General features: G+C 43.5%; 1 protein-coding gene across 1 annotated transcript; it reads left to right on the top strand.

Moving 5' to 3' along the window:
- The first annotated feature begins 74,525 nt into the window (after window positions 1–74,525).
- Window positions 74,526–126,075, top strand: LOC119169518 (gonadotropin-releasing hormone II receptor). The gene is made up of 5 exons (XM_075877340.1): window positions 74,526–74,754; window positions 114,131–114,544; window positions 116,196–116,429; window positions 116,900–117,241; window positions 125,579–126,075. Exons 2-5 carry the CDS (start codon window positions 114,227–114,229, stop codon window positions 126,011–126,013), a joined length of 1,329 nt encoding a protein of 442 aa, XP_075733455.1. The 5' UTR covers window positions 74,526–74,754; window positions 114,131–114,226; the 3' UTR covers window positions 126,014–126,075.
- The last annotated feature ends 18,104 nt before the right edge of the window (window positions 126,076–144,179 follow it).

The raw sequence follows: 144,179 nt of genomic DNA, 5'->3' as shown, positions 1-144,179 counted from the left end.
GCACAGATGGTGGAAGAGTGGGCGACGGCGCGACGGCGCATGCGCGCGCGTCAGCTGTCGAATGTTCGAGAAGCGGTGCGGACGGCGCGGACGGCGCACTACAAGGCGCGAGTATAAGATGCTTCCGCATCTAAAAATGATGCGTTGACGTCAGGATATGACGTCCACGTTACGTCACCTATGACCAAAATTTGTGACGATCCTACGACGTGTTCACGGTGTTAGTAAGACGTCACATCATGTGACGTCAAGCGATGGCATCATTCGATCACATGATTGTTTGGTCGAAGGTTAGCCAATGACGAAGGCAGTGTGAACCCAGGAGAGGTACAGAAGCCTGTCGGAGTGGAACGGGGGAAGGTCAGTTCGATAGTTAAGAAGATAGCTTTGACTTTCGGGTCGTATTTGGCTAATGTAAAAAGCACCGTGTGACTTGTAGGAGTGACGCTAATTAGGGTCCAGCCTTGTCCAGTGTCGGTCACGCTGCACAAAACCAAAATTGAACACCTGCACAACAAAAAGCGAAAGCATCTGCATAAACAACCAGCTTTAAATGTACACCAATCAAGTACATGACACCACAATACATGATCACCTGCGCCATTCTTGTGTCCGACTGTCCGTCCGTGCGCCTGCCCGTTAATCATTCTAACATCTGTCCGTCCTTGCGTGCATGCGTGCGTGCGTCCACCTGTCCTTCCATCCCCCGTCCGTGTATATGTCCGCCCATCTATACGTGCATCCGTCCGTGCGAGCATCTGTTCTTCCCTGAATCCATTCGTACACGTGTTCGTCCATGCATGCGTGCCTCCGTCCATCCGTACACGTGTTCGTCCATGCATGCGTGCCTCCGTCCATTCGTCTTTGCGTGCACCCATCCATCCGTCCATATGCATCCATCCAACGTAGAAGTTACAGACCTTAGGACCTAGATTCGCCCACTCGTCATCATTCACTTCTCGCAGATGCGTAAATGCCTTGTCCTCCTCCTCCTTGCGTTTAAAATATATTGAGCTTTTCTGACGGCATTTACCAAAACGAGCGTACTGTAAAATGCAACAGCGTCGAATTTATGGCCTTCTGCCGTGCTTTGCTAGTAGTGTATTGGTATGGAGGGCTCGTTCCCTAGTGCTGTACGTGTTTTCGGGGCGCAGCGCATTTAGGGTCTTGCGGGCTAGCGTGCCGTTAGGTTATAAATTCACAATTTCGCTTTCAGCTATTTGAAGATAAAGCGAGAAATAACCTGAAAAAATACTGGTGGGTCACGCTAAAACGCAGTGAACGTCGCCTTATCAACTCTCTTTAATGCGGACAGGTTATAAAGCTAACTGTTCCCTTGTGTAAAGGAGATATCGTGATATGTTTTATACTTGGCGGTTGCGTTGATGTGGTAACCGACTTTTTATTCTTTACATTGAAGCCATTCGAGTGAAGCAGTAGTAACGAGGTCATCAGTCAGGTTACGTGGGAGTAGTTGAGTGGTGGAAAATATTGGCGTCCGAAAAAAAAAACTTGCAGAAACTGCCACGAAGACGGCAACATCACAGCCTCGTGCTATCTTTTGTTTTTTGTAGACTACGGTTTCTTTCTAGAGCGCAATTAATCATTCCATACCATCTACAATACTCAGGAAAACAACAAGAGAAAGAAACACATCTTGATAGAAAAGCACGGAAGCAGGAAAGCGCTATGCTGAAACCAAAATACATTAAAACAACACCTATCTTCTAATAAATATTCAGAAAATTCTTTTTCACGGTTCCGTCATCATTTGTTTATATCGCAATTTCTGACCTTTCTTAATTACAAAAATATACATATGTATCAATAAAATCGCATAAGTTACTTTCCTTTACTTACTGACAGATCCGTCCCCCTCGGTCGAATAGTTGTGACAGTGCATACTCGGCTGCTGATCTGAAGGAGGTCGTGGTTTTGATCCCTGCTACGGCGGTCACATTTCGATATGGGTGAAACAGTGGAGGGCCACGTACTTTGTGCCTGTCAGTGCACGTTCAAAAACACCAGATAGTGAGCATATCCGAAGCCCTCCGTGGTGGATATTCTTATAACCATATAAAGGTTTGGGTTGATATGATTATGCGATTACTGATAGATCCATATTCACTCGAAGACCACCTCAGATGCATTCCGTCAATTGACGTGCATTGGTCTAAAAACTAACGTGATGGAGTGCCTAATCAAAAGCGTATTTATTATTCAGATCGAAAACCAAGCTCCATAAGTTATACCTTACGCCATAGATGCCGGCGCAGGCTTATAAATTACGTGAAACTAAGGTTTCGTGACGCGAGCCTCTAATATTATGGGGAACGACTAACCAGATATCTCGTCTTTCCAGGCAGTGGTTAACACTTCCGCATGCCGAATTTAGAGCACGTGCATTCCTCACAAGAAAGTAAGAAGACTATGAGAAGCTAAACAACAAAGTCTGAGTGGTAAAACGTTTAAGCAACACAGGTTTGACACAAAATACTTCTCTATAGCAACAAGCAAGAAAAGCCTCTGTGTACCGGACTGGAACGAATGGTGCTGCACATAATCAAGTTGGATTTTTATGCGCCTGTTATTATATGGAAAAAGCACTGTTATTGCTTCTAAGAGACGCTTTTCAGTCATCCCTAAATATTTTATGGTCTCCAAAAACCGACTGCTTAAGGGGCAGTCAGAGAAAAGAAGAGATTGCCATTACTTTTATGGACGTTGCCGTGCGTTTGCCTCAAGAGTTACACTGCGAAATCATTTCAGCTCCGGATGACCCATGCCTCATCTAACAAGAAGTGTTAGATCCTTGCGAGTTTGTTGCAAATGGAGCAAGAAGAGGAGATTGCCAAACCCGCCCTGTGTATGTAAAGTATGTGTATTTCAATCCATCCACGTTTTCTTTTACTCCTGAATGCTCCAACAAAACGACGCTAGGCGTTTAAGTATGAAAACAAATTTTCGATAACTTCGAAAAGACAAATAATTTCACAACTAGGAGCAGAATACCCAAATCAAGCACTTAGCGTTAAGTGATTGTGTTTTATCTCATATTTCATTGAAATGGAATATGAGAGCCGCAGTAAAGACAACACGGTCAATTTGAGGAAGCCCGACTACACCGTGGAAAGAAATTTTTTTTTCGCGCTGCTTTACAAGATGTATTTTTTTATTACTTCACTACATTGAACATTTTAGCCATATCTTAACCACCACTGTGTTTTTAGCAGCGAAGGTGTTCTAGCATAGCGTAAAATATCAGTCGAGACCCAGGACTATCATTATCATCAACCGGCACGTGATTTCTTCGTCTTCTTTTTGAGCTTCACTACCCAAACACGTGTGCTGATTTGTACGGAGAATGGTAAGAAAGCTAGAGAAAGAGAGAGAAAGAGAAAAAAGAGAGAGAGGAAAAGAATGGGAAGGAGACGTAAAGAGATAAGCTTGGCAACAGTTTCCTCGTGAGGTGGCAGGATTCTAACCGACATACCTATGACATGAGAGCGGCCATGTTAAACGTTTGGCTATCCTAGCACGCTGACCGGACTTGCAAAGCCTTGTATATTATTGCAAAAAAAGTGAGGGTGAAGAGGAAGAAAATACAGAGTGAAAGCAGAAAAATTTAGGTTTTTTAAGAGTAAAACAGAAGAGTAAGTAAACAGAAGAGTATTTAAGAGTAAAACAGAAAGAATGGTATAAAAACAAAAAAAATGAAGAGAGAAAGAAGGAACTATAAAAAAAAGAACAGTGGCGGTACAGACATGTACCTACAAGCACAGCAAACAGGAAAAAAAAGTAAAAGCAAAAAAGGCCACCGAGCACTGAATTTACTTCAGACTTAACACCACTACAGTTTGAAGCCACACACCAGTATCACTGTTTCTGTAGAATTGCACCTTCATTACAAGCAACACTAATTATTTAGAAGCCATAAAGGTATTATGTTTTGTCATTGTTCAATTGGTATTGCGCAATATTAATTTTACCTAAGACTCTGTTGGCTATCGTAAGATCTTGTCGGTTATTTTCAACTTAACAACTGTCCGCTTATCGGTTCTGGGTAAGCCCTATAACTTAAGGAGTATGAATAAATGAATATGAAACCTTAGTATTTTGTTCGCTCACTTTTCATGGTGTCCATGGTTTGCTCCGAAAGCGATCGACAATGAAAGATGCCTGTCCGATAACGCTAATGGGATTATAGATTTGTGCTCCTTCCCACATCCACAGGTGAAGAGTTGCATGTAAAAAGAAAACTAAAAAATTGCAATGTGGTAGCTTGTGACTTCCTATAGAAGCCAGAAAACATAGCTAGGTGTTTCGGAAACGCAGCCGTTTTGGCCAGTTCGTAGGCGTCGCTCGCATTCGTTAGACTTGTAGCTCAAATGATAGCTTTGTTGTAAACCTCCGTGAAACGAACACCTTAGTTTCACCCATTGTCTCTCGTACGTTGAAGGACATGTTGCCATGGGTTATTTCTTTCTCACGTTCATGACGAACATCAGTGCAAAAACACAGACACAAAGAACTGAGACAACTACACGTCTCATCCTACATTTCTTACATACCTATATGTTTTTTTTTTTAATTTTTTCTTTGATCCTCACAAACGCCACCTAACTAACCTGCACTTACCTCCACACTCTCTTTAATAATTTAGAAGTTTTGCACTTTGCGCGTAAAAAGCTAGCCCAAAATATCAAACTGAAAAAATATTGTCGTTGTAAATGCGCTCCCCAAACGGCTTGCACAGTCTCGACACTAGCCAAGAAGAATGTGCCAGTGGAGACGAGTAGTTTTTGTGGCAAAGTATACCCTACAGACGTTCACCGCCACCAACGTCATTCAATCACAATGGAATGTGTCCCCTAATGTCGCCAGAATCGAGGATGAAGAGACGGTGGATATGAGGGAACAAAAGGGCCAGCTTCTAGGCTGCTTGCTTGCGTACCAGGAAGCTGCACAACTTATCCATGGCCGCGCTCCCCCGTCGTCGAGATGAACATTTGCGGAAATGAGCACTTGCATTTTGGCTCGTAATGTTCTTCGCGTGCTATTCCTCCCCTTCATAGCCTTCTATATCCAGACACAATTTCGACCCCGCAGTCCCTACGTAACTTGTTTTCTACAGCTGCACAGTTTCCTGAACGTTCTTTAAAACTTTATCAAAATGTACGCTCCTCACCGACTTTCTTACGTTACGAATTTGATTCGGGGCAGTGTTTTAACCGGCTATTCAGCGAGTTAGTCTAACTGAAGAGTTAAAACCAAGCTGCTCAATGATGCACGATTTTGGTGAGGAATACATGAGAACTGTTGAGAATCATTTCGCGTTGACGGTGCACGACCCTCTGTTGGAAGCTCTGTCGAGGCTGATCTCAGTCGGTGATAGGACTTGACGAATTTTTATGAGAACAGGTGCTCTACTTGCGTCAATTTGTACAACAGCTGATTCTATACGATTCATCAAAGAAGCGGCCCGCAGTAATGAATGCTTCCCCTTAAAGACACTCGCTCTACTGAATGAGCATGAGCGGAGCAGAATATTTCAAGTGTTTGTTCTTCTGAAGTGCTAAGTTACATACTATTTGCTGCACTAATTGAAAAGAGGCTTCCTGTCGCCGCTATTCCTTCGACGTGTTGATACGTTGCCAGCGATTCTTTTTTTGAAGCGTACGATTTGTCACGCGCGATTCCGGTATTGCAAACTAGTAGGGTCAGCTGCTTGAACGCAGTCCAGGTTTCCTTACTTGTTCGTGTAGGTGTCATCCTTTTTTGTACACTACATACTGTGAAACCGTCGTATCCGAGTCCTCTACAGGCACTACCCTCTCTCATCCTCAGGTACTTCACAACTTCCAGTGGACGACAAATATTTTTGGTTCCCTAATCAACGCTTCTCAAAACGTTTGCCAGGGTCGGTTGTATTGCTTTCAGAGAAATATAGATACGCATACATAAAGTGGCATTAGTGTGCAGGAATTAATTAAAAAGACACCCAGCATGGTCAGAATATTGTGAAGTGACCACACGCCGCCGAGAAAAACATTGCGTAGGCTATCGCTCCCAACTGTGTCAGGGAAACTGGACAACTTCTGGGGCTGTTTATGGAGCTCCGAAGCCTAACCACGGATATCTAACCTTGAATAAGGGCTGCCTGTCGTGAAAGGATTATTAACCCCATTTTTCTGCATCGCGTTACTGCCAGTAACGTCGTAGTCAGCTTTACTGTTCAGGGAAACATAATTGCGGACGTGTTACTCGAGAAGACATCGTATTAGGCCTGCGATATTACAAAGCAAAATAAAACAAAAGAGAAAAAAAGTGTCACGAGAAACGAGGAGCGTAACGCTCGTTCGACGCCTGGAAATGCGAGGTAGTCGAATAACGGATTATTTTGACGCTGCTTCTATATTGCGAGAGGTCTAAGATTTTCTCGTCGTGTTCACGCGTGTCACTGCCTCTACGCTTTCCAGAGGTCAGAGCTTTATCCTTAACTAGTGCTTCAGTAGAGACTATCGAGGGTTTTCCTGTTTTAGCGTTAGCTGCTTGCCTATGGTGCGGCATCCAATTTCACTGACGCACATAGCCGGACGGGTCGTCAAGCTTCTTATTTTGTTCGTTGAGTACGAACAGTCTCCGAGAAGAAAAAAAAATATATTTTTCCCCTGGAAAGCAACCTATGAGCAAGTGCGTGATTAATGTTGCTGGCATAATTATGTCCTCACTGAATATTTGTACTCGTCGTCATCATAGTATGTCGATTGTGTCGTTTTCGGCATGTTTTCGTCATACAACGTCTCAGAGGTCATCCACATCATATATTCGTCACCGTTCGAAATGCCATCATTGGAGTTACTAATCATCATTGCTGCTAACGTAACCTACTACTATTTTTGTGGTATTAACGCATTGCTGTTAGCTATTTGGGGAGAGAGATATTATTATTCAATTATGATTTCATTTATCCCAAGAAATGGTTATTATTTGCATACAGTTCCGAGATTAGACGCAGTGATTTTTAAACATTGCAGAAACTAGCATACATGTTACGTTAACCAGTTAAGGGCCACCATTAAAGTTGCTACGACACCGTATATCTAACAAATCATTGTCAATATGTTGCAATCGCATATATTGTCTAATGGGAACATTTCACTCTTACAACGATTATCTGCTAAAATGTGCAAGAGCGGTTGACTATGCACATATCGCTTTGTTCTCTTCATTATTCTTGTTACTAAGTAGTTCTAACGCACTTGAGTATACAATTTATTCTCACAATTCACACATTTGTTAAATTCTTCAAGTATATATCTCATACCCTACCTTCTCATCTTTCGTAGTTCATTTGTTCACCTAAGTATAATAGCCAGGAAACACAAGTGCAGCGCTTATTTTCAGTGCATGTAACACAATTCATTATTTACTGAAGTATCTCCGCCACTAATGCAGCTTAACATTTTTAAGGCCCGTATATAAACTTCAGCTGTGCAATCACAAAAACCCAAAGTAACCTAAATGAGAACCATCAATATTATCGTATCAGTTTATTTTTTTAGAAGCCCTCTTCGGAACATTTGGCAAATTGCAAGCATATGCTCGAGCAGAAGGACTAGAGAAAGGAAAAAGGAGTGCCCCTTGGAGTTCCTGCCACTAAAGATTCAGTCGTGGACCCGGAAGCATATATATGTGGATAAATTCATCAGTTTGGCCTGCCAGAAGAGCGAGGCATGGATTCAAAACACACACACACAGATATATATATATATATATATATATATATATATATATATATATATATATATATATATATATATATATATATATATATATATGCGTGTGTGTGTTTCTTTCTTTTTATTATCTGCAAGCTTCGTAAGCATGTATTTAGTAAAGGTATAATCCCTTGGTCAGTTCTATTTTTTTATTTCTATTTTGCACAAGGGGAAGTAAAAAAGACACCAAAATGGTGGCCAGGCGTCCTGGTGTCATGCCACATGGCAATGCTTGCACAAATGCTTCCCTATATTAGTACCAGTATTCACGAAAGCTTCTTACAACACGTATCTCCCGAGAAGCAAACCTATTAGTGATACACGTATTGAAAAAGCTAGTTCATTAACGGTTCCCGAGATTTTATGTTGAACATATTAAAACGAGCTGGCACTTGGGAAACAGCCACTTCAGTGGAAAAGCTTTGCGAAATTGGCTACTGATTCCTAAAAGCGGTACAATGTCTGATTTTTATTCGCGCTTACCATTCTATAATCGAGACGGTTTCTTTTGGTGTGCACGTGATTGAGACAAAATAAAAATGCGAAGCTGTTAGAATGGCATAACAGCGATAGAAAAAAAACGCTGTCAGCGCTCTTTTCTATTCTTGTTTTCTTCTTCTGTAGTTATGCTCTAACTACTTCTAGGTTGCGCAGTTCGTATACTCAGTTATGTCCTACCAACGTGCCCAAGTTTCCACACTTCCTAGCATAATGGCACTTGTGAAGTCAATGTAGCATACCAACGCATGAGTTATGTTTCACTTTTCCGACGTCGTGTTTTTTTTCTCGAGTTATGAACACACGAGCAGTAGAACATTATTCCATCATCGAAGTTGCAGGCGTAAAAATGAGTGTAAAATGTAGTCATTCAGATGAAACGCAATGTCAATCTCCTTTTTTTTTTCATATAAGTTCTCCAGAGCTTGACGAACGGTGAGCTATCATTTCATAGTTACTTTTTTTTCCTCTCACCTAGAAATGATTTCGTCTTCCGTTCTATTCCCTACGTGTTTGTGTGTGTGTGGAAAGGCCTTTTTGCGGAATGTGGCCAATGGCTTACGCCGTTGCTAGGCAACGGAATTCCTAAAATACGTCTTGCAGCTACCATTTTTTTCTGAATTTGACGTCTGGATTCAAAGTTGCATGTGCATTTTTTACTTTTACACAACTGAGACTTCCACATTTTTTACTTCTTTTTTTTCTAAGCGGAGCTGTTTACGGTCTAGCCGCGCCCGTAGAATCTCTTTGGTCGGGTCGTCCCACAGAGCGCACAGCTGGTACCTCCTCAGTTTTCCTGCTGGTCACGTGTTCTTACAGTGTGGTGAGAAGGAGGCTTGGTAGGAAAGATAAAGGGGCTGCGTCTCATCAGGAGTGGTGAGAGAGATGAGAGAGTAAGGTAAAGAGCGTCGTTGTATGCTCACTCTGTTGGGGCGAGGATTTAGGAAATAGAATCAAAGCCCGCAAATTATTTACTTACAGGTATCTTACTTGCATATACACCTCACCCAACTTCCTTGGTGAGGCAGGCATGCCATAAAGCAGCATGCCAATATTAGTAACTCTTCTACCGTACCTGGAATGCGCGCTCCGGGGAGTGACCAGATATAAGGGCCACGGGTGCAGTGGAACGCTCAAGTTTCGTTCTAGCGTGACCGTGAATGAGCATGTCATCGCGAGAACCACAATTTTTAACCTCAAGAATAAAGAAATTTTTAGTGGTAATGCCGAAACCAAGATGAAATGCCTGACGAAAGGGGCGACAACTGAAGCAATAGTAGGAGCATATACAACAGTACAATAAAGTTCTACAACTACAACATAGCTAAACGTACAGAAAGAAATAAAGAAGTATGATAGGACACAGAAATGATTGCAATAGCCTGATGAAAGCGGGCATGAGATACCATGTTTTGACAACTTTTAAAGGGCGAACTAGTCCTTCATGTGTCACAATTTATCAAGCATCAATACATGAAATGGTATTTTTTCTCATAGATATAGTAATTAAACTCATTATCCCGATATTTGTTTCTTGCATTATTTTACTTTTATATGATTCTCGCTTAGTTTTACTATAACTCCCCATCCCCTTCTTTTTATCACGTTTTTTTACTCACGATAACAAAAAAACACTCCAGTGTTTAAAGAATAAGTTCAATGGCTTAAACAAATTGCGTTTAAGAATTAGGAATTCTTCCTTTTGTCTCCTAATGCCATCGACGTTATAACGAACCGCTCAAAAAACGGAGACTTAGGAGACGAGGAACCACACGAACGCCAGTGCAATGAATAACGTAACAATAAAAGGACACCAACTGGCCCAAGCAAGTTCCTTCAAAAGTAACGTCATATCTGCCTTTTCGTATATTTATTACCTTTCCTTTTTTTGGTGCATGATTAATGCCTTTAGAGAACTTTCCGTAGGCTGACTAGGCTAACGTTGGTTCACGGTGCTTTCTCACGACAGAGCGTCCGCAGAAGATTCTCTCAAAGCAAGCTAGAAGTTGCAGTCAGCACGTGACCACAGCTATCACGTCCCACGCCATCTTTTTTTCTTTTCTTCTTCATTCGATCACTGTGCCTTCATTCATGTCACAATGTCATGGCCGAAATTGATAACAGAGGTTAAATCATCTCGTTGGCCTCCCTGACTGGAACCACCCCTTCAAGAACGGAGCAAGAGCGAGACTATAACTAGGCACACTATCACTTGATTTCCGGCAGACCTAGCTCAAAAGTTTGAATCGCGCTCCAACCGCAACGAGATCACCCGCACCCAAGGGCGCGTATTAACTCTACGCGCGGGAGGAGAAGCCTTGCCACCATGCAGGGTTCAAGAGTTCATAGACACGCTCTTTACAATTAATGAGTTTACAAATCACTTCTGTCTGGAAAGAGGAGTATTTGCTCCACCGCACCAAAAGCTCACAAGACAACAGGCGACGACCCTTGCAATGCTACAAGTAGATTCTTATCCGAATCTCGTTTTTATGCGGTGTCTATTACCAAGTGACCTCAGCTTGCAGTGCCCGCGCTGTGGAGGGGAACGTGTGATTTAGAGCACTTGCTCTGACGGGGCTCCGCGTTGCGTAGGAATAAGAACATCACAGAGCACAAGTAAAGCTCGGCCCTCAAAAACTAGGTAGATCAGCATCAACTTTGGGTTGTCCCAGACTAGGTGCAACTGTCCCGCGGTGTCCCGCGGGATAAGTGGCCCGCGGTGTCACCCTAAGAGGCGACACTTCTTCGGATTCTTATATAAAGTTCTGCGTGTCGTATTTCCTTCTTAAGGGCTGTTTTGTGCAAAGCACAGGCAATAAAGCGGAATAGGCTCTCTTCGAATCGGTTAACTCTCTGTTTTCTCTTCGCTACTGCACATTGATATCAGTACACGGCAAAGATGCCAAAAGAGGTCGGAAAGGGTGAGAATCCCACAGCTGCTTCAGCCGCCGAGATTTGTAGTTGCTATAGTAACCACATACTACATTCTGGGCTTCGGAAATACAATGCACAGCCACAATATAATAAGGTAATAAATGAAGTCTTTAGGAATGCATAATAAATATAAATATATGATGAGTTGCAAATCAACGCACTCAACCGGTAAGAAAGCAATCGTGCGCCGCAGTGATACAGTGGTTACGAGGCTGGCCGACTGACCCGAAAGTCACAGGTTTGATTCTAACCACGACGGTAACATTCAGATGTCGGCAGAATGCTTGAGGTACGTGTAAAAGAAGCATGGGGAAGAGACGTTGCCGAATAAGGAAAGGTTGACGCTGTTCTGCCCCGCGAGACATTTGACGTCATGACCGTCTATGCGCGTATACCCCTCTCATGCTCACAGGTCTCCAAAAATGCAGCCGTCTGTTCAAACGTATGTGAATTAAACTTTGTTTATCAAAACAGTCATATTTTAAGAGTGTAATTTGTATGTTTTCGTTGTTAATATCACGTTTTTTAAAATCTTTCTTCCGTATGCCTTTAATGAACACCAGTGCCAAAATTATTGGAGCCCTTTAGTACGGTGCTCTTCATAAGTATATCCCAGGTTTGGCACGTGGGAACCCCGAAAGTGACAAGTCAATTATGAGATAAAATGAAAAACAAACAAGCTCTAAAGGAACTAAGCGGTTAACGTGTACCGCAGTGTGATGTATTAAAGGTAGTTAAACAGATATGAGAGACAAAGGCGTTTAAAGCTACAATTTTAGAGGCACAGCGCAACTTAATGCCTCGCACGGCGAGTACAGCAAGCACGTGCAATATATATCCGTGGTCTGATTCACAAAGCCTTTTGTTAGTAAGGCCATGTTGTCAATGACCAGCCGGCTTAACCAATGATATGCAGGGCAACAAGACGGACGGAAATTATTTGTTTGTAAGCTTTTAGTGTACGGTGCAATGCCTTTTTTATTATTCTTTTTATTGATTGATTTGTGGGGTTTAACGTCCCAAAACCACCATATGATTATGAGAGACGCCGTAGTGGAGGGCTCCGGAAATTTCGACCACCTGGGGTTCTTTAACGTGCGCCCAAATCTGAGCACACAGGCCTACAACACTTCCGCCTCCATCGGAAATGCAGCCGCCGCAGCCGGGAATCGAACCCGCGACCAGTGGGTCAGGAGCCGAGTACCTTAGCCATTAGACCACCACGGCGGGGCTATTATTCTTTTTATTACAAACCTTTCGTGTCACTGTCTTTTGTTCTTTTTTTTATTTTCTCCGCGTGTTTTGCTTAGCAACACCATGAAGTGCCCCTTTGTCTGATCATATGGTTCGTGCAGAGAGAAAGAGAGAGAATAAAATGAATAAAATGAGGGAAAGGCAGGGATGGTAACAAGAAATTGAAGCATGCGGTTTGCTACCCTGCACTAAGGGGATGGAGAATACGGAATAAAGATGGGAAAGAGAAGAGTGAAATAGACGCACGAAAAAAAAACATATGAGCTGGGGTGGTATAGCCTATACAATAGACCCCTACCACGCAAACGCTTCAGTAAGGCATTCACTGATTTTCTGTGTGAAGACAGATCATGTGGCCTTTCAAGCACTGATTGTTCTGACAAAGGTCTGTCGTCAAGGCGAACGAACGCAGCAGCTAGCTGCCGTGTTTGCACGATATCACGAGGGCAGTGGCAGTGAACGTGCTCTATCGTTTCATCGCTGCCGCAATGACGTGCAATGCGATCAACCCGCAAGGCAGGCGACACTTTTCTTAGTACACTTGTATTTGGCTATTAGCCCATCCTTACCTATCTTGAAACATTATTTACCACTGTACGTGTATATTTTTTCATATTTCCCGCATAGCTTAAATGAAGCGCGTCAAATTTATCCCAGCTTTACATCAACATAACAATACCATTTTCGTACATATCCATTAGGAAGCTGCAAGTTAGGACATACTCCAGCAGCTGGAGGACTTTCCACACTAGCGCGCTGGTGCTGTAGTTGCTAGTGGCTTGACACGCGGGATTTAGTGTGTGCCTACATCCCCTCGCTCGCTCCCCACATGCACAGTGAAAACCTCTGGCATCTCCTTTTCTGAAGATAATAATCATCGATGGGTACTCACTTTAACGAGCTTAAAACACAGGGAAAGTGGATTCACGCAAAAGACCAGTGAAGCGCGCACTAGTTGTGCATGGTCTGCAGATAAATTGCTATAATGCATAAGCGGCACAGACAAGAGTGCGCGTGGACAGTTTCTTGCAGGTGCGCAAATATTCATTTCCACGACGGCTCATCTCGAAGAAGCTGTGCATATATAAAGGCCATGCTAGTCTAAAAGGCACAACACCACCTACCGAACCTATAGCAACACTTGGTGCACAAAGCCTTCACATAGAGAGCAGCCCTTGCTGATGTATGTTGCGCGAGTTTGTAAGCCGTATAAACCACTCGTCTTACAAGGCGGACGTCCTGCCAGTATATAAAAGGAAGTGTTCTATGGGAACGAGGCAGAGGTTGCGACTCGCAGGAGGACTATACCGTCAAGTGTTAAGCGTCCATTCTTTTAAAGACATATGGTTCTAAGCGCTGTTGCTTAGCTTCTACTGCAGAGCTCTGAAACAGGGATCCAGAACGCGTTTCCGGAAAGTAGTGAAAAGCTATCGTTTATTGTAGTTCAAAAGTGAGTAAATAAAAAAGATATGTAAGTTTTAAAAATGTGGGCGATAACCAATGAGAAAAAAATTACGGTAATAATCACCATGGCACAGAGACATTAATTAAATAACACCACCTGTTTTGTTTGGGCTGCGAGGTCCACGCTTGTAAGCGAGTCATCCATGAGGCCAATCAATCACAGATCTCCATGAATTAATGCTCTAAGTGCGCCAAAGGTAATATTTAAACTAACACTTTCATGCCTATACACAATTATAATTGCGTGTGCCACGCCAACTGACCGGCCATTTCTTCCCGTGGTAATGGCTGCCAGAGTGCATACGCTGAAAACAAACGGCAGCTTTTTTTTCTTTCAGAAAGGTGTATTTATGTGCGTGTGTGTGGGGGGACGGGAGGTTGAAGATAATATGAAACTAAAACATGAAACTGCGAATGAGTGTGCTTGTATGGAAGCCCGAAATACTGTCACACTACCTAAAACACGTGATACTCCGAAGTGGTTTGACATAACGCTAGTCAAAACGGTCAGGCATATTGAGCTTACAGCACTCGTTCATCTCCAGTGTTGAACGGTGAAGACATAATGAATTCAAAATGTCATAAACAAACACAAAAAATCTTTCCTGCCTTGAGCTGTATTGAGAAAAAAATAGTAGGAGAGGGGGAGTGACGTTGAATAGACAAATTGAAATGGTTAACTTGAGCGTTTGGTACAGTCGTGATTGCTTAACGCAAAGGAGGAGCGCACAAACGTGATACAAGCCTTTATCTGCACGAGGTGTAAGGAAGATGCACCAAAAAGTTCTGAATAATTGCAGCTTTTCCTACCTATGATGATCGCATTCAGCTTGCGGAGCTACAGTGCCCAGGCTGTTCTTTTTTGTGATCTGCGGAAAGGCTGCGTCAAGTAAATATTCTGCACGCTTTTCAATTACCTGGCATCTGTTTTCCTAAGGGTTGTGCTCGCACACTACTAACGTAGGAATAGCACGTAGATTTTAGTACGTATGCGAAGAGTAAAAAAAAACAATGTCGAGCAGCGTAGGGTATTTTTTTGTCTTAGCGATAATTTAGGGCTATCTCGTAATATTACCGGAGGTAGGGATGACACCTAAGCTGTCGCGATATGAATCGTAAAATATGGCTTATAGCTCAGGCTACCGATACACTATTACAGGATACCGATACAAAAGTGGCTATATTCGCCAAATGAAATTATCTTTGCGCAAGTCTTAAGATAAATAAAGCAACGATCTTTCAAGTGACCATGTAACACTTTTCCAAGTAATCATCGAATGGCTTCGTTAAAGAATTGGTTGCCTCACAAATCAAAGGCAGCCCAATTTTTTTTTTTCAGAATCCGTCAGATAGGAGCACAATTACAGGGATTTGTCGCATGCTTTAAGCACTTTCTTTTTTTGGACAAACAAGCGCCCTGAAAGGACCACAGGAGGAGCAGGGGTGGACAATGGGGTGAGAAGCTAAGCACGCGCGACAGCGCGCGTCATGACATAGATCAGCTTCTTTTGTTCTTTTCATTCGAGCACACGAGTAGTTTTCAATGAAATCACGATTGAGTGCGCTACCACTTACTTCACGGCGTGCTGGTGTGGCCGCAGTAACCATAATGTCACGACGATGAAATAAGTCAGTGAACGTGCTCTCTTAGTTCCTGGAATCATTTGTCAAGAAAAGAACGATGTATTTATAGCTGACGTTGAGCATTAATCGTAAACTACAAGCTACAACCTGCGTAATGTTTGGCTCGCGTGTTCTCAAGATCCTTGACAACCAATCGGCAGCGTTTTCGGACTATGCTGAAAGTGTTGCATTCTACGGGAATAAATGGGAAACCTTAAAAGCGAGGAAAATCTAAAGAAATCTGCGCAACTTGTGGCTATAAAAAATCGGCTTCGAAGAAATTTTTAAAGTTATTTTGCTGAAACATATTGTCAGTTTCTTTTTGCTAGTCCATGCAGCAGCGGCACATCAAATGACAACAATACGTACTCTTCATTCGAGTGAAAAAGAAGTACCTATATGGTAAAAACAGCAAACAGTTCGACTACACTGAAGCAGTGCTGACAAAAAATTTGTTGCTGACACCACGCTGGTATGCAATAACTAAAGCTTTAATGGTGAATGAAAAAGGCGACCGACGGCATGAAAGTACAACTCGTCCGTTTGTTCAGTCGTGTGTTTTTTCACATGTTTCTTCACAATATCGAGCCCACATAGGCATTCGCCTGCTTTTGTCCAAAATCATTGGAATGTCACTTCACTAAGTGTGTAATAACTACTTGTTTGTTTGAACTGCTTGACGTACGAAAAGAAGAGAACGGTTTTTCCTCGAGACGTCGGGAGAAAGTAAAGCAAATTGCAATGCCACCTTCAAGACCAGCTGCACAATTTGCCTGCCTTAGAGAATGCGGATGAAGTGACGCTTAATGTTTTGCAGCATGAATCATTATTTACTTTACTGCTTTTTATGAGTTCTTGAAGTCCAGACACTGAATTTAAAGCCGAGTGGCATGCTAGGATTGTAAAACTCGTCAGTCTTTTTTTTGTTTGCAAGGAAAGAGGGGTGATCCGAAAAACCCGCCTGGAATCCTCGAACTAGCCTGAGCATAACACCACGAATATATGTGTCGACAATACCAAACGTTTGGTGATTGTTAAATTTTCGTAGTCATTCATTGCGCCATGACCATCGAGAAGTTTAATAAACGCTGACCTCAACTACGCTTGTAAAATAGCGTATATCGACGAGGAGAGTTATATATATATATATATAGGTTCGATTCCTGCTTACAGTTGGTAATTTTTTCATCCACTTTTCTTTCTTCTTATTTACATTCCATTAATGTTAATAACTTCCCCTGTACATTCCTTGGCATTACTGTCTGTTATATCTCATTATTATTGTGTTAAAAACACGGAAAAACGAGCCCTTAGGTATACACTTCTTTCCCTTATATATATATATATATATATATATATATATATATATAATGTTCTTTTGCCTGTGTGTTTGAAAAAGCTAAATCTTACGACATAAAAAAAGACCGCTGAATAATATGCCATATTTGTGAGAGTAAATTCGGTGGTTTGTTATAAGAGGGAACCTATTAGCCGCTTGAATGCTTACAGGGCAAAAAACAACGTATATATGCGACAACTAAAATGGCATAGCGTTTAACATACAGGCGAAAATGAAAACAAAGCAAAAGGGACATGAAAGGCTGAAAATAGCAAAAAAGAATATTAACATCAATCTCTAAAGGTTCTTTTAATGACTGTTCTTGAGCGTTTATACTCAATGCGGGGTGCTTCGCAACCGTAAGAAGCGTCTAGAAAATGCAAGATTTTGGGCCTATAGTTGGGCAACCAATTGTTAGTTGCTTGGTTGCGTTCTAGAGGAGTCGCTCAACACACCACGGGGCCATGGCCATGAATTGTGTGAAAATGGGAATTGTAAAAACAAAAGGGGAATCCCAAAAAAACATTTTCAAGGGCAGCGAAAATATTCGTCGTGTTTACACTAAGAAAAGAGTTGAATGAAAAAAGTCAAATATTGTAAGAAAATCAACAACTGAAGGTGCCTAAAGTAAGTTATTGGGGCAATATAATTAATAAAGATATATACTACCTGTAATATTAGAAGTGCAATTTTTATTTCTTATACAATTAAATACCACATCATGTAAGCCCTCGTTGCACTGATACAGCGCCGGCACCTGTAATACTTTTCCATAAAGGTCAAGCTCATACTTGCGGGAAGGGGTTGAGAGCAGCCTTTGCCTCAAAATTTTGATATCAGCGAGATTCTGTGAATTGAGGCCCTATGCCTTATGCTTGTTTACAATAGTAACATTGACGGAAAGGAACAAAACCAGATCTTTGCAAATAAAAATTTAGAGATAAAACTCTGCATCACAAATTTGTTAATGACACTTCAAATTGTCTTTTCTCACCATCATATGTACCATTAAAACCTTAAATGCCCAATATATGCACCTTTTAGCAAAGAAGAGTTGGTGTGTGCCCGTTATATACAAGCATTTGGAAATCGTGCAATGGCATCTCGGGAGGAAGGTCTCAGAAGCTTAAGGATCCGGCCCTGATTTGACGCGGCCGCCAAAGGGTCCGCTGCTTTATATGATATTAGTCTTGCGGGACCTGGTCCCAAACGAATAGCTATATGTAACTGTAGCGTTATCTTCTTTTGCTTTGTCATTTTTTTGTGAACGTAACAGCAGCATTTTTATAGTCTACCGAATTACGTCGACCCTGGTTGTAGGGTGATTTCTGCCAATCGCTGCCTTCGGTCAACTGTAGTCGCGATCACAGTCCGTGTTTCACAATGGTGAATAAGTAGTACTTCAAGCACTTCTCGATGATTGCGTACTGAGTTCTGCTTTGTTGATACTGTCACATAGTAGCTGACATGAATTAAGTGTCTTTACCTCCTCACTTAACACTGTCTGTTTATTTCAGCCTGACTGTAATGTATCCTAAAATTTGCTGTAAATAACAAAATTGTGAACATCTGTATTAATTGAAGAAAATGGGCACACTATTCGAAATATTGGATGGTGATCACTATTTGTGGCTGATCTGACAGCGGAACAAGACAAAATAATAGAACCTCAACTTGAAAAGGTTCATGCTACACGATAGGCCTGATGCATAAGTTGGAGATCTGGAATTCGTATCATGAAAGCCATTCAGACTGGCCCATTTTGATAATCATTCACCACAGGCATCGGATCTCTAAGCCCTAAGTATGACGTATAAACTGAATTTTCTTGGAATGATTATGGTTTTTTTACATCGAGCTACTGCGGAGTCAAGTATACTAGTATTCATAACACTTGTGGGGAAAAAAAACATTGACTACGAAAAATGGTGTATAACCGGAATATGTCAAAACGCCCCTATATATGTCGACTGATATGTAATATTTGATTATAGGCAGACGTCGTTGAGGTGGAAAACGCTAAGCCCCCTGATTACGAAAGGCAACCCAATTGAAAGCACCGATGGTTACCATTGAGATTAAAACGTTTTTCCGTAGATTGTCAGTGTTTTTTTTCTTTTCGCAATAGAACTAAATCAGAGGAAAGTTTTCTCCGAAGGTGTGAAAGATCAGTAGTTACATAAAGGGTTGAGCGGCTATTCCATCGAAGTACTTATAAGGGTCTAATATTGAAGGTAAGTCCATAGTCTCGACTACTTAATAGAGAACGTTTTCCTTAAAAAAAAATATGCTTCATCAGTGGAATGCTATCCTGGCACATTTTTGTCTTTGATTTATGATTTCGGGTATTAACATACAGCTCTAAGTTTAGTGGCTCTATTGTTCAAATCCATATTTTCAATGCTATGTGAAGTGGTCCTGGAGTCATTGCCACGGTCCTGTTCACAATTGGATGCGCGAGGATCAGTGTGGTAAAACTGTCAGATACAGTTAGTAATGTGTGTTCATCCTTGCCTTCATGTATGGGCGCAATACTTGTGTCAAACGTACGTCAGTCTGTACTTAGTAAAAGTTGTGTCAACTGAGCCGTCAAAACTTGCCCGATTGTTTCCAACAACTTTGAAAAAGAGCGCTCATTGCGTCGTCGAGTGAATATGGCTTCTTTTGCGTGTTCTATGTACGCCCTACATTGTTCTGCTGTGATAACTGCGCCTCAATCTTTGGGCCGGGTACAGCAATGACAAAACGGCGCAATCTCAGTGAGTTCCTCCGAGACTTCTGTAACGCGTGTCTGACCATCTTTGTGCCCATATTTATAATTGTGCAGCCTGAAGATATGACCTTAGTGAGAAGGAAGTGAAGGCTAATATAGGGGCTGTTACTGTGGGTATATATCATTCACTGAGTGCCCCTGAGTACGTGACGGCCTTCAAGGAAACGGTTGGCTGTTAATACAAAAGCAAGCAAGCAAGGAAGAAAAAAAAGAAAGAAAGAAAGAAAGAAAGAAAGAGAAAAGAAAAAAAGAAATGTGACGAGGTGCAACGTCATCAAGCATTGCAGTGACTACGCATGCGCAAGCCTGCCCTGCCTCTGTACAAATACGCCGGCATCATGCAATAAAGTGCTTTTTTCGTTTCCTGCTGCACGACTGTCCACATGGTGTCAGAAGTGGTTCGTTTGATGCCACCGTAAGTCGGCAATGAATGAACCCACCGACCGGTCACAAACGCCCGTCGCGAGAATGGCGTCAACACTGCTGCAGCCACCGAGGCCACTAGACTTGTCTGGGGACATGTTTTATAGCTGGACCGCACAGAAACGTGAGTTTGACCTTTTTGCTACGGCGACGGGACTGAGCCAGCAGCCTAAGGATGTTCAAGCCGCAACCCTTTTAATGACAATAGGCGAAGACGCGAGAAGAACATTCTATACTTTCAAGTTCGACAACGAAGACGATAAAAAAGACCTCGAAATTATTTCAGCAAAGTTCGAGGCTAATTTCAAGCCGTCTGAGAACCTCACCTTTAACAAATTCCGATTTGGCTCCAGGGACCAACAAGAGGGGGAGTCGTTCAATGACTGGCTTACGGAGCTGCGAATCCTCGCGGGGAGATGCGAATTCGGTGAGCTTGAGGAACGACTGATTCGGAGCAGGATAATCCTCGGCATCAAAGATAAGGATTTCCAGCAGAAGCTTCTCTCGGGAAAACCCCTCGTTTTCAAAAGTAGTGCAAATGTGCCGCGCAAGGGAACAAGCAAAAGAACACCTACTAGAAATCGCAGCCAGAACGGACAACCCGACAATTGCCGCAGTCACAGAAAATACAACGCCTTGCACGCGCTGTGGTCTTGAAAAACATCAATATGGGAAATGTGCGGCGCAGAGCAAACGCTGCAACAATTGCGGCAGAAGCAATCATTTCGCCCGTGTGTGCCGTCAGCCAAAGCGAACGCCTAGAACGACCACACGCGATGTAAAGCAGGTCGTTTTGGGAGTTGAAGACGAGTATTTTCTACAAGCCCTAGAAGCGTATGCTATCTCCAGTGAGAACCGTTGGTCGGCGGAAATTGTTATCGCAGGTTCAGCGGTTGAATGCAAAATTGACACGGGAGCTAACTGCTGTGTCATGCCTGAGGCGACGTTTCGGAAACTAACTACGCAGTCGGCGCAGCCATGCTCGACCACATTGCGCGGTTTTTTTGGCCACAAGCAAACGGCGTTGAGTAAAATCACGTTACCGACTTGGTACATGGCTCAGACTTGTCAAGTGGAATTTTTCATCGTACCCCAGTCCGTGCCGGTAACAGTGAGTGGCAGTGTTGCGAGCGCTTAAGACTAATATCCCGCGTACACGCGGTCGATGCCCAGCCAAGCCAGGACCCAAGTGCCGGTTTTGAAGATGTATTTCGAGGCCTCGGGGAGCTGAAGGGTGTTTCGTACCACATCGAGCTCAAGTCAGGCGCACGAGGCAGCATCAAGCCAGCTCGGCAAGTTGCGGTTGCTCTTCAAGAACGCGTGAAACAAGAGCTCGATAAAATGGAGCGTGACCTCGTCATTGCAAAGGTAACTGAACCTACTGCCTGGGTAAGCCACATGGTCGTAATAGTTAGGAATGACAAAGTGCGCATTTGTTTAGAACCTTCGAACTTAAACAAGGCCATACGGAGGGAGCACTATCATATGCCGACATCAGAAGATGTAGTTCCGCGCCTGCATGGAGCAAAGTACTTTTCAACGCTAGATGCATCTTGAGAATTTTGGCAAATTAAGCTAGAAGAAGAAAGTTCATTATTATGTACCATAAGCACTCCCTACAGCCGCTACAACTTTCTGCGCATGCCCTTCAGGATTGCCTCGGCTCCAGAAGTCTTTCAGCCGGCAATGCACCAGGTAGTTGAAGGCCTGAGTGGTGTCGCCATTGTAATGGATGACACTCTCGTATGGGGAAACTGTCGAGAAGAGCATGACAAAAATCTAGCAGCTTTGTTCGCAAGCTGCAGAGAGCACAACCTAAAGCTGAATAAAAAAAGTGTCTTTTTTTGCAGCCACAAGTTTGATACACTGGTCTTATCCTCACGCACGAATGACTTTGCCTGGATCCCGGGAGAGTAGACGACATCTCGCAAGTACCACCACCATAAAACTGTAAGGAACTGCAGGTTTTTCTCGGGATGATGAACTTTGTGGTGCGTTTCATCCCCAACATGTTTTCACTATCTGCACCCCTTCGGAGCTACTGAATAAGAACACGGCCTGGGTCTGGACACAAGAGACCCAAGAAAGCTTCAATACACTTTGCGCTTGCCTAACAAAAGCACCTGTTCTCGCCTATTTTTCGAAAGGTGTTCCCTTCACGTTGTCCGTGGATGCAAGCCAGAAAGGGGTAGGGGCAGTTATTTTGCAAAATGGACACCCAATTGCCTACTCGTCACGTTCGCTTACCGAAGCACAAAAGAAATACGCCCAAGTCGAGAAAGAGCTGCTAGCCATTGTTGACGGGTGCGCAAGGCTTGAAGAGTACATCCTAGGGCAGCCAGAGGTAATCGTCGAATCCGATCACCGCCCTCTAGAGTTACTACTTAGGAAACTATTATGTGAGTGCCCGTTACGATTGCAGCGTATGAGACTCTCCCTTCTGAGGTTTCCTATAAAAGTGATTTACAAACCAGGAAAAGAACTGTTCTTAGTGGATTCACTCTCGCGTTTTCCTAACCAGAAGGAGCTGATAGAAGAATCACTGGATTTTCATGTGCACGCTCTCTCTTCTCTTCCAGTCTCTGATCGCCAACTGCAGGAAATCCGGGAAGAAGTACTCAAGGATGCAACAGTGACCGAACTGTGCAGCTATTCAAACACAGAATGGCCTGAGAGCAAGCTTGAGGTGTTTGAAACCGCACGAGCGTATTGGAACTATGGCGACGAACTTAACGTCGAAGATGGCCTTCTCCTAAGAAGCAACAAGTTGGTCATTCCGCCGACAAAAAGGCAAGAAGTACTTCGTTTGCTTCACGCGGCACACGGGGGTGAAGAAAAGATGAAGGCAAGAGCCAAAGCGGTTATGTACTAATCGGGCATGTCGGCGGATATTGCAGATCTAGCGAAGGCGTGTCAAATTTGTCAAAAGTACAAGAGCAGGAACGCCAAACTACCAATGCTCTGTCCCGATATACCTACTTAGCCGTGGCAAGTAGTCGGAATCGACCTTTTCCACCACGAAGGCGATGAGTACCTCGTTGTGATAGATTTCTATTCTTTTTTTTTTCGAGATCAAGCAGATGCATCGAACTACGGCAGAAGCAGTGACAAACGTGTGCTTGCAAATCTTCGCCACGCACGGCATACCAGCAAAGATATGCAGCGATAATGGTCCCCCGTTCAATAGCGCGTGCTTCCGTATTTTTCAACGCAGCTGGGCATCACGCACGTGACTTTCAGTCCGCATTACTCTCGTGGTAACGGCATGGCTGAAAGGGCCGTCCAAGAAGCAAAGAAACTACTGAAAAAGTGCCGGTTCGGAACACTGGAGTTCTACAGCGGCCTGCTTGAATGGAGAAACATGCCAAGGGATGACCGCCTAAAGTCACCCGTCCAACGGCTCATGGTTCGACAGACGAGGACCAAGCTGCCCATACTAGACTGCCACCTAGAACCCCAAACCGTGCCGACCAAAGTTGCCCGAAAGTGACTCGGTGATATACGGCGAAAACAACGCGTCTTCTACAACAGATCAACGTGGAATCTACCGGAAGTGCACAGTGGGTCCACAGTATCGGTTTACGATACAACAAACAAGACCTGGGCACCAGTAGTCGTCATGGGCCCGGCAATTACACCACGCTCTTATATTGTTGCTACTGAGAACGGCCAGCATCTACGACGCACGAGAGAACACCTCAGGTCAACAAACGGGCAGGTTTTCTCACAGCAGCCAGAAAGCGCGACAGCGACCGCGCGTTCCAGCCAGCAGCCGTGCAACACCGAGCAGCAAGCACCTCAAGAAGCGCTACGTCGCAGCACAAGACCGCGAAGATCGCCACAACGCTATCCTCTCTCGGAGCACCCAACAGAAACTGTTCCGCGGATATAGTGCAAATTGAACTTTCAATTGTTTCTTCAATGTGCCTTCGTTTAGACATTTTGTGTTCTGTTTTTTTTTTTCCAAGGGAATGAAGATGTGACCAGGTGCAACGTCATCAAGCATTGCAGTGACTACGCATGCGCAAGCCTGCCCTGCCTCTGTACAAATACACCGGCATCATGCAATAAAGTGCTTTTTCGTTTCCTGCTGCACGACTGTCCACAAGAAAGATATTTGTCAGTTGTCAACAGGTACGTACCATTTCAAAAGCAAGAGTTACGTGAGTCATAATAACCAGTTTTACTGCAGTTTTTACTACTCTGAACAAACTAACCATTTTCAACCAAATGGTGAATGATTTTCATAACGTAGATGCCAAGTTGAATTTCACTGCCCAGTTTATTTAGAAATTGAATAACCAGCTCCTGATAATATTGTTCACGTGGTGACTTTTGATGGTAATATTGCTTGGCGGACGTATCAGGGAGATGCTCACACCGAGGAAAGAACTTTTTTTTATCTTTCTATGTCATAGTATAAGGCGCTTATCAGTATCGTCATGTCGCGAGTGACCTTAGAGGGGAGTAGGGGTTCTTAAATAGAAGAAAAAACAAAATTGAGCCACGCATGCATCAGAGTGCGACACCTCAGCAGCAGCTCACAGAGGAAGGGATAAGGATTGATCAAAAGAGATAGAGAGATAAGTAGTGTTTGAGAGAAAAGTAAAGGACTGGGAGATGGTTAGAGAAGTCTGTAGGCGGGGCCCGAATCGGCAAGTGGAAGTCGAAGAGAGGACATTGCGAACAGACAACTTTCAGCCACGAAATTCGCCGAGCATCTGCACTGATCTTCTGGCGTCTCTTAGTCTCATGTATTTTCCCATTTTCAGCACTGTAGTGTCCTACATGCATGACCTGCTTCGTTTTGAATCTAACTTGGACGTTCCTTTCGTGTGGGAGGAATCCGTCAGCGTTTGCTTCGAGTTATACACGATGAAAAGCCCTTTTCGAGTTCTGCAGTGCTCTACTAGATTGGTTTTCTCATGAATGGGTGACTTTACATTTCCACTCTAAGCCGAGAGCATATGTAGTGGGAGTGCACTGCACTGACACATTGAAAGTGTTAAATGGTGTGTTGGTGAAACGTTACGCCACCGCGCGTAACCCATGCTCTGATCTCATAACAGCTGTCGCTGTAAAAAAAAAGCGACAACGAACGCGTGGGCAACGCTACATTAGATGACTCCAAGATAATAGGAAGACATTTGAAGCAGTTGGCCTAGTCTTTGTGGAGATATTGGAAACGAGATCTGCGATCAATATCATCATCCGAGACGACGCGCTTTCGAACTGCTCTTTTTAGCCGATGTTCCCTAAGCGTCCCTCTCTTATCTCTCTTATTATACCTCGCGGTGTCCTAAAATTTCGCACAAGCTCCTTAATCCGCCGTTAAACTCTCGTCGTAATAGGTCAGATACTGCTAATCCATTCGTATAAAAGTTTATCACTTTGCCGTCAATACAATATGTGCTCCTATTGCGAGTATAGGTGAGCGAATTAGGCTGCTAGATAATTCACACGTTCTTTTTAATACAATAACAGTCATATCATAAAAACGTCGGCAGATCCCACGTACCTTGAGAATCGATGCTAAGTGAAGCTTGCGGATGGAAGGTGTTTGTGTTGTAATGTTTCCGCGAAACGCTACGAAGCGGCGCTAAGAATATGTACAAATGCACGCACAAACACAGCTTAAAAGCCGCACATATTTTTTTTACAAAGAGTTGTTAAGAGTTGCGCAGCATTGCCAACAGCAACCTCAATATTAAGAACACCAGAAGCGGTAAGCTGATATGAAGCGCTCGTGCTCCCGAGGATGTTAGTCCTGGGTACAGCTACATAAATCAACATCAGCAGATGGCACCTAACTACAATAGATATGAAACAATGTGGGCAATTACGAATTATATAAACAATTTCTAAGTTTTAAACAATGGTCGATTGATGCAACGTGGATGGTGAATTTTCTTATTGCTTCACTTGAGCCGCTGTGCTCCTCAAGTAAGAGGTTAGGGAGCGGCAGCGGCTACTTTAGTACATGGCACACCAGTGCCAGCTTTTGGTCAAAACAGCTTGCAGTGAGTAGACTTGTTTTGTCGTCATTAATGTGCCTACAGTGCCTCCTAATTATTTGGGCACTAATATTGTGTTACATAAAATATCATGAAAAGAACGTTGTCGATTATTGATAAGAACGAAAAAATTGATTGTATTATCACCGAAATCAATGTCATCAAGCCTAACACCCGAACAGGTGGGGCTGCTAGAGCTTACAGGTGTATTTCATTATGATGATGATGATGATGATGATGATGATATGCGGAGTTTAACGACCCAAAACCACCATATGATTATGAGAGACGCCGTAGTGGAGGGATCCGGAAATTTCGACCACCCGGGGTTCTTCAACGTGCACTCAAATCTGACCACATGGGCCTGCAGCACTTTCCCTGCATCGAAAATGCAACCGCCGCAGCCGGGATTTGATCCCGCAACCTGCGGGTCAGCAACTGACTACTTTAGCCACTAGACCACCGCGGCGGGGCTGAAAGTGGTGTGCACATATTACAAACACCATGCATTCAGGATGCCTGGCATTCTCTTCCATGCATACGAACTTCCCTTTATGTACCCATTACTGCTAATATTCACAAGGGTGCCCGTACATACACAAGAAAAAAACACTCTATGAAAGCGCAGAAACAACAGGAAGAAAAGACAACAAGAAGTGTTGCCTTAATGAGGTGCGCTCGTGCCAGTCCGATGCATTCGAATTTTCTGGTCTCATATGTCAACCTGGTGTGCGTTAGTTTCAGGGCACCCAAACTCCCGGTAGAGTAATTAAAGGTCGCCACTGAGGAAACGCAATATGCATGGTGTGTAAGGGAACGAGGAAGTGTGGTGCATCCATAGGCCGACTAATTTGAAAGACCAAACAGTACGTGCCTCCTGGCTCATAGAAAAAGTAAAAGTGGTTACCCAGTTCTGGTAACGTTTTTTCTACTTTTTTCTCACACGCACACTTTGTGCCATAATTACAGTCAGGAGCTGTAGCCATACTGAACATAAATGAGAAATAGAGGCGACAGCGCCTTAGCCATTGATAATTAAGTAGCTGCTCTATATGCTCGATACTGTACTTATGTGGTTAGGCAATGTATAAAGTCGTATCAATAAAGGCACAAGAGTGCAATGACTAGTGGCAGTTTCAACATAGTGTAGATTGGTAATTGCAAGAAGAAAGTTTCGTTCTCTACAAAATTAACTCTTGTACAGTACCTCACGTAAACGAGGCTCGCCATTTAAGGCCCTTGCTAAGGAATGTGCGACGATGGTACTTGCACCTTCGACTCCGGTCTGAAAGTCTTTTCACTCACATTCGCTGGCTTCCACATTCATCATCATCATCATCATCAGCCTGACTACGTCCACTGCAGGACAAAGGCCTCTCCCATGTTCCGCCAGTTAACCCGGTCCTGCGCTTGCTGCTGCCAATTTATACCCGCAAACTTCTTAATCTCGTCTGCCCACCTAACCTTCTGTCTCCCCCTAACCCGCTTCCCTTCTCTGGGAATCCAGTTAGTTACCCTTAATGACCAGCGGTTATCCTGTCTACGTGCTACATGCCCGGCCCATGTCCATTTCCTCTTCTTTATTTCAACTATGATATCCTTAACCCCCGTTTGTCCCCTAATCCACTCTGCTCTCTTCTTATCTCTTAAGATTACACCTACCATTTTTCTTTCCATTGCTCGCTGCGTCGTCCTCAATTTAAGCTGAACCCTCTTTGTAAGTCTCCAGGTTTCTGCTCCGTAGCTAAGTACCGGCAAGATACAGCTGTTATATACCTTCCTCTTGAGGAATAGTGGCAATCTACCTGTCATAATTTGAGAGTGCTTGCCGAATGGGCTCCACCCCATTCTTATTCTTCTAGTTACTTCAATCTCGTGGTTCGGCTCTGCGGTTATTACCTGCCCTAAGTAGACATAGTCTTTTACAACTTCAAGTGCACTATTACCTATCTCGAAGCGCTGCTCCTTTCCGAGGTTGTTGTACATTACTTTCGTTTTCTGCAGATTAATTTTAAGACCCACCTTTCTGCTCTCCTTGTCTAACTCCGTAATCATGAGTTGCAATTCGTCCCCTGAGTTACTCAGCAATGCAATGTCATCGGCGAAGCGCAGGTTACTAAGGTATTCTCCATTAACTCTTATCCCTAACTGTTCCCATTCTAGGCTTCTGAAAACCTCCTGTAAGCACGCGGTAAATAGCATTGGGGAGATTGTGTCCCCCTGCCTTACACCCTTCTTGATTGGTATTCTGTTGCTTTCTTTATGAAGCACTATGGTAGCAGTTGACCCCCTGTAGATTTCTTCCAGAATGCTTATATATACTTCATCTACGCCCTGATTCCGCAGTGTCTGCATGACGGCTGATATTTCTACTGAATCAAACGCCTTCTCGTAATCTATGAAGGCTATGTATAGTGGTTGGTTATACTCTGAGCATTTCTCTATTACCTGATTGATAGTATGAATGTGGTCAATTGTTGAGTAGCCTGTTCGAAATCCTGCTTGTTCCTTTGGTTGATTGAATTCTAATGTTTTCTTTACTCTGTTAGCAATTACCTTTGTAAATAGCTTGTATACTACAGAGAGCAAGCTGATCGGCCTGTACATTAAATTCCACATTAAATTAGCCTAAAGGATTTCTCATGGTTTCATTGTCGACTGCGGTGGTTCACTTTGCATGGCTGACGAGAACGAAAAATAAACCGAACTTCTCGAGCTAAATTGTTGCTCTGGCTAAATACGTAGAATGTGGTATAGAGCCGGCAATATCGATGCTTTTGCGGCACTACAGGAAGATACAATGGACAACTGCTCTTTTCGAAGTTCATGTATGGTGCAACGAGTTTTGTTAGGAGGATGCTTTGTTTTTACCATGAATGATGATGACTAGCACACGGAGGCCAAACCCTACGTAATTACGCGAATACTGAAGAAATTCCCAGCAGGATGTGGCGCCCCGATAGGTTGTGGTTGGTTAATCGGGCGAGCAAAATATGGGAGTTGCAAGCTTCTCTAATTTGGCGAGGAAAGGAATCACCTCTCTGGCAAATAAAATTACGCTTACCGAACAATTTCTACACTCGAATCGAACAGAAGTAATCCTCAATGTAACGTTGATTTCATTATTATTGTTTGATAAATAATTGAGACCTTCATATCCACTTATGCGTGTCGCTGTTCGATAACCACCATCCAGTAGTTTGAAACATTCGGTCGTGAGTTGAAATGAATGTTAAGCAATAAGCTATACAACATCGTGATCATAGACTTGCGTTAGTGCTCAAAACCGGGGTTTATAACCACAGATGCAATAAAATGAAGGGGCCACCCACACTGGACAATGATATATTCGAAAGAAATATTAGTGAATTGCGTTCTCAAGATCTGGCTCTCACAGATTCCAAATATTGTTTACAGTAATATCGGAAGTTATGCAACCGCTTGTAAGTCCTGCGGGACTGTTGTTGATGTCCCTCTACTTCATTTCAAGGAGAGCTTTTTAGTGACTATATCGTTCGTATGTCTTTTTTTTTTGCTTCAGGTCAATTTGTGATTCAGTGCATTACACACTATTCTGAAACATGTACCAGGAACTTAGGGCCTCCAATAAAAAACAAAAACAAAAGTCAATCTTTTTCATCGCAAAGAAGCCATCTTCTTTACGCAAGAGTTATAGATGCGGCCATATATTGGCGGCTTCGTTTCTTGCCGTATATACTTCTACAGGGAATGAACCTACTGCGTCAAATTTTCCTACGCTCTTGAACTTACATTTTTGCGGCCACATTCCCCTCATACAGGTGACTCAGATGCAGACTCCTTCGTTTACACTCCAAGAGCAAAACGCAGATGCAGGAAGAGCGGGACGCAATAAGTGCAGCTGGAGGAGTGAGACGTCACAACACTTCGAATGTACTTAACGGGTTTGTTAAATGGATACGCCTGCGTTTTCTGATTTTTTTTTGCGTGACAGGGAGCTATTTATAAAACTGTATACATTTATGTAGAATAAATAGAAAACCAGGGTTAAGGATATTATCGTTGAAATCAAGAAGAAGAAATAAACATGGGCAGGGCATGTTGCGCGTAGGCGGGACAACTCCTGGTCATCAAGGATAACTGACCGAATTCCCATAGAAAGCAAGCGAGTTAGGCGTAGACAGGAAGTCAGGTGGGCGGATGAGATTAGGAAGTTTGCGGGTATAAAGTGGCAGCAGCAAGCACAGGACCGAATTGGCTGTTGGATTACGGGAGGAAGAGGAGGAGACGGCTGCTAGCTGCTGCTGCTGCTGCTGCGTTTTGCGGGCTTTCTTTACAACGTGGAAAGTCCTCTACATCTCAATGTTCATAGTTTGGGTTTCCAGCCCATAATTTAAAGTTATGTAAATAATAAAGAATACTTAATTAATATGGGGAGAAATAAAAAAATAGCCTGGGTATCTACAGACTAGTGCGAGTAGTACAAGTTTGGTTCAACTCGTCTCCTAAGTGCTTTTCACTTTAAAATTCTTGGCTCAAGTTATGTGGGACACCCTGTATAAATATTTATATTCATTTCACAGACCCTCTCCCATGGTGATAACATAACGAACCAAAAACAAACGTTTGCTTCAGGCAATACGCTCAAGCTTTTCGTCTCGCGTAACTGCTGAAAGGTTGGCAAACTCCTATTATGAGGGCGTCCCTGTATATCAAACCCAGACCATTTGCGAAACAAAATACCGATTACATGCTTTATTCATTTTTACGCTGCCCAAAGTGCCGGTCATTATCACACTGAAGGATGTTCAAGACAACAAAAGCTTCCATTAACTGCACCACCTGCCGGATACGACGTCTTCGTTTTTGAATTTGGTTTCACTGGCTTAGATTACCGTCTGCCCAACGACCCACTTCATCCATGCTGGTAACGAGATAGCGCTTGTATGATAGGCTCACTATAAAGAAAAAGACAGAAATAGAAATCGCGTTACTTCGCTGTGGGCCCCAATTCCGAGAAAATCTTGGAGCAACGGAACACGTCTACGAAACGGGGAGAGCTTCTCAGGTGTCGTTAGACCGAGCCATCCTCTTCTCGAACGCTGTAGTCGTTTTCAAAAGTGCACGGTGCCTTGTAGTCACATACATCTTTTTAATATTTCTCTGTCTATAGGGCACACGATAGAAAAAACAATGAGTTTCACCCATTGAGACGCCATACGAGTATGCCCTTCTGAACATCATTCTCACCACTTCGATTTTTGCTTTGAAGCAAGTTGAGAATATATGTTGTGGTCGGGCCCACAGGTGAGCATCCACAAGAGTGTTTTCTCTGTGTACGAGTGAACGTCGGTGAAAAGTCCAGGTTTTCTTTTATAATTGATGAATGAACTTTGTCCAAACACGAAGTTGAGTAAACTTCTGCCCCGGTTATGATTGGTCCTTCTACGCTTCAAAAGATAAAAGTTAGGGATCGAGTGTGCAACCGTGCTTCCAGGCATTTTTAATTCATGATGTAGAAAATCCGTTTTCTTCCTGTTACAAACGCTCAGCGTTGTGGTTAGCTGCAGTGGCTCGTGAAATCATTTTCTCATCTACCAAACCTTTTGGGAGTGTGACCTAAAACGACACCGAGGCTGAACACATTAGCAATGACTGCAGCGTACCTTTTCGTAGACGACATGCAACCACGGCTGAACAGAGAAGAATAATTTTAGTTAGCTTATTTTCTCTTGTAATGGATATCACAAGCAGCTTATAATTCGAAAGCACGTTGTTCTGGTTATCGTTTACTGCTTTATTAGGGTGGTTCAACGTATCAGGAACCCAAAACAAAAACCTTTCATCAATCTCACGTTAATGCAACAGCTACAATGTTAACGCGAAATCAAGTATACCGAATCGAGATTTTTGACAGTGCCAGTAGGCATTAAGGAACGAACTAAATGGCAGACATTCGCGCATGTTTTTGCATAAAATCAAACATATACTTCGTTGTTTGATGCTAACACCATAAGTTTATGTACATGCAAACATGAATGCTATACAGCTGCTGATTGGAAATAAATTTGATTGTCATTATCCTCAGTTCTAACAGATCTCATTACCGTTGAGCTGAAGAAATTGAAGCCATTCCCGCAATTTTTCAGCGGGTTCTATAACAACGCGTGCAAAATTGCTTAGTGCTCATTTTGATGGAAATGGAAAAACCCATCACAGAGGGTAAATTTTCTATGTTCTGTAAAGAAGCTTTGAGGCGCTTTCTCCTTCTTGAAAGGTACATACATTTTACCTGAAAAAATGTACTTTGTAGGTTTCATTTGCTCTCAGCCTTCATGAGCTTGTTATCTTGTGCATCTGGTGGATGTTTATGGAAAGAACGCTATACGTTTCAAATACAATCTACATGTTAAAAAATATCTACGCGTGGAATTGGTTGCCTGGCAGTAACCAATGGTTGAATAGTATATAATGCCTGCCTCGTTACTTTTGCACTTTGATACGTGAAACAGCTTTTTTTTTTTGTACTGGACAGAGGGAATGGAATGTAAGGAAAAATAAGTTTATTGTGTCCTACGAAACGCGACTGGGTCGCGCACCCAGCTCAGTTCCGCGTAGGCAGGGCTTGGCAGTATCGACGATAGATGTATCTGAAATGCTATCTTATATACTCTTTGGGTATCTTGTATTTGTATCACGATACGTCTCGCAAGACCAGTATATGTATCTGCATTTTAATTACATTCGATAATGTATCGTGCATTTTAAGATACAAGATACAAGGAGATACCAGGAGCAGAAGCCTTAGTCAGGCCACATGGCCTTTGGCTTCTGCTTCCTTTCTGTTGTAAACCGAAGAAATAAAGCCAATACAATTCAAATATACAGTGCTCCCAATGCTCTACCGTGCGAAACATTATTTGCTGAGTTAACTGCACTGCTCAGGCTGGTACTGGTGCTTCTAAGCCACCTGAATAAGGCTTAGGGCAGTGACATCGGTTCATCTTTTGGTCCAACTCAACCAGTGCGGACAGGCGATGAAGTATGTGCGTCCCTTTCGGTGAAGCAGAGCAACAGGACAGCGCTCGTGAAGTCTCGACAGGAATTACGTTCGCGTGCTTGCGCAAGTGTTTCTTGTTTTCGAGATTTCTTCCCTTTTTAGTTGTGTCAGAACCATGACACCTATACCTTGAGCCACTTGCAAGCACTCCGCGCTACAATGCGTGCGGCGATGACTCCCCGAATTCCGATACCGCTCTACAGCGTGGAACTATCGCACCGCCAGTACCGATGTTGTATTTTATAGAACAAGAATTTACCTATTAGACAATATCTTGGCGTACCAGGCCGCTTTTTTCTCCGGCTGCTTCTATTAGTAACTCTTGAAATTTTGATATATTAGTTAGCAGAAGTGCTTTCTCATATGTCCTTCTCATGCTTAAAACTGTTTTTTTTTTTTGGTCTCATGAATGCAATATGGCTTTGATAAAGCACAGGCGCACTAAGCTGTTCATTTTATTCTTACCTTTATTGTGTTCATCATTTTTCATACTACTGACACATTTATATTCACTTGAGTTTACTTTTCTACCAAAGTGTTTTGGGAAACAATTATGTAATTATGTCGGTGTCCGTTGAGTATACAGCACTCAAACCTCTTTTGACCTATTGGTAAAATGCTCAATTCTAATTCGCTTCATAACAGTGTGAATGATTGTAGTCATATTATAAATTTTAATAAGGGGATTCGAGAAACATTGTTATGTGAAGTGGTTGTTTTATGCACGTCCCAACACGTCATTTCAAGTAATTTTCAATAGGGAGTAACTTTCTTTTATTGCCTCATCTTATTAGTTAAGCTGACGAACTTTATGCTTAATTGCTATAGCTATTAGAAACAAAACAGAGACGCGAGCAAGTTGGTACTTATCCATAACGACGTAAATGTAGCGCGAAAAAAACACCGACAAGAAAGGGTAAACCTTAGGCGCTTGTGGTGTACCCTTTCTTGTTCGTGTTTTTTCGCGCTACATTTACGTTGTTATGGAGCTATTAGAAGTGCCACCTGTATTGTGCATATCAACTTATTCACCACAAATGCTTGAAACAACAACTTTTTTTTAAATTTTAGTTGTAACTCTTTTCTTTTTTAGTCCTTCTATTTTAATACTATTATTAATTGCCAGGTAATAGCCGCGATAGGTCGCAATAGCGTGAATATCAGTGTTGTGCAGCTACAATTTGTGCAATTACGCTGCCACGCACTCTATTTTTTTATATTGATGTGATTGGGTCAAGGTCACAAAAACTTGCCAGTACTCGGTGCAAGGCACCTTCAATGTCTTGTAAACTTCGGCATTGTGTCACATTATTCTGCTGAGCTTACACGCCAATCCTGCAGCGACAGACGCATGTTAATGAAGGAGAAGTGCTCGAAACGCAGATACTTAAATCTTTGATTCGTTTCCACATTAAAGAACAGAGGATGGTAAAAATTTGCGGAGCCCCCAGTTCTGCAATCTTCGCAATCAGATCATAGTTTTGGACGTAAATGGCGCAATTTTTATTCAAACTATGCGCAGTATGTGTGCTCTTGGCAATTAGCGAACTTACGCGTGCACCAGCGATAATGTCGAAAGGTGCAATAAATACTTTATGTATAAGGACGTGTTCTGCCAATGATCAAATTACCAAAGGCTGACGACACTTATTGCCACTAGCAGTGTACATCGCGCTTTGATGGTACCTTGAATTACTCAGTTTTCAAGACACAAGTTGGCTCCTTTGTGAGTTTCGTTTCGACGTAAGTGACTGTCGCTTTCTCCATGGCTATCTCACTCAAGGAAATTGATTGCCCCTTAGTGAGTATACAGATAACAAACAGTTTACGCCAGCAGATAAAAAACACAGGAAAAGTAATAGCAGATTTATGTGCTCTATGTGGGTCTGTATTTATACACAATGTTCCACAAAAATGTCGCGAATGGCGTTAATGCTGCTGTACACCGCTGATTAAATATTGCAAAACGGTCTTTTATGAAGAAGCTGAAACTACACACCGGTCTTTGCACCATCATGCGAACGCTTCCTATTGAAGCTCGTGCGATTAGATGGCAATCTGCTAGCTGTCTATTTCATAGAACGCTTGTACCCTTGTCTGAAATTTTCTATTTGTTTTACCGCGAATTCTGGGAGCTGCCACTCCCTACTTGCGAGAATGAATAAAGAATCCTCCCAGGATTTTCGAGGTGGACAACCGCTACGTCTGGCAGCGGCTAGGAAACGTGGGACCACCTCAAGTGGCACAGACAGCGAGGCAACGGAGCTCTATTCCGACAGTTTCGAGTCATCGGATGACAACTACACTGTCGTCATGAGCCGCAATGCAAAAAGAAGAATGCTACGAACATCGTCGACGGCGACTATTTCCACCGTGCAGGCTACCGCACAGCGTTGGCCACACACTATACTCTTCATGGCTGTGGACCCTTTAGCCAACCTACGGCGGCTTAACAGGCGAGTCCTCTCTGCATACCTTGAAGGACTCTCCCCAAATGAGATTAAAGACGTCAGGATCAACTCACGGAAGAATGTTCTGGCAGTTGATGTTCTACACCGTAGTGTGCTGCAAAGCCTACAGAACATCTCGGAAATCGACAGAGTCACAGTTAAATCAGTGATCCCCACTGACTGTAAGGGTAGTGTTGGCGTCATTTATGACGTGGACATTTCCATTCCGACTGATGATTTCCCAATCTTGATAAAGCCAGCTACAGACGACATCCTCATCAAGCACATCGCAAGGCTTGGTCAGTCACGATGCCTGAAGATTGTTTTTGAGGGAGGTAGTCTTCCCCCACACGTCAAAGTTGGCCACGTTCGCCACCAGGTCCGTCCATACATACCGAAGCCCCTACAATGCTTCAGATGTTTCAAGATGGGACATGTCAAAGGAGTGTGTACCAGCAATGTCGTGTGGCCGCGGTGTGCCGAACCTCATTCAGAAGACACCTGCCACGCAACTGCATTCAAGTGCTCCGATTGCCATGGCGCTCATAAAGCGTCGTCTAAAGATTGCCCACGAGTGCGAAATGAACGCGCGGTGCTGAAACACATGGTGCGCGACAATTCAACGCACAGGCAAGCCGCTGCTACTGTCAGGCGACGTCGGCATCACCACAGAAGATCATCACGCAACGTGACATCTGCCGATAGATACACGTCGTCTCAAGCAAGAAGAACTGGCCCCCCATCGTCAAGCTGTGCGAAGACGGATACACCGAAAACAGAATCAGGGTCAAGACTCCCACCTCGTGAAGAGTGGGCATCACTTCCACGAACACAGCCTGTTTCAGAGGTGCATCGAATCCCACCAACCTCGATGCCATCACGAATCGCTGATGAAAAGACAACCGAGGATCGCCAGGTCATCAACATGTTGCAGACCCTTATTAGCGCAATGCGCATGCTCCTAAGCAACATGAACACCCCATCAGCGCAGAGCGCACTTCAAGTGCTGGACACTTTGAGTCCGGTGCTTGCCGCTCTAAGGTAAAACGATGGCCTGCAACATGTTATCCTTTCGAGAGGAGGTCAAGAACGCATCTGTCCTTCAGTGGAATGCCAGAGGACTTAGGGCGCGTATGTCCGAGTTCCGGCAATATGTATTCACGAACCAGTTCTCCATAATTGTGATTTGTGAACCGAACCTGTCAGCTCAGATGAGACTGTCTGGATATGAGCTCTATATGTGTTCTACCCACGGAGAGCGCAGCAAGGTCGTTGTGTTCATACTGCGCGATTTAACTTATGTTCATCACCCTGTACCCCCTGAAGAAGAAAACCAGTACGTTTGCCTAACAGTAAAAAACAAGAAGACCACATTCACCATCATCGGAGCCTACTTACATCCATCAAGTCGTCTAGACCGTGAGTGCTTGCGCGGAATTTTGAATTCAACTCTCCAGCCATGGGTGATAACTGGCGACTTCAATGCCCGCCACTACTTATGGGGAAGCTCCAGGGTCAACACTAGAGGTAGACAGTTAGTGTCTTTCGCTTCTGAATGTGAACTTATCCTCGTGAATGACGGCAGCCCTACTCATCTGCGTGGATCGACCTATAGCAGTTGCCTGGACCTCACTTTCATCCCACGCTCGTTCGCCAGCAGAGTGCACAGGTTTTCAGATTTGGAAACAAGGGGTAGTGACCACATCCCAACATACCTGAAGATTGACGGCTTTCCAAGTCTGAAGTCCTCCAGAGCCGTCCAGTGCACCGATTGGCAAAAATACAGGTTAATCATAGAAGACCATGTTGGCGCTTCACCTTTAAACCTAGAGGAAGCAATAAAGAGTGCCCTACAGTCAACGACGCGTTCGCTTCCGGTGAGCTCATCTCACACTGATATGGACATTGATCTCAAGAAAATCCGAGTGATTCTTCGTCGTGCAGAACGACGTTATAGACGCACGAGGTCACTTGATGATCTGAGAGTGGCCACACGCACACAAAAGAAAATACAGCGTCACATGGACAAGTTGGACAAGCAACGATGGGTATCTTTTTGCGAGTCTTTGGATCCCAGAAAGCCTCTGTCACTAATCTGAAGAACTGTCCGGGGTCTTCGTACAACCATTACTCAGCGCTACCCATTAAAATCCCTGGCACTTCACTTACGCTGCGAAGAGATTGATGTCGCAGATTCTTTCTGTCAAAAGATTGCCTGTGGGTCAAATTCAACTGGGAAGAAGACGCCCGATTTTTCCGTATCCTCACGTGATCCCCGAATGGAGATTTCGTTTTCAATGGACGAACTAAAAGCTGCGCTTGCTTTGTGTAGACGTTCTTCCGCGCCAGGACCTGACGGCATCACTTACCGCGCTCTGTGTCACCTAGGAGATCAAGCTCGGAAGGCACCTCGCTGCTGTACAACGACTCCTGGCAAACTGGCATGGTTCCACAGGAATGGAAGTCAAGTAGCCTGATTCCACTTCTCAAAGCCGACAAGTCACTTTTGGACATTTCCTCTTTCCGCCCAATTGCCCTTGCAAGTTGCGTGGGAAAAGTTATGAAAAGAATGATTTTAACGCGTCTGGAATGGTACTTAGAGTTCTACGAAATATATCCAGATGCCATGTCCGGGTTTAGACGAGGCCCCTCGTCAATTGACAATGTAGTTGACTTGGTGACATATGCAGAACACCAGAAGGCCTGCAAACGGTTATCTGCTGCTCTCTTTATTGACGTTAAAGGGGCATACGACAAAGTCACCCACGAAGCTATTCTCAGCGCACTAGAAGGAGTGGGACTTGGTGGCAGGATATATACGTGGGTTCGGAGCTACCTACAGAATAGATCATTTCACGTGCAGACAGAGAATGGCCCGACACTCGAGTATTACTGCAGCCAAGGAGTACCGCAAGGCGGAGTGCTAAGCCCGACGCTGTTCAACCTAACACTCATTGGACTAGTTGGCAAGCAACCAAGCAGTGTACGACTTTCCATTTATGCTGATGACATCTGTGTGTGGACATCAGGTGTGACTCGACTTCAATTTCATGCTCGACTTCAGAAGGCAGTATCAGTGACATCACACCACCTACGCGAACAAGGGCTCGAAATCGCAAGTGGAAAGTGTGCAGTCGTGGCTGTCACCAGAAAACCAATGTCTGCTTACGGCATATCAATTAACGGGCAGTTGGTGTCATGCAGCTGAAGTTACTGGTTCTTAGGATTCGTAATCAACCGAAACCTGACTTGGACACCCCATGTAAAGTACGTGAAAAAGCGGCTGACGGCCATTTGTCACTTATTCAGGTTTCTTGCCGGGAAAAGTTGGGGAAGGTCGGTTGAGTCTATGTTACAGCTGTACAAGGTATTATTTATTGCATTTCTGCGGTATAGCCTACCTGTTATATCTAACACGTGCAAAACGAACCTGCGCACAATCCAAAATATTCTAGCCCAGGCGCTTAGGATATGCCTCGGTTTGCCCCGCTGCGCATCGACAGTTGAAACCAATGCCATTGCACAGGACTACTCGATGATGACACACATCACCATTGAAAAGATGCGTACGTACCTCGGGAAACATGCTAGGAATCCTTCCCACCGCAGGTCAACCCTCCCTACTGAGAGGCCCCACACGAAATTTAGTGCAATTGTCTGTGCACACCGTGCGTCGTTTACGTCAGGTTTTACGCCTGTTGAGAAACTGGTGTATCCTCCGTGGTGCCTGATACTTCCGCAAATACGCATTTCAATTCCAGGAATACAGAAAAAATGAAATTTGCCTTCATCAGCCCTAAAACAATTGAGCTTGAATCTTCTGCACGAAATTTACAATAACCACGTGCGCATATACACTGATGGCTCAACCACAGCGTCTGGTTCTGGCGGTGCGGTGGTGATTCCAGCTAGAGGAATCACTCTGCGAATCAAGCTGTCACACGCCACTACGTCTACGGCGGCAGAACTTGCGGCTCTGCGTGGCGCCCTAGAGTACATCAAATCTCAGAGACCGAGTAAACGGGCTGTGTTTTCAGACTCGAAACCAGCCCTACAGAGCATGCAGTCAGTCCTTCGACGAGGTTGCCATGAACAGTTAACTTGCGAAGTTGTCAAGATTCTTCACCACGTCTCAGAAACAGGCCACGAGGTCAAGTTTCAGTGGCTTCCTGGCCATTGTGGGATCAGTGGCAATGATTCTGCAGACAACGCCGCTCGCACATCACACCAAGAAGAGCACATCCTTCCGATTCATTTGTCAAGGACTGACGCTGCAAAGCGACTTCGTCACCTGGCACGTAGTCTGTGTCTGCAGGAGTGGAACACCCCAAGCATAAGACATACGAGACTCTACCAAATAAACCCTCGACTGGAACTTCGACCTCCATCCGGACTTCGTGTGCGTGAAGCTTCGCTTCTTTGTCGCCTTTGGTTGGGGGTTGCCTTCACAAAAGCATATAGAACCTTCATCGGATTGACTGACAATGCGGAATGCGACGTCTGCTGCGCCAAAGAAGACATGGACCGTCTGATATGCCATTGCCCTCGATTTGCCTCCGAAATACAGAAGCTTTCGGACGCATTGCGACCATTGGACAATTGGACAATTGGACAATTGGACGATCGGCCACTCTCTATTCAGATGCTACTGGAACACCGTCCTCGCCTTTCGTCGGCTCAGAAAGTAGTCAAAGCTGTCTTGTGCTTTTTGAGGACTACAGGCCTACGTGCCAACCTGTAACTTTTGTTTAGTGCCACCACTGGATACGCGCCAGCCGATAGACTGATAATCATTTTTTCTCTCTCTTTATCTTCTCTTTCCCCTCTCTCTCATCTTTATGCCCTCTTCCCATTCCCCCAGTGTAGGGTAGCAAACCGGACATGTGCCTGGTTAACCTCCCTGCCTTCTCTCTTGTTGTTCGTCCCCCCCCCCCTGCTAGCTGGCCGGCAAGCTCAGACGCGACTGCCATCAATTACCAAATTGATAAGCAAGAACCACTGTCAGCGAAGTGTCTATAGGTGTTCTGTGAAGCAGCTAAATGTAACCCTAGTAAGCTCTTCGGAAGTAAACTGATATTCTTCGGGACAAAATCTTTTCAGCTGCCAACAAACATTTCAACAAAACATAATTAGGCACATTTCAGAGTTTTTTAAGCCGTCGTTTTTGTGCACTCATGTTGCCTGGATAGTGGCTGTCTATAACCACTAATTTCCGAATGTATCGAAGTATCTTAAGATACAATTGCCAAGTATCGTAAAGGATACAATTTCTACGGCAGTGTCTTGTATCGGTATCTCCAATAATTTTTGTCTGCGTATCTTGTATTGCATTGCCATACATTTTCAAATTATCTTTGCCCAGCCATGCGCGTAGGGATCGGCAAGCCTAGCCCACCAGCCACCTCACGGGCCAGTTCGATCAACGTGAGCTGATCCTTGGCAGTGGGATTGCGGCATAGAAGCGTCTCTCACTCCTCTCAGGTGAAACTTGAGTCCACGGCTTGATACGTGCTTAATATATGCTCTAATGTGTCTGTCCCGCCACTGCCGAGCACAGCTTGTTCGGGGAGACGTATGGGTAGATCTCGAGTTAGAAACGCAGGACTGGAATACAATATGATCTGGAGACATCGGAAGGATATGGATAGCTTGGAGTGCGTTGATTTTAAGGTGGGAGGAGGGTAAACGCCTCGCGCCAAGTAAAAAACAGGGTATTTTGGCCACACGTATGGCGGTAGTTATACCTCAATGATTGGTCAATGTAGCGCACTGACCTATATGAACGATACTTATTTTAAACAACAACATTTGTTTGTATGCATAAAATCGATACGAATGCTGTCAAAGTCAAGCTCTCGTTCAGAATGGAATGGAATGAAAAAACTTTATTTAATGAAAAAACTTTATTTAGCTCTCGTTCAGACTTCTTGAAAAATCAGATTACAAAAAAGAAAACAAGAAGTCGTCGAAACGTGCCTTCATTTTTTTTTGCAGAGTTGTGGACGTGTCACTGTTAGAAGAAATTAACTCTTTATTCAACAGCGCTAAAATTACAAGGCTTTTATGGGGTTGGGATGAAAGCTGGGCTAAATTTATTGGTCCACGAGTGTTTCAACATCACTACAGCGCCAGCGTTTCTGGATCCCCAATAATAATGGCGCACCCCTTTATTCGGCGTTTCGCCTGTCTTGTGAACAAAAGGGCTTAGAGTATAAGTACAGGAAGAAAGGCACATTTTTTGCTGGTCCCGCCGCCTCGCACATAAGAGAAAGCAAAGCTTTCACACGACGGATTCGTGTTTGATTGTCAACGTGAACTCCAGCACTTGCTCATAAAAAGGTAAACTTTATTCGGTTCCGTTGTTTATTTTCTCCTCTTTTCTATACAATGACCGAACAATGAGCTAGTTGCCCTTTTTTTCATACAGGAAAAGCTGTCGGGGTGTCGATGTAGTGCATCACACCCGTTTTGTAGCATGGCTTATATTACTTGAACGGCTTGGAATTGACTGTTTTTACTGTGAATGCTTGCGGCACGAGTCTAAAATGAGCAATTTTCATTCTGAAGCGCCACTACGGTGCTCCAAACCAAATTGCAAGCTGTCGCAGTAGCAACCTATTGACAAACTTATAGGCAAAGCTGTCGCGAAGATGGCTGAGTTTTTTTATTATATAAAATAGAAAACCATAAAACAAAAATGAAATTTATCGCATCTTTGCACTAGCTGTGCAAATTCTGAAGGAAGATCACAGCAAGGTGTACTTTCTTTTTTCTCTTTATAATCTGTCTTATCTTTTTCACCAAACTGAATCTCTTTTTTGTACCCATTTATATCCAAGTTTGTCTTTATTTTTCCCTTGCTGTCTCTTCCTGTCTTCTATCTCTTATTTGCATCAGTTTTCTATCTGAGTTCAATTATCCTTTCCTTGTTTATTTCTTCTATTTTCTTGTCTCTCTCTCGGTATTTTTATTGTATGTATTTCTATTTGTTTCTTCCTAGTTCTTTCATTCATTATCTATATTTTTACTTTTTTCACTCTATCTACTTTATTTATTACCCATCTTTATCTCTTCTCATATGTATATATTCTTCTTAATTCTTTAAATTTCTTGCACTGCTTCTTTATTTTTTTTGCTGGCTATTTTTTTCATCTCGTCTTTGTGTATGTTGCCTTGAGTCACTTTTCTCTCTCTGCATTTTTCAGTATTTCTATCTTTTCAAGTCTTTGTAGGTTTTACCTATCTCTCTTTCTCGCATTCTCTCGCTATTTTTTCTCGCATTTCTTGCATTTTATTGCTTATACCTGCTGTACTCAGTAGTGAGACTCACTCCAATTCATGTGACACATACTAAACTGTACAGTTTTGCACAATAGAGCACGAATAATTTATAGTTTAAGTAGTTTCACTGTTGAAATAAGAAACACTGCCACAACTGTTATAATCAGCCTGATTGGCGCAGCTACTCTGGATGGAGGGGGCTCAACCCTCCCTGTGAAATTTTTCAATATTGCGTGTGTATACATGCATATACACGTAAAAACACTCACGAAGATACGAAAAGGGTAGCACTGTCCATCAGTACTGAAGAACACAAGCAGTTTCATTCAGACTACTACGTTTTGAGATATCATTGTAATCACTAATGATGTTTTATAGAGAAGGCGTAACATGTGGTGCCCTAAAGGTGTCGGCATCTATTTATTTTGAGATGAAAAAAGGAGTACGATGCATATTACAAGTACGAGTTGTGGTATATATAGTGTCTATAGCACATAGAGTAACTTATTAGATATTGCAAAATTTCAAACAGACTGCTTGTCACAGGTATTGCATCTCTATCATCTTTAAATCAATGTTTGAATGCCAAAAAAAGCTCAAAGTAATCAAATGGCGCAAATTATCGATTAGTGCAAATATATCATTGACGCTTTCAGATAATGCACATTTAAGCAGTGTTTATTGGAAAGCACCATGTAAGGAACTCCTTAGACAAGATCACTTTAGAGATATTTGCTTCAGCGAGATCAGATGGCGGAAATTTCCAAAGCGCTTCACATGCGACGTCTCTCATAATCATATATATATCGTGGTTTTGGGACAGTAAAACACCAGATAATAATATTGCTTCAGCGTGTGTGTCGGAACACTACTCCAACCTAAAATCGCAGCAGAACAATGCGTTTTTATTGCCAATATCAACGTGGTTGATACATATTCATGGTTTATAAACCACAAAAGTAACGGCATGGACATTTTTCTTGGACGTGACTAACATGCATCAAAGCTCTTTCTTGAGCTTCGATACGCCAGCAAAAAAAATAAAAATTCGTATTATGGACTATGTATCTTCGAGGATGCAGCGTTTTGCATTGGCGAAGCTTTAAAGATGATTTAATCACTCAGAGATCCGCCTATACGCCTAAGACACCACAGAAACTAAAGCAAAAAAAGCTGTGCACGGTCAGTGTTTACGTCCCGTGGTTTCACAGGCTTTTCACGTGTGCTGGGAATGGTATTCTTGGAGCATTAAGTTACCGCTTGCGCACACAACTGCTTAACGTGTACCGCAATATTCGTGAACGCGCGACAAGTCAGTGGCTAACATGAGCCACGCGTTTTAATATAAAAAGCCTTTCCAATGTGAAGCAATAGAAAGCTCAACTACCGTGTGTACGGTAGGATTCAATTACTCTTTTTTTAACATCCAGACAGCGGTACTCATCTAGCCCAAAGGAGCGCCAAAAAGTTTTAATGTCAGCCTTTTGTCATAACGTCAAGAACGTAAGCGGACGGCAACATGGAAGGTATACCGCTCACGCCATGCGTTGAGCTCGTTCTGCGCGAACGTGTCGCCATTGCTTCAGCAAACGGTGCAAACAGTTTAAGTTGCGCATGCGAAGGCTTCGCAAAGCATTGTTTTTCACCATCGGGCAGCAGATCTTCTCACTTCAGCGAAATGCAACTCACAGATGTAATTGAGGACTAATGGTACACGCTGGCAATATGTTATTGCTGCTTGTTGCCATCGCTGTTTTTTAGCGCCATACTACTTGCGCTCCTGCTGTCACGGTGACCCCATGAGTTTAAACATTCGTTTTACGAAATGTTTATTTTACGGTGGTGGTGGTGTTGTTGTCGTAACAGGTGGGGTTTGGCTTTCAACAGTGAGACAATGGTAGGCGCCGTACCAATGGCCGTTTTCAAAGCATCGTCCGCTCATTCAACTGATAGAAGCACTTCAAAAAAGTATGTCGCCAGTAAGGAGGAACTGCTGGAAGGCTTTAGTGAGAGCATGGTATGACGGTATGACTGAAAAATTGATACGAAGGTTGTGAATATTCGATCGCGAATAACAGTGGGGCCTCGGAGACCTAAACACCGCTTGGAACTTGTACTCTGTGGTTTGAGCAAATACATAAATAATCACGCCTTGGAACGGTGAAATGTAATAGCACTGCATGCGTTATAAACCCTATGTAATAAAGATGCGTTATTGAGTATCCTGATGGTGACGGGGTTAATAATATCAATAAGAATAAGATGATGAAAAGCAATTTCACCAAAAGGCACAATGTGAAAGTAACGAAAGAAGTGAAATATCAAGTGGCCCAGCTTGCTCGCCCATTGCGCACAGTACTAAGCAAATTACCAGTGTATGGCCGGCGTCCAAAGTTTATAGACCAGTAAGTCTCAAGAAACTCCGAAATACTCAGGAATTTGTGACTTTATTAGGTGCAACTGCGCAGGATATGTTGCAGTGCGCTTTAAAACAGGCTAAAAAGCTACTTTCAAGAATATCATGCCGAGGGAGTGAGAATATTGAGCTTATAACACGAAAATGTTTGATGCCGGGGTTCAGCATGGCTCCGCTAACGAATTTTCGCCTACTGGTATGACGTTGTTGAGTATACACAAGCTGACTGAGAAGAAAAAAAATATATACGGAGAAAGTTTCAGCGTTAGGTGCACAAAACGGCTTTGCCAAAAAGAGGAGGTTCTTCAGCATACTGATTACGAGCTATTTATACACATCATTCACTGTTGGCGGTACTGAGAGCTCATTGACTTCAGAGTACTTTCACCTAGCGAGATGGCGCGATGGGCTCGCAGGGTGTAGAGTAACTCTACATGCTACCTTGAACGTTGGAGATACGTCAAGGCAACTGATTGTACCAATGGCCTCACAGTTTATTCATTTGTATTTGTGAAGAAATTTTTCTAAAATGTGCAATATGTTCCCTATTCTATTATAAAGATTTACTGCGAATTCGCCTAGTTAACTTTCTTTTTATTATTTGCTGCAGTTTCTGAATCTCTATAAGTTATTGCTTAAGAAGCGCATTATGAGCAACTTGATAATAATAAGTCAACTTTAGCGTGTGCCCTATTCACTTACAGTTGGAACATCGCTCTCAGACTGGGTCCTATCATTTTCACAAACCTACGATGACTTTTATATCAAGGGTTTTGGAAATCAAAACAACATACGCATCTGACCTCACCGTAGCCCTTTCCTAATGCGAAGCCAAATCAAATAAATAGATTGCGTGTTCGTTGCAAACTACTCTCCCACCCTTCCAGCTTTTCTACTATATTTATTTGCAGAGTGAGTGTGTCGGCGAAAGGCTGCGAAGGCTACGCTTCTCTGAGCAGAGATCGTTGTTGTCCGCTTTTGGCAAGTGTAATACCTATTACTGAATTCTGCCGTCTTGTTTCAAAAGACAAGAAATCATTTTCATTAGAGCTGCCATGCACGGCTTAGAGCGCCAGATGACGGCCATTAGGAGAACGCCTGCGTAAATGGGTCCCCCTGTGTTTCTATTCCCAACTACAGGATCCAAAATTGGTTGTGCTATGGCATATACCACTAAGCAGCTGCTGCTATGGGACGAGGAACTGGAAGTTTGGTGTTCGAGCGTTGTGAGGAAGGATCGAAAGTCTGGTTACATTCATCAAGTGAAACACGCTACACTTAGATTTTTTTATTTATTAAAGTCACGTCTTGCTTTGAGGAATAGCAATCTTCGTGGCCGGGTTCAGTGTGCGAACATTGGGAAGCTCTAATGTAGGCATATGAGATAATCTTAAAGTTACTGAAGATACAATATGTTATATATATGTGTGTGTGTAAAGACTGTTTTTAGGCGCTGCCTACACTGCAACTGTTTTATCGCAGTTTTACGTGTTTGAAGTAAACATTCTTATAGAAAGAGCATACACACGTAGGGGAACATGTGAATTAAACAGATCAAGGTTCTTTTACAAAGAGCACACACACAAAGTAGTGACTGGCGAAACTTTGTAATAAACAGATGAAGGCTGTGAAATACTGAATGACGGCCAGCGTTTGCTGAAGTTTTAGCTTGCGAACAACTGTAGCATAAGTGCTATTTCATCCCGCATGCGCTGATGATAATAACGATTATGATGATGATCATCATCATTGTCGTCATAATTCCTAGCCTGTTGTAGTCCACTACAGGACGAAACGTTCTGCCGACGATTACGTCCTAATAAAGTCGTAATTACGTCTGTTCGTCTAAAACTCTGCCTTTGCTGACTGCGTTTCCTATCACTTGGTGACCGCGCTATTACTCTTACTGTCCATTGATGGTTTGTTGTACACATTACGTGCAAGCACAGGTTGATTACTTTGGCTTGATGTCAACTAGTTTATCTGCAACCCCCTCTTTGTTCCCTATCCCGTCCTGGTGTCCTCCGATATCCTAATATTTATTCGAACAGTTTACAATTCGTTGTGCACTCCTAATCAACTTTTAGATTTGAATAATCCGCAACTTTTCTGCAGCTCTTGCTATTCTACATGTTTTTGTACGGTATATCAAAACTGTCAGTATGCGGTATCTCTGTTCTTTTCGCTCCAATAACTGCCCAATGCTCTCCAACCTATTATTTTTCTTCAGTGAATTCCCTTTTCGTTTTAGCTTGTCCTGTTAATTGTAGTTCAAGGATTACATATTCTAGTATGCACCCAAATGCGTAGTTTTCAATCTTAAACTGTTCCCCTTTCGACAGGCTCATCAGCGATATCTTCGTCATCACGTTACTACTTTGTCGGTTTGGTTCCCCGATCATTTATTGCAATTTGTTGCAATCGTTACTTAACACGAGCTCCTAATATTTGTCAATCACATGAGAAATCGATGGAGAAAGTTGTTGTATGAGCCGAAATTTGCCGACGTTCACACAACAAGCTACCTGGTCCCGCTTAAACATACCAACAAAGCTTTGACCACTTGTTGAGTATACACGTTTCGCAAAAAAAAAAAAGAAAAATAAAGTAAGACGGCTTGGTTCGTAAATAGCGACCTATTAACAATATTTTCAGCTAACTCGGAGTCGCTGCGTCGTATAAAAAAGAACAATTTCGTTGCTTAATTTGCCGAGCATCAAAGTTTCATTAACGGTGCTGTGAAAGCGCTTAGTGTGCGTAGTGGTAGTTGTGGCTGCTGTTAGCCCTAACATGTGCAGGCGTGCAGCTTATTGTGTGGAATGCCGAGCCGTTAAGCGTTGAGAGGAAAGCTGGGAGTAAAAGCCACCGAATGAGGACTCCGCTATACTCTTGCAGTAGCTCGTTAAGCTGCAGTTTCTGTTGGCATAATGAGAGTTGTGCATCGCACTGCAGAGGCGGCATGCGCATAGCACCAAATAACTGCTATAGCCGTTAAGAACATGTTGCGCCAAGTGAATTCAAGCTTCATGCCATGTCATATATATATATATATATATATATATATATATATATATATATATATATATATATATATATATATATATATATATATATATATATATATATATATATATATATATATATATGGCACTATTTTATAAAACAGGAGAGCGGTCACGACACGTCATGTGGTAATGGCGGAACCAGTCTGAGTACACAGCCAACCAAACGTCGCCTTCTTCACCGACTAAGCCATACCCCCTGCCTTTCTGAGTAGCACTCATCTTCTTCACTACATTTTCCTCCCCTCCGGAAAAGCGCCATCCTGGCGACTCATGGGCAAGAGACAATAGAGGGATCATAATACGGCTTTAGGCGGTCTATGTGGACGGTCTCACGTCCACGGCGTCGTTGATCATGAAGCTGCTCTAGCGGCTCGACGATGTAATTGAAGGGTGAAGTTTGCTTAACCACACGGTAAGGGCCGTCATACTTGTACGTCAGTTTCGTTGAGAGACCAGGGCTGGTTGAAGGAATGCGAAGCCAGACAAGGTCATCTGATGCATAAGAAGCCGGAGGCGTCGGGCTATCGTGGTGGTGTTTGTGGCGTCGCTGTTCAGCACGTGTGAAGGAGCGGGCAAGCTGACCACACTCTTCCGCGTATTTAGCAGCTTGTGACATCGTCGTCGACTCAGCAACATCCGGGTGGTAAGGAAGGATGGTGTCTAGCGTGCAAGAGGTTTGGCGACCATAAAGGAGGAAGTATGGAGAGAAACCAGTGGTTGTCTGGACAGCAGTATTATGAGCGTATGTTACAAAAGGGAGAATACTGTCCCAGTTGGTGTGATCGGTTGCGACGTACATTGACAGCATATCTCCTAATGTACTGTTGAATCGTTCTGTAATGCCATTAGTTTGAGGATGATATGCGGTGGTGGTGCGATGAATGGCTTGGCATTCCTTGAGAAGCGATTCGACAGCGTCCGACAAAAACACACGCCCTCGGTCACTCAGGAGTTCGCGTGGGGCACCGTGACGTAAAATTATCTGATGCAATATGAAACGACCAACGTCACTGGCTGACGCAGAAGAGAGTGGTGAAGTTTCTGCGTAGCGCGTAAGGTGATCGATAGCGACGATTACCCAGCAATTTCCAGCCGGTGTAATCGGAAGAGGTCCATAGAGATCGATACCAACACGTTCAAACGGTCGGGCAGGACAAGGTAAGGGTTGTAGTGGAGCTGGAGAACTTGGAGTGGGATTCTTCCGGCGTTGGCAAGAGAGACAGGAACGTACGTAGCGACGAACGAAGCGATACATTCCACGCCAGTAGTAGCAGTGGGACAGGCGGGTGTAGGTTTTTAACACTCAAGCATGGGCGCATTGTGGGTCGGCGTGAAAGGAGGCGCATATGTCTGAGCGGAGACGACTGGGAATGACTAGGAGCCATTGGCGTCCTTCGGAGAGATAATTCCGTCTGTATAGCAAACCATCTCTGATAACGAAGTGCTGTATTTGACGGCGCATACCTCTAGGGATATTTTGCTAGGGAGCTCGACTCAACAAGTTGATAAGTGAAGCGATCCAAGGATCTTTTCATGTCTCCTGTAGCATGTCGCTGACACTAAGTGCAGATACGTTGGGGGCAGGCGAAGACGGCGACTTGTCACTACATTGTAGAGGTGATCGGGACAAAGCGTCTGCGTCGGAATGTTTTCGGCCAGATCGGTAAACGACGTGAATTTCGTACTCTTGTAGCTGAAGCGCCCAACGGGAGAGCCGGTTGGTGGGATCTTTTAACGAGGAGAGCCAACATAATGCGTGATGATCTGTAACCACGCTGAATGGGCACCCGTAAAGATATGGTCAAAACTTTCCTATGGCCCATATGAAGGCTAGACACTCTTTTTCGGTGACTGAATAGTTGGCTTCTGCTTTTGCGAGTGCACGGCTGGCGTAAGAGACGACGTACTCGTCAAATCCAGGTTTACACTGGGCGAGCACAGCACCGAGGCCAACTCCGCTAGCATCTGTGTGTATTTCCGTCGGGGCAAGAGGATCAAAATGTCGCAGTATAGGAGGTGACGTAAGAATGTGGCGGAGTGTGGCAAATGCATCATCACAAGCTGACGACCAACTAGAAAGGTCATTGTTGCCAGCAAGAAGGTCAGTCAAGGGCGATATGATGGAGGCGAAGTTGCGAATAAAACGACGAAAATATGAACATAAACCGAGGAAGCTGCGAAGTTCTTTTAAGGTCTTCGGCTTAGGGAATTCGGCAACGGCACGGAGTTTCGTCGGATCCGATTGATTGATAGATACGTGGTATTTAACGTCCCAAAACCACCATATGATTATGAGAGACGCCGTAGTGGAGGGCTCCGGAAATTTCGACCACCTGGGGTTCTTTAACGTGCACCCAAATCTGAGCACACAGGCCTACAACATTTCCGCCTCCATCGGAAATGCAGCCGCCGCAGCTGGGATTCGATCCCGCGACCAGCGGGTCAGCAGCTGAGTAGTTTCGTCGCATCCGGAAGAATGCCATCTCTAGACACAACATGGCCCAAAATTAGGAGTTTTCGAGCGCCGAAGCAGCACTTCTTCAAGTTGAGCTGTAGACCGGCGGAGGTGAGGCAAGTAAGTAGTCTCGAGCTGCTGAAGATGCGTTGAAAAGTCGCTTGAAAATATCACGACATCGTCTAAATAACACAGACATGTCTGCCATTTCAGGCCACGGAGGATGTTGTCGATTATGCGCTCGAAAGTGGCAGGCGCATTGCAGAGCCCGAATGGCATGACGTTAAATTCGTATAAGTCATCAGGGCTAACAAAAGCCGTCTTGGGGCGATCAGCCTCAGCCATGGAAACCTGCCAATAACCTAAACTCAGATCTAGTGACGAGAAGAACTCCGCGCCTTGTAAGTAGTCAAGGGCATCGTCTATGTGAGGTAGCGGGTAAACATCTTTGCGCGTGATCTTATTCAACCGGCGGTAGCCGACGCAGAATCTTATTGAGCCAGTCTTTTTCTTGACTAAAACAACTGGGGATGCCCACGGGCTCTTAGAGATCTCAATAAACTCTCGCTTCAACATGCCGTCAACTTGTTCCGCGATTATGCGACGCTGAGATGCCGATACCCGATACGGACGCTGACGTAAAGGAGCGTGAAGGCCAGTGTTGATTTCGTGAGATACTGTGAAAGCACGGCCCAAAGTCAGTTGCTGGTGGTCGAAGCTGGCGCGGAAGCGCTAGAGGAGGGCGATGATGTCGGTGCGCTGCTGGACCATAAGGTTGGTGTCGATGTAGCGCGAAATTGCGTCGGGGAATGATGGGGAAGAGGATGACGCGCAGCTATCAACAGCGTCAATAGGTAGCGTAGTCGAGTGGTCAGGAACTACACCTGCACTCGAGGGATCAATGTCATCGGCAAAGCCCAGGCACTCTCCGCACAGTAGCTTGGAAGGCGAGGGAAACGGATTTGAAACATAAATTGCACTTTATGTATCGTGAACACTCAGAACGGCGAAAGGAATCAGGAAGCACTTGCGGCGAACAGCGGTTTCAGAAGGCGTAAAAAGAACAGTTGAGCCACTAGAGACGTCACAGGAAAGAGGAACTAGGGTGGATGAGAACGGGAGTATCGAAGTGTCGGCGGCAACGAAAACTTTTGCAGGTGAAAGGGACGAGTCGAGTGAAGCAGCGTCGCATAACGGCGCGAACTCCACTTCGGCGCGAGCACAGTCGATGGCGGCATGATGAGTGCAGAGAAAGTCCCAGCCTAATATAATGTCATGGAAACACTGCGGGAGCACTACAAACTCGACGACATAAATATCGTCAGCGATTGCGACACGTGCTGTGCATGCAACGAAAGGGCGAATTTGTCGCTCGCTCGCAGTGCTCAAAACGAAGTCGTGAAGAGGCATTGTGACTTTTTTTAGTCGACGGCAAAGTTTTTCAGTCATTACAGACACTGCGGCGCCAGTATCGACCAATGCAAAAACAGGTATACCTTCAACGGAGACAGCACCGACGTTGGACGGCGAAAAACAAGGTCTTGTGGAGTTCGAAAGATCAGCAGTTCTTGCCACCGGAACTGCTGCTCCTATTTTTCCTCAGGGACAAGGCGAGGTCGACGTAGCATAGGGGAAAGGGAACGGCGTTGAGGTGAAGTCGACCGATGTCTGTTGAAGTTCCGGCGATGTGAAAATGTGTCCGTGGTCGCAGTCTCGCCAGATACAGCAGGCTCTGGTCGTTGTGGGAAATCATAATTGTTGGGCCTGACGTCGTCACGCAGGAAAAACTCACGCCGTCGACAAAATCGTGCCACGTGACCCGCAATTCCACAGGCGAAACATATGGGGTGGTTGTCTTGAGCGCGCCAAGGGTTCTGAAAGCGCGCAGGTGGTGGCCGAGAGAAAGGACGGGCAGCCTGGTACATAGGCTCAGTCGGTACGACAAAGGGGCGCGTGGACGTAGGCGTTCGCGACAAAGAAACGTGGCCGTTCGCGACAGGCGGACGTCGGGTTCCGTTCAGTGCTTCGGCATAGGTCAATGGAGCAGCCACAGGTGGCGCGTGAGCTGTTGGTAGCGCCTCGGACACTTGCTTCTGGACTACTCGCTGTATTGATGGCGATAAAGTAGATGGGGCACCTTCGAAGGTATAAGGCACCAGGGACAACTGGCGTGCGACCTCCTCTCGTACAAATTGCTTGATCTCGAGAAACAAAGTGGCGTGGTCTATACCAGTGCCAGCCGACGTTAAAGCGGAGATTGTTGCACATGGTGCGCTTGCACGACGAGTGATGTCACGCTGTTTCCAGAGTTCATCATAGCTCTGACAAAGTTGGATCACTTCCGCTACCGGTAGCGGGCATTTGGCGACAAGCATCTGAAATGCGTCGTCAGTCAAGCCTTTCAAGATGTGTTTGATCTTCTCGGTTTCTCTCATGGCCGAGTTGACACGCCGGCAAAAATCGACCGCATCTTCGATATAACTGGTGTAATTCTCACCATTCTGCTGAGCCCTAGTAAGCAAGCGCTGCTCGGCCCGTAGTTTGCGAAGCGCTGGACAGCCAAACAAGTTCGCGAACGCCGTTCCCACAAACATGGTTTCAAAAATAAAACCAATTTTCTGACACTGTGTCAGCTCAAACAGTCACCCGCAACATCTTACAACATAAGGAAAAGAAACACACGGCAAATATCATTTTCGCGAGCGAATTACGGCCTTAAAAGTCTTAAGCATATTATGACAAACTTTTTCAATTACCTAAACAACAAAGGCATCACGCCTGATACGCTGACAAACAAGCACTGGAAAGAATATTTAATTAGTAACCCCAGAGAGTCTGGGAATGTGATCAATCATTCTCGAGTTCATTTTCACTATGTATTATTTTATAGTACCATGTTCAATTTGATAGTTCGTTTGAATAGAAGTGCATTTTTGCCTTTTCATATGCACATGTACAAACATGAACTGTTTCATGTATTTGTGTTTTCATTATACATACTGTTTCAAGGTAGTGTTTCTTAAATATATAAATTATGTTCTTTTGTATTCCTTATCACTTTGCTCTTTCATATCATTCCGTTCTTTCAGTGTTTGCTACTTTACATTATGTCTGCAGTTGAAGTTTGCTCCTAAATTTGTTGATATTTTACTTGCTTGTGTTATGCGTTCTTGTACTTTTTCTGTTTTACTTGCTTGTATTTTATTTCTTTTTTTGCATCACCACGTGTCTGCGGCCAATCTGCTCAGGATCAGGAATCTCGTCAAGCTGTTTTTTGCAGCTTTTAATTTCTGTCTTAGCATCTTTTTCACTTTTTAATCTGATTTAAATTTTGTTTTGTGTTCATGACACTGAAAGCACGTGGGGTGCGCGCCGTGCGTGTCGTGACAATCCGAAACCAACGGAATGGGGCTCAACACTGTGCCAACGTGATACTATTGCCACCGTTGGCAAAATAATTTCGTCCGCGTATTGAACTGCGAGTAACAGCTCACCGTCTAAGAAGCAAGCCCAAAAAAACGCGTGGTCGATGCACTGAATAGGATGAGTATGGTGCCAATATTTTCACGATATTTGTAATAACGCACTGTACAGACAACACCATCGCCTGTTCGCCGCCTTCTATTGTGTTCACTCACGCGGCCGACGTGGCGGCCGGCCACCATGGCCATGTTCAACGTAAAAGCTCACCGTCAGCATTTCACAACAACAGTGACCTTGCACTCGAACGCGGTTGCCCTAATGTCGAAGGGGCAAGCATAGCAAGTGAAGCAGGAAAGGTGCTTTAATATGCACATGCATGCAAGCTCTTAGTATATATATATATATATATATATATATATATATATATATATATGACGAAGGAAGGCAGTGACTTGTAGGAGAAGCCGAGAAGGAAGATGTGACAATGGAATAAACATGGCGTATGAGCCAGGCGACGTCTCCAGCATCTAGCGTCACACGAGTCGACAGACAGGATGAAGACCTGGCAGCCCCTTCATCAGTCGCTCATTATCTACGCAGTTCTCCGCATGACACCCTGAGCATACATGAACTACCGTACAAGCGCCTACCATTACGCATCGACCAGCATCATGTCAGAAGCTTCTACTGACCTTCCCATCCCCAAGTACACCGGAGCAGCGGACGATGGACCCCTACAAGACTGGTTCGACCTGTTCGAGCTTCACGCTACCGCTGCATCATGGTCAGAACGGGAGATGATCACCAACTTCACAGACTACATCTCAGGTGAGGCATTCAAGTTTTACCTCACTCGCATCTTCGAGAACGATGAGTCTTGGAAAAAGCTCAAATAAGAAATGATCACCCGTTTCAAAGAATACGATGAAGACGAGTCCGTACCTCATCAGCGGAAGGCTTTTCAACTCACCCATCACAGTTATGCGAAGTCTTCCCGCAGTAGGCCTATTTTCCAACGAGACCTCAGAGAAAATATACCACCATTGTACCATCATATGACTCTTCCGAAAAAATGTCACGCATTCGAACACTGACTGGTAACTTGCACGTCGCAAAAGACAAGGTAAAGCCTTCATATACCGAAAGGAATCTAGGCGATTTCGCCAAAAGACTCAAACTAAAGCCGGCTTTCCCAAGAGCAATGACATCGACATTTTCAACGTGTTCACTGCACCACAACACCTCACATGTTACTGAACCACCGGAATTCATTGATGCTTCGTGTTACACACAAGGCCCAGACGGTTTCGAACGTGTGACGGCGTTTACACGTGACGAGCTGGTGAGCTCTCACAATACCAGCCCACACCCTGACGTTCCGAATTAGGGTCGCTCGACAAACATTCTCAGTCTAATCACGCTGCAGAAAGGAAAACATATGCCATCAGAACCACCTGAAGTCATGTCTCTTGTGCTCTCATCTTCAAGTGATAACACACATGTGAGTCGAAGCACTACAGCAGTTTCGAATCCACCAAAGCCGGCACATTGTGAACTGACAGAAACATTTACAATGAATGATGAGACACAACCAAATGGGAAGCTTTCTCATCAGTCTGCCGCACTGAGTTTATCTCAAGAAAAGCCCTGCAGTACGGTATCTACTACCGACTATATACTGATCACATCACCATGCAAAGAAAAGCAGACTCATGTTCCTGAACGATGCCCATCTAAACAACTTTCGCAGAGAAACGAGCAATTTCAACAAAGGGAACTCCGCGAACCCCAGGAACTACAACGGCTACTCGAACAAGAACAACGATCAAGTGAAACCTCCTCACGAGTACACTTGTGGCTTAAAGGTCATCACCGACAACAGCAAATAAAGAAGCAAAGGCAGTCAATGCCTAAGCCCTCTTCGCAGAAAGGAATGTCGACAAAATTTTCTGTACCAGTTCTCAAGGCCTTGTCTGCGATGCAACAAACTGAAATAACGCCACAGAAAGTTACGAAAGAGACATGAAGCTACCACGTATACAACGGAGAAAAAAAGACATCGTCCCATCAGCCTTGGTTTTCACGCACACCGACTAGAAGCAAAGGGTCTGTTGCCACGACGGCGCTGGGTCCGATGCCAAAGGCATCTGTCAATCCAATGCTACACAGATTTCAAGCCCTGTTCGTTTCTCACAAGTCCTCAAGTTGTGTCATCATCAGTGCAGATGTGCAGGGTGGGGTTATGCTATCCCGGGCGCAACAGCCAGCCTCGTCCACCAGAGCTACCCTAGATATGACCGGACTGCGGCCTTCTGCTGTGAAGCTTTTGTGCGAGTTAAGAAACTCCCTTCTGAAATCGAACTACTGTGCATTTTGACATTCTTCATTTTATGCTTTTTGTTGTTTTGTTGATTGTTGTTGTTTTGTTGAAGGCAGTGACTTGTAGTATAGAAGCCGAGAAGATGAGCCAGGCCACGTCTCCAGCATCTAGCGTCGTGCACACACACACACACACACACACACACAAACCTATCTATCTATCTATCTATCTATCTATCTATCTATCTATCTATCTATCTATCTATCTATCTATCTATCTATCTATCTATCTATCTATCTATCTATATATATATATATATATATATATATATATATATATATATATATATATATATATATATATATATATATATATATGAGCTCACTCCACGCGAAGTCCAAAATACACTCTACAGCAAACCACATATCTGTTAATGGGACATACGAACATTTAGGGAGCGCTCATACGCTCTGTCACTTTAGGAAAGATTGCTCTGGCTGAGCAAATGGCAGCATACCCTATGGGCAAAACAAATAACAGTACCAACGACGATGGTGGCGACCGAATGTAGTTTTAGCGCATTTTAGGGTGCTTTCGTAGACATTTTCGCAGGCTGGAAGCACGATGCCTTGAGCTTGTGAATACGTGGCTGAGCTACATGGTTGTGGCAGTGCGTTGACAAACGAGAAGTTAGTGGCCTGGTTTGCTGACCAAGACCACCGACCTCTATTAGAAAAACGTTGCTTCGCGAAAATAATTTGTATAATATGTGCATAACTGATGCTGTGACGGTCAGAGTTTATCTTCAGGGAATTAATGTATTGTTTTTTAAGGGTTGTTCGGGGTACGCATCAACTCGCTATGTCTTGTGGCTCATTATCGGCTCGCCTTCTTTGTTATTCAAAGAAGATCACTGAGCGGGGATATTGTTCACTTGTGTGAGGGACAGAGGAAGATAAAATGAGGGAGAGACAGAGAGCTCAGCTAGAATTGAAACATCCGGTTGACTAGATATACTATAGGGGAAGAGAAAAGGCGAGTTTCGGCTTGCGATGGCCCTGCATATTAAATCGCATTAAAAGTTTAAGTAACTTTAGCCATGATTAGGATAGTACGTAATTTCAATATTTGGGCTCGGCAGCTGTATTTCTTGAGTTTTGCTATGCTACAGTCCAAGAAATTCGCAATCACGGAGAAGTAGACGTGCGTCTACTTCTCCGTGGCACCAATCACTTTCTGCTTCTATATATCCAAAACGGTTGGATCCTCTTGGTGATAGAACCTATAGATATTGCCTTACCTACACGGACATATGTATTCGAACGTCAGCGACGCTGAGCGTTTGTTCGGGAACATCGTTTGGCATTAAGGCAAGCGACGCTCTTCTGATGGATCACGAGAAAGGCTATGTTGCTTTCAACCTTGCTCTTTTCTCCATGTAGCTTCCAAGTGGAGTAAGAGCAAAACATACATAAGAATGCCGCTAAAGGAGGCACTTGCCGGCTTCCTGTCAAAACTTTGGCTTTCGTCAAATTCGTAGTTCAATGACTGAATCATCGATTCTACCATTTACTTTACTCGTTCTTCCAGACGAAATAGCTGAGGCTGTTTCGGGTGTGTTATGCAGAGTTGCGAAGTTGCCACTCCGGAATCGGAATAACTCTGGAATCATTCTACATTTTCGGGACAGCAGAATTGAATGGTAATAGAATGGGGACAACGATTGAAGGTATGGTATGAAAAATGACTTGGGCTTCATTCGCACGAAATAGAATGGCGATGAAATCGCATCTTTTCCCGACACTGAGACAATTTTTCTTCTACACGCTGTCTTTCCAACTTCAAACATTAACATTAGTAAGTCTGAGCAAGGGCATAGGCAGAATTTTTTTTAAGGAGTGGGCGGGGGGGGGGGGGAGGCTTTTTTCTGACATGAAGTCAGGGCCGGCCAGAAGGATGTGGTGGAGTGAATTTTGTACTTGGGTTGCCATAAAAAAAAAAAAAAACATCAGAAGAGAATATGGGGAGATTAGAGTAAATGGGCACAGCGTGCTAGCCCTGCTTATGCCACCGAGTTAGTCGAATTCGATAATACAGCAGTTTTAAAAATGGCTTGGCTGAATACAAGCATGATACAATTATAAGCAACGCGTTTACTACAATCATATCCTAATATAGACTGTGTTGCTAAGAAGTTTGTCTGTTTTTGAAACTGCGGTTCTATGCTGTTGGTATCCGTCGTGAAGAACTATGCCGGTGGCTCAGGCACTGACTCCCATTAAAGTTTATGGGAAGGCGCACGTACATATATCAAGCAGCCGACCTAGTCACGTGATACACCATGGAGTCTGTTCAGCGGAACGATGAAGGAAAGAACGATGAAGTCCACGCCAGAGTCGTGCCTTGCTTGTCCTTATCAGTATTTTAGCGCTGTTTTGCCATCACAACTAGGGACCCCCCACTAGCCTAAGCTTTTCTTTTAGTGCGTGTTAGAAACAACACAAATACGTATATGTGGATGAAATGCAGCGTGCGCACAGCGGAGGCATTGCAATGTTCTCTCAATTGCGCAGAAAGCCTGCGCATCATCTACAAATGGTGTACCCTCGCAAGTGCGTAGCAATGACGTAATGTCGAATGCAGCTATCGAAGAGTGCTAACTGAACCGTTCAAACTCTGTGCTTGACATCCGTCGTGCTCTTTGTTCGCGATGGTGACGAGGCTGCCGCCTTTGACACGGCCCTATATAGAGAACCTGTCGTAAAAGCAAACACTGCGTTCGCATTGCTTTCCAGGCTTTTCAGCACCATTTTTCGTTGACGTCCTGATGGCTTCCTACGATTCCCTTCCAAACTACCTCCCGTTTTGCGTAAAAGCGACGGGCAGTGTCCCTTGCTGCAAAATGCTTCGGACGCAGTCGAGAGTGCAGGTAATATGGATGATATGGATATTGCCATTTGCCACCGAAACTTAAGAGAAATATGGACGATGAAAAAGGCGACGATAACACTTTCACCGTGAACGACGCACTGGTTCGCGCCGGTTGGGCTGCAGCACTTTTCCGGCCAAGTAATGTGTGGTTTTACTTCCAAGTTTGTTTGTAGACATATATACGTAAAAAAGGGACACTCCTCTAGGGCCCTGTGGCGGAGCTACGGCACTATTTTGAGCGCGACGAGCGGCTCGTCAGACCGGCAATTTCACGTTCCAAGATTTGGGACGTCTGATTTTCCTTTGTTTAAAATCGTGTTTTGACAGAAGCGCTTTTGAATATGGTTTATCTTGTGATGTACAATGTTGAACTACGTCATCTTTAGCGAAGCTTCGGTGTTGCATTTTAAGCCCATACAGACCTATACTTAAAACACGCACCATATCATAAAAGCAAGCATGCCCAATAATAAAAATCGATTATTACAAGGATGACTATATTGTAAAAAGTGCACGTACGGTAGGGCCGAACACAACCTTTACATCAGGTTTGCGCTGTTCAGAAATTTAAATACCACATACATCATGGTATCATGCAAGCAAACATGCCCTCTTAAATCGCTGCTGGATCGTGATCTAAGCCCTATTCGTTCAAAAGACCCATCACGTTCAAAAGTGGCGATATGACAAGCGTATTACCCAGGACTACCGGAAACAACAAATTTCAGTAGATATCCTCAAATTTTTAAATACTTAAGCAATACCTGGATGAGTTCAGGCCACAACAAGCTTAGTTTTGTGATGACAGTCCCCCGTCAGGCAAAACGTGCGCTCAACGAATCAGCCCTGGAGGGCGCTGAGGGTATAATGTATGCTACGTGTGCAAAATGCACCCCACCAGCATCAATGAACAAATGAACGTCTGAAGAATCGGTGCAACGCAGGAACTGGCATGTAGTTTGTGCAGACAAAAGGAAACAACTTACCGCAGCAGTGAACCAGTGTGCTGAAAAGCGCGGCAAGGTGGGCGTAACAAGGGAGCATGGCCGGAGCAGCTGGCGCAGCATCAACGTTTCTACGGAGACGCAACGCCATAGAGAAATAACTGACGCACAGATGCAGCCCGCTAGAGGCATGATTATCTCTCTACCTTTGAAGCCAAATGTAAGCGGCCATCGCTATGCCACTTGGCAGGTGGTCGTTCACTCACTCGGCCGCAAAGTTATCCTTCTGGCAAACGTTTACGTGGTATGTTTTTCTATGGTTAGACTACTTGAACATGACACTCGAGGTTTTTTCTCGAATTTCTTTATATCTTGGGCGTTTCCTATTGGCGTGCAACTATGCGCTAGAGAACGTATTATGCAAATCTTCATAAAAACGGAAGAGAAGAAGCAGATTGATTAAGGTAACACTAGAAAAATTTTTGCGTGCATACGCAGGATCTGTTTGCTCGCTCCCTGCATTTTGCTCGCTCCCTGCTCACGGATATAAAATAACAAAGTGGTCGGCACTGACAAGTGTTTTGAAAGGTAGTATGATGTGTACACATACACAAAGATTGTGAAATAAACATTTCAGAGTTTCTAAATCTAAGCAAGTTATGAAAAAAAGAGCCTAAATACACAAAGGGTGCCCGCACAGGCATATATAAATTAGAGAGTAAAGACATTTTCTATAGATACTGCCCACTATAGTGGGCAGTATCGAAAAATGAAATTCCCCCCCCTTCATAATGATTTTTTTATTTATTCGTGACGTTTATTGTCACACAAACGAACGAGGACACATGCAAAACAAAGAGCAAGCTTAGTTTTGAGCAAAAAGCGAATGCACTGTATGTTTCACAGAAACACATACAATCGAAGACGCTGAAGCAAATTCGGAAGTCACTCTATCATCAAAATCTTATGTGTCCATTGTAATACATGCAGTACAACGTTGAAACTTGACAAAAAAAAAACATTCAATATAAAAGTTTTGAATGTGGCGTGTGCGAATCATCTCGCCAATATAACTGCGGATTTTGAAGAAGATTACCGTGGCAAAATCACAATGAATTGACGAGAAAATGCATAAATTAGTCGGGATTTAGTCCTCATTTCGTCTACACGTAATAATATAATAAAGCGACATGTCACGAAAGGCGGACCTTGTTATTCACCGAGCGAAATGGGCCCATGTTTCATCTATGCCTGTCCAGAGCAAGGAAGGTAGTCAGAACGCCCCCATGTCTCCTTAACTGGGGTATTTCGCACTGCGGTGAAACCGACATCAACTATACGACCTACTTACCAAGGAAGAAAACAGATATGCCCGCTTGAACGTTGAAACGCACCGCGAAACAAAAAAAAAAGAGCTAATTGGCGCTCTGAGATGTCGCTTGAGTTTTTTTTTTTTTTGTCATGGTCAACACTTCCGATGGCAAATGTATGACAAACCATGTGACACTTAGCAGACGCGCTCTGCTCTCATGTTACCAATGAAGTGTGGCGAACGGATGACAGCGAGCTACTCTGGTGCGAGCTCTTAGCCATAGCAGAGAAACATTCGCTCATGCAAGACTGTTTTCTCAGTCTTTCCTCTCTTTCTGTGCTTCATTCTTCTGTCTTCCGTTATACCATCCTCCACATCCCCCTTGCCGCTCTTTCCCATACCACTGTCACTCAGTCTCCGAACAACGCTCCACATTCGCTCCATTTATTACTTCCGTTGCTCCAACGATTTTCTCAGTTACACCGACGACGCCTAAAGCACGTACAGCCGCGGCCATGTCTGTGTAGAGCGTGCGAGGAGCCGGTTTTATCTCCGCGGGACGAAACCTCAAGGCAGTTTCGGGCTCTGATGTGGTCAGCCGGAGAGCTAGGCTTTTGATACATGCTTCTGATACTGCGCTTCAGAGCTCGAAACTGCCTCGAGGTTTTGCCCCACAGAGTGAAAACCGGCTCCTCGCGTGCTCCACACAGACGTCGTCGTGACTGTAAGTAGGCTGAAGGAATATACGATGGGGCAGCTCCGCAATAGAGCTGAGGACTGCGGAAACAGTGGTGCTGGTGGCATTGGCCTCTTACTTTTCTTCATGCTCAATATCATTTACCTCTTCCCCCCTTAACATATACATCAGTATACATCGTTATGATATGCCTTACTCTGTCTCTCTTGCTTCTCTTCCTCCCCACCATGTCTTCCTTTTCCTACTCCGTTTCTATACTATGCTATACTATAATATACAAAGCTATGCCACGGTTTTCTCGGCTTTCCCATATTTTTATTTCGTTCTGTTTATTCGTTTTTCTATGATTTTGTTTCTTTTTGTTTCAGTTTTTAGTTTATTTTTTGTCTACTTCTTTGTGTGTGTTTTTTTCTTTTCACCCATAGCAACGCGATCATATGGTTCGTGCAATGCTTGTTCTGCGAACGTGCCAGGATTGCCGAGTGGTTAAGACATTCTCCTTCAAAGCAGGGGTACGCTGTTTCAAATCCCCCCACTCGGCAAGAAATTTGTTTCGTTTTGTTTACGTCCATCCCCCCTCCTCTCCACTTCCGATTTCTTCTTCTACTTCTTTACTTCGTCCAGTTCACTTTGCCAAGCAGTTTTCGCTTTACTCTCGCCTCCATCCTCCTTCCCAGCTCTTTGCCTCTGCGCCCCTCATTTTACTAGGCTTTACTCTTTCCCATCCCACACTCCAACCTCCTTCCTCCTTTCTCGCGACTCGACTTCAATCTGCTCATTCTCTCTGTAATGTCTTCGCTCTTCCTCACACCTGCTGTACTCGGCAGCCTGGGTCGCCCAACTCCTGTGTCACATACCCACCCCAGTCTATGCGCACAACTTGCGCAGGAATGGCGGCTTCATCTTTTCCATGGTTAAAAGGCTAGAACAACAGACTCAAAATTCTCCTAAAAAAAGAAATGTCGCACAGGAATAAGTGGGCAACCCACCATATATGTTTTATGTGACTCAGCATAACTGCACCACTCCTAAATATGAGCACTAGGTTGCCATTAGGCAATTTTATTATACGTAAGTCCTCACCTTCGACCCAACGAAGGGAGGGACACATTTATCTTCTTTGGACAATTCATAAGCAAAAACACTTTCTGTTTATACGTTGGTGGTAACAAATTGCGTAGAGCGTCATCAATCTCATAATATACGAAAGAAGAAAGCGGGAGGGCTGAGCGACTTGACCTTACGACACTACCATTGATCGCCCTGACTAGAGACCAGCGAATCTTTTTTAAAAATAATATTCACAATTTCTGAAACCTTTAGAACCTCGCTCAAGTGAAAAGTACCCTCTTACCGAGAATCTGTTCTGTGTATAAGTGCTGTAGCCCAGAATGGACCTCGATGGCACGAACCATAAGAGGTTGCTCCCAAGAGAGCATTTTCTAGCAATTTAATGGCTCACATGGTCTTTTGCCAACAGCATGGACAGAAGATAAATGAACGCTAATGAGGAAGTGTCGATCAGCTTCTCTAATGACTTCAGTGGTATCACGTGACCCGCTCTTCCAGCCATTAGCATGGCGCCTTAGGTCGCGTAAATGTGTGAGAAGTAAGAACCATGTTTCATTAATTAGATGCGGAGAATCTCTTGCTCGTGGCCAACCCTGAGGTTGCGAAGGGAGAAAGAAGGATTTACGGAGCTGGAGTGGTACCCGAATCTCTCGCCCCATCATCCGTCGACATTATGTGGAGCATAAGATATGCTTTTGTGACACACGTGGCGTGATGTGGCTTCAACTAATGTCTACTATATTCGGATAGCAAAGGCGAGTACTTTACATGCAATACCTGTATCTCGAACAAAAATAGCGCCCATCTTCTCTGAGTGTGCCCGCGTTTAAGTGTGTGAAGGAAGTAAGTATAAAACACGTTAGAAAGACTTATCATTGGTATTATATACGGGATGACGTGATTTCGACACGGGACAAAAAGAAAAAAAAAGAACACTGGTTGCACGCGGCATTCTTTTTTTTACCTTTCTGTGTCAAATACGCACTATCCAATATTTGGACCTATGAATCAATGCCAAGCAACGATTTCTAATAATCCGAATTTCGCTGCAGCACCTTCTCAAGCAAAAATCGAGTGGCTTCGTTAAATGAGCTTATTCCCTAACCCATCAACAGTCGCAATTTTTTATTGCGTCAAGTACGAGCGGATTTCGAGATTTTTCACATGCTGTAATTGCTTTCTCTCTTTTATTGTCCTGAGGACCACTCTGAACCTTAAGCAGGCAGAGAACGCACGGGGTAAAAATTAACGTCACGCAGGTATCATAAGATTTATCCCCTCTTTTTTTTTTGGGGGGGGGGGGACACATAGCTTACAATTAATGTGATCACGAGTAAGCACGTGTGCCTGTGGTGGCCTATAGTGGCAGCATTTGTAATTATGCAGCTCACGATGTATCACCGCGAGACGGCGCTATATACACCCAGCAACAGGGAGAATGTGCTTAAACAAATAGAAGAAATGTGGGTAGCTTGAAATGCAAAAGCGTTTTTTTTTAATTACACACCGGAACCCTTCCTATAAGACGTTTTCTAGAGATACGTGATTTTTCTATGTCATGAGGATTGGACTATATAATCTCTAGTCAGCCGGAAACAATTGACCACGTTTTTCTATATTGTTTGGAAGGAGTAAACTTTTGGGATATTTTACAGATGACAACTAATAAAGAATTTCCGTTATACCCTCATGGAATCAAATATTTAACCACAGAGAATGATGACTTATTACTTTTTTCATTTAATGGTGATGACTGTCTTGCATAGTATATGACGCTTTCGAATGACTCGATTTCACTGTGACCCGGACAGGAGACCAGCAAAACAAAATATTAAAGAAACCATATCAATGCTTCTTGAGGTGGTAAGAACAAATGAATGTGTTCATTTATAGTTAGAAATGGTAGAAGCCCTGCTTACTATGAGAGCATTACTAAGCGGGATGTCCACGAGTAGTGCTTCAAACTCGATCTGGTGTTTGTTCTGTCATATGTGTTGTGTAATATAATCTATTTATCTTGTCCTTATGTGTAACGTCTAACCGGAAATAAAAAAAAAAGAAAGACCACGGCGCAGTGGCTGGCAGCTGCTGTCGCCGACCGAGAGTTCATGGGTTCGACTGTGTTACCGGTATTCTTTTCTTTGTATTCTAATCGTGTTATTAGGGAGTTTTCGAATAGTGTGCTCTAAGTAAGCCGGCGTTGTGAGCGTATCGTTTGCGTCTGGGCACCATAATAGTTTTCCAATAGCATACATCTCCTGCCACTGCAAAGGGGCTTTGTGGGCATTGTGGGCTGCAGGCTATTTTGAACTTTTTGCAAGGACCGAAAGCGCTAAGAGCGGTTAGCGTTGAGGTCATAGCTTTTGCGTTTGGGCTCCATATGAGTTTTCGAATAGTGTTTTTCACACGCCACAGCAAATGGACTTTGTGGGCCTTACAGACCTCACGATATGTCTAATTTTTCGCGGGTAGAACGCAAACGCTAACGACTGTGGTCAGCGTTATGACGCATGCGCAGTGGCAGCAACCACAACGCAAAGCCTAGCGGTTCGCTATTCGAAAATTCCCTACTTTTTATACGCCATTTTTGTGACATAAGTACATCGCTGAAATATTGGTGGACGCAGGCATACAGCACTTTCGTGCTAAAAAAGTGTCGTAGGGGCCCTTCAACATCCACCGAAATGAAAAAAAAATGGATTGATATGTGGGGTTTAACGTCCCAAAACGACCACATGATTCTGAGAGACGCCGTAGTGGAGGCCTCCAGAAATTTCAACCATCTGGGGTTATTTTAACGCCTCCACCAAAAATGCAGCCATGGCAGCTCGGATTCAATCCCGTAACGGCGGGTCAGCAGTGGAGTAGATTAGACACTATATAGACCACCGCGACGGGGCTGAAATCAAAAATCGAGCGCGTCGCTTCCTCCTTGCGTTTCTCGTCCTGTCGGTGTACTTTGTGACCCCCCCTCCCCCCTCTACGAGACCCACGTGACGTAATTAAGGAATGAACTCTCGTTTTCATGTGTTTCCAATGTTTGTTGTTTCACTTGTTTCTTTTGTCAATTGTTTTCTACCCTGCTTTTGCAAGCAATCGCCCTCCCCCTCTTTTTTGTCTCACGTGAAAGCCATGTGCGAGCAACCGATTTCACTTCGTCATGCGCCAAGCAAGATAAACGCGTGCGACAGACAAGCGCAAAGTTTTGATAGGCTGAACGCAATGTGTTAAGATTGTTCAGATTCTTTTGAAAGAAATAGGTCGCGAGGAGGTGATATCATAAGTAGAAATGGTGGGGAAATAAAAAAAGTACCCAGTAGAGTAATCATATTTACAACTAGTGTCGACATGACCACGATGCGGCTGCAATGACGTTACTCCTTCTGTTTTATTACCGATGCCTGCTCCACTGAAAGACCAGTAATTACTCAATTATAGGGCCAACCTTCTGTCCAAACTTCACAACGGTAATTAATGCTTTTCAGTCAGAAAAAAAGCAATTTTTCTACGCTTACAGTCACCTTCACGTCGTCTGAACATTGGATAACAGGATGTGAACAGCCAATTTGTACCGTTGTCGTGATGACCGCAGCACCAGGCAACGTGGTGTCGGGTGTGTCATGGTAGCAGCGTGGTGCGAACACGCCTTGTTTGCTTTGCTGGCTCGAGCTAGAAGATGCTTAGTTCGCGAATATGTCACAACTGATCATTTGGCACCCCCGTATTTTGCCCCTTCATCGCCACCCTGCAAGCGGAACAATTCTGTTTGCAGGAACAAATCCTGAAGAGGCACTATATAATACATGAAACTTGTAGCCAGGAATACTGGTTGATAAGAACAGCGCTTCTTTGAGAATAATTAGTTTTTCTAACCTAAGCTGCCTGGTGGTAAAAGTTGGATATCTGTCGTCTTTTTTAACTATTGTCATTTTTTGTTTCTTTTTTCTTTTTTTAGAGTCATACTTAAGGCCCCCGTTGGATCGGAGCTGAATGAATAAGAATGTTTCCACTGGAAGACTGGGAACAAGACTCAGCACGCCAAGCAAAATATCACCGTGCTTTAAGAAGCTTTAATGTGAAAGATAACACAAACGGTATAATGATTAAGGCCATAATCTAACAGTTCATAACAACAACAACATCAACAAGAAGAACACTAATTATTATAACGAACCACGCTAGTTACTGCCAGCACGTTTCACTTTCGCCGTGTCACTTTGTGTGCGAGAGATTTTTCTTATATTCTTAACGCTGATGCCAACAGCTTTTATCTGTAGGTGGCATTGAGCTTACACACACTCAGTCACCATCAGTCGCATCAGGATCAACATTATTCACTTGGATGATCCCAATCAAGTGTTCAGCAATGGCGCCCTACACTAAGTCAGCAAAGACTTTCGGGAGAAACCAAAAGCACTATCTCTTCGTGTCCCTAAGAGCCACACAAGACGCTTCTTTCTGAATATGTAGGAGCGTGTCCTCTATATCACCGAGCTGATATGTCACGCGTTGTATTCGAAATTACGCTGTGTGCTTTACACACTCGAAGTAAGGTGCACGGAGCCAGTATATATTCTTTCGTTGGTGCATTTCGCTGCTTCATGTTAATCAATAACTGTGCAACTCTACTGCACTGGGAAGCATACGTAAGGGTGCGCTCTGCATCAGCGAATGGAAGTAGCTATCGAAATATTTGTCAAGTCATAACAGGGAAAGTGAAGTAGGGGCTAACAGAAGTCCGAATATTTAACCACGTGTGTTGTATTGAAAATGCCTCCCTCATATTGCCGCCACCTGTGACAGTGCTGGCACCATGAATCAAGGAGTAAAACATTAAGGAATAAATAAGATCTACAGTAGATGGAGACGCAATATTATGTGCGTGAAAGATAATATTTCTAACATTTTTTTCGTGCAAAAATGCAATGAAAGGACCGCATAGTATGATCTTCTGGCTTTGGAGATTCGGCATCAGTATCAATCCCTATGCCTCGCCAAAAGGACAGAGTGCGCAGAATTGCGGTCATCTATCTCGATAAGTGAGGCGCCAACGCTGCCAGGAGGGTAGATTTATGTGCGGAGGAACGCTTAATAAAAGCAGCACTGATAGTGCGAAGAGCCCGTTGTTCGCAAACTTGCAGCTGACTGCACAAATATTATTTTTTCGCTAAAAGTATAGCCAAGCGAGCAGATTTCTTAAGGAGTGCGCGAATATTTGTTCCGCCGTATGAAAATAGGAACGACCACAAAACGTTTAGATTTATACTTGTAGAATAATTTTGATGAATTACATTGTTTACGTGCTGTTCTTTTACGAAGTATAGGCAGGCCCAAGCAGAAACTTTGAATTGTTTGATACCAAAATCATAATTTTCGTTCAAACAAAATTAAGGTGCGTATGGTCTTTCTCTTCCTGCTTCTTGTAAAAAAAGGTGTTCATGTTTCCATGATGTTATCCGTTGCAACAAAAGTCTTATATATATATCTATATATATATACATATATATATATATATATATATAAATATATATATATATATATATATATATATATATATATATATATATATATATATATATATATATATATATATATATATAATTAGAAATAAAGGAGCACACTTACGAAAATTTCATAGTTGTTTACTCTACGTTTCAGCCGTGGCACGGCCGAAACGTAGAGTAAACAACTATGGAATTTTCGTAAGTGTGCTCCTTTATTTCTAATTATATTTGCACCGGACCCACAAAATTTCTTTTATATATATGAACTTAGGTTCCGTCATCATCGCGCATCGTCCCATCAACGATGCAGTTTATTTTATGCTTTGCTTATTAACGTCATAACGTTAACGAGCGCGTTTCGCAGAAATTTCGGCTTTTGCTTGGATGTCGATGTCGGTGTCGGTGTGGTCTTCCGTAGTTGTGAGCGGGAAATGATCATCTTGTGCGTCACCAAAAATTAAAAAAAGATATACAAATCAAATAAATAATAAAACATTCCGGGTTCGAGTGAAGATCAAAATCGTGATGTTTGCGTGGCAACTAAGTGTTCTACCACACAGCGATGCGTAAGATTGCAAGCACAGGGTAAATAACTTTCTATGCTTGTAAAAAGAAAAAAAAAATATGTTCATACTTCTGAATACAACTTGTAATATCACAATACTATTGCGTTGTACAAGCGTACAATGCCATTGGGTGCCACACCATGCGATTGTCAAAAAAAGTTTGCGGTTTGAAGCTAGCCACCCCTTCAAACAAGGCACTTATATTACTGCGTGCATTCCCAAAAACATTTTGTGGGTGCAAGTTTGAAAATATTTCATGTGCGTAATTGCTCGTGGTTGATACCCATTACGCGAAATTCCGGCATGTGCGAAAGGTTTACTGACACAAACCACTTTCCATTTGATTGAAAATTCATAACTTAAACTTCTCGAGTAACATAATTCAATAAATAGTATGCACTAGCTATAGGGACAAGGTATTGATATCGCGTTCAACTCCTAAAGGCGAAACTTAAAATACGTGAACTTTTGGGCAGTATTTTTGTAAACCATATTTACCCTACTCAATCTTGCGAAGGCCCTATCTGTGAAGTACTACGTACAAATAAATAAGTTAGGAGGACACTTTTTTGCTGCTCATCAAGCACTGCGTTAAACCTAATTAGGGGCATTACAAAAAAGGTTAAAGTAAAGTTTGTTTAAACGTTTTGGTAATGACGACGCACCGTCTTTAGTAAGCACGTTTGCATCAAGAAACGGCTGCAGAATCGCACTGACTTTCGTAAAGTTTTCCGCAGTGTAAGCAGTGACTCACTAGGGCGTATGATTAACCCGCATTACGGCTTATTTATACGCAGGAAGATATGTTGCGGTGAGTGTTTACGCAACTGGCGTGCATGAAGCCACTCTCTTATGACGAACCGGCGCTGAACCAAATATTTGTTCATTCGCACGTGATGTCGCACATTCAATGCGTGACGGGCCCTGTTTGTTGTATGCCCACCTTCAACAGATGGACCCGTAACTTACTACTTTAATTATATGTAGACTATCCCGATAGGAAACAATCATTCTCTGCTACCCGCGACTTGAAGAATCACCCGGGAACGCTTTTGCTGATCGTATTGGAAAAGCAGACAGGGCGATATCGCTGCGGCTGCGAGCGAATTATTGCACGCGTCGTCTGTCATAGTACTATCGCCACAAGAGTACCGAGAGGCCGTTCTTCTCAACAACACTGAGAAGACCAGCTGCTTTCCAAGCAATCGATCTCGTACTGCCGGAACGTTGGAGCTCCTGATCAGAGAGCGACGATGGCGTTGTTGAAGTTTCGGCAATCAACCAGCCTCGCTGAGTGACCACAACAACCATGCGTGAGCTCAGTAGTGCAGATGCGTGTGAGTCTATTTTTTTCTTTTTTTGCCAACTCCCTCTCTCGCTAAATGTCAATTCCACCAATTGGAGGTTCAGTGGCATGCAACATCTATATTCTCAATTTAACCGCGCCACATCATCCTTCTCACAATACACTGAAGCTAGTGGGAGATAAACTACAAACGAAGGTTGGCTTTATGTCTTATTCAGCCTTTTTAAGACTCTGCGTTTACTAGCATTTTCTGTGACACACTGGTTATAACGCCAACATACTCAAAGGAAAAGTGAGGGAGACGAGAGGGTGATTAACTTCAAGTTTAACTCTAGCTCCCTATCTTCCCCAAAATTTATGGTTGTAAGCTTTTCGCGCAAGTAACAATGTCATAAAAACGTGTCAAATTATGCTAATTCAATTTCTTCGTTACTGAAGCTGTGTTCAATCAGCGACCCATTAACTTGCAGACAAAATGCGACGTGAATTGCAGGCCAGCTTACCACTCACAGGCCCACACAAAAATAAAACAAAGAACACGCAAGAAAGTAAGAAAATGCAGATCGAAAAGGTGGCACACCATCTAGGTTGCCTCGGCACAGTAATTAATTGTGTGGCTTAAAAGGGGTTTCGTGATTCAGTGCACTGCGTAGACCACACGCGTAGGAGGTTGACGCCGTTCACTGCTAGCAAGCTTCATAGAAATACGAGCCACCGTAACTACGAACGCCGGCCGCTGCATGCTGTCAATAAAGAAGAAGCTCTTCGCTTTGAGCAACGGAGGCTTTGCTGGGAAGACGTATGTGATGGCATTTCATCCGTAACGCTGAACACCCACGCCACTGTATAAAAGTCAAAAAGCGTTTGGTGTTCCCGACACCCGAGTATGGATCTCGCCCAGGCAGAGTGTCGGCGCTCAAACAATTCCGCTCAAGACGAATGCGTCGCACTGCTCGTTCCTGTCAACGACGTTTTCAACTCGGATTGCTTCCGTGAAGTTTTTTTCTCCTCGAATGCCTGCGACATTCTAGCTTGAAATTGGTTCGAGAGCACGAAGTGCATGACGCGAAATAATCGAAGTAGATTCTATTACTGGGCCCCTTCAATATTCACCGCTGCGCTAAAAGAACCTACAAATCCACGAAAGTTGAAATGTTAGAGAGGCGTTTATAGTTCACTGCTTTTCTAAGAAGAATAGAATAATTAGAAGTGTAATCTCTTTTTAGCTTGATGCTTGCTTGCCTACTAACAGCGGAAATGTGTTAGTATTTTAAAAGTATACAAGTTGTGAAATCCTAATAATTTTTGAGGCTCCTAAAACAGTATTTGTTGGTACATATGAGGACCCACAGTGACAGAAGCACCAAGTACAGTGTAGCACCAAGTATAACGTAAAAAGATAGGAAGACGAAGACTAACAAGAGGATAGAGAGAGACACACGCACAGGGCAGCTCTCTCTCTCTTTTTATCTCTAACGCATTTTTCTCGCTTGCGACATTCTACTGGTTTCAGTGTAAACAGACGAACAACGTGTCGAAATTGTCCTACCTTCACGTGGGAACATAATCTTCGCGCCACGCGACATAACAACGTGTGATACTTCGACAATGTTGGCGTTGTCCCACATTGCTTTGATGAGCATAGGAAGGTCTGCTCAAGGAATGGTAATGTTCATATCGTATATTACACCAAAGACCATCTCCTCGATTAGTGAAATATGGTTTTTTACTTTAATATCACCGAGATCTGTGATGCAGATCAGAGATTGCAGAGATGTCTTGTGGATTACGTCGATGGCCAAGACGTTCGTGAGGGGGTTGACTCGTACATAATTTATTTCGTTTGGCGCCAAATACTCCAGTTTTCTCTGCAGAAAACGAAAGTAATGTACAACAACCTCGGAAGAGAGCAGCGCTTAGAGATAGGTAATAGTGCACTTAAAGTCGTAAAAGACTATGTTTACTTTGGGCAGGCAATAACCGCACAGGCAATAACCACGAGATTGCAGTAACTAGAAGAATAAGAATGGGGTGGAGCACATTTGGCAAGCACTCTCACATCATGACAGGTAGATTGCCCCTATCCCTCAAGAGGAAGGTATATAACAGCTGCATCTTGCGGTACTTAGCTACGGAGCGGAAACCTGGAGACTTACAAAGAGGGTTCAGGTTAAATTGAGGACGACGCAGCGAGCAATGGAAAGAAAAATGGTAGGTGTAACCTTAAAAGACAAGTTGTCTGATGGTGGGACTGGCACAAATGTGACGGTGTATATAGTTCATCGAAGTCCCCTTCTGCTTCAGAGTAGACGCGGCTGAAGGCGGTAAAGCCCCCAGATATCTCTGTTTTGCGTCAGGACTGCACGCAAGGGTGAAGTCATCGTGAGAATCGTCAACGACCCGAATAGAGCTCGGTGGAATCAGTGTCGATGTTACTGAGTTTGCTGTTCCACTTCTTTGAAGGGGCCTCCATTGGCGGTGGCATACCCGGAGGGTGCACAAGACAGTCTACTTCCAGCATGGCTAAATGAAATATCAATGGTTACGCGTGGAACATGAAAAACCAGCAAATATTGGCACACACATCACGTAACAGACGTGATAAGAGATATGACCTGGTGCCGCAGTTACCTGAATGTCACGTTGTATAGATTTCCGCTGGGATAAATGTAGCGTTCTTGGCTCAGAGTAGACGAAGAAATCAAACTGACTTTACAAAAACTACTGTGACTAATTAGACACAATTTTGTTTCTTTGAATGCGAAAAGTATACCATTTCTTCATTGTTTGCACCACATTTAGAGTGACAACTGACCAAATAAAGTGTTTTACCGCAGTATGTAGTCGAATTCTGCTTGATAATTAATCAACATCATCATCTTCACTATACCACTAACGCCATCATCATGAAAATCAGTCTGAGCATACGTTCCCTACAGGGAAAGTGCCTCTCTTAATTTTGTTAATACACACGGACAAGTGCTTGCTGAGACCCGATTGTACCCGTAAACTGCTTAATCTCATCGGTCACTTAGCTCTCGGCCTCCTCCTCATTTGTTTGCCTTCCCCTAGAACCAAGTCTGTTACTCTTAATGATCAGTGGTTATCCTGCTTTCGTTTTACACGCTCAACTCATCGCAGGTCCGTAAAAAATATCGAGATCATTCAGACTCACTCAAGAACTACATTTTAGGATTAGGGATCAATCGGACTGAAGCTCACTAAAATATAGCCCACTCCAACTCAGACTCACGATTCCACCTGAATATGAGCCAGTCTCATTGAGTCGAATCATGATTGAGTTCGCTGACGTGTGCCGCCTATGCCCATTTCCTCTTGATTTCTACTGAGATGCCTCTAACACCCGCTCGTTCCTTTACTCTTTCAAAACCAGACGTCTTACACAGGTTGAAAACTGCTTGATAGACTTTTCTAACGATCTTTGCGATGTGGATCGTGCGCCACGACCAAAGGACGGGATTTCCCTCATTGTGCCGGAAGCGCCACCTCCTGGTTTTGAGGGAGCGTGCGCGAGATGAAGTGGTGAGGGTTGTGCGAGAGAGTGAGTGGGAGCACACGGTGCGAGCCGCGGCTGTAGTTGCCGCGTCCTCTCAGGCTCTCAGATGCGTGGAAACTCCAAGCGGCGCCGGTCGCTGTACGCACCGCGGGTCATCGCCACACAGGTCGTCTTGCGCACGCCGGTTGTGGGGTCGCTGGAAATTGCCCACGGATTCACACTTTTCGCACTGTGACAGCATCAGGCTCCATTTCCTTCTTTTTTACCTTTTAGGCCGGATTTTTGTGTTGTTGAGCTTGTCCAGCAACAATAATTTGTGTCATCTACAAAGAGGAAACTTAACTTCACAAGGTAAGTATGCATTTCATCAAAAAAAAATTTTTTGGGGGGGTGGTAACCTTCATTTACTCTAGATAAGGGAAGTTTGCGTTTTCAATAACTTTCGCGAAGGGAGCGGTCGGGGTCGCACAAACACACACAAAAAATCTTTTTGCCTATGTGTTTTTGCCAACTGATGGGCTGTATACTTTATGTCATTTATATTACCGAACTTCACGTTTAGAGCCAATAAAGAGTTGTCCATGGCCATTTACGAACTCGCAGGCAGATAACCATAACATATCTCCCACCTCCGCTCCTTCTTTTAACGACCTTAAAATTTAAGCCATCAAATTTTATGACTTACTGTTCGAAAGAAGCTTCGAAAGTGCCAAATAACATAAACTCGGTTTTGCCAAAGCGAGTAGCTTTTGTGAACTGAGCAGTGAATCGGTGACTGCGAAAAACCTATTGAACAGCTTTTTGTTGTGTGGAGCATTCCAGCCTGATAAACAATAAATTGATGAAATTATCTGTTTCGTGCTCAGGAACGCATTGTGTGTTGACAGGGTGCTACATTATCAAAGTGTACGTGACTTGTACTTGCTGCAAAGGCTCCTTCTTTAGTGTAGTACCATCATAATCAATATTCGTTGCTGTTGATGGTATTCACCGGCGAAAATATTTATAGCAATAAATAAATAAATAAATAAATAAATAACGATATAGCGTATGCTACACCAATCAATTTAGAGTCTAACGTTAATAAAGCTGGTGTTGGTAAGCAACACGGTGATGGTTAATCAAAGTGGATGATTGGGCCAGTTGGTGATACATGATCTAAGAATACTACGCGTTTTCGACCACGTAATATAATAAGACGATGATCGTATTTATTTTGTTCCTACATCTGCTAGCCGCCGCGGTGGTACAGCGATTGTGGGGTTCGGCTGCTTAACTGAAAAAACGTGAGTTCAACCCCGTCGTGGTGGTCGCATTTCAGTACACGTGAGTACTGGAGCTAAAGCTATTTATATTTGGGGGAGAGGTAAACAACCCCAGATAATAAAAATTGATGGAATCTTCTTACTGTAGTCGTATGAGAATATTCGCAAATAAGACAGGCGAAATTGTTATTAGTAACTCCATTCGCTTAGTTAGGTTTCTTTTTGAGATGGTTACTTAATAGGCATTACGTAGCTCTTCAGTCTTGAAATACTTCGAGCCACCAGGTTCAATGGGATATTGATTTATTCGTATGTGGGGTTTCACGTCCCAAAACCACAATATGGTTATGAGAAAAGCCGTAGTGGAGGGCTCCGGAAATTTCGACCACCTGGGGTTATTTCGTGCACCCAAATCTGAGCACATGGGCCTACAGCATTTTCCCCTCTATCGAAAACGCAGCCGCCTGCGGGTCAAAGCCGAGTACCTTATAGCCACTAGACCAACGCGGCAGGGCTGTTCAACAGGATATGGCCTGCATCTGTTCTTCGTAGAAACGTAGGAAGTGATTAGGACTCCTGCGAGCGTAGAGGGCACTGTGAAAATTACCGCAGGAAAATGCGTATGAAGTACCTGCAATCTTTTCTGTTCTCTATGCAGAAAAATGCAGAATGTAACCGTTAGTGCCAACAACAAATGTCTGAGCGGAGTTACGAAATAAAATCATCAACGTAAACGTAGCACAAAACGTGCGACGGGACTGTTTTACAAATAAAGCTGCTGTCAAAATGAAACACTAGAGAGATATTACATTTAGTTTGTTTTACATTAAGTGTAGAGAACTTGAGGGAGAGAGGCTGCCGTACACTGTCTTCGTCATTTCGGCGTAATGCAAGCAGAGCCATGATGTATTATATCCACCGTAGGAGTTATATGAATGAATAAAAAGGACGAAGCGAGTGTCCTCTGATGCACACACACATACATTCGCTTTATAAAGGTACAAACAGTTAGTATTATAACCACACCAAGTAACAAAGATAGTCTACGTAGTCCACAATTGGCTTAATGGAGGAGTAACAGTTAGTGCGCACACAACAGCAATGCCACCGGCTTGAAGTCGGTGGCGTCTCACAAGTGGTGCGACGGAATCGTCGTCGTTGAACTGGAAATCAGGTGGCCGGGAGGCGCGTTGCGCAAAGATGTTGTCGGTTCAACGCAGTAAGGCGGGCGTGGTTGCGCTGCTTCATTGTCCGAGAACATGCGACCACCGTTCAGGGCTGTAGGCTCAAGGACAACGGCAGGAGCCGGGATTGCTCGTCAGCGTGGCTGCTTCTTCCGCCGCGCTCTGTCCCCGTCACTCCTTCTCACGCGACTCTCCTGCGCTTGTTTTTATTTAACTATCTTTCTCAAGACGTTCGCGTCGCTCTCTTTATTTCTTCCTTACAGTGGTTTATAAGCTTTCATTCACTTTTCATACAAGCATTGCATGACACACTATCAGATGTAGCATATTGAGCGCGTGCTCGCGCTAATAGAGGGCTTCTTTCTTTTGTTCTCCGAGCGCCTTGACAATGTGGTCAGGTGTGGAAACTACAACTATGGCTAGAAAAAACAAACACAAAAGCGCAAACCATGCATATTATTATAATAATGGATGAAGAAGCAAGCGAGAAATAGAGATTGATTGATTTGATTGATATGTCGGGATTAACGTCCTAAAACCATCATATCATTATGAGAGACGCCGTAGTGGAGGGCTCCGGAAATTTAGACCACCTGGGGTTCTTTACCGTGCACCCAAATCTGAGCAAACGGGCCTACGACATCTCCGCCTCCATCGTAAATGCAGCCGCCGCAACCGGGATTCGAACCCGCGACCTGCGGGTCAGCAGCCGAGTATCTTAGCCACTAGGCCACCACGGCGGGGTGCGAGAAATGGAGAGAGAGAGAGAGAAAATTAATACAATTGTATTAATAGCGTTAACAAAAGAAAAACACAAAAAATCCAAAGATAGCTGGGAACAAAAAGAGAAGAAAATAAAAAGAAAACTGGTTAGAAAGACAGAACACTTCCACACTTCTTTCAGACTTGGCACCACTAGAGCAGAGCAAGGTCAAGTTTTTTATTTTCTACAGCGACTGCTTAGTTGCGCTCTAGTCTAAGTGAACCAGGCAATGAGAAATCACGTGAACTTCTTCGAGCTACTTTTCGCAACTGCGACTGCCGCTGAGTTTCGGTGATTTGGCGAGATAGCTAGGATTGGGTGAGCTCGTTAGGTTCGTTTCGCACGCCACCCTTGGCACCAGGCAAATCGTTTGCAGAATGGCTTAGCGAGGCTTCGCTAAACGAGCAGCGCACTTTTACCACGGTGGCAAAATAAGTATACCCTTTTTTGTGTTTCTATAAGTGTGCATATTACGTGGCCTCGACAGATAAGCATCTCCATAATCATGCTGATTATGCCTGCCATCGGTGTAGACCATTCTGGCTAGTTACCAGAAAAGCAAGTCTCAATAATTCCTGGACAGTTTAAGCTTATTACTGAGTGAAATGCCATCTGACTGTCAAGTTTATGTATTGCCGCTTACTCATACGTAGAGAGATTTGACTTTTAATTCCATCCAACCCGGTCTACGCCCATGTGAAGGGATCGAAGTTGAGTGGTGATATTAATTGAAACAGGTGTACACGAGCTCTTGCATCAAACTTTGTGCCCATGAGAGCAGATTATACTTCAGGAGTGATGCTTACTGCAACAAGTTAATGTTCTCGCATTAAACTTATTGCACAGTTAAGCAGACCAAATTCAGTAGTAGGTTACGAAGGTTATTTGATGCTGTATATTTAAAGATCGGTATACTTTATGCCCATGTAAGCGGATCAATATTCCCTCGTGGATCGCATAAGGTATTTAATGCAATAAATCAGCTCTCGACTGTTGCCCTAAATTGACCCGAATTGCCTGCATAAGCGGGCAGAGGAATGGTAATATGAACTAGGCAGCTTTCGCGCCAGTACTCTTACGTACGAAGAATGAATGGCTAACTGTCTTTAAACATCAATGAAGGGGCACCGTTATATCAGAATGACTGGGACAACTAGACAAAGAGATATGGAGGATAAGAAAAAGACAGAAACCTAACCATACGATAAATTACTGCTTTGCTACCCTGCACTGGGTATAGGAGAAAACGGGAAGGTCTGATTAGCAGTCATTCGAGGGAGCATTCGACCCGTCAATAATGACAGTGGTGGCTGTCGAGGCGGTAGACGTGACGGATTGTGTTGAGGCTCTGACCAGTTCAGATACAACTATAGCGCTACGCGATCGAGGCCTGCAGCTGTGTTCAGGGAAAAAATATTTACCATGAGCGAGTTCCAACGGTTCTTTCTATGATATTGCTACTTAACGGTAATAGTTAATTTTGTTGAAAAAGTAAGCTGAAGTCGATCATTATCGATATGTCGAAAGAAACATGAGAGCCTCACAGGATGTGTTAATCTCGTGTTTGTATAAAATTATAAAGTTTCTAGAACGTATATATAAAAATTATATAATAAAATAATAGAACCAATAATTCTCAGTTTTACATGTGCTTCAGCGGGCCAAAGCTACTGGTTACAGCTTCCGCATACATCGCAAAGTTTCGGCCAAACATTGGAGCCCTCAATAACTGTTCTCGTCTAAGCTCTCCCTCATTATTAAAAATGAACTTTTTGACAAAAAAGAGAACGTTATATTTAGTGCGATAGGCGAAAGTTACGGGAAAATTTGTTCGGGGAACGCCGCTTTGTTCTGCAGAGTCGATCATGTGCTGCTCCGTTCCGTAAGGTCCACTTCGATCAGAAAAACAAAAACTCACGAATTTGAATGTCATATATCTTGAGTGCTGCTTGGAGAACGGTATTTGTGCGCCGGCGCTGATATTTTCGTTTTTCAAAGGCTAAACAAGAGTTTCTTTAGGACGTATCATGATTGCGACATAGTTTCAGTGCGGCATGGGAAGTATTCTGTATTGTATTTTGACTGCCTATTGCTCTATAATAAAGTGCGTTTTTTTCATAACTAACTTAGCATTGAGAGGAGAAAGAGTAAGTATATGTGCGTTAAAATTTACAGGGCAGAAAAAAATTAACGGAATGAAGAAATTTGCATGCACCAAGAAGCCTATTGCTTTTTACAGCCCAGACAACACCTCCTAAGCGAGCATATTGCATTTTTGAGGAAGCAACACTGCCAAAGAATCGTGCACGTATTAAAAAAAAGGAATGCCAATCTACGTGAAAATAAGACGGAATAAGTACAATGAAGGAAAAACACCAACAATAAGTCACGGAAGCTCTGCGACATCGTAAAGTGATGGTAATAAAATCTTGTTTCCAGAATTTTTCCACGCACACCACAATCAGCAATGGTCATACACGCGAACATTCTCCTTTTCTTTTTTTGTGAAGGTTCTGGCTCTTCGCAAATTGATTTCCACTGACTCAACAGTTCTTGCTTTTGTGCACATTCGTTGTGTTATGCGTTGGGCGTTATACCGCGAATAACCGAGATTGCCGCTATGACTTCAAGAACGTGATGTGCCGAGCTGCATCGTGTGCCTGCAAGGCAATCTCCTTAGAATCTCGCAAAGAGCATTGCGTTACTGCCTCAAAGATACGTATTTGACTACAGTTGCCTCGACACCGTGAATAAAAGCAGATGGACTACAACAATTAAAGGCAAAGGGTAAACGGGCAGAATAGTGCAAACAAAACGAGAACGCACGCTTTTCTTACTTGATTCTATACCAATTTTTGCATTTTGTTTTATTGAATAAATCTCTACAACTTTTTCAAGCAGATTTCCTTGAACCTCATAAAGCTCCTATAAACACTACTGAATATGTCACGTTAAAATACTGCTCACATTGATAAAATCTTTGAACCACGTTGCTCTGCTGAACATTTTTGAAAATCATCCGGCTTTTTATTCGTGGTGTTGCTGATACATTGCTTGTACTCTGGTTATAAAAAAAAATTCAGAAAGAACTTTTCTTTGTTGTCGACATTTTATTTACAGACAACGCAGGTAAAACGTTCTTATAGTTCAGCAGTTAAGCAAACTTTATTGATAATAACTTATGTATATATCTCGAGCTGCACTGTAGAAACAAAGCGTATTTATAGTAACTATAGTTTGAATTCTACACACACCAAGCGAAAGTCGCTCCCGTGCAAAAGCCGTGTGTTGGTTCAGTGCAGATGCTTTCTCAATGAATCGCAGTTTGAATGCAACATTGATCTTCCACTTCGAACACTCCAAGCTAAAAAAAGAAAGAAATGGCGCTAAACAACCCATCTTTTCTTAAGGCGTTTCTATTTCTAAAAAGAGTCACGTCTTAATGTTCGCGCTACGGAACCTGTTCGACGATTCTGCCTTTCGTGGTAGGAATACGAGCAGTACCGGTGCTCGCTGCCGAAAAACATGTTCGTCAATACCGTTTTCTTTGTCGTCTCAATTCGCTGACGAATAATGGAACTCTTTCACACGCGTATTACTGGACGTGGGTGTTAGCGCTGATTCGTTACGTGAGCTTGCATCGGAACTCTATATTTAGGTTTTCTTTTTTTGGCGTGTTGCTTGGTTACCGTTATTAATTTTACTTGTGGTTTGAGAGGGTGGACACTGCTTAATAGCGTACGTGATTGTGCAGAGAAAGAACAGAGAGACGGAGTTCTCTTGAAGTAGTGAAGCCTGAAAGAGGCCAATTCAAGCGCCGAACACGGGCACTGGAGGAGCGATTGAGGGGCTAACGAAAGTAATTATATTTGAGAGTCATAGTAATTCACCATAGGCATCATGAAAATTAGAGGAGGACCAAAAAAAAAAACGCTTAGAACAGAGAGAAGTGCTCACTTCTAATGCCGTCTCTTTTCGAATTTTCGGCCACATTTTTTGGGGGGCGTGGGGTAAAGCCGGGTTAAGTTTTTTTTTCAATTTCGTAATAACAGTTAACATACTTTATGGCTCATGTTTGCAACTGCTCCTATTATTTGTGGTAACACGCAATCATTGTACGTAGTTTAGTCCTGATTCGACAGCTGCAGTACCAAGTGAGGCGATGTATAAGGCTTGCATCTCCGGGTTAATAAATGTAATTTGCTATCAATTTATCTCACACACAAAATGATACACTACAATACTTTACCAATGTCTATAACATTCACATAGTTGACGGCGATGATTTTCTAGCGTATGAATATGCATAATTTTCTGTAGAACGATCATCACGAAGCTTAGATGAATAATCTTTGGTATCTATCCCAGAATTTGTTATTTTTGGCAGAAATTACGCTAAAGTGAAAGGCTGCGAAGTCTTCTTTGTTGAGTGTAGCTGTTTCCAAGCGAAATCAATCAGGAGGCATGCTTTCTAGAGCTGAAATTAGGCATGCTAAAAGCAACAAAGAAATAAAAATATCTTCCAGTTACCTACTTCTTTGTTGCACCTAGTCAGATTAACAAGGTTAGACAAAAAAACCACTGAGATAGCATGAATTTTTTTTAAATCCCGATGATCTAGAGCTTTCTATGGAATTATTTGGTGCATTTTTTATTAGATATGGTAGGTGGCAACTCCTTTGTCTTTGAAATGACTGAAATTCTTTCAGACACGCTTTTTGTTCTCGGGCCATGCAAAGCAATAATGACGAAATTGGACCGAAATATATATAATTAGGAACGTTCTTTTTTTTCTAAAAATTTCAAACTTGTGTGTTGTGAAAAAAAAAAGGAATTACGACTCATGCCAGCTCTGGGCATAAGATTTGTCTGGAGCCGTAAAAGAGTTTTTTCCTATGTGTTTCAGAAATGGGCTTGTGAATTGTTGCACTAAATATTTATCGCAGTGCAGCATGCATCCCAATACACAAAGCGGACGCTTCCCAAAAGTCACGATGCTTGAAAAAAAAAAGGGAAAAATGTTCATACAAGTAAGGCTCGTTTACAACAAACGTAACCAGATTACCATTACTGTCCCCGAGGAAAAAGAAACCAAAACATAGAAGCCAACAAACAAAGCAACGGTAATCACTTCCTTCAAGTTTTTATTTTACGGCTTCGTGATTTCGTTAAGATTTGGACAAAACGGCTTTCTTTTCACGCGTGCAAAATAGCGACTTTGCTCAATTCTTACTCAATGGGGCGTGTAATGGCGTCTGGGTACATAAGGAGGGACCTGATATGCTGCTTCAGCGCACGCGTCACGATGTGAAGAACGTAATTTGCAGATGCCAGAAGTACAAAAAAAAAACATGCCCGCTTCATAAAAAGTTCACGTAATATTGTTGTTGAGATTATTATTGGGGAGTCTATAGGTCAATCCAGCGAAGATGTCTGAGTGAAAGTATGGCAGTGCCTTGAAGGAAACATGCATCGTAGTGCAGGCACTTGAAAAAAAAAACTTTTCTAGCATTCATATGGTTATATGGCTGTCGCATGACAAGAATTGTTCACATGAAACTCAAGCGCTTGAATGATAGCAAAAAAAAAACGCAAAAAGTGGGGTAGAGCCTTAACCAGTGCGTAGAAAGTGAAAATAAGAAAAAAAATATTGATAACTTCAGAAGGGCGGATTTGTAGCTTGAGAGTGCCAAAATATGAACATCCTATTTTTATAAATAGGATCTACTTATTATGTGTCGACTCATTTCGCTTATATGTGAGGATGTTGTTTTGCGTTTGGATATCGCTGTTTCACAATGTTTCATGTTTGTGTGTTTATTTGTGTCGCATGCTCGATCAGTTCAAATACTAAGAAGCAGCTGGTGCATTGATTGTGAGCCAGTATATCCTCCAGATGATGTCAATAAGATACAATAAATTAAGGAAGCTTCGCGCTAGTGATTTCATGTCTGAGGGAAGAGTAGGGACTGTAGATCTTCCTAAGTGATTTCTATTTTTCTCTAACACTTTCTATCCGTTTCTTTTACCTCTTTTGTATCTGTTTCATTCCTTTTTTCCTCTAAAGTTTTCTCTTCTCTTTTTCCTTTTTTTTCTTTTTTGTGTCTTGAATGTCGTTTTTGTGTCAGTTTTATTTGTTATTCTTTTTTATTTCTTTCTTTTTGGTCTTTTTGCAATTCTTTTTCTTTTTTCCGTCTCTCTTCCTTGTATAATTATCTCCATCTCCTTTTCCTGCCGAGGCTTCTTTCTTAATATTTTTTCTCTCCCTTCCTCTCAATCTTCATCTCGCTCTTTTTATCGCTCTATCTCTAATTTTTTCTTTCTAATATTTCTACTTATTGTTCTTTTTATCTTTTTTGTCTCTGGCTCTCTTTCGTGCTTTACGTACTTCAGTTCGTCGAGTAGAGTTTTCATTTAACGGTTGCCATAGGTGCACTTACTCGATAGTGGACGATAGTTGTAGCGCGAGAACAGAACGACGACACAGAGACAAGAAGGACACGAAGGATGTCTCCGTGTCGTCGTTCTCTTCTCGCGCTATAACTATCGTGATGTCATACCAACTAGCGCAAGCTTCCATACTCGATAGTGGAGCTGGCCCGATTCATAATTACAGTGGCGTATACCCCCCTGACGGTTTATCACGACGCAGCACATGTTACCAATAGCTTACACAGCCACGTTCCTTTAAATTTTTTCCTTTCTCTTTCCCTATATTTTCTGAAGGAAGTGTTGGGAAGGGTTCAGGAGAAAGGATCCAGGTAGCTAAGCTAGTCAGCTCGGAATAACCAGTATGCTATTTAAAATGGCTAAAGAAAGAGGGGGTGGGGAGGGGTCGAAAGAGAAAATTTTAAGGAAACAGCGGGAGGAAGATATAAAGAGTGGAGTGGTGGTGGTAGTGGTTAGAAGATGAGAAAAGGCACCTAATTTCTGCAACCTGGTCGGGAGCACGGCGCAGTGCCTCAAAAGAGTGGAGTCGCGACTGCAATGGTAGAATCTCATCCTTGCTTTTGTGCAGAGACGCTCGTAAGCGAGGAAACGTTACCGTTGAGGAGGAGGAGGATTGAAAGAGGAAGGAGAGGGAGGTTAGCCAGTTCTCAGACCGGCTGGCTACCCTGTACTGGGGGAGGTGGTAGGGGAGATAAAAGATGAGAGAAAAAAAGAGACGTTGAAAAAAAAAAAAGGAGAGGAAAGATCATCAGAAAATCCACGACGCTGCTTACAGTCTGTCTCTAAGACCACTTGCCCGCAGAAAGCACAACAACGCTCTCAATGCCTTGCGTGCAGAGGACGGTCTCGGCCTGTGTCCTAATACCCTTTCTTCCGACAATTGGCGATTGTCTGGTCTATCTAAAACTTTCGACAGTTCTTTTCTTGGCACGCTGAAGCGAGGACACTCGCGGAGAAGATGGGAGAAAGTCTCTGCGCAGCCACAGTTGTCACATGTTGGGCGGCTGGCCATTCCGATTCGAAACGAATAAGCATTTGTAAAGGCCACCCCAATCCACACACAGCACAAAAGTGTCTCCTCAGCTCTGGGTATTCCTGATGGAAGACGGAGCTGTAGGCGTGGGCCCAAATTATGAAGGCGGACGTTGGTGAATGCCGGTGAATTCCACTGAGCAAGTGTCAGTTCTCGTGCAAGTGATCGAAGCCTTGCAGCGGCGTCCGTTCTTGATAATGGTATAGCTGCACAAGGGGCATCATCATGAGCAGATCAGGCTGCTTCATCTGCACGGTCGTTTCCATCAATGCTGCAGTGGCCTGGTATCCATTGATACGCTATGTCATGTTGTTTCTCTATAGCCCGGTGATGAAGCAGTCGTATTTCAGCAATTAGCTGTTCGTTTGATTCATGACGATATGGCGAGGCAATGCCCTGGAGGGCTGCTTTGGAGTCGGAGAAGATTGACCATGTCTGTTGCGGTTATTCAACTAGGAACTCCAGAGCGGCACGAATGGCGGCGAGTTCTACCACAGTGGACAATATCAGGTGCGAGGTTCTGAACTTTAGCGTGATGGATTTCTCCGGAATTACCACTGCGCCTGTTGAACTTGTTGAAGTGATCGACCCATCCTTGTAAGTGTGAATGCGTCCACTGTGTTTCTCATGCAGAAACACTAATGTTGTTTGTTTTAGGGCCAAATCAGGCAGATTTTTCTTCTTTTGCATTCCGGGGATGGTTGTCAGGGCTTGCAGTGGATGTAGACACCACAATGATAACAACGGTCTTGCTGCGTGCGTGATGTTTCGTGGGAGTCACCGTGCGATGTGGGGCAATAATAGAGCAGAACGCAGAGCATGGCCTGGAAGTTGGAAGGGAGGCGAGGTGATGTGATTGAATCCAGGTGGCAAGTCTTATGTGCGTTCTTCAAGCATTGACACGAATGTAGGTTGTGATAGGGTGTTCATGAGCGATTGCGACAGTTGCTGCTGAGGCTGCGCCTCTCGGAAGCCCGAGGCATATTCTCAGCGCTTGAGCTTGTATTGACTGGAGGACGCGTATGTTTGTTATACGGGCCATGCCAAGCGCAGGTAGGCTGTAGCGCATGAAGCCAAGAAAACGTGTAGCATACAGTTGAAGCATGGCTTGTACCGATGCACCCGATGATTTTCCCGCAAGAAACCTTAGGACGTGGGTGATCATGGTCAGTTTCTTCTTCATGTGAGCGATATGAGGGCTCCAAGACAAGTCAAGATCTATAATTACTCCCAGGAAACGGTGGGTCTTTTGATAGCTGCTCGTGTGTCCATTAATTATGATGCGGTATGGCGTCATTGTCTTGCGCGTAAACGCAACCAGTGAGCATTTCTCAGATGACAGCTCCAGTCCTCGTCCTTGAAGGTAGTTTGACGCCAGTGTAGCACTGTCTGAAGCCTGGCTCGTACGTGTAGACGCGTGACCCCTGATTCCCAGATGCAGATGTCGTCCGCGTAAATCGACAGATGTACGGAGTGTGGCAGGACGTCAGCGAGGCCGATGAGCGCAAGATTGAAAAGTATGGGGCTTAGGACCCCACCTTGAGGTACGCCGCGATAAGTATGATGGTGCCTTATTGCACCATATTCTGTCTGAACGAAGAAGGTTCTGTCTTTCAAATAGCTGTAGGTCCCTTTGTAAACGCAGCCTCTCAATCCAATGCTGCCCAAGGCGTCCGTTGAAGTTTTGCATGGAACAAGGCATCAATGCCGAGAAGCTTCGGTGCATCATATCGTCTGCGCATGTCTCGCAAACATTCACCGTTCAGTGAGGCATTTTCCACCTCTACTACTCAAAAATAGGCTGACCGTCATAAAGGCACGTGATATGGCTCTTCTTTCTACTTTTTTGGTCCTGCCGAGCTCATAAAAGTAGAGGATGTAATGTAGCCGTGGCAGTCACGTAGTGCTAACCACTAGCGCCACGTGAAAAAAAAAGCGTCCTTTTGCGTCAGCAAACTTGCTTGGGGAAAACGATCCGCAGATGCACTCAACTTCTTTTCCTCCACCACCCTCTCCCACTCTCCATCTATATGCATACACTCTTGTGTTTTGACGCAGCTGTTGGGTCTTTTAGTTATTGAACGCCCGCACACTGTGTTGCAATCTTCTTACACCCGCATTTGTTGCCTGTTAGCCAAGACGAATCGTGCTTATGATAATAACAATGTACCGCCCATAGAGACCAAGTGCCCTCAGTCGATCAAAGTCTATACAGCTATGGGATGTGATGTAATAGATATCACCATTTGTACTCTCGCCGGATATATCGCGAAATCGCATGGTTAGGTGATGTCCTCTCACAAGACAGGGCCGGCATTCTGAAGAGGGTACATAGCTTTCCTGTTGTAATAATTAGATGATGCAAAAAGAAAGTCTGGACACAATATTACGGGAAATAAACACGGACCCTTGATTTGAAGAATTCCTGCCATAGTGTACAGAACGACCTGTTTTCTAGCACAAAGACGGGACGAGAGACAGACACGACCAGAGCATTCGCACTCAGTTGACGTCTCATTTGTTGTGATTGTTATTGGACAGAAAATAAAAGATTTTATGGGAAAAAAGAAAAAGAAAAGATACTCGGAAAGGCAAGTTGAGGAGAATTCAATATTGAGAGAGACAGAAAAAAATATAACGAGGAAAATGCCCAGAACGAGCAAGTTCGTAAATTTATTTCTTCGATGTGTACAATCAGCGCTGAACTGAGGGCCACTTTCAAATGAATTATGAAGTAGCACTAAATGTGTGCACACACACACACACACACACACACACACACACACACACACACACACAAGCACACACACACACACACATGCACACACACGCACACACACACACACACGCACACACACACACATAGGCGTGCGCACGCACGCACACAACACCACACAAGCACGCGCGCGCCCACAGGCGCACACGCACGCCATCGCCTTCCCAATAAATCGCTAGCCCGCCTTCGCTTCTCGGGGAAGACCTAAACTGTGATGCAAGGAAAGCCAAAGTGCAAATGCCCCCGGCTCCTATTTTTCATCGCACCCATCTTAAATTTTTGTTCACGATAAACGCTGCTTTTTCGCTCACAACCAAAAGATGCCACCGCTGACGTCGCTGTAACTGGAATTTAGGCGACAGAAGCTTTTTAACGCCATCACGTTAAACTAGGAGGGAGAATTCATTATATATTTAAAGTTTTTTTGACTTACGTACAGAAAGCGTGTACGTATAGAGCTTTAGAAGAATGGATCGTGGAGACATTTTGGGAACATCAGCAACAGGATGCAAATAGTTTCAATTATAACTAAAGACATGCTCGTCTACACATATTATGTAAGGCTGAATCGGGGGGTGAAATATAACGCGAAGGAACGCGCATCTTGTCCGATGCAGGCATTCATAACAAAAAAGAAGAAAAAAAGAACTGCGTGCATTATTTCGGCTATGAGCGCTCGCGCAAAACCTTATCAAGCTCCACAAATTACCATCTTCTTAAGGCGAAGACATTTTAAGGAATACAGGTACGACTGAGCTAATGGCACAGCCATTACTGCGCGGCCATCATGCCGTCCCTCAGGAGTAAGGCACCACAGTGTTTCAGTGGCGCTAAAGATTTGATTTTTTTTCGCAATTGGGTTACTTTAACGCGTGCCAGAGAGCGTCGTGTAATGACTCATGTTCTCTGATTTACTATTGCAACCATGGCTATACCATGTTAGCAGTGAGCATGTCAGCGGCGACCTTGTGTAATTCTCACGCTAACTTGACCCAACACGTTGCCTGTGAAGACAAGATAAGTCATTTCACGCAAAAAGTTTTGTTCGCCACGCTCTAAGTTCTTAAAATTTCTGTAATGAACGATTGATTACCTTAAATTCAAGTGAGACCATTCAACTGCTCCAGCACCTATTGGGTGAACAGTGAAAACACGAATTCGTAAATAAGCGCACTAGGACAAAACTTATGCGCCACATCTGGACACTGGTCTAGGCCCTCCACGTCACCGCTTGTAATCTGCGCTAGAACTCATCTAAGCCAGTTTATATGTGTGGAGCCCACTGACGTAGTGAGCAGAAGGAGGTGCAGCTTCCTAAAAATTTTTTATAGAAATAGGCCAAAATATTAAACGACATCTCGCGCGTACAAGCGGAGAACAAATTCAAAAAACATCCATTGAAGTTTTCCGTAAATACTTTGATGTCTTTGTTAAGTAGTACGAGTACTCTAGTTTAACTACATGCAACTTAGAATTTTTCATCGTTTCATAACACCCGCCGCAAGCGTCAGAAATAGGGCCATTTATTATTCCGATGCTTTTTCGTTTCTGAAGCAAGTTCCTTGCTTCAAAGGCCTGGGTGATCTAACTAGTAACACTAAAAAAGAGATCTAACAGCCTTACGTTGACAACTCAAAGAATGCTTTGCAAGAAAAAAAAATCGTCCAAGCATCAGAACTCATGACGTAAAAGTATTCTTCAGTTTGATCTTTTGCGATGGTTAACCTAAGAAGAGAGACCAAATGCTCAAATGACGCTATATATAAGTATGGCATCGGCGACTCATTTAAAGTTCAGAATATTTCGGAGAGAATTCTTAATATGTGTCATTTAGGCAATGTAATACGATGAAAAACATGCTAAAGCTCTGGTTTCTCAAATTTTACTTGCCATTGTTGTGCCACCCTAAACCTTAACCATCATTTTTAAAATTTAAGTTGCTGTTATCTGTAAACATACAATTGTTTTCAAAAGGCGTCAAGCTTATTCTGAAATCGAAGCACGAGCTCAGGCCTTAATGATCAAAGAAAAAAAAACGTTGTAGCAGGTGTACTTGATTTCTTTACAAAAGCTCTGAAGAGGTGCTTTGTGTTGGCTTCTTTTATATAACAACAATTTTCACAAACTCTACCGAGTGCTGCATGGTAGCTGCATTCATAGCACTGTAGGAACCAAAAATGAACACTCAGAACTTTTGTCCAATATAAATGTTTTGCCCAATGGCGAGACCCCTTCTCCATAACAATCTAAACGTCCAGTGTCTTTTTTTTTTTTGAGTGCCGATGCAGCAGGCGCGTATCAGGTGTAATAATAATAGGGGGTCGCACTAAGTGCTATTACGTGCGTCAGGACACAGCAATCAGACGTCACGGCTGTGAGCTTGACGAGTGGTCAAGCACTTTCCACAGAAGTGCGATGGTCACCAAACAGGTATAGCTTCAGTCCAGAAAAGAAAAAAAAAACTAATACTGTTCCGACGTCAACTCGATGCCAGTGCAGGTTCTTTGAATGTTACGGCCGTGGGCGAGAATACCATTAAAGGAATGCGTTTCATTTATTCCGCCTAAGTGCTGTTTTCGCCTACTAAGTTAGTTTTTCACTTGTTTTACTGAAGCAACATGATATAGAACGAAGGTTGTGTATCTCAGGAGATTGAACAAAATATCTGTTGCAGCTCTGCCTTCGCTTAAAGCATGAACTACGAAGCACAGGACAAACAAGACAGCATGACACCATTTTCAGAAGGACGCGTATACCCGCGGGGTGAAACTGTTTCCTTCATGATTTGCCCCGGCTTCAATGGCGTTTGATGGCGACTTCGCACTTGAGAAGCGAAGAAAGAACGATGACGCGGGAGCGGCGCAAGACGATGTTCACAGGCTTCCAAGCATTCACATTGCTTTTGCTCTTTCTGCATGCCATCACCGCCTTCGCCATTTCAATTATTCACTTCATTTTGCCCATTTCTTGAGCGCTTAATTTCGTACCTAATTCAGGTTAGGAGTGCAAAGCACTGAAAAGAAGTTTGTACCGTTTCAAACGGCTGTTTCGAGAGATATATCAGGTCAAACTACGTAAGCAGAGACCCCACAGTTGCGGCTGTGGCGGATTCAGCAGCCTGAGAAAAAGCGAGATACGCTGGGGAATGCCAACTGGCTGCTGCTATTCCTGCTTCTACTGCCACTCTTGTCAGCAATCTTAAGACAAATTAAACGCTTCAAGAACGCGTCACTGTAGTGGCCCCGAGCTTTGCCATGCTGCACGGGTAGCTTGCGCTTGCGCCATTGTGAACCATCACTGGCTCCTTAGCTACCGCGTTGAAATTGCTGCCGGTTGTTTGCGTCGAGGGATTCACAAGCTAATGTAGCCGGAATAACACTTCCGGCAAAATAAATGACGTTGGGCTTATGCGTGTCACCAAAATTGGTTTTAGAACAATTTTTTTTCCACGCGGAAAACTGCCACGAGGAATTGGTTTTGGACAGATTTTTTCCGCTGTTGTTTTCCAGCCCCTTAGGTGGCAAAATGAGTAGATTTCCGGATAGTTGTGCCATTTCCGCCCTCTTTGAGGCCAGGTGTTAACGCGCCCCCAAAGAAACGCGGTTTCAGAAACATCGCCATTAAAAATGACGAATAAAACTTCAAGCCTGCTAAAAGTTACAACTACGGTAAGAGTGTGAACCAGCAGTAAGAATCAATACTTTTTGTAAAATCATCTGCTGTAAGTATCATATATAATGTAGTCCTGCACGAGAGATTGGCTGCCAAACACATGTCCGGTGATTTCTTCTGAGTGCCCTCATAAAGGTGCTGACTTTAAGCTCAAGATGACTTGAAGGCTGTCGAACACGGGAGCTTAAGGATGTCCTGCATAAAAAAAATGGGAGGGGCGAAACATGTACAAATGGGTGTTTCAACCCCACTACAGTAAGATGTTTCCGGAGAGATTTTTTTTCATGAAATACTAGTGGCGCTAAACCCGAAACCAGTAATATAGCGAAGGGTGTTTCCGTTCTACGGACATCATCGAAAAACTGCTTCGGAACGAAGCTTTCTTTATGATTTTCTCTCTTCTTCCCAAATCGTGCGGTCTTATTCCCCTACGGCACGCAAGGAAGGATGTTTATACTGGTTTGTCTTACTACTGCCTTTCTCATGTCTAGCGGACTGGTGGCGAGGGGTGGGACTTACCTAATGTGGTGCATACATGTTTTTTTGGAGGACAGTGATTACATTTGTCACCATGGTGATAGAAACAACGACAAACCTTGTCCTTACGGTGCTTCGCACCTAGAAAAGCCACACAGAGCGCTAGCCTAGAGAAAAAATGATGCCCTGTGTGAAGAAATGTGCTGAACGGGGATCAGGTGCTAGATGGCTAGTGAGATGGCGTATCTACGCACTATGAAACAAACTCTGAGAGTCCGTTTTTCTTTTCATTCAGCTTGTGTTTCGCGCTTGAACAAAAAAATGTCTTACTAACCAGTTCAGATTCGGACCACAATTTATACCTGAGCTGCTTAGCATTTTATTACCCTTCCCTTATAATTATTCGCAATAATTTCGACAAGTGCAAGTCAATCACACGACGGAGCAAAATCACAACGACACCTTAGGTAGCTTGCAAGCTTCACCATCGCAATCTTTTTCCACGTGTAGAATAGCCAGTTCGACAAAATCCTGTCAACCTCGCTAGCATTTTTTTAATTTTGTTGTTTCTCTGCATATTTTAGCACATAACGTGTTCTTTGTATACCTTGGTCAGATTAATTGGAGAGAGTCAACGTCAGCCGATCCCCCTTTGCCTTTACGCTCATGACACCTGATGGCCTCTAGTCATATCTTACGGTCGAGTGGGCCTACAATATCAAAATGGTCGTAGTAAAAATTGCCATGAACGGTGTTTTTATACAGGCTGTCACTGTGTTCGGTGAAGCCTTCATGCTTCTTATTCGGTTTTAGATTGTGCTCCTGCCAAAATGGGCCCCATACTGCCATTTTAGACCTATGGTATAGATCACACGAAAAATTTAATTACAACAACACTGTATTCATTATTTTCATCAATATTGATTTTGTCAATTCTGCAGTGCAAACAACAAGCCATACTATCTTGGTTGGCGTTAAACGATTTGCATTTTATAATAATATTTGTCTTTCACCCTGGCTCCTACATGCCCTAGTCCCACGTAAAAATAATGACACATATAGGCAACGTTCTAAGCCTTGTTATTAAACGATTAGGCCTAATTTACATTCTTTCAGATGGTATTTTCATGATGTAAGACTGAGATTCAATTACCGATGGCACCAGTTGTGAATGCAATAAATGCGAAGAAAAAGCTCACTTCAGTGTGACTATTTCTGGCTATATTCAAAGTTCACTTTTAACAATAAAATGAAGGTTTCACGAAGCAAACAAAAATAAAAGAAATTATTATGTCAATGGCCACACGAAATCAATAGCTGCTTCGTTTTTTTTTCCTGCCTCGCCACACCCTGTCCTTTTCTTGGCTTTGTCCCTGCGCGTACTGCCGTCGACATTGAGGCTGTGCAGCGCGAGTAACTTCAACGCAAGTATAATCGTTTAAGAATAATCACATCAACTAGCCATTACTGTAGCTTCACTTTAAGCGGGTGCTTTTTATAAGTTTGATCACTTCGAGGGATTTTACAGGAATGTCATGACAAGCTTCAAGTTAACCAAGTTAATACGTCATATCTCGGTTGCCCCTGAAACACATAATTTAGGTTGCCTGTAGAGCGTGCTCTGCCTACAGAATAGCCTACTACAGGTGAAGCCACTGAAAGGATTGAAGGGGCTGGCCATGTTCATATCGTCGAACTGTAGACGCCATTGAGCTCCAGGAAACAGCTCTATCTTCTGGATATAGCGTTAAACAGTTATTTCAGAGAAATTTTGATAACGGTGTTGGCTTCGTTGAATGTATGCGGAACATTAGCGTTGTCCGTGAGTGAGAGCTCGATGTCGATGCAGATAAACAAAAAAAAAGGGGGGGGGGCACAAAACTTCTCGGTTAGGGTTTAGGGGACCTATCTCTAGGTTAGGTGACCTACTTTAAACCTCGAAGTCATTATGGTAATCACATGTACTGACGTCTAATGGTGATGAGTGTTTGCAACGCGCATTATTACTGCAGTATTTCATGTTGTGTTGTGAATCATGTATACAGGATGGGTGTCTTTGGAAAGCATGAAAGTTACTTTCCCTGCCTTTGCAAGCAGAGGAAGTTATCTGCAGTGTATTCACAAGCAATTGCGTGGCTCTATTCTGAAACGATGAATTGTAGACACGTGTGTCATATTTTATTGCGATGTATCCATGTAATAAAGAAAAAAAAGAAATGCTTGGCTGTGTTGTAGAACATAAGCATGCCACGCAAACAACCCGGGTTTGATTCCAACTCAGGACCCAAACGACCTAGGTTTGATTCGCACTCCAACCCAAGATTTTTTTTTCATTCTTTATTTTTATTTGAATCGTTCTCAATTTCTCGTCGGAGTTTCTGCGATACGACCTTGTTAACGCTATGTCAATAATAGGAACAATAGTCGATTCAAGTGGGCATCAAACTCAAGACGTCAACGTGGCAAACAGGTGTTCTACCACATAACCATACCTCTGCTTGAAGTGATTCTAATTAAAATAATAATAAACACCATAGGATTATCATTTTGCTCGAGGGGACCCTTAGCGCTTGTAGTTTTCCATGGCACAAAAGTACAGTACCACCAGGACCCAGAACGTGGACATTGTTCAATGAATTGTTGTTTTGAAGGCCCGGAAATTACAAAATACACAGGGATAGTTAGTGATAGTTATCAGCAAAAACATCAACAGCGTGTGCCGCTGCTCCGGTATGCGTACTGCTGTGCACATGTGTAGTGAGCCCTTAAGCGATTTGTAAAATGGTTAATTATGTCGTAGTGAGCACTTTGCACCTGTACTTGCAGTAGGCATCTAAGCTAGCTTAAACGGCCAATTTACACGCACACAGCAGGCCTATTGAACAGGGCCTACTCACGCTAAAGTGTTCCACTCTTGAAGGTGAAGCTGAAGCATTCTTAATGTATTTACTTTCATTTGAGTAGATTTGAGTCTTATCCGACTGCTACGCTTCGTTTATATTATTGACATTTTCATTGAGAACTTGGTATTGATTTTTAGTTGTTTTAAACCTTTATTAATAAGTGCGGCACAACAAACGTTCGAAAAAACACAAATATAAGCGCTGTCTATAGCATTTTCTAATTTTTAGAACGCAATAAAAGTTTTCAAATGTATTTATGGAAAATTTTAGTGAAAACCTTCGAATAAGAAAGTGCAACACTTCCTAGATGACTGTGACATTATTAATAAGAGCACAGTAGTCAGTGCAAGCACATCGCCAACCAACGTGCCGTTTGTTAAGAAATCCAGGGGGAGCACAATTCTGAAAATCGTGCGTACCGATTTTAGGTGCCCTTCATTATGTATCATGTGTGTAGAAAAAGTGGGTAACGATTTAGAGTACTAAGTACTCTACTATGGGAGAACTTAAAGTCATCCCGTCTAATTACGTGACTTAAAATTCAGCAGAGCGTAACGCGTTCTATGGCCTAAGCAAGCACTACTGCCGTGTTACGATCAGCGCAGGCAGGACCATTACAAGAGGCAAAGCATCTCCTTTTGTCCTGATTAAGGGCAACACCTTTTATTGTCCGAAAAATTAATAAAATGAGACTGGTTTTAGAAACTGCGATGCCCTGCCGTAACAATAACGATGCTTTCTATGAAGCGAAACAACTGTTGAGAAAGAAGATATTTTTCTGTATTGAACATGCACCAACGGAGGTCCCATAGCCCCAGGAAAACAGTCTTCTTCTAAAAAGACACCTAAATATATCTGTCTTATAGTTAGTTTACTCCTATTGTTGCGAAACTTATGATCTAATACCATTTGCATCGGAATCAACTCCTAAATCATTTCTTACAGTTTGTATAGCTTTAATTTTTGCAGTGGTTTTGTGCCATTCGAGCCGACGTGCTACTTTTGGCTGAGAATGTGTTCTGGTACACTCCTTGGAAAAAATAGGTGCTAGGGATGTTACGTAAATGCTTACGGTAAAGAAGAAACTGAACAAATATCTCAACTAATAGACAGCCATTCAATTAATCACCACAAACAGATCTAGACAATCCAGAAACAACGGTGCACAACATATTTGCCGGTATCGCCCCATGTATATGCGCTTAAACGCTGCGACGAACATATCACTTCGCAAGACTTAGAGCTTGATATTGAGAGAAGTGCGATGATGCGAAGGGCGTAAACGCATTTCTCGCTTGCACGGCTGGCTGAGTCAGCAACTGGCATCGTTTTTATGGTCCTCGACTGGGCTGCTATTTTATTTTTCGTATGCATTGGTTCGACAGGCTAATTGATGATAAGAGAAGCTGGCGAGCTTGCACACTACGCGTCCGGCGATAGGGCAATGAAAAGCTTCATTACGGAGAGATGTGGAAAGAACAGGCGCTCGTAAAGTAGGCCTGCCGGAAAGTGAAGGCGGTATTGCACAGGGAAAACGTGGTGGCTCGTTTCTTCGACTTCTTCGGCTGAGGTTCCCACCAGAAAATTATGGTTGCATCCGTACGAGGCTCATCAAGGGCAGTTATATGTTTTCAAGAGATGCGAGATGCATGGAAGTGCTTTGAGTAAACTTTCTACTATAATTGTAGAAACGACGTCAACTTGATGACTGCGGGAAATGGGATGCACTATGGAAGAAATGGGAACGTTGACACGAGTCATGCGAAATTCTCATATATATCGCCGAACATCTCGCACTGATGATGACCAAGTATTAAAGAGAAATAGTGGTACGTAAAGTTTAATTCTGTTGAACGCACTGGCACCCAGTACGGTGATGGGGGAAAAAGCAACCGTCGAGTATAAAAATCTTGGGTCGAATTCTCGAAGCTTTCATTCGTAAATGTTTCTTTGATGACTTACCGATATAGCTAGCTGACAGAGCATTGTCAGTGCCTGCAAAGGTAAGCTTCCATCACATGTAGGAGGTGGGCAAAAACATGTTTGATCCCTCCGTCGTAAGAATCGGTGGAACACGTGCCCTTACAACTGTAATTAAATGTTTACTGAACATTGATATAGGGGAGTGAACACAGCGTATATTAGTGTTCTGCTGCTACAGCACCGTTTAACGTGGTTGCACTGAAGTTTATGCCAGGTAGTACATCTCGATTCCAGTGACTAACGTCCTGAGTAGTAATGAAAGCTGGGGAATTTGGTAACCATTCATAGCTGGTTTAGGTAAACAGCGCAAAAAAACAATGGCAGAGTAACGGAATCGTACACAACAAGAAGACTAAAGTCTATGATCAATAAATAAGCTAACCTCTGTTTGTTTATACATTGATTATTGAGCTGTAGATCTTAACGGCGAGAGTGTAATCGTGAGAAAGAGGCGTGATAGACAGAATAGCGTCGTCTGGTGTACGCATAACTTGGCCTTCAGTAGCCATCATACGGCAAGTTAAAGTACGATTGAACACCACGGTCCCCGTGGTGTTCACTCGAAGTGTAGGACATCTCGTATATTTGCGCACGTATCGCAATCACGTGGCAATGCCTCTCCCAAAGGTACACCAACGCCACCACCACGACTCTACCACGTTGCGTTTTGATTGGCTGCGGGAAAGCGGTGGGTTTCGGTGGGCACAAGAAAACTGCTCTGGAAGCAATCGCACTTGCCGCCCACTTACACCACCTGGAGAGACGGTTTTCTCCGCTTTCCACTTTTTCCGCCTTGCCGCTTCGGCCACCCCGCCTTCCGTGTGAACAAGTCTTCAGCGCTTTGTGCCGCACCTGCAGCCTGGCAATGACTTTTCTCAGGGCGAGTGCAAGTGAGCAGAGCTAGGTTTTATTCGGATTAATGCTACGAGCAAGGCCGACACTTAAACTAAGGTAAGCACTTCGCGGTTTGTCAAGGCGTCGACAAAATTTCGCTTCTATATATAGAAAACGCGGCGAATGGGACGGACACGTAGCACCACGCGTTGCAGGCATTAATCACGGGGGACGTGGCAATGATAAATTACTGTAGATTACCTCTAACAAGGGGGAAACACTACACCACTGATGAAAGCTCTTTGAGAGGAAAATGTGAGTTATAAAATGCGCGTTTCTGAACCCGCTTGGGTCTGGGGCCGTGGTCCAATGCATAACGTGCTCGGTGTCTGTTGCTGCGGACCGAGATGTCGATAGTTCAATGCCTTTTATGGAACGTTTTTTTTTTTTGTTGAAATCTAACCGGGCACATTTTTTTCGATGGCATTTCTTTGATTGAAATACGTCGAAATACGTCTCTGAAGTCTTAGTGGACTGCGGCATAAAACACTTTCGTGTTAAAACACAGACATACGCAAGACCCTCTGATAGGAAATTCCAAGTGTTACCATAGACCGATTCGCCCTCCTCTTAGTAATGTTTCCTGGTCTAGTGTTAGCACCTGAGTCCACCATTATACACAATACCTACTGCGTAAGTATGCCCTATCGCCACACCCGCAACCAATCAGGGTTATTGTTGAAATGTGAGTCATTTGAGATGACGACATTAACGTGAGCGTGCCTTCAGGACATTTTTCTAACCAATCAGAGCCGCTTGGCTTCCAACAGAGATGGAAAGGGCTAATGGTAGAAAGAAAGAAAGAGAGAAAGAAAAAAAGAAAGAAATTGAAGAAAAGAAAAAGAAGAAAAGAAAGAGGAAAATAAAGAAGAAAAGAAAGAAAGAGAAAAATAAGGAAGGAAAGAAAGAGAGCAAAAGAAAGAAAGAACGAAAAAGAAAGAAGGAAAGAAAGAAAGAAATAAAGAAGGAAAGAAAGAAAGAAAGAAAGAAAGAAAGAAAGAAAGAAAGAAAGAAAGAAAGAAAGAAAGAAAGAAAGAAAGAAAGAAACAGATTTGAATAGCAGAGCAGACATGAACACGCAAGCCTTGCTTGTCCCCATTTTCCCGTTAGGTTACGGGCTTCTGAGTTCTCACCAAGCTGAAGGCCTAATGAAAGTTTTTCTTCACTCTGCTCCAATGCCTTTGCTATTTTAAGTAAAACAAACTGAGTCACATTTCATGCAGTGGTTGCCTTGAAGAGAGATTCGTCCCTTTCCATGTCCCAAGAAAGGAAGGTCCACAGCTTAAACTTCCACTTAAACGTTGCTGCGAGAGATCTATACCTGGCAGATATTGTTGCACCACTTCGGCAGCGTTGACACTGATCTAGTTGATGGGCGGGCGTGTCAGGCCCGCCCATCAACTAAATTGGTGTCAGCGCTCTCTAAATCACCGTACCAGTGCCTCGCAACCACTGCCGGTTCACTTAGAAATTTCGAGCCATCAAAAAAAAAAAAAAACATCTTCTGCCATTGACATTGTCCTCTCCTCTGGGAAACTTTGCTTGGCTGTCAAGATAATGAAAGCAAAATCAAAGTACGTAGTTTAGTAAGAGTGGGAGACGAAGAGAGGAAAATGAGGAGAGAATTTAGCCACCATTCCGGGCTTCCGTAGAAACAATAGTACTCTTTGTTGGTCAATCAATAGGTGTCAGACATCGACAACGTAAATCACTCCTACATCTTTAAAGAACGAGAACATCGATGAAGAGGCCTGCTTTTCTTAGAACGACATATCACACCAGTAATGATTCCAAGAAAAAAACAGTGAGAAAGGTCTCATTATAATATATAAATGGAAGTTAATTTTGACAAAACAAAAACCTGCAACAGCGCAGATTCGAACCAGCCATTTCCGCAATAGCAAGGATATGAAATTCATAGCCATTTAAAAGGAGCAGGAGCACTTGACTCGTAACACATTGATTCATGGAGCTCCGTTTGTGTCTTTTTTTCGAATTGAACCTTATTAAATAGTATGGTATATTATGTGCTACCATACTCTAAGTCAACATTCATAATTACAACTAACACTGCATTCGGGAGGTGCTTGATAAGGGCCTGAGGTAGGGCAAATGAATATGTACATGCTTTCTAATCCTGTGTAGCGTTACATTAGGTAGTCTATTCTATCTAAATAACCTGTTTGAGAAGCTTGCTTTCGGCCTGCACACAAGTTGACATTTGTGTATTGCATGAATCGAAGCACTGTTGCAGCATATCATTCCTCCATCTAATAATAAAAGGTAGCATACGCAAGAAATAGTAGCCGATAAGTCAGCTGAGTTTCGATTGGTCAGTTCGTCACGACCCCATTTTATCGCTTAGCTCACTGAGATCATCACCCTAAAGTACGCGTCATTAGTTGCTGCACTGACACTTGCTATTTAGCACTTATTATTTTACTGCGCGATGCACGTCCGAATACTACTAACTCTAACTCAACGAGATAGTTTCCTCTTCCGACATGTTTTGTTCCAGCTTACACAATGATTAACATGATGAAAGGTAATGTGAATATTGTGCAACTTTTTAACATTTTGTTTGCTGTGAATTTCAAATCTTTCATGTATTTGAGTTCAGCTTACATTGTATATATGTACATATATATATTGCAGTTCTTACTAATTAAATGATATTTTTATTGCTTCAATGAAGAAATGAAGAATATAAATCCACAACTCACGAAAAAAAAGTGTTGGCTTGAGTCAAGGCGATGGACAACCTTTCAATGAGTAAATTTCTGCAGAGTTGTCTGTCCCTTTAAGTTCAGTATTACTTTGGTGAATCCGACCCAACCGCGATCATCAGAGCTGAAAGGTGCAAGCTTTAGAAGGTTGATTACCCTGTTAGCAAGTTTAGCGAAGGTTAAAAGAACACGTTGTTGCTCCAGGTATGCTGCGTACTACCGCTGCAGCAAGCTTTACGAACGATCATGTGTTTGTGAAAACTGCAGATGCTTTGCATGTCACCCATTTGCTATTCACTCCAAAAGAACGCCTCTTTTCGTGATTAAGTACGACTGCGTGAGCGCGCGGCTCGGACCTCTCAGCACTCACCTAACAAAGAAGTTGCCCTCAGTAGTATTGAAAACTGGGCAAGTTGGCAACGATTCAATTTTCGAGGTAAGCAACGTGAAAAATGAAGACATAGAAATATGGGAAGACACAAGAAAGTCGCACAGCTGAAAGTCAGCGCTCGTCTTGTGTCTTCCTATTTCTCCGTCTTCGTTTTTTGCGCTGTTTACCTTGAACAGTGAAAGAAGTTACCACCATGCTTCTAGCGTCTGGTTTTGTAAAAGAAGGTCGTCAATTCGAATTTAGAGACGCAGCTATTCATAATTTTAAAATGCAAACCAGCTCCTCTCCAAGGGAAAGCTGTGTGAACCACAGAACAATATTCGGCTTGTATTTGCTTTGCGTGCATATGCTTTGCGTGCATATATGTGTTTATATGCTATCTTTTGTTGTATTCGACCTATGTAATACTGGGTGTCTTTTTCTGTACTTTCGTTTTCATCATCTCCTCCGTTTTGAAATTATACATTCCCTGTTTTATTAGCTCCTTTTCACTGTTATTACTGTTAGGGTGCTTCGAGCGTGGATTGTTTAACTCGTGGCGATGGAACTTCGCATCCGAATTTCTATTCCGTAGATCATTGTCCGACTCTCGACGCTCTCGTCTAGCAGTCGCTTCAGTGGCTCGGACAGACGAATTGGCAATTCGGTGAGACTGGAGCTCGCGGGAAAGCATGCGCTTGCGTTCGAAACCTGCAAACCTGCTCGGTTTCTGTGCGTCGAACGTGGATCCTGTGACACCAACGCAATGAATGAGATGACGTCAGGGCGCTTCCTTTAAGTGCTCGGCCATTAAAAGGGCAATGATTGTAACACAGCTTTCTCAAGTGGGATACGGCGCTTTCGGGAAAAGTAAAAATATAGTTTCGAAATAGTGCTAGGGTGATATACTAATGAGTGCATATGTGAGGTTAGACGTGGCCTTCAAAATTTTTTTTTGTGCGAAATCATTAACTTACAGCAAAGCTGACACCTGCAGAACCAAAGCTTCAAGGCTTTTTTCTAGGTTTTGCAAAAGATGCATTAGAGGACAGCCCTGGATTGCCTCATGTACTATTTTTTTTTTTTGCAGAAAGTACCAAATATTGAGATTTTCTTCGCAATCTTTATCCTTCGTCCATAAATAAACAAACGTTTACCATGGTTCCCACCTTTGTGGTATCAAAAGTCTTCTCAGCGTATTGTTATTTTTTTACTCCTGTCCAAAAATGCTTGCACGTGCTGACTGCTTTCCCCTTCAAAGCCGTTGACTTGAGCTTTCGTGCTTTTTGGCTGTTTTATTCGTTTTTGGTATTGGTAGGCATGGTAACACTTGAAAATTCTACTTATTTCATCGCATTCCTCCTACTTTGTCGACAGCGGAGGCATTAGCAGTCACTGATTCACGGTGTTGGCTGGATATACCTTACGAATATACACTGCGCTGGTTGTGCCCCCCCCCCCCAAAAAAAAAACAAACTAAAAAATCTTCATTTCTGCAAACGCGAACGATGCTTCAAAAAGAGCTATCCGAGATTTGACATGTTTATTTTGACTTTTTTTTTCAGGTGTCTATGCAGCTGAGAATATATACAGCGTTCTTTTGAGAAATAGTTTATCGCTTTGGAGAAGGAAGCTGGACAGCATCGTTTCATTGCTTGTCATTTTTAGTGTCTTGCAAGCAACTTTTACTGTCGATTTTGCGACCACCCGCGTGGAGCGAAGCAGAAACTTCTCCAGTAAGAGCGCTGACCAAGCAAAAGCCTGAGTTTTTTCCGTGGATCATTGTCGTCCCTGTGTACACCTATAAAAACTATTTCTTGTTTTGCTACTCATATGTTTCAATGTCATTCTTACCTTTGATATATAACCTAAGTGGTCACACAACGTGTATTCAGGGTATTTTTCTTTAACTTAGTGTACTTGAAGTGAAACCAAGCAGCAAGAGCTACCGACATAGCGTGGAGACATTATGCTGGAAATCTATAAAAATACGAAATTGTGGTGCGACTATATAATGTGTGCATGTGAGAGAGAGAGAGAAAAAAAATGAGAACAGCAGTGGGGTTAACTAAACTACGTCCGGTTTGCTACTATACATGTGGGGAAAGGAGCATAAAGATTAACAGAGCGAAAGAAACAGAGAGAAAGAGATACGTTGCGCACCAGACACGCGGTTCAAGGGTTTTGTCGACAGTCACTCAGCCTTCAAGTACTGTTAGAGGGCTTGTGTGGTTTTCTGCGCTGGTGTCAGAGCTTATGCTCTCAAGGCCTTTTATTGAGTAAAGGGGCGGTCATCGTAACCATTAAAGGGTCTCGAATAAGTTTGTTTTGATTGTTCAATAATTTCTGTGTTGCTCGAGGGTGCCTGGGTGCATATAGATAAGGGTATTTTTCCTTTTCTGAAATGAATTCAGTTGCGAGTGTCCTGTCTTTCTTGTCTCTGTCTTGGTGAAAGGTGTGCTACTTCACCGTGCACTAAAATGCACTTGGCAGAGTCCGCTGATCTTGTTTTTGTTGGGTACAGTGGCACAAGAGATGGCCAATAGTTTCTGCAGGATTGCAGTTATCGCACCTAAATTAGTCAGCCATGTGAACGCGATAGGTGAATGAGCTAGTAAATGCTACAGCAACCTCCAGCAGGCACAACATTGTTGCGTCTGGTTGCAAAATCTTGGATGCAGGTTTTAGTTGGAGCAGCAATTCAAGGTCTTGTAAAAGAGAAACATAGCACAGTGAAGAATTCTAGCGTGTAAGTGCGGCTTTATGCGTGATGAGACGTAGTTAATTCTCTTGAAGCGTCGACTCTTGACAAAGGTATGAGCAGTCTGGGTGTTCCCGTGGGCACAACAGCAGAGTGAGTACTACAAGAATATTGAACAGCTACACACGATCCTGTGCGTCTCCCCTTTATCCCTTCCCAGTGCAGGGTAACAAACCGGATGTGCGTCTGGTTAACCTCCCTGCCTTTCCTTGCATCTTTCTCTCTCTCTCTCTCTCCACACACGATCCTGACTTTGAACACATAACTGCTGTTATACGCGAAATTTTTCTGGGTAACGCCTATGACAGCTAGTGTTTGTCAACAAACCGATCAAAATTTATTTGTTTATTATTCAGTCTGGGACACCTTTATTTACCACATCAAAACACAACCTGCGGAGCATCGTGCAAATGTTGGTACTGCTGGTACAAGCAGAGCTCATTATAAGAGCGAAGAGATGAAAGCAGTTTGTAATTCTTACAATTTTGATGTGCGCTGAAGAACAAACAAAATAATAAAAGAAGTGCTAATGAGTGAAAATCATGTGTTTTTTTCACCCGTAATACGTAAAAGAAAATGCTAGACCAGGTATGAATGACTTGTACTTATGACATCGGCTGAAAAAGTATTTTTGTGTATGCGTCATGCACATTTATCTAAGGCTGCCTTTGCGCTGTTTGGAGAGGCATAATCAACGGGCTCTTAGGTGATTTTCTAGTGAGCTATACAACTTCGCTGAAGCAATATCATTGGGTCCAAAAAGAACGTGCTCAGAAGAAAACGTGCTAAGAAAATGAAATAGATGTTACAGGCGAAAGGTAGGACGATAATCTGTCCTAAACCCGGATGATTCAGTGTTAAATAGAACGTAAACAAGACAAAAGACGCACGAGCTGCAGTCGTTGTAACACTAATTAGCAATTATGTATTGCAAAGAACTAAATTAGGCATAAGAAAAAAAACAGCGTTTAAAGCGATGCCTTGGAAGCTCGAAATAAAATAAAACACTATTACAATAGATAATCCCAATAGCCATGAAGCCTGTTTTCTCCGTCATATCAGACGCTTTTTCATCTCCAACACTTTTTCATCAACCAACACTTTTTCATCTCTGTCAAGAATCAACGAAGCAAAATGTTACTCCAGACTAGGCCAGAATAAAAGGAAACCAAAAGCGAATGCATGCTTTTTATAATGGACAGCATCTGTTCGAACTATGATGTGGAGCGTAATAAGCTGGGGTCTTAAATCCAACAGTGACCTCTGTAACTTACATCATGTAACGGATTACACTAGCGGAAGGACGCCATTGGTTCGGGAGAGATCGATCGATAACAAGGTTAATTAATGCCTTCTCTTTCGGAGGTTTCTTGGGGTTAATTAGTAGGCGCCGTGTCTTGGGTGGCATGCAATAGACTGTTTGAATTTGTTTCTCGTGGAGGTACTGAAAGCGCGAGGAATCAGTGCGAAAATTTTGTACTGTTTTGTGATGAGGATCTATACATATATCGCGGAGTTTAGGTAAATGGTATAGCTTTCATAATAGTAGCATAGAATAAGTAAACTAGCCTTGCTTAGTTCCTGCAGAGTGCAAACGTATTTTTTTTTTGGAATTAAAAATCGATAGCGCTGCCGCTCTTTTCGAAAGTATCCGGCACCAGTCTTCTAACACTGAGAGACATACGTATGAACGCGGTAAAATTATAGCATATGTTGCAGAATTATATCATATGTTGCATATGTTGCATAGGCAGCGTTGATTGCGTGCGGAAAATTGTTGCATTTTATGTGAAAACAGTTGCAATGAATCAATAAGTCACAGTTTCACCGCATGGGTGAAGCAATGAATGTGATCGCTGCGGATTATACTGGTCTACGAAGTGAGGGTTGGCAGCTAACTCTTGAATGCTATCTCGCGTAATGCCACAAAAGGCTGTAGTAAAAATTAGGCCCCGTATCTGCATGTTAATCTGCAAACGTCGTCGAAATACGATAGTCTTGCGTGTGGAGAGAAAGAACAAAACATTTATTTAGTGTTCTGCGCAAGAAATTGGTAAATGGTATTATGGAGGCGCTGCGTTAGAGTGCCTCGAGCGTGCAGCGGAGGAGAACGAGTGCATCACGTCACGTCGCACGTGAGGCATGAGCGTTATCTGGCAGTTTTCTTGCAAAATTACTTTTATCACTTCCGAGATGGGCATGCGCAACCGTCTCAGAGGTGATAAGGTGTGGAACGCAAGGCGACGGGTAGGTGTCACCGCCGTGTCGTCTTAGGAAAGCGTTGGAAGCACTCGCCTTTCCGGGCAAGCGTTGCATGGTCAGCGCAGCGTGATAAGCGCTACGTTTCTTACAATTATTTATGTATGCCTTTTCTAGTAAAATACGCGCATACAGAATATATACGTGTTGTTATGGTGCCCCAGATATGCGCAATATTTGCTTTTTAATTCACAATCGCACAAGTACGAATGCTGAATCTTGTGCAACAGTGGTGGGCGCTGCTGATGGGGTCGGTCGTTTGGGGTATCGTATGGTCACCCTGGTGCCTTTTAAAATATTGTTAAGGGGGAAAACAGACAAATGTACAGACAGACAGACAGACACACAGACAGACAGACAGACCATAATTTTTGCGTCGAAGGTCCCAAGAAAGACTATTGTCTATAAAAAACACTGCCGCTCCAGGGAGGCATGCTCTTTCCTCACAGCCTCTTCGCGTTGAGAGTGCAGCACGTAGAAGAGTATACGAGCCGCCCGCTGGTGGCTGCCGAGTTAGCGCGCGCACCAGTGATCGCAACCTCGCCGTTCAATATGGCTGCTGAAGCCCCCCCCCCCCTTTTTTTTTTAGAGACGATAGTTTCAGGGGCGAAGCTCCTTATAGCGGCACCCATTTGTACCTCGTAGTCGTAGTAGTAGTCGTAGTGTGTAACCAGTCTTACATTTTGACCTTCAAGGTGGTGCCGGTGAGAGATTTCTTCTGTGCGTTGTTGAACAATAAAAAATTCGCAGCGTGCGCGTTAACTAAAAGCCGAATTTTCCTGTCTCTCATTCCCCCTTAGCAGCCATTGGCATGTACATTGAGCACTGTCTGACAAGCAAGGGTTGCTACGTTTTACTCGCTGGGCGTAACCTCCTTGGTTTTAGAAAGGTTTAGCGAGCGTTGCGCCGCAGTGCCATGGATACAGTGAACGAGTATATACCATGAACTCGAGGTGGTTAAAGGTGGGAAGTAAACCCGAAGCGCAAGCCGTAAGAAAGTTCGCGTGTGCCTCCTCTCGGTCAGTGCTTGGAATGTCCGCTGGATGGCGGTGCTTCTATATGACGGATATATAATAAAAAGATGCGAGATGGTGGTACTTCGAGTGTTGAATAGGTGGACGAACGGACACACACAGATGCATGGACGGACCCACGTATGGCTGGACGGACAGATGGACGCATGGACGGACGCAGGAGCAGACGCACAGATGGACGTGCGGACGCACGAACAGACGCACGCACGGACGGTCACACAGACGGACGCATGGACAGACGGATGCTTCACCCTACTCTCCATCATTCACTCCGCGGATATGCTGCCATTTTTTTTTCTTGGGGACCGTCGACGCTAAAATTTTGGTCTGTCTGTACATGCGTCTGTTTGTACGCGGTAACAATCCCCCTAATAGGCCCAAACAATACAACGAAACATCTATATACTACGATTTGACGATACCTCAAACGGCCAACCCCATCCGCAGCGCCCACCAATATTGCTCGTTTCAGCGTTCATAATTGTGCGATTGTCAATTAAAAAGGAATTATTGCGCATATCTGAGGCACCATAAGAACACGTCGATGTTTTGCATGTGCGCCTTTAAACTAGTGAAAGCGCGCACAAGTAATTCTAAAGACCGTAGCGTTTATCACGCTGCGCTGACAGTGCAATGCGATGCTCAAAAAGGCAAGTGTTTCCAATGCTACAAATTGCAATTACCACGGTTCGAGGTTCTCAAGAAGGCAATCAACGCTTCCGAGTTCGGTACACAGAAGGATCTGATACCTTCAGGCTAACTAGCTGCTCTTGAAGAAAGGAAAAAAAAGGTTAAGTTGTCATGAGTCCCTTTCTGATACAGTACACCTAAACGGAACGTCAGGTTCATATGTTTTAGCTGCAAAAAAACAGCCCCAAGTGCAATTTTTCGGAACGTTTTACAGTTGAAGCAAGCTTTTGGAGATTGTAGTTCAAAAAGTAGCACAACAACTTCATCCATGACTTTGCTAGCTCTCTCGTTAACAAGAACAGAATTCTTTTCAACTGCCTTTAACTCCTTTGTTCGGAGAAGCCCATGAGATAAAATAACAAACAATCCTCCTTGTCAGAAGTAACAAAACGCAGATTATTGCTAATCGCAACGTCCACCAATTCTCCACCAAACCTCTGACGGCACCAAATCATAAGGCGATATGGCTTAAAGTGTGGCTGCTCTCCGCCGTTCTCTTTCAGTCTCAGAGATCAGGTGACCAGGGACGTGATCGAGGCCTTCCACATCGCAAAATAAAGACCACTGCATTAGCCAAGTATCGATTACTTCGAGCGATTGTGAAGTGTGCTTTTTAGAAAATATGCTGTAGCCTGAACGTCACTGTAGCACGTGGTAGACCATCTTGTTGTATAGTAACCACGTTCTTCTGCGAAATAAACTAGTTGAGAGTGCAGCGTTGTCCCTTTCGTTCCTTTTGTGCCTGTCGTCGTGCGCTGCTTCATATGTAATCAGATGCTTCAGTCTTGCCGAAGTGAAGTTTCTGAAATTGGGTAGTTCCCGTGCAGTGACTTAAGCTCAAGAATCTCACGACTTAGCGCCATATGACAAGGAGTTTGTCTTCTATTGCCCCGGGTCAGCTTATATGTTATGTTTAATGCTTAAAAATCTACAGTGTCTGCAGTACACTTAGAATGCGAGAACATCTAAAGTAGCCCATGACCCCGTAATGATATGCGAAAATATGCGATGCAAAGCAGTAAACTACGTTTTTCTTCATTTGGTCAGGTACTGATGTACTAAATAGTTAGCCAATGCGATTTTTTGGTATAAGAAAAACGTTAAGGAATTTAAAATCCAAGATGCATTTAAAATTCAATGCAGTGCACTTTGCAAAAAAAAAAAGAAACTGCAAACTGTAAGGAAAATACACAGAACTGAAAAAAAGTGCAATGGCCAACGTGATGGCATGCAGATCACCATGCTAAGCAATCATTCGGAACAAAAAAGAAATATATATGACTTCTAGCAGTAAATGACGATTTGGCACGGGATTCGCGTTGTCGATGGCGATTTCAGAATTTCCGAAAAACAAAAGAAGCGGGGAGAAATTTTTTGCCGTATGACAAAGAAAGAAATAGTGAGGCCAGTTTCAAAAATCGCTACACTGAATTTTTTCTGACAGTTTTGCAGGACAAGGCCTGCCCAGCAAAAAGTATCAGCCATGAGCTCGGTGACCCTAATGGTAAAATAGATATCGCTTGTTTATTCCACACTAGATTCAAGGTGACTTCGAAGTCATTCTCAGGCTGACTGATTTGCCGCCTGGCTGGCAATGATAAATGGTGGGAGGATGACCAACTTTCTATCTTCGCACTCCAAGACCCTGACTGTCATCGAAATACTCAGACCTGACGGGCCTAGGGATCTGATGGAGGTGTTATATGAACCGTTGGCTCAATCTCGAAGGAAATGAAGAGTAAGGCATAAAGACGCTCGCAGTAACCATATAGATAAGTGAAATAGTCCCAGCCTGGAGGGAAGCCATGATAAAGGTTTATACCTTTCAATTTCAGAAGATTCGGTGGAAGTATACGAGTTCCCACGCTTTCATGACACAGTCATTTCGAACTCGGGAAGCTTTCGTCTTTGGATAAGGGTACGCTTGAAAGGATATCTTTCGTAGTGTGCTTCTATCGCGTACACTTTTCTCGCGCACCTTTGATCTAGAGTAGTGTACTGACATTTACGGAACTATCAATTGAAAAGACATTTTATAAGTGACCGTACTTCTGAAAGGAAGAGATCAATTCTACTGTATTGCGTATCAGGATAAATTGAGCGCTCTGAAGTAGGGAATAACTACGTGCTAGGTGGTAATTCATATGGACCTTGCGTACAGTGCTCTGAAGCTACTGTATACTATCACATGACATCATTTAATAAGATTGGTGTCTGTCAGGCATTTATTGTGATGGCACTTCGTGTCGACATTTGCACTCGGTCTCAATCCATTTCGCATTGACTTCAACGATGTTATCACTGCTACCATTTCATGCATGTGTGACATATGAATATAGCTCGGAAGCACCGACCTTGGGAGCCTAATGGTAGCTCATTTTCAGTTGGCTGAGCTCTTATGGCACCTTGCATTGAACTTTTTCCTATACGACCTTTGTTACTGCTTGGTCGATAAGCAAAACCCGACACACTGCTCATGCGCGTTCAGGTGTAGATTATTTTAGCCTTAAAGGAAATAACGACCATAGCCTGGATAATTATTTTTGTTTGTCAGTTACGATTGCGTGACGTCCTCATAGTGTCAGAAAAGGAATATGAAGAAGGGGCACACTGCTCTTTTGTTTGCGTAGTGCAAAGAACAAGGAATATAAATGTATTAAAAATATAAAACTATTTAGGCTAATTGTTTGACAAGAATAGGTGAACATATGTTTGTCAAAAGCACCTTGCCACTCATGTCGCGTTGTTAAAATCTATTCCTGTCTTTACAACCTCTATGAAATACCGCGTTTCTATCGGCAGGCTGCCACTCCTGACATAACGGCACAAGTACTCAAGCACGCCCCTTTGGTCTCAGTAGGTCTTACGTTCTCTTCAGGCTTTCCGTATTGAATGATCAGGGATACATTTAAAGAACTGCAGCGTTCGTTCGCATGGGGGAGAACTCTGATATCTAACTTTCTTCGAGTTGCTAAGCCTGGACAAAGGAACTCACACATCGCGAAAAACCGTCTGAAAGCTTAAAATCCTAAGTTAGAAAAACACTTGGTAAGCGGCTTGAATTAAGGGAAAGTGCTCTGGAACGCAGATCACGTGTCGAAATGTGGTTTAAAAGAAAAAAATGCGGTTCTTCCTATTGTTGTAGACGGTTGCACTGAGCACTTGATTTCTTTTGCAAAAGAAAAATAAACCACGAAAGATCTCTTGAACGCATTTTGGTATTAACCGATCGTTTACTACAGAAAAACCAAGGTGAAGATCTCACGACAAAGTCAGCTTTTCTCATGGAGGCACGACTACGTCAAAGTTTCAGCGGCGATTCATGAAAAGTTTCGGCGCTCATTCAAAAAAAAGTAAGGCTTTTTTTTGCGCCTGCAGACTTGTGTGGGCCATGTGTGCTATTTGTGAAAAGAGGCTTAAAGACGACAATAAATTTTGTTCCAGCTGCACCCTGTATTTAAATACGGAGGATTTGAAGTGCACTATCAGTTTTCAGTGTTTGCAAAAGGAGAACTCAGCGTCGAAATTCAATAGAGAAGCGTGATTTTAGTAGAAGTAAATTTCATTCTACGATAAAGCAACACAAAAGGTGGCGGCAACTTATGCGCTGCAGTAAATCGTAACCAACACAGAAACAACGCAGCACAAAGGGGAGAGATCACCTCTTTGCTTCAGATTGAAACGTCGATAACCGCATCCTTCGCAACCAGCGTGGCTGGAATTCATGCTTACTTTTGGAGTACGTGTCAGGGAAAGAAAAGATAGAAAAAAGCATTGAATTCACTGGTTACGTATGCTGTTAGAAAGGCTTGCAGTGATTGCTAGTTTTGAGTTTATAACTGCTTATTACTTGTATACTGCAAGCACGTAAGTTACTGCTTCATTAATTAAATCTGCTTTTAGTATCAATAGCGTTATTGCAGGCTACAAATACAAACTATTCTACCACTAAGAAATAGTGCTCTAGTGTCGGCTGTGGAATTCTGCCTCGTGAGCTCATATTCTCAAAGTTAGCCATTCTTAGACTACTCGGCTGATTTATTTCGTTTACTTAAAAGGCAAAACCACACAAAAGCAAAAAAAAAAGAATGTGGTTAACGTCTTTTTTCCCCCATGAGAATGCCTAAAAGTGGCAAATAAAGGTTGTCTAAAGAGAATTTGAATGAGAATAACTGATTATACGCTAGATCTTTTGAAATGTAAACTAGAGAGGTCAACATATGTACACATAGCAAAAAAAAGGTTAGTACTGTATATCTGTGTTTTCTTTGATTGGCTACAATTAGCAATAGTTTGTATTCATACATCATACTTCTTTTTGTGCATTTGTGCATCCAACACTTATATAACCTCTTACTCGCAACTAAGTCCTACATGCCCTAGCCACCTTGAGAGCAATTTCCCCGAAACAGTGACACATGCTCGTACACGTTGAACGTTAATATTATATAGTCAATGCCTGTATGCCAAAAAGTTACGCAATATCCTATGTAAACAGAGTAAAAGGATAAAATTAATCTGTTAAACTTCACTTTCCGAGGACTAGGAAACAAGATTTGTAGGCATTGGGGGTACTTTTATACCTATAGTTCTCTGTAACTTCTCCCCAAAAAATAGTATTGTACGATATTACAGTTAATAAATAGGTGTTCAATAGTCTAAGGTTTCTGACAAGAAATAACACCTCCTTCTTATGGTATATATTGTTCTTCTGAATGACTTCTAACGAGTGATGTTCCTGTGTATATTGCCACGTTCCTCAAGTTTTGTTATCACCCCGTTACACTACGTTCAGTGCAAACCACGCCTACGATGTTATAAAAGCTTCGATGCTGTAGTAGATTCTTTTGTTAAGATTACGCCCACTTCGTCAACATTACAGATTATTCTGGAACCAACGGCGCCACTAATGATAACCCTAGAACATTCCATGGCAAGAGTATAAATGCCGACGTGCTTCGCCGCTTGTCAGTTGATGGACGGCCGATGCTGTGCCAACCTCTATTAGTGTCTATCTTGCTGTAATCTGATTTTGCTTTTGCGTGGCCACAAGTCAGGCCCGAATAAACAGTTTATTATCTGACCATCCAGTCTTCTACCTTCAGCCACGTCACGACATTGTGACAATATCTTGAATAAGGAAGCGTTAGGTAGTATTTACATATTTCTAAATAGGCTACCACAAGTGCAGGCTATTATTCCATTCCTCCAGACATATGTGGAACCGTGGACTACAATGTATATCGCGGTGTACCTGTTTATGTTCATAATCAACCAAGGATGGTATTCTCAACTACCGCAACCCTGTGCACCCACGAATGCTCACAGCAAAGCTGAATTTAGGAGTAAAGCGGATATAATGAGACACTCTACAGTTTAATCAACGTAGGGTAAAGATTACTGCTCTATGGCACAATGATTCACTACCGACAATAAGTGGAAGCTGTTGCAAATACCCTCCACTGCACATGTTAAATGGGCCCTACAACATTTTTTTAGCTTGGTCGGAAAACGCTGCCGATCGGTAGTGGAGGCTCCGGAAAACACGCGAGCCAAATGTTATAGCGCAGCACGCGACATGGAATTTACAATAAATTATCAAAGTCAGCTAAAAATTGTCTTTCTTTCCTTGAGAAATGACTGAAGATACTGAAAAAATCCCACGTAGACGGCGCATTCATCAGCCATTGGCTGATTTGAACATGGCGCGCTTGGTTGTTACAGAGATCGCTGCAAGAGGATGTCACTTGTCCACGCGTGATCGCTCTCGAAAATTCGTGTATTCGAAGGGGGAAAAAAAGAAAAAAAGTGCTCATAGTCACGAGATTCCCATGATGCTTTTTGTTTGCCCCACCAATCCCTCCCTGCTTAACTTCCAGCGCTTTCGTCGGGACGAGAAAAGACAGAATGCGATTGCAGCGTGTGACAAATCCTTATAACTCCACTCGTAGTAGACGGATTGTGAATATTTTTGTGGCGTTGAACTTGTGGTGCAATACGCTTTTTTCTGTAAATAATTCCACGGTGACTCAAAAAAGTGTTTCAGCTCCCCTTTAAGCTCCCGATTTGGCAGATAGCTGGCAAATTGACTAAGTTCTTTAAAAACATCTAAAGAAAGGCTGCCAGAAAGGCAGTGAGAAAGTTATCGACTACAACAGAAATGACGATGCAAACGCAGGACTGGAAGTGTGAATGCGCGTGTCACCTAACTTACTAAGAGTGGCATAATTGAATTAACGTTTAGCAGTCTCAAAATATTTTATTGTGACCTAACTATCGCGCGCCAGTCGCGTCTTTCACAACTGCTAATAAAGTTGAACAAAGTCAACCAACCTAATATTTCAGACAGCAGCAACGAACAGTAGCACGGCCAACATACCTAATAAGGTTCTGCAACAAAAACTTCGCTCAAAATATTTTTTGTGTGGCCCTCTCATGGACTTCGTTTTCCTCAACAGTGACATACGCAATGCGATTGTTTTTCCAGATACATCGTTTTGCGTACCAGGCTGATACAGAAAATGAAAGAGCCACCGACGTTGGTGCAGACAGAGGAGGGTGCGTAGTAGGCGGCATTTAAGACATGGGAACTGGCAGCTGCGGCCAGCGTGGACTGGGAGGTGTTCCACTTCCGGGAACGGTGGCGAGTTGGACTAACGAATCGGACGAAGCGGTCGTGTTTCCAGACGCCATTGTGTGGGATGCGTCCTTGGTGCAGCGCGTCGTGCCTTTGTCGGTCATCATGTTCTTCACGCTGGCCGGAAACGCCGCCATAGTTGCCGTGCTGGCTCGACCCAGGGCTCCCAAGCGTGCTTCGCGTGTAAACCTGTTCATCCTACACCTGGCCATCGGAGACCTGGCAGTCGGTCTCTTCACGCAGTCATCCGAAATGCTTTTCGAGGTGAGTGAGTGGTGGCTTAACGACGCGTGGCCTGCAAGTGTGCTCTTCAATGTCATGTTTTCCCCACGATTCTCACTAAAATTGATTGCTGTTTACTGTAAACCAATACATATAATTGAACGACTTGCCTGCGTAAATATACACGAAATAAGAGATTAACACGCAGAGACTAATCCTCATTGTATCCGTCAGTCGATCTATATTTCCGGCCCTAAGCTTTCTTCACCAAAAGGGGTTTTAGGGGCGAAGCTCCTTATGGCGTGGCTTGGGCGTCCCTCGTACGTAACCACCAGTGGCACATAACCGAAATAGGTATAACACTTGACCTCCAAGGTGGTGCCAGTGAGAGATTTCTTCTGTGCGTTGTTTAACAATAAAAAATAGTGCTCAATGTACATGCCAATGGCTGCTAATGGGGAATGAGAGACATGAGCATTCGGCTTTTAGTCAACGCGCACGCTGCGATCCCCATTAGCAGCCATTGGCATGTACATTGAGCACTATCGGACAAGGAAGGGATGCTACATTATACTCGCTGGGTGTAACCTCCTTAGCTTTAGAAAGGTTTAGCGAGCGTTGAGCCGCAGTGCCATGAATACAATGAACTTGTATATACCATGAATGAACTCAAGGTGGTTAAAAATGAGAAGTAGATACGAAGCGCAAGCCGTAAGAAAGAAGAAGCCGAATTCTCCTGTCTCTCATTTCTCATTAGCAGCCATTGGCATGTAAATTGAGCCCTATCTGACAGGGAAAGGTTGCTACGTGATACTCGCTGGGCGTAACCTCCTTGGTTTTCGAAAGGTTTAGCGAGCGTTTGGTCGCAGTGCCATGAATACAGTGAACTAGAATATACCATGAACTCGAGGTGGTTAAAGGTGGGAAGTGGACCCAAAGCGCAGGCCGTAAGAAAGTGTGCGTGTGCCACCTCTCGTTTAGTCCTTGGAATGTGCGCTGGATGGCGGTGCTTCTATATGGGGAATATATGAAAAAAGGTGCGAGATGGTGGCACTTGGAGTGTTGAATAGATGAACGAACGGACACACAAACAGATGCATGGATGGACGAATGAACGGACGCAGGGGCGGATGCATGAAAGAACGCAGGGACGGGCGCACAAACAGACGCATGGACGGTCACACAGACGGACGCATGGACGGACGAATGCTTCGCCCCACTCTCCATCATTCACTCCGTGAATATGCTGCCATTTTTTTGCACTGCCTCAGAGATCCGAGCCAATTGATGAGTTTCGCAAGTCACCTGTCTTTCCCTCGCCTCCGTGATCGGCCCACCTTTAACCAGTGACAATATCTCACATAACGTCATCGTATTATGCCCCCACGTAAATTCAGAGTGACGTCACAAAAATTTGGTGATTTGTGACACGATGATAGTATGTGACACCACCTCGTGATGGTTATTTTTTCCTCGTAGTGGCGCCGACGTGTAGAAATCGCGATATCAAGGTGTCAAGCATGCCCGTGTCGCATGGAACCGAGAATTCTGACCACTCGTGTTGACACCTGGTCCACGGGACACCGATGACACTCGCGATCAGTTTTTGTATTTGAGAGGCATCTAAGGTATTCGCATTAAAAAGGAAATTACGAAACGTGAGTCGCACGTGTTGCTTTCCTTCGCCTCACAGATCTCAGGAGGCTGGGTGCTGGGAGGCCCCGCTTGTAAGGCCGTGGTGTACGTGCAAATGGTCACCCTGGCCTCGACCACGTTCATCTTGGCCTCGATGAGCTACGATCGGTACGCCGCCATCTGTCGACCTCTTGAGTCACGTTCGGGTCTGCGGCGCGCCAAGGCTATGGTGGCGGTCTCTTGGGCGTTGGCCTTTCTGCTTGCACTGCCGCAACTCTTCATTTTCGTGCAGGTAGGTCTGCGCTCGCATTATCTTTGCATGTAACATAGAAGATTACACGCTGCTTGTAGCAGCAAATTGGGTTGAAGTGCTTTTAGTGGATGGTCACACCAGATTGTTTTTTATATTTGTGCACCGCTCTTTTAAAAAAAACTAGATATTCCATGCTTCCTGTTACAGTACCGCCAACCCCTCCCCCCCCCCCCCCCCCCACAAAAAAGCCGGATTGAACTTGAGTCCCATCCTGTGCAAAATATTACCTGTTTTGTAAAAATGTTCGCTAGAATATGCGGCATGCGTTTCGGCATTCCACGAGTATCTTCATTAGGTGAATATAAAATGTGATCGACACCAAAAACGCAAGTCAATCGAGAATGGAAAAACTAACTTGCTTAGCAGCTGAAGGTGACCTGCATGTACTGTGTTCAGATTGCAATAGGTAAATCTGGATTCGTGTCTTTTCATTTTCGCGTACTGCGCAGGTACAGACAGGTGTGACCACGTCTGGCCGTCCTCATTACGAGTGTCTCAGTGTGGGATACACAAGTCATTGGCAGAGACAGCTGTATTTCTCCTGGCTCACCCTATACATCCTTGTGGCGCCGGGCATTCTTATCTCGGCCTGCTATCTGCGGCTCTTACGAGCTGTGTGGGCGGCATCTGGCTCAGAAGGCACCAACTGTCTCGTCTCTACAAGCACGTCATCGCAGAGAAGCAAGGACAGCGATAAAGCCAACGGCAAATCTTCACCGCCCTTGCTCCGTCGATGCGCTCAGGGAAATCCACTCCTGCCCAGGGCGCGGGCGAAGACACTTAAGCTTACGGTACGCCTCAGTTGCTTTGAGATTAGTTTCATAACACCAACGCTGTGGATTCTTCCACAACGAAAGTGTTCTGACTTCGGGTCCCACAAAAAACTTGGCGTTATTTCTGTCACGGAAACAGCATCAGTATAATGATGCGCTGGTTTTCTAGGCTCCACGCCTCTGATGTAAACTGCTGTTCTTTTTCTTCCCTTTAGATTTCCCCATCTGTCTTCCTAATGCATTTCTGGTTATGACTTTTCATTACACCTTGGAGCTCAGAAATTCCTCCTACACTAGTTTGGTCAGCAGTTTTCACCGGCACTAAGTGTGTCGAGCTTTGATCTATGCGAATTACCTGCTCAAACGAGATTCAGCATAGCCGTGTTGCTCTATATAGATTGCCCTATAAATGAGGCTCCATGTTTTCGGAGTTACGTTTTTTTTAACTTCGGAGGGTGTTTTTCGGAGTTTTGTTGTTTTTTTGGGAAATTCGGCGATTACCGAAGCGTATTTCTCGTAAATCTCCGATTCTTCGAAATTTGGCGCTTACTTTTTTATTATTAGTTTTTGCAATGTCTTCTTAATAATATTATTTTGAAGTGAAATGTATTGCATTGATGATGATAATCCCTGTTAGCCATGCTTTCATTTTTTTAACTGCCTGTTCATTTAGAACAGGCAGTTAAAAAAAAAGGTCTGCAAGGGTGAAAAAACGGCACGAATGGACGAAGCTGATCGACCATGCTGTAGAGAGCAGATGGAAACAAGAGCTGCTTCTACTTCGGCGCCAAAAACGGCGTCCCCAAGTGCGCTCTGCAGGACAGCTCCACGTTGAAGAGGGAATTAGTCTTCCAGACTACGTCAGGACAACGCTATCCCTGGGACCAAAGTTCGCCGTGGAAAGGAAAAACTCACCTGCGGAACTGCTTTCGTTAGTGCGGAACGTTTCAAGGGCTGCCCCGGACAGTGAATCTGAGAGGTGTGTTTCAGAAGGTGTTGATGTCCTCTACCGATATGCGCCTCGAGGAAAGACCATTCCAGTGAGGAAAGTCGTCTCCTACCTAAAGAGCAACAAACTATGTCTGCTGCCTTCGGACAAAGAAGGTGGGTTTTGTGTCGTAAGAAACCGGACCTTCATGAGTAAAGGCCACGCGGCTATTGACTCTGTGTTTAACCTTTGCCCGCAAATTAATCTGAAGGATGCGAAGCGAAAAGCGTGCAACATGCTTGATAAGCTTAATCTATGTAGCCTCGTGAGATCAGTTAACAAACAAGAAAGACTGGCGCTTAATTTGTTTTTTTCTGCAAAGACGCATAAGATTGATATGCCCTTTCGTGTTATAATCTCTGAACGGGACACATGGCAGAAGTGTGTTGCCTCTTGGCTTCAGAGGTACCTAAAACTGTTGCCGATTAATGATCCTTTTCTAGTGAACAATTCTTCGCAGATTGTTGGCTTCCTCCGTCAACACGTGTCCACTCGTCGAGTGGGTGTTTCCATCGACATAAAGGATCTCTACTATTCTCTGCCTCAAAAACCACTTGTTGATGTCATTGAAAAAGCAATTTCTGATTATGGTGCTGTTGCCTTTCAAAACGAGTGTGGTATTTCTGTTTCTGGCTTCCTGGATGTGCTGAAGCTTTACCTTGCCTCCACCTTTGCGGAGTGGAATGGTGAAGTTTTTCTGCAAAAAACAGGCGTGTGCATTGGCTCATGCATCGCCCCAGTGTTGAGCGATTTATATCTCGCTCATTTGGATAGAAAGATTCATCAACGGTTGGTACAAATGAATGTCAGTAAGTGCTTCCGGTTTGTCGATGATTACTTAATTTTGTTTGATTGCGATCTTGAGGTCCTTAGTGAGTGCTTTCAGCAAGTCTTGCAAGTGTTCCAGGAATGCCTTGAACCACTGTCTCTCACGTATGAGTTGCCGGAAAATGGTTCCCTGAGGTTTTTAGAGTTAATACTAACTTTTTCAGCTGGGCACGTGTGTTGGACGTATGAGCCACGGGGGAAAAAACCCCTTTTACCGTACGCGTCTTCTCACAGCAAACTGGTGAAGCGTGGAATTGTAAAGGCATGTTTATATAACGCTTTAACAAAATCTTGCTTCCACTCAGTCCAGCGAAGTTTCGACAGGCAGATTCTCCGTCTAGAGGCAGCGGGCTATCCCGGTTCGTTGCTAGTTTCTGTGTGTGAGAAGCTGCGCAGACAATCAAGGGCCGGTAACGATGGGGACGTTTTACAAGAAGCAACTCCCAAGAGGGTGGCGGTGATACCGTATCTACATGGTATCTCGCATAAACTCAAGAAGATAGGCCAGAGAGCGGGCGTGTCAGTGGTTTTTTCCGCACCGAATAAATTGTCAAAATTATCTGTCCAAACAAGCCCCGTAGGAACCACTACGAGTAGCTGCAAAATTAAGCACCGAAAGAAGTTTGTTGAGTGTGCAACAGGGATTGTTTATGGCGTACCTTTGTCTTGTGGACTTGAGTACGTCGGTCAGTCGGGCAGGTGCCTCAATGTAAGACTTCAAGAACATTGCCAGAAAGTAAGAAATGCAGGACGGGACGGTTTTTTGGCCGCTCATTGTTCCGAATGTGGATGCCAGCCTTTGTTCGAACAGACAAGGGTTCTCGCGTCCCACCCTAATGAAGGCACAAGACTTGTAATTGAAGCTGCAGCAATTGCTCGAGGTAGCTGTATCAGCAAACCATCGATAGCATTATCTGGGAAAGAATTGGCGTTTTTAAATTCGGCACGTGAGGGCCCAGGGTGAGCACGTGATGTTTTTGCAATCTCTCTTTTCGCCTTTTGATTTTGTGTGATGTTTTTTGCAATCTCTCTTTTCGCCTTTTTTTGTGTGTTGCTTATCTTCTTTCCAATATATATATGTGTGTCGTAGTAGTAATAAAATCAGTTGAAAGTCTGCGCTCGTCCTTGTCTCTTATGTTAGTTGTCTGAAGTTTTACGCGCCTAGAAGTTTTATATGGATTACCAACTAGCCCAATCCCACACTTTACTTATGTTCATTTAGCTTGTGTGCAAGGCTGTTGACGTGTGCACTGTTATAAACTTATTGAAGGGTACCTTAGGAAGTAGCAGGAGCTGGTCAAGCTGCTTCTCAGCCTTTTCTCTCAGTCCCTGTCATCTTCATAAAAAAAGTAAGTGTTTTGTATTCGAGTATGTGTGCTTGTGTGTAGTTGTTTTGGCACGTTCGAACCTAATAATAATCATAATATGTTATTACGTAATATGTCGGGGTATTGTAATTATTATTATTATTATTATTAGTATTATTCACAACACTCCAAAATATTAGGCAAAATTAACTCTGATTTGAAGAACTTGCGAACAAACGAAGTGTGCTTCGGATGTCTCGAAGGCTTGAATGTGCTAGCACAGATGCACACAAGCACAAATACTCGAATTACATTTGTTCATATCGCAACCACAAGTCTTTCCACCACGATGGTCACCCCTGGTAGCCATTTTTTTTTTCATCTTGAAACACGTGAGCCTCGTGTGAAGGATTTAAAAGGGCGCACATTTTTAAAGCTTTTCGAAATCTGACAAATACGAGGCTACTTCGTTGCAGCTTCAATGTGGCATGTTACGTTTTCTTTCTTCCGGCTCCCATCGTTTTCAAGGCGCGCTAAACAATGGACCCGAGATATTTTTATATAGAAATGTAAGTATGTGCTGTTCTTAGTGAATTGATATTGCAGGAAAAGCATGTTGTAGAAGTAGCTAACGCTAAGGACTGTAGTAATGAAAAGCTTGTCGTTCCCCAAAAGGGACTAGTAGAAAATTACTGCATAGTACTTTCATCAGGAGACCAACTTGATACTTTTGAATTATAATTGCAATTGTTTTTCTTGCCAGAATATCATTTTGTGCAAAAGGCTTCGCCATTTTGTCAAAAAAAAATCGTTGTAATAGACACAAACATGCTTAACGAAGCTGCTTCAACTTAGCAACCACGTCCGTGCTTTTTAGTTGATGATTCACAGCTTTGCAAATGCCTTTGAATAGTTAAAATGCCCTTTTAAGACCGGAAAGTGTGAAAAATTTTAGCAAAGTATATTTATGGCATTTTATAAATTTATCCAGAAACATAGACCCTTACTTATAAACTATGTTCTCTAATATTCTTCTTGCTTTTAGAGAAATGTGCTTTGAGTAGGTTAGCGTACCTGTGCAATGGTTATTTTTTCTAAGGCGGCTTGTGACACTATATTCATGCAGAATAAGTTTCTGAGGACTGTTGATGCAGTTATCCGAGCACTGTATTTCGCTCACAGTGTACAAACTTTTAAACATACAAGGATCCTGTTTTGATTATTTGATAAAGAATGAATAATAAAATCCGCAGCCTTATTTCATCATTCCCGTTTTCTGTATTTCTTGGTAATGCTCTTACAGAAAAATAGTGAGCAGGAAGCAAGTTTGACTACTATAACTGCAGCACCTGCCAATATTATGTGGTGAAAAGTGCCGTGCCAATGAACACTTTTAACTGAAATTGCGGCTGTGCCAGCTGTGGTGTTCTTGAAGGCGAGAGCGAAATTCAGCGCGACCAGATAATATGAAGCGCAACAACAAACATAAATACGTATTATTAACAAAGAGCAGGAAACTACTGCTATCTTCGCATACGAAAGGCGTTAACGACGAGCAGGTTTACGCGATAGAAAACGCAACGATCAACTTCTGGAAACAACAGCCCTTTTCAGCGAGCGACGTGGTCTGGTGCTCGCCTAACATTGTCCAGGTGTGAAAAGTGGTGCGACATGCGTGACACGTACTGCATGCACTTACCGTGAAGCATGCCAAACTTTCCTCCTTACCTCTCTAGGTGCTGCCATGTATGCCCCGTTTTCGCGTTGTCGTACATCTTCCTGAAAACGTGCGCATGGTTGCGTTGCTCCGGCTGGGCAGTTTGCTGTAGCGGCGCGAGAATGGTTCCAACGGCTCGTATGCCGGCGATGTCATCTGTGAGACGCCTGACATTTCATATTGTCGGGAAGTTAGCGCTTATCGCTTCGCCTGCAGCAGAAGCCAGGCTGAATTAGGCTCTTCATCGCATCGTGTGTTATCTCTGAGTGATGCGGCTGTCGCCATGGCTTGGCCTTCTCGTTCGACAGCGCATGCGCAGCAAGAAAACCGGCGGTGATTACACTATAATGCGCTGATCAATCAGAAGATTAACAGCAAACACTGCGAAGTTTGAGCACGGGAAAGCTCCTTGCTTGACTGACATATTGACGAATAAAAGGTGAATCATTGTATCTATACTGACCTCGGTTCTTTTTCTTCGCGTACGAAGTGAAGATGCCGCCGGAAGTGACGCTGTGGTGATAAGAAGGTCACAGTGGTGTTTTGTCGATGCTGTAGGTTACATGAAAGTCGTGGTATGCTCCTAGTTTTTGCAGTTGTTGGGGAAAAAGTTCTGGGCCATTTTATTGAAGTATATACAGTTGCCTCAGACGGTCTCCGTTGCTGTCGTCTACCTGCTACGCTCCCCGTCTGTAGCTAACGATACGTCTCAAACACCCGTACGCGTAAGCCTCGTTGATATATAACGGTGTAAGAGTTACGCAGTAAAAATGAATTGGTACGTTAGCGTAGCGCATTTTTCATAACGCTACGTTCCGCGGGGGTAATAGGCGTTGAAATTCGCACGCAACACAAGCGCCAGACCATTTCAACTTCAGTGCGAAGGCCGCATGCTCGCTAACATGTCTTAACGGTACGAACATGAGGCTGCTGTTCTTGAAGATAGGAGCTCTCGAACCTCCTTATCAGTCACGTATACTTGCTGATCTCGTTATAGCGAACTTACGTCCCCGTGTGCTTAGCACAAAACTCGAGGCACTTAAACATGACACTTCGCGCACGAAACCTAAGTTCATAATAGAATCAAGATAAGCAAACGCGACTTTAATAAATGGCAATTTGCAAGGTCGTTCGTCACATGCAGCTGTCAAGACGCTGAAAGCGCTCGCTTAGCTTACTATTGCTTTTGCGTATGTCACGGAAACCGTTTCGGGCTCGTTGCCGATACGAGGTTACTTGATTATTTTTCTCTAGCGTTGCTTGCAGTCTACACTCCTTGTCACAACGTGTACAAAAACATTCATAATAAAAATGGGTTCGTTCAGGAAAAATGAAATGTACTGGAATTTTGAAATAGGGCCACGATAGATCCAGAGACGCCTGCATGCTCCTAGAAAAAATGCATGATACAACAGTAATTTGAAACAAGAACTCTTACGATTTCTTTTGGTTCAGGTATCTTTTTTTGAAGACCTTGCCCCTCAACACCACAGTGTACATTTATCATCGGAAAGTCAATTTTGACTTCCTGCAAGCACCATCCCTGTTGTTATTTCAAAGCGCTCTGGCCTATCAAATTTCGTAGCGCTTGTGCGGGCACTCTGCAAGGGTATGCTTTTTAATTTGAAAAAATCACAGAAATAAAAAAACAGTCCACCTGAAAACACCAGATCACAAACTCCACATAATTATTCTGGGGCGCTCTTTGAAAGCTGGGGGCAATCTGTTTGGTTTGGTTCAAAGTTAGGGGCATTGCGTGCGAGTTCACGATGTATTTGCATTTAAGGCAGGCAATGCGGCTTCACCACTGAATATATTGCGCTCATCGATTTATAGTGGGGCGAAAAGAAGTACCGTAACGTTTTTTTTTTTTTTTGCAGTACAAAATGCCTCTACCTTCTCGCCCGCATTCAAACTACACATTTTATTGACAGGGAAAGATTAACAGGAACGAAGTGTGCAATTGATACATAGCATTTTTTAAGATCAAGGCATTGAAGTATTCAGTAAAGTTTTGTACTCGAAGTACAAGCTTGCCGCCAGTGCAGTATACTCCTCAAATAATGATTTTTTTTCTATTTAAGAGGCTGCATAAACTTGCAGATAAGAAGTTGGTGCCATAAACTATTAAACGAATATAACGCCTAGTTTTGTAATTACGTAATATTTGTCATGCTTATTCTAAAGCATGCCTTAATTTTTCAAAAACGTGTAAATAATAATTATGGCAAAATCGCGCTAACAGTGGCGTAAAGAATAAAGCACGATGAGTGGACGTATTGAAGAGGTTTGGTGTTCATGACGAGTGCGATGTCAGAGCTGTCAGAAACTAAGCTTTGCTAAGAAATGCTACCTCTTGTACTTTTTAGTTGTCTGCACCTATCTATGCTTCTTCTCGTTGAAAGAAACTGCGACCGTCTTTATGTACTTTTTCTTATAAGGGTTGTTCAATAGAGGGTCCCGCGCACGGGACGCGCTGCGGCCATAAGTGATCGCCGCAATCCCAGCACCAAGTTTTTTTTTTTTTGGTTCATATCCCGATTCGGGAGCGGTACAAAAAGGCCCCTTCAAAAACCCTCATCACCTTGTCACATTAGCCCATTTCGAAATAAGCAGCGGTTCGATACGTGTGATTTATTGTGTGCCTATCACCCCTCTCCCCTCCTCCAGTCTCCCCATCAGTGACCTTCGGCCCTCCCTTTCCATGATAAAAAAATTTATTGATCTATCTATCTTTAAGTGTAATTTTTTGTTGTGTCTACTCTGAACTAGTTCTTTCACGACCAGGTTTAGTGCGATAACGCCTTCAGCACGAACGCATATTACCAGGGAGGCTTCAATGCTGCAGGCGCAGATTTTTAAAAACGTTTGCCTGCATGTCACAAAACATCGGTGGCGACATGTTTTTTTTAATGAAAAGTTGTTTTTTTTATTCCATTATTTACGGCTTTTCGCATCGACAAGCCCATCAAGACGGCCACGAAACTATAAGTGATGTGTATTGGGATGAACATCTTAGCGTTAATTCTTCTATCTTGGGTTTCTCTTCCTTCGTCAAAATTTCTTCCTCGATTGAGTGGTCTTGTTGGTTGTTTTTTATCACGCATTTTTTATTAAGTATATCAATAGGAGGATAGCTGAGCGTGTGTAGGCAAAATGAGTCAAACAGATTCATCGGGATTACCTTAAAGAATACGTCAAGGTTTTCAGAATGCTCGAAATGTATGTTCATCGCCATAGTCTGCTCCATATTTTACAGAGATATGCCTGGCTGTCAGGAATCGCGGTTCTGTGGCGCTATCAAAGAAAATGAAGATGACCTTGACGTTTGTGCTCCAGTGTGCGTTCGCATGCTTGGCGGAGCTTACGTGTGTGGCATGTGAGGGTTTTAGTGTTTCTGTTTGGTAAATCATGTTTTTTTTATGCATCTTGTGGCTTCACCGGAACGTACCTCACTAAAATCCGATGTTCCTCTGCATTCGTCATTCTCCAGCTTCCTCGCTCTTGACTCGCAGGTGTGCATCATAGCAAGCTTCATGCTCTGCTGGATCCCGTACTTCGCGGTGCACAACGTACGCATCCACAGCCACTACTGCATCAAGGTGCCACGGGCCGCCATCGTCTTGGCCGAAACGGCGGCCCTGCTCAACAGTGCCGTGAACCCGGTGTTCTACGGGCTCTTCAACGTGCACATACGCCGCGGTATCTGCGACATCCTCCCCTGTGGTCGTCGTCGTCGTGGTCGGGGGTGCAGCGGTCGCGATTCGACCACGCGTTATCCCACCGGCCTTCTCACGACGACGTCGTTGGCGCCTGATGCCGGTTCTGTAAACAGCCTCGCACCGACGAGCAAAGCGCGCTGCCACCAAAGTGGTCGGCCCTGTGGCAGCGTCACAAAGATACCGATGGTCGCCATTAACGGGAACACTGTTGTGGCATCTCACGTGTGACCAACGTCCACCGACGTTCGCTCGTCCAAACAAGTTATCTGGTGGCTATGCGCACACGAAAACCAGGATTGGAGCATTCGGAATAAGTTTTTTGCTCACGCTTGTCTTCTCTCATCTGCTTCGTAAATAAACTCTCAAACAATTTAGGTAATACTTACAGCATACAAAGCTCAGTGAAGAGAGCCCGAATACGTAAAGTGCAGCAGTGGTTATTCGAAGCCGGTGATTACACTCAACCGAATAATTTGGTCTTTCTCAATGTAGAACATGCTTTTAAACTTTCCCATTTCCTTTAGTTTGCTTACCGCATGAGCACATTTAGCTAAGTTCTCTGTGAATTCTACAGGTGACTGAAAAGTGTTCGCATATTTCGCCTTACATGTTGCGTGATGTGACTGGATGAACACGACTGTATCTCGTCGTAAATCAGGTTGTTATCACCCTGGCGCCATTAATGCAAATGTTATAATCTGGAAAAAAATCGTGAATGAAACTCAAGTGTGAAACTACCTTAAGCTTGTCTCTGAGGCGGGCGCTGCTTGCGTGTGTTGTCCCCGTGGGTTCAACAACAACAACAACAACAAAAAAAAAGCTCTGAGCCTGCATTTCGGATCCTGCGGCATACGATGGTATAAAGAGAAGTGCGTTCAAAATGTACAGTTCCGGAACCATTTTTCTGGCACCCACATTTTGCTTTGATGACGTTTCATATGTCACCCCATCTGTGCAACCTTAGATGGGCTACCTGCTCAAGAAGTTATTCCGAACGCTTGTGTACTGCTGTTATTGCCTTCTACATAGGTCGCACCTGTTGAACCATTGTCAAATGTCACTTCGATGTGCTTAAGTGCGATTCGATTCTGTCAGATCGTCTTCCTGTTTTGAATAAGAACCCATTCGCCATTTCAAGTGTCACCATTACGAAAGAAAACATCAACAAAAGTTGACATGTACATTTCATATGACAATAAAAGTGATTACAATAAATTTCTAAGTGGTCTCAACCTGTAAAACCGTGTTTTCAATATTTTCTTCACTTTCATTTAAACTTCGAGCTCTGAAGACTTCGTTCATATTTTTTCTCGTTATAAATGCTCCTGCACTTTTCAAGCAATAGTTCCAGCACTTCCAGAGTGTTACGCAGAAGTCAGGTAAACATATAGTGCAATATTACTGCACAAATATTGCGAATAAAGAGCGATTATTTTATAGGCTACAAACATCTATTAAAAGAATTTTCCTTCATTTGTCTGTCTGTCTTTTTCTTTCTTTCTTTTCTCTTCCTTCCTTCCTTCCTTCCTTCCTTCCTTCCTTTCTTTCTTTCTTTTTTATTTTTTCTTTCTTTCTTTAGAGCTTGTTCTTCGCACGTCAAACACAACCGTGGTATAAAGAGCAGAAAAACGAAGGACACAAGAGGTGAAGGTGACAACACGAGTGCACTTACGTCCTGTTTTTCATACTCGATAACCATACCATCGTGGCCTGTGCTATCGACCCGAGATGGGAACTGTCCCTGCGCAGGAAAAAAGAAATGCTTTATACAGCAGTCTGTTAGCCAAACATTGTCAGGAGCAGAGGTTCTCACTTCTGAGTGACGAAGCCCTACACCGCCTCATAGAGGTCTCAGAAACAGTTTCGGTGACAGACGCTCTTCGTTGTGAATTGCCCACATCAGACAGGCACTGCACGGAGGTGAAGTCACTTGTAACCACAACAAGTTCATTAAAAATTATTGTTTAGGTTACGCACTTGTGAACCAAATATACTACAACACTCATCGATGCGTTTTTTTTTGGCACTTGTGTTCGTATGCAGAGTTTTAAACTATGAAGTTAGCGTATGCAGAATGGATATAACCCTGACACAAGCGTAACGCACATGCGAGGTTTCGCAGGACAAAAAGGCAAAAAAATGATCGAAAAATTTCAAAAGAACAAAAAAAAAACGCTAGTCAACAAGGAGCAAATTGCAGCCAACGGCAGTATATGTAGTCGAAAGTAGCCCCACGAGGGCGAAGCCAACTGGAAAAAAATGGAGAAGGGAGCGAGTTGGTGCTGATACAATACAGCGTAAAAGTAGCGCAAAAAAAAAAAAAAAGACGAGAGATATGCTGGTGGAGAAGGGGGTGCAGGAGGTGTGTTCTTGTTTTGGCTTCTTGCCTTTTGCTTCACAAAAACTGCGCATGCGGGGAATTCAGCCGAGCATCAAGTTTAGATGCTATATATTTTCGGTTCAAGCAATAAAGCTTTCAGTTGTTATAAGCGCTTGTGTTCACTTTCTTGTCCCCGTCGTTTTTTTTTTCTTTTTGTGCTATATTTACGCCGCGACATTTACGCCGTAACGAAGCCAACTGGGATGTTTTCACCGAAATGACTTGATGTGTTTTCATGAAAAGGTAACTAAGAGCTCTTCAACATCACAATTGCTGACAGTGAAGCATACATCACTGACTTTCACAATAATTTCGTGCATGATGACAACGTTTTATGCACTGTCACCGAAATAGCTGTCTATTCACTTGTATAGTGTCGGTTTTCTCAAAAGAACTAAAAGCATTTTGACGATGATAAAAATTGAGTGCTCTATAGAGGTGCTATTACTTGCTGTTGCTGATATTGAAGCCTAAATTGTAGTTCCTTGCAAGATCGTTCCTAATGACAAAATCCATGCAGTTAGTATTTCCGGGTAACAGTGCGTTTCTAATATTCAGAAAGAAGGCACACGCTGCATCGGATATTCACTTTGCGATGTCAATAAGCGCAGAACTTCGCTGAGTAGTGCTTCCTAGTGCCCTGTTCACTTCCACCTACTGTCATGTTCAGATATAGGGCGCCAGCAAGATGAGGCTCCAAAAAATAGTGTTCTCCGAGTCTCAGCCATTACACCAAATACAATATACTTTTCGTAATGCAATGGCGAAATCCAATTTCGCAATGTGAAAAACACGCCTTAATCTTCAGGTTTTGACACTTCGTACTCACACCGGATGTGGCACCCTAAGGTGTTACTAACTTGGTTGAAATCGAGGGAACAGTAAAATCGCCAAAAAGAGCCAAGGAGCTGAGACAATTGCTCGGCCACTACCGGCCTGAAAAATAGCCGAATAGATACACAGTAACTAAACCTCACATCCTTGACACTTTACTATAATCACGTAATTGAATAGATATTGTTAGCCCTGTATCCTTCTTTTTTCGATTAAGACAGACAGGCTTTGTTTTCTTTTTAGCGCATTGGGCCGCCCCAGGCCTTACAGCAAGCAAGCCCCATGCAAAGCTTTCACAAGTGTCACGCGTAAAACTGCATGCGACTTTCCAAGCTAGCCAACTTAACTTTAGTTTATACCTTTTCACCAGGCGTAGAAGCGAGCAAAGACAGAGCGCAGCATCGGCATATCTATTGTACCACCGACGCCGTGGTAGGATAAATAACTTGAATATACAATCACAATAAGTTTAGGAAAAAACATTTACCCTCGTGATTTGCACATGATTCGGAAGAACATTCGTTGCACTTCTTAAGATGATAAAAATAGCATTGGTTGCTTTTTAGTGCTCACTGACGAAGTCGGCGTATAGTGAACTACTGGTATTGTGCACAACGCTGGCGTTGCCGAGCTTTCTATTGCTCTTTTGCGACAGTGTCTGCTCTTTTGTAAGTCTGATAGCAGAACTCCCGTACTGTCTAGTTCTTTCATTGAGAGTTTCTTTGCATATCTCCAGAGCGGGATCTCCGGAAATTGGAACAGTAAGGGTGCGGAATAAAAGGGTGGAAGAGATGAAGGGAGAATAACTTTCGGCACGCGTGTGCCTCTTTTCTGTTTCTTTCAGGCACGTGGTTATAAGGACTAGATTGAAAAGTTAAGGCGTCATGTGGAATGACTGCTGACGCACCCGTTTTGGTTATGCTTTTTGAGGTGCCATACATCAGCTCGCGTGGAACGAATGAATAGCCGGGACAGCTGTGGCGTGTGAGGCATGCGGCTTCATAGCCAGGCATTCGTGCGTATCATGCTCGCTCTGATGACCATGATAAGGCCTTGTTGCGTGAGCTTGCGCGAAGATTGATCCAACCTCCTTTAGGGAAAAGTGTGATCTGCATCGAGTTAAACGGATTACATTATCTGCTGAGCAGGCGTGAACATTGGCAAGATCAAGACGCTTTTCTTTCGCATCACAAATTAGGGTAAGCTAGTTTTTGCTTTTACCGTTGAGGTAAAGGAGTTTGCCTAACGAGAAGCTCACAAAACTGCGCCAGACTAATGCCGTTCGACATGCGGAGACATCAAGACACCACACTCGCGCAAGGTAGATAATGGCTCAGCGTTGTACTGAAGCTTTCCAGATGACTTATACAAAATGAATACGCAGGCCTCCCATGCTTATGGAGGTGATTTATAACGTAGGGCGTTATCTGTTGCGCAACAGCTCCTGGCAGCTATACCAGACGCTTCACTCACCAGTGCGAGGCCTCTCGATGAATTATATAGGGGCGTTAGCTATGTAAGCAGCGATGACGTGGCATTGCTGGCGATGCATCTCAACAGCGTACAGGACGAAACGAAAAAAAAGAAAACAAAACATCATAGCCAAAAACAAGGACCCAAGAATATACTAGAAAGTGGAAACGAGGCAGTGCTGCTTTAAAAGAAAGCAGCATCAATGATAGAGCAGTTTGAGGAAATCTTTGTCTATTATCTCGAGTCTGAAGCACTCCAACTGCAGGCAGATGGAAGTGATAGGTGGGAAGTTTAATGAAAATATTGAGAGACAAAAGCTTTCGCATACCTTTCATTGAAGGCGCTATGCTAAACAGACAGCGGAGCTGATAGTAGTTCTAGCTATCACTCTTTTGGTATGCTTTTCCAAACTTTATTTAAATTTCATATTCTCTCTCTGTTTCTGGTTATGAAATTTTTGTCTACGTTTATTTATATTTCTCTCTCACTCTCATTGTCTTTCTTCTTATTTTTCTTTCTATTTTCATTTTTACCATCTCCTTCTGTCTTTTTTTTCATGCATTTAATTCACTCCATTCGGGCAATTGTCCTTTTTGATGTTATGATTTACTCTCTTCTCATACTTTCTGTACTCGTCATATTCAGTTTTCTTTTCCACCCCTTGCTGTCCTAGTTATAACGCAAGGCTATGCTGTGCTCTGAATAAAAGAGTGGCTAAAACGCTCACTCTCAGGATAGTACATACGCATGTTCGAGTGTCGCCTCGCGAAAAAAAAAAAACTAACCCTGCAATTCCTCTCTTCAGCTATCCTGAGTTATGTTTCGCTCTCTCATTCTCTTTCTTTCTTGGTTTCTCTACTCGTTGTCTCGGTCATCAGATTCATTGAGTAGCACGTCGAAACATATGCGGACGTGTTCGGGAAGCAAAGCATAAGATGAAAAAGAAGACAAAGACAGCGTGCGCCGTGACGCACTCTTTGGTGGTATTCTGCGGACACCAAAGTTTCCGCAGCTGGCATAAGCAACTACGCTATCGTACAAAACAAGAACTCCAACGCACATACTTTGTCATGTACCACGCTACAAAAGCATTCGTTGTACACCGGACTCATTTGTTTAAAATAATGCAACAGTGACACTGTTCACTAGAACCTTAATTCATCGATGCGTTTGCACACGTATACGGAAATTAGACCAAGGCAGCGCATTACTACATTTATATGCGTAAGAGCATTCTCTCTTTGCTATTGAGACAAGCTTTATTGATATTTTACACAGTTGACAAGTGCTTGTTTGCATCGCTCTTCTGGCGGCCATGTAATCGCGTGTTTCGAAACTGTGTGGGTGAATACTTAAAAGCGTTATAACGCAACGAGAAGTTTACAGGAAAGGTTGGGTGGTGGAACAAGCCGGGAAGAAGCCTTTGATGTGCTACAATGGCGAAAGAATCGCTGTGACAAGCTGAAGTTCTTTGTCCCATCAAAAACAAGTAATAACAAGAACTCTACTATCCACTGATTTATTTATTTTATTAAGAAGTTCAATGACAAAGAACGCCTTTGTCCTTAAAATGTCTGACGCCCGCTTGACGAGGATTAAGATTTATTTTCTTTATTTTTCAGTGCTTTTGTGAGTATTCTGCGTTCATAACGCTTGCAATTGTTTGGTCATGGGCACGGAAGCATATCCTAGAGAGTGTAATTAACTTGATCTCTGTTAGAAAGAAAGTTCAGCGCTTCCTTGACCCTGTCAAAAGCACTTGTTTTTGAAACAAGTTCCTGCCAAGTAAGTCTCTGCGTCAGTAGATGAAGGGTCAGAATAATTACCTGTCAATGCACGTATAAAAAGGGAGTACACTGAAGAATAGCAAGGGAAGGTTATCTTCAGAAAACCGGCCGTGAGAAGTTCTTCATTGTGGCACCTTGCATGCGACGTGTACTTTGAAACTCTCTTCGTGTATATCTTCTGTACAAACAGAACGTTCAATATTCCTTCTAGAGTGCGAAGTTAGTACAAGCAGTATTTACACGAGCTCTTGATTATTCAGAAGGGTTAGGACTCAGTTTTATTTCATCGATATCCATTATTACCACGCATTTGCACATTCGGTAGTAGTATGACCAAGCGAGAAAGGCGATAAGTTCAGTGAAGGTAGAGAAGTGCGCCGGTTATGCGACTAAATAAAGCAAACATTGACAGGCCGAAAAGAAGTTCACATAGAAGAACATCCCCGAAGAGAGCTTAAAGCACAAGCTACTTAACTGAGTTGAAAGCTGACCCCTGCGTTCGAAGATAATGTAAGCGCAACATGCACACACAAAAGCAGCCAAAGAACAGAGATACGTGTGACGTCAGCGATCATTAAACGTGTGCAACATATTACAGGTGTTTTTGAGGGTCGAGAATACCACGTTGTGAAAACGTGTGCGTTATATTCGAGAGCCTTGCATCGTATCAGGTGATTTTTCCTCGCACTCCTCTGACCATTTTTAAAGACCAATATAGCTTCACTTTCCCAGTGTTATGCTATGTTCAAATATTGTTCTGATATTTCTTTAGAATTCGTTCATAGACGTTTTTTTTAAAAAAAAACGACAGTGATTTATGCCAGCGTCTACCAAGAGTTCAGTGGCGTCCTTTCCGTCACGAAACTGACGTCAATAAAATGTACACGAAGAAATAACCGAGAAAGCTATACTGTGGTAAAACAGCAATTTAAGAAAATTTTGGCCTATAGATGCCGTTTCCGCTAGTGAGCAGGTGTCGTCATATTTTTAATTTGTCCCTGTGTTATACATCGCACCACTTTTGTTTTCTAAGATTAGCCAAGAAAAATAGTGTAAAATTTTGACCACCTGGTAGTCGAACCCATGAACGCTCGGCCTGCGATGATCAATATCAGAGGTTTCAAACTCACTCCAAGAGGACGCCGCAGGCAGAAAAGAGTACCAAAAGGTCGGGTCAGAAAAGATTCTAAGAGAGTCGGGAAGTGGGGGACAGGAGCTATACACACCGTACACACTGTCACCAAATGGTAGTATTGAAAAGACAACTTTTGACATATCTCACATACAGGTCCTGTTTCAAGATATGAGGTTAAGATTCCGGTCAACACGTCGATACCTATCTCCAAAGCGAGTAAAATCTGGACGCCGTTGATGAAACAAAGTTTTTTGTTTCCCAGTTATGTTTCAAGACATGGTTGCCACTTGGGTTGCCTCACGAAAACAATGCGTTGGACCAGTCAGGGCAGTGTAACTCACGTACACGCTTATTATTAAAATAAAAGAAAATCTATGTGAAGAACAAAGCCATGTGCGAGCCGCGTGTTTGAGAATGCTCATCTAGACGGTTGGTTGGGTGCGATGAGCAAGCAGAGTGATTCCAGACGCTCAACTAAATGTGCTATTGTCTCACACGCAGGGCGTCTCAGAAGCGCACCATATATATCTCACGGTGATCTATGTTGGCAGGAGCGATGTCACTATCTAGGAGTGGTGAAGTGCTGCATTATGACAATAACGAAGGTCGACAAAGAGCCCTTCGGTAGTCTAAGCGTAATGAATGCTGTAGGTATTATTGCAGGAGGCTCAACGGTTGGTGCAATGAGGCTTACGTGTGGATTGAATACGGCGTTGCCAACGGTACTTGCTTTGTCTTTCGCTTCATATCAGCGTGTCATGACTGGTTGCCGGTGTATACTGTACCTTCCGCATGCTCCAATCGTGTTTCTTCTCTTACCACTCCGAGTGAGGTGCACAGACTAAGAAAAGAACTGCATAAGTGTCGTGGAAAAACAACGACGTTGACGGGCGAATGTCGTGCAAGTAAGTGTTTTGGTGCAGCGAGAGACACGCCAGCAAGAAACCTTTCTTTGTTCATGGTTCAAGCTATGATCTTCATTTTTAGCGTTCTTGAAGCGATGTATGGCACGCGCATGTGCCCAGGTGTAGGTTACCCTATTACGCTTTGTCATTAGTATTGTCAAATGAAGACATTTTGAACCAGTTTATAACGAGTACTAGATTTCATTACGTGCTTGTTTATGCTATACTTGAGCTTTATTGACCATATGCTGTTGCCTTGTGTATTTTACATACTTCACCTGCCACAAAAGGGACAACGCGATCAAGGATGTTAGTTGTGAGAGAGATGTGTCACTATAGGCGTCAACGTGAGTGCATTCAACACGAACGATGCTATTGCAGTGAAACACCAATAGCCATTGTACAAGTTATGTGACGCCAGTGTAAAAAAAAAACAATAGTCTTCTGTATACTCCTTTGAAGAAAGGTTCGCTGTGATATTAAGATCTGATTTCTATGATAAAGGAATCAACCATGTTTTTTTTTCTCTTGCTTATAAACAAGGTTACCGATTAATCGTCCTGCTCGTGCCGTATAGTATCAAAGCCGTAGTGTCACGCTTCTCTGTAATTTTTTCAATGAGTCACTTTATTAGGACTTGACGGTGAGCTGAACCTACTTAAAATACACTATAAATGCATTGAGCCGTTATACTGAAGTTATTGTACTTACGTGGCAACAAATAGAGCGAATAGCTAACGTTATTGTGGCTTTTCGATGTCAGTCTCTTCAGACAAGAAAAAAAGTGTTCAGACGTGCTTACAATACATGAGTCAGCATTGCCTACGTTTATTTCTTTCAAGCGAATAATGGTGGCACCGCTTTCATGGTACGACTGCCTGTTTCTCTAAAGCTGCGCATTGTTGTTGCTGAACGCGTCACGATCTCCATTTATTCCGCACCATTCGCCGCGCTGGTGTGTGTAGCACACGTTTAGAGCGCAACGCGACGTGTTTCTAGTAAATTTATGGCCTCTTATATGTAAGACTTTGTACAACCACGGCCGCAGCTGTGTTGCGGGGTGGCAAGAGCACGTCACTACGGTAATACGACTCGACCATGCTAAAAATGACTACCTGCGATTATAGGCTGCGGCACGATGGCAGAGGGCAAAACAAAGCCCCACGTAGCACATTTTTCTCAGAATTGAGGAAAAGTAGGAAAGGGGGTAAAGACAAAGAGACCACCAAACGCACGTCCGCGGGCTACGCTGCTTTGTGAAAAAAAATTAACACATTAAAAGAAAGAAGAGCGAAAAAATGCTGCCCAAGTGGAACGTATGTGCCTGCTCATTATATGTCAATGATTGACCGCAAAGGCCGCTCAAGTTTAAGGATTAACAATGCCGGCGTCCCTTGGATGATGTGCCACGTCTAGGGTTCTTTGAGGACGCTAGTATTTTTTAGGATACTTGAATGCATAAATTTTGGTCGTTCTGTCTGTATTTTTGTCTGCCTATCTCTCGCACGATTTAGTCACCCGCCAAAGTTTAAGCACTTGCTGAACGACAAGCCATCTTTAACTGCTGACTGTGTTCACATTGGTGAACGTTGTCCCTTAAAAGGCAAATATTACGCATGTTTGAGGTGAAACATTCATACGTAAACCTTAGGTTGCACATTCTTTTACTAGAAAATACTTCAACACACAACTGTAAGTACTCTTTATATGTTGTGTTACAAATGCGACACTATGCACTAAAGAGGGCTCATCCGACGATTTGGTGTTGCCACCTGCCGGTGGCCCTGGGTTCTGGGCAAGCTCCTGTTTCTCGACGTTACCGCCAGATGGCATCCATATCCAGAGCATCCTCTATTTCAACAATGCCCGCCAGAGGCGGCCTAATTAACATAGAGAAGGCGCCGTCTGACTGACGACAAAACAGAAATGTCCGCTTGTGCGCCAGAAGATTTCAATTACATTGGCAGTGAAACACGCAGATACGTGGACAATCTTTAGGGGCGAAGCTCCTTATAGCGGCACCCGTTCGTCCCCCGTAGTATGTAACAAGTATAACATTTTGACCTCCAAGGTGGTGCCGGTGAGAGACTTCTTCTGTGCGTTGTTGAACAATAAAAAATAGTGCTCAATGTACATGTTAATGGCTGCTAATGGGGAATGAGAGACAGGAGCATTTGGCTTTTAGTTAACGCGCAGGCTGCGATCACCATTAGCAGCCATTGGCATGTACATTGAGCACTATCTGACAACAAAGGGTTGCTACGTTATACTCCCTGGGTGTAACCTCCTTAGCTTTAGAAAGGTTTAGCGAGCGTTCGGCCGCAGTGCCATGAATACAGTGAACTAGTATATACCATGATTTCGAGGTGGTTAAAGGTGGGAAGTGGACCCGAAGCGCAAGCCGTAAGAAAGTGTGCGTGTGCCACCTCTCGTTTAGTCCTTGGAATGTCCGCTGGATGGCGGTGCTTCTATATGGGGAATATATGATGAAAAGATGCGAGATGGTGGTACTTGGAGTGTTGAATAGATAGACGAACGGACACATAGACAGATGCATGGATGGACGCATGAACGACGCAGGGGCGGCTGCATGGACGAACGCAGGGACGGACGCACGAACAGACGCACGCACGGACGGGCTGATGGACGCATGGACGGTCACACTGACGGACGCATGGACGGACGGAAGCAAGAACGAATGGATGGACGAATTCTTCGCCCCACTCTCCATCATTCACTCCGTGGATATGCTGCCATTTTTTTCCAGGACCTTTTGCCCTGAAAATTTGTATTTTCTAATCTAATGAGGCGAAAGTCTCGATGCACTGGAACAAGAGAATCAAACAGCAAAATTTACCGGCGCCCCACGTCGGCGGCGTCAACACGAGTGAGGCAGAGTCATGAAGGAAAGACATCACCATAAGACGTCATCCTGACGTCACATATCAACAAAGTTTGTGACGTCATCATGACGGCACTGTGAGTTCACATAAGAAGATGTCACCTGGTGACATCATTATGTGACATCCTTGCTTGGTCAAATACACGCAATGGCTTCTTTCTGGAGATAATGCAAAGTCATCTCAGTGGGAGAAAGAAGCCAGTCAAGCAGGGCTAGAGAAGAGCGAAAAGAAAGAAGTCATGAGCTAGAGACTTCACCCGAGATGGGTGTTGTGAAGATAATCTCTCGAGATGTCGTCCCACCACAAAAAAATAAGCACGCGGGAACATGATGTGGAGAATGTTGCGTGCAGTCTGTTTGCATATGTTTTGCACATGCATTTATGTTCACCTGTGATGTTCGCCGCTGAAAAAGCCGAAAGACCGCACAAGGGAAGTAAGAATGTGTATGCGCATGTACTCCTAGAATCCGGATTCTGCTTGTGGTTTTGTCGTGCTCCACAGCGTAAGATTTTAGGGAATAAAATGGTAATGCTTACGCCAATGTTCGAACTCCCAATATCCAGGAGAGTTTTGCCCAGCCACACGCGACGTGGTGCAGTGAGCTTCCATCGTATATTTAGGGGTGAAGCTCCTTATAGCGGCGCCCGTTCGTCCCGCGTCCCGTCGTAGTATGTAACCAGTCTTACGCTTTGACCTCCAAACATTTTGACCTCCAAGGTGGTGTCGGTGAGAGATTCCTTCTGTGCGTTGTTGAACAACAAAAAATAGTGCTCAATGTACATGCCAATAGCTGATAATGGGGTATGAGAGACAGGAGCAATCTGCTTGTAGTTAACGTGCACGCTGCGATCCCCATTAGCAGCCATTGAATGTACATTGAGCACTATCGGAAGGGAAAGGGTTGCTACGTTATACCCGCTGGGTGTAACCACCTTAGTTTTAGAAAGGTTTAGCGAGCGTTCAGCCGAAGTGCCATGAATACAATGAACTACTATATACCATGAATGAACTCGAGGTAGTTAAAGGTGGGAAGTAGGTACGAAATGCAAGCCTTAATGAAAGTAAAAGCCGAATTCTCCTGTCTCTCATTTCCCATGCAGCCATTGGCATGTACATTGAGCTCTATCTGACAAAAAAAGATTGCTACGTTATACTCGCTGGGTGTAACCTCCTTAGCTTTAGAAAGGTTTAGCGAGCGTTGAGCCGCAGTGCCATAAATACAATGAACTTGTATATACCATGAATGAACTCGAGGTGGTTAAAAATGGGAAGTAGATACGAAGCGCAAGCCGTAAGAAAGTAAAAGCCGAATTCTTCGCCTCTCATTTCCCATTAGCAGCCCTTGGCATGTACATTGAGCACTATCTGACAGGAAAAGGTTGCTACGTTATACTCGCTGGGCGTAACCTCCTTTGTTTTAGAAAGGTTTAGCGAGCATTGGGCCGCAGTGCCATGAATACAGTGAACTAGTATATACCGTGAACTCAAGGTGGTTGAAGGTGGGAAGTAGACCCGAAGCGCAAGCTGTTAGAAAGTGTGCGTGTGCCACCTCTCGTTTATTCCTTGGAATGTCCGCTGGATGGCGGTGTTTCTATATGGGGAATATATGATGAAAAGATGCGAGATGGTGGTACTTGGAGTGTTGAATAGATGGACGAACGGACACACAGACAGATGCATGAATGGACGCATGAACGGACGCAGGGGCGGATGCATGGACGAACGCAGGAACGGACGCACGCACGGACGGGCGGATGGACGCATGGACGGTCGCACAGACGGAAGGAAGCAAGAACGAATGGACAGACGAATGCTTCGCCCCACTCTCCATCATTCACTTCGTGGATATGCTGCCAATTTTTTTTCCACCCTTACCTCTTTGCTTTTTTTTGTTAAAACGGGGGAATATAGGTACAGCAACTGTGGCTAAAGCAAGTATTTTTTTTCTTTTGCACGTGTTCAAGGTTATACATATACAATAAAGGCGTTACCTACCAGTCTCCAACAAGTTGGTGCAGGCGCAGAAAACAAGCATGATAGTGGGTATGGTAGGGAGCTTTACAAAGAGCTCCTTGTCTTGGTTTAACAGGCGATATTCCGTGCTTACTTTTTTTGCTGTCCTATAATGTCCACATTCTTTCATTCCTTTCGCAGATCAAATATTGAGGTACTTCGGATAAAGGAATGCGAAAATCAGGAGCATATCATTTCATTCAATGATGTTTACGTTGTCTTTTGTATAGCATCCCTTTGCAAGGGACTATTTTCCTACGATTACTTTCGTAAACACCGAGAAACAAGGTCACATGGACGTACCGCTCTCCTAAATTGAGGAACTAGATAGGAGAATGTCTATTCGATTCTTAGCGCCAGTCATCGGCTGGTGAAATTCCGTGATGATGATGAAAAATGGTGAGATGTAGTAGGGCTGAATGTGACTGGCCGTCTACATGTTCACGACTGGTGTGCTTCTCCTTACACGCTAGGCTAAGCAAATGTGTAGGTCCACTGCCACAGTTCCATTTGCCGGCACTTGTCAATACACAGACTAAAGGAAACAAAACGATGCACGCTCTTCTGCCACAAATATCGCGAGACTACCTGTCAGGCACGAACATGTCTTACACTTGTGAAATACGCCATGTGTCACTCTTTAATGTTGCCAATTCAGGCTATGCACTGAAGCATTCGCCTGAAAAGGAAGTACTACCTGTACTCTACTGCTCAATGTTATGGAGTGCTTTTTGTTGTTGAATGTTTGAAAGAAACACCCATGAGTGAACATACGATGATTCAGCAGGCGTAAAGCAACAGAGGTCGGTGCTAAGTTAAAAGATACCGTGTTGGTGTTTTAGGAGAAGCTAATAAATGGTCTTCTTTCGTCGAAACAGAAATAGAATATAGGAGAGCAAAAATGTTTGCCCCTTTTAATGTTTGATATAGGGTTTTATTCGCGTTCTTAAGATTTTATGATTCAAGAATTCTCCTGTAGAAGAATAACTCGCTGTTCGCCTCACGAACGACTACATCGTTTCCAATATTTTAAGAGTTACACATACGAAAACCATGACATCATTATGAGAGACGCCGTAGTGGAGGACTCCGAAAAGTTCAACCACCTGGACATCTTTAACGTGTACGACCAACTGTGGGCAATCCAGGGAGCCCGGACAGTTGTGGAAAGGCTGTGCCTCACCACACAAAAATGTCTGAGTGGCTTGAGCGTGGGCCGGTAACCTTGTAGGTTTTTTTAATAAAGTTTATTTCATCCTTCCTGTTCTAAATTTAAGTACACGGGCCTCGAGTATTTTCTCCTCCATCAAAAATGCAGCCACTGCAGCTGTAATCCGACTGCATCACTTTGACACATAAAATTGAAAAAAATTAGGAAGTGCTTCTGTTATAAAAGAGACTACTTTTTACTCCACAAAACACCAGGCATTTTGAGACCTGTCTCATGTAAAGAGGTTCTTCCTGTTGCGTTAACTGGGTAGCAGCTGAGAGAATACCAAACGAAGGCGTTTTAAGAATTGCACATTCCAGTGAAATTCCCTATCCATACGCGGTCAAAAGAGGAAGCTACTTTCAATATTCAGCGTGTTACCCACTGACTTTCTATTGAAGTTCTCTGATTTGCATACTGCAGCTCCTTGTCACTTATCAAAACTAATCTTCCTTCTTATGAAGGCACTTCAGTCAAGACATTTATGTTTAAAGTGTGTCTCAGCTATACCTACGAAAACAAAACACGAATTAACACGTAGCGAAGCTGTCTGATCATGACTAAACCATGGTGCTTAAGATTTTCATTACGTTTCTGGTGTTCGAAATGAGTATGTTATTTTGTTCCCCTTTACTTGACAGTTCAATTACTCCACTACAGCCCGGACACTTTACGACTACAGACGCCTTCTGGACTACGCCGAAATGATGCCAGTCCAGTTTGCCATTTATGGCTAACAGTGGCTTTCACTTAGTCATTCTGAGTTCGTACCGAAATGTCTGACAACCTATTCTGTCACAACTGTGATAGTGAAGCGACATTGCAGCATAACTTTTACGACTATTCTCGCTATAATGCGCTGATAAAATCACGTGCAGCTGCGCCAGTTCGCATAGATAGCAGACCAATGACGGTGGACGCCATTTAGGAATGTCGTGAGTTAAGGCTACGAAAGCAGATCTCAGCTCCTTGAATGCAACGAACTTGCACCGGTGGTTATAGACAAATAGTGTTAGGATTACTGTGACGTGCGACTTTGAGTGCTCGCTTTTCTCTTACTCTTGCAATCGTTCAAACTCCCTCATCCCTGTCCCCAGTGTAGGGTAGAATACCAATCGCTCTAGACTGGTTAACGTCCCTGCATTTCCCTTCCCTCGTGTTTTGTTCAATTCTGTAACCCTCAATGCAACGTCGACGCATTTGAATGGCAAGTTACTTTCATCACCCAATGAAATTCCGCACGAAGCTGCTGTAAGAGGTAGCTCTCTAATGAAAAGTAAAGTAGGTGTCAAACCATCAACGCGGGCAAATACACGTCGAAAAGTTTGAAGCAACATACTGACCAAACTGGCAGGGTACTGAGATTTATTGATCTCCCAATCTTCGTACTTGCGGCTTCGCGTTTTTCGGCATAGAAGCCTCTGATGCTGAACATCTGTATTTTTGCGTATTTAAGCACAGGTGCCTCGATGTTACAGCGGCAACAATGCCCGGCGCTGACCTGAAGTCATGGATTTGATTCCAGCCGCAACGGTCAAATTTATATGAAGACTGAACGCTAGAGACTTGTATACTGTGCGATGGCCCGTCCGGCAGGCCCAGGGTGTAAGCAAGGCATGCGATGGTCTTGGCACGTAAGAGCTAGCAAGTTATTTCCAGGGTCCACTGCTCTAACCCTTTTTGGCGTTATTTTAGCGATACCGCCATCGATAATGAAGGTCTTGTCTTTACATAATATTTCTCATGGGTTTTTTTGTTCGTGGTTATCAGTTGTTTTGTTTCTAGGTTTTCTCCAAACTTACTCGAAGCGACGAGAATAAACCTAGCGTAGGCTAAGGCACTGGTTTCCAGTAACGGGAGCGTTTGTGCCGTCATATGTGATTTTCCAGCCGAGGAAAGAAAAATGTTGATATTAAACAACTGTGTTCTTCAATTTAAATTTGTTTGTTTATTTTCATAACAAGTTATTGAAACACTGTTCGTAACAAAAGATATTATTTCATAGGGTCAACTAGTCTTTAAAACAAAGCACCAACAATTCATGGCTCATATATAGCCACGAGTAACGCCAAGGAACAAAAAAACATCTGCTCGTGAAGTGTTTACTTAACAGTCCATTTTTCGCATCAAGCTTTAGGATTATTCCCCTCCGGATGCCGACACGTGCCGTTATTATTACGGCAACTCAGGCTAGACGGTGAGCAAACTCATATAAACGTGTCCACTCACTGTTCGGAACTTTGTGGACATTGGTAATGCTGTTTGTACAGAATGACACCAGTATAAACGAGTTCGTTAGTCGCTGTCGAAACTCCACGTTTAGACTATGCAGTTGACACATCGAGTTTAATGAAATACGGGTAGCTTAAACTTTCACACCATAGTCACGATGCGTCCACTTGTATGTTGTGTCAACACGGCTCTTCAAGGGTGAGGTCCATGGGACGGTGTTGTGCTCTACCGTAGTGTACAGTAGCAAGTTTTCTATATTGCTGGCCACTCTTTGAAACACACGATACTCAGAGTTATTTTGTATCGTAGTTTATTACCATATGTCTACTCGCATGATCATTGCAACATGCTGTGATCAACGGGTTAGGTGCTCGTTTTGCAATGAGCATATGTAGCCTGCCACTGTTATTTCTAAAGGTGGCGATGATGGTGTTAACGGTGGTGGTAATTATTGTGATGAAGATGGTGATGGCATATCTTCCGGTGATGTGGCCGCTAAATGACGAACGGAACATACCAAGCGGGAAACAGGTCAAAAGTACTTGCTACGCTTACTATGCATGAACAACTCGCTCCTATTCGGCCTCTACAGATCTACTGATCAACCACGCACAACTGCTTACGTGCAAAACTAATGCAAAGCAAAGGCATCAACTTCAACGTGGGGAATAAGCTTCTACAATGTAAAGATTTTTCAGACTAATGCGAAATTTTACAGTGATCACAGAAAAAGCTGATAACATAAAATGATCACATAGATCACTCAACACATATGCGTCGGCATTTTCCTGTGTTGGGGATAAATTCGTTACGATGGCAGTGCTTTTGTCAGCAACTCTTTCGAAAGAGCTGCACGCTAACCCTTAAAATAGCAGTGCCTTCGCCCCTCACCCAGTATTCTGGGGCCACGTAAAAAGATGCTCGTAAAGTGGCGTGCTTAAGCCGACGAATTTCGGAGAGTTGAAAAAATTGACTTGTCGAAAGAATCTCGGCAGATATTCGATACTCTCAAAAAGGCTAACTTTCCCTGCAGCAGCGTTCGCATTAGAATAGAAGAGAAATACTAAAGGCGCGGGCACTGTGCGAAGGGAGTACACAATAAAGAACACCACACGGTCGATATTTTTGTATCTCTCCACTATGGTGCTCTCCATAATGACATCGTAGTTTCGAGGCATATAACCACACATACTGTTGTTGGCTACCTCTGTTAAGTGACATAACTTGCACACCCAACGAATGCCATCTTCGCGTACGTTATCTTAGATCCACTTAATGACTGTGTCCTCCAACGAAAAGTGTTTTGACTGAGATGTCCTTTGAATCAGAATTCATGGAAAAATTGGAGAGCTAGAATTAAATGGACGTACTTTCAGTCAGAATACAACGTGCAATAGTGAAAACAGAAAAAAAATTACAACGGGCCATGTATCTTTGACGTGGAAAAGCAAGGACCATTTTGTTTTCACTAAACAGTGACTTACTTGGGTGGCCACAATTACCATCATAAAAGAAAAGTAA

The sequence above is a fragment of the Rhipicephalus microplus genome, chromosome 2 (assembly GCF_043290135.1).
Source record: "Rhipicephalus microplus isolate Deutch F79 chromosome 2, USDA_Rmic, whole genome shotgun sequence".
Taxonomy (NCBI): Eukaryota; Metazoa; Arthropoda; class Arachnida; order Ixodida; family Ixodidae; genus Rhipicephalus; species Rhipicephalus microplus.
The sequence above is the reverse complement of the archived record's forward strand: the minus strand, read 5'-3'. Positions and strand labels throughout refer to the sequence as shown.

What these genes read in the sequence shown, in the direction of transcription:
- LOC119169518 (XM_075877340.1), top strand. Translation starts at nt 114,227, where the DNA reads ATGGGAACTGGCAGCTGCGGCCAGCGTGGACTGGGAGGTGTTCCACTT. An exon ending in AACTCTTCATTTTCGTGCAG is followed by an intron (nt 116,430 to 116,899) that starts GTAGGTCTGCGC and finishes CGTACTGCGCAG; the next exon opens with GTACAGACAGGTGTGACCAC. An exon ending in CGAAGACACTTAAGCTTACG is followed by an intron (nt 117,242 to 125,578) that starts GTACGCCTCAGT and finishes CTTGACTCGCAG; the next exon opens with GTGTGCATCATAGCAAGCTT.